This window comes from Amphiura filiformis, chromosome 7 (genome assembly GCF_039555335.1).
Source record: "Amphiura filiformis chromosome 7, Afil_fr2py, whole genome shotgun sequence".
NCBI lineage: Eukaryota > Metazoa > Echinodermata > Ophiuroidea > Amphilepidida > Amphiuridae > Amphiura > Amphiura filiformis.
Genome location: NC_092634.1, coordinates 66923905 through 67068083, shown reverse-complemented (window position 1 = coordinate 67068083; position 144179 = coordinate 66923905). Strand labels below are relative to the sequence as shown.

The following is a 144179-nucleotide window of genomic DNA, read 5'->3' as shown; positions in this document are numbered from 1 at the left end:
TCCATCAAAAAAAAAAAAAATAATAATAATAAGGCCATATAAAATTAATATTTTGGTTCTCGTCCAGAGGATTTTCATGAATTGATGAGGGAGGGAGGTGTTTTTGTTTTTTTGTTTTTTCCAATGTAAAATCAGCATTGTCAGTAGTTTTCGGTCTTTTCCAACAGTGCTTGAGGAAACGATGAGGCACTTTTTTTTTTTTTTTTTTTGTGAGATTCTGAGAGATAAACCCCCTAGAGTACCACAAAAAGACTTGGAAGTGATCCTTGTTCTCTAATAAACTTATTTATGTATGAAAAATTCATAAATCATTCCAAAGTCTAAAATAATTGAAAAATCTATAAAAAAAAATCAAAAAAAAATCTGACAATTCCCAGAAATTGAGGAGGAGGGACGAGAACCAAAACATTAATTTTATACGGCCTAATAATAATAATAATAACAATAATAATAATAATAATAATAATAATAATAATAATAATAATAATAATAATAATAATAATAATAATAAAATTGTGCTTGTCTATTTATTTATTTATTTATTTATTTATTTATTTATTTATTTATTTATTTATTTATTTATTTATTTATTTATTTATTTATTTATTTATTTATTTATTTATTTATTTAGTTATTTATTTAGTTATTTATTTATTTATTTATTTATTATTAATTCATTGATTCATCTATTTATTTATTTAATGACTTCCTACTTACTTTGATTGATATTTTGATTGATGTGTGAATTGATATGTTGATCGATTGATTGAGTGAGTGAGTGATTGAATGATTGATTGATTGATTGATTGATTGAGTGAGTGAGTGAGTGAGTGAGTGAGTGAGTGAGTGAGTGAGCGAGCGATTGATTGAGTGAGTGAGTGAGTGAGTGAGTGAGTGAGTGAGTGAGTGAGTGAGTGTCCCAGCGAAAGTAAAAAATAAATAAAATTGTTTATAAATTGTCTAAAAGTGTAAAATAAGTCATTAAAATTGCCATTGTGCATTCTTGAAATGGAAAAAATGGGAAAATGAGGAAAACAGCAGTATTGACAAAGTTGAGGCCCCATTCAAATATGTCCAACTAATTTATATACTGTCAGTATAATTATAAATTACAGATTCATGTAAACTGCCTTATTTTCACAGCTTTCGGCTGAACCACTAGCAGGCTATATGTTAGCACATCTATGACAATTATGACAAGGTACCAAAATCTGAATTTTGATGATTTTTTTCGATCGTCGGGATGAGCATATCACTGAATGGGCTTTAAAAAAATTAGTCAAGAAATCGACTTTTCGACAATGTCACGTTGTTGTCAGATACAGATTCAATACAGAACAACATGTAGGCCTATATATTGAACGTTAAAGGAGGATTTCGTGATCTTAGCATCCACTTTTTATGACATTTTTCAGTTGATAGGCCCTATCCACGAAAAAAGCTTATTCCTAAAAATTTCAGTTGATTCCGATTTTGCGTTTGCTAGTTATGCATGATTATGTGTATTACACTGATAGGCCAGTGTTGTAATTTCCTTTTGGTACACCAGAACAAAATTCAAATTTGACGATATTTTTGCTAAAGAATTAATCTGCAAGAAATTTTTGGTACATAGGGGCCTAAACATTATGTAGCCAGAGGTTTCCAGTTTTTAATTATTTCGAGGACCTATACTGTTATATATCAAAAAAAAATTTAAATATCAAATTTTAATAATATGTCATAAACTTTGTATTATATCGCGAATTTCAAAAAATAAAAATTATTTGATATCAGAAGTACATTCTTCGTATTCAGAATGCAATTCGATGACTGATGTGCTCTCATGTCCCACAAAAAATACTGTCCAAACGCTCATATCCCACCCCTTAAAAATGTTAAAATGTTGGCAAGGAAACGTTTTTCAGAGAAATGATTATAAACTATTGACAAAAAAATGTGTCAACTATTGCATTGTAACATTTGCGAACTTTGTTCTGAAAGCACATAAGATATTTTTGTGCAACTTTTTGAAATTGTTTGCAAATGGTATTTAAAGATGGGTGCCAGACAGGATAAATAAAATTTTACACACGTGAGACGACGCGACGAGTTCCATTTTTCTTTAAAATTCGCATTTCATGAGTAAAAACAAACTTAGTTTTACCCAGTAGTTTTGCTGTTGATATTTTGAGAAAATGTCCCAAAACCGTGCATGACTTTAACTTTTTATGTTAACATATGCATGGCAAGCAACAGAACGAGTAATTTTTGTCAGAACGCCGAGAACGGCATATTCAAAGTAACATACACACATAGGCCTACATTAACATTTTGCATGTGACATCTTGAAAACGTAAAAATAAATGTTCTATTAATATAGGCATACCATGCATTGTTTTTAAATGTTTCAGATTTGGTCAACATTAATTGACGTATAGGCCTATTTCAAGAGTGTGCTCTGAAAAACGTTTAGTTAATATATTGTAAAACATCATTTTGTAAATACAAAACCGTTTTTCCGAGGCCTGTACTTATTTTCTAAGCATTATTTATAGTTCATTTGATGATCAAACTTTCAAAAGGGCGTCAATTCCAAACTTTTTTATCCTCTCCTCTCCTAGCCCCGCTCTTCTCCTCTCCTAGACTCCTCTCCTCTCTTCTGAGCTCTCCTCTCCTCTCCTCTCCTCTCCTCTCTCTTATCCGCCTCTCAGAGCTTCTCAGTCAACACAAAACGTTTTCGACATTATTCGCAAAAGTTAAGAAAATGTTGCTAAACACGTTTGTGTCGGGTTATTGGCCTAAATAAGGATATAAAGCGTTTTCATGATCATGATGTTGAAAACATTATGTGCAAAATTACTGCAACTGATATTCTAACATAGGCCAATAGGTCTAATGTTATTAAAGGGGCATTTCGTGATCCACAGCCTCATCCCCCCACTTTTCCCAAAAAAGTTGAGATTTTTACACCACTGGATACGGTACCTCTGGCAGAATTAGAGAATAAACGATAGGAATTTTTATTTTGCCTATCCTCTACCGTGTGATAGACGACAGGCAGGTCCAATATTTTGAGTAGTGGATGCCGGCGCAGCCGGTATCCACTACGATAAAAAATATTGGACCTGCCTGTCGTCTATCATAGAGAGATAGGCAAAATAAAATTCCTATCGTTTATTCTCATTCTTAGTCAGTTAAATATTATTTTAATAACAGTGTCATTACTGTAAACAATTTTTAAAAGCAAAACTAAGTTACCGTCATAAAAACTCCCTCATTATAAAATGAACGAAACTTGTTTACAACTTTCACGTATTCTGTTGCGCGTACTGCTAGCGCGTCGCGTATTCCGCACTAGTCTACGCATACAGCGCGATACATACGCGCACCTCTACAAGCGTGTAAAGCATTATCAAGACGCATGATGACGTGGGGTCGTCTACGGCCTGATAAACGGCACCCGAAATCTTGCGATTGTCCAATCAAAAATGTGTCTACGAACTAGACCACATCCACTGACTAAGAATAGCTCATAATGTTTATGTACCAAATATTTCTTGCAGATTAATTCGTTTAGCAAAAATATCGCCAAATTTGAATTTCGTTCTATCACAGTGTAATACACATAATCATGCATAACTCGCAAACGCAAAATCAACTGAAATTTTGGAAATAGGCCTAAGCTTTTTTCGTGGATATCTACTGAAAAATGTCATAAAAAGAGGATGCTAGGATCACGAAATCCTCCTTTAAAGTGTCAACGAAGTAGGCGAAATATACCCTAAATGAACTTTAGGCCTATTTTCATTTTGTTTATGACACACTCTCTTGAAACAAATGAAAAAACGTCATTGGGTAGGCCTATCATATTAATGATTTTAAAAAAGGAGTCATTTGGGTCAAAATTAGGGCGCAGGTCCTATATCATGGTATCAGATTTTGAAGGAAAAAAAGGGGCATCGAGCAAAAATGTATTTTTCCAAATTTGCTAAATTCGCGCGTAGCTTAGGCCGTGTAAAATTAATATTTTGGTTCTCGTCCCCTCCCTCCTCTATTTCTGGGATTTGTCAGATTTTTTTTTTTTTTTTTAGATTTTTCAATTTTTTTAGACTTTGAAATGATTTATGAATTCTTCATACATATAAATAAGTTTATTAGTGAGCAAGCATCACTTCCAAGTCTTTTTGTGGTAGGCCTACTCTAGGGGGTTTATCCCTCAGAATCTCACATTTGAAAAAAAAAGGGCCTCATGCCCTCATCGTTTCCTCAAGCACTGTTGGAGAAGACCGAAAACTACTGACAATGCTAATTTTACATTGAAAAAAAAAAAAAAAAAAAAAAAAAAAAAAACCCTCCCTCATCAATTCATGAAAATCCTCTGGACGAGAACCAAAACATTAATTTTATACGGCCTTAATTAGGTTAGGTAGACTTACAAGTCAGGGCCTAAAATAAAATTTTGAAATTCCGCAACATGATAATTTAGAGTTTGAAAAAAACAAACTCTTGAATTTTACTATTACCCCCTTTTTATTTTCTTAGGTCTAATAGAAGCTAATAGATTACCATAAAGAGGACCCTTTTTTACAAACAGTATAGTATTAGTAAAAAATTGTATGTTTTTTTTTTTCTAGTGACAGGTATGTTGGTCTTGGCGCTATAGCGCTATCTTCAGTAGATTGCCCTGGGAAAAAATTGCCGCGATCCGGGACCTTTACATGATAATGATTTGACTAATATTTACCAAGATAGAGGGTCTCAAATAAATTAACGGCACCCGTCTTTGTACAGTTCTTCCACACGACTGTGTTAGTCTACAAGAACAACGGTATCAGCAAAATACCAATTACATCGGGGAAAGATTCCTGAAATTACCGCAGAATTTGTTCATTCCCTTTGTCAATGTCAAGAACGAAGCTGCAATCCGGACGCAGAAATTAGTAAGTAAATGAGGTATATCTGACGAAATAAGTCAAAATATTAGGTTTGCAATATAATTCAGTACTTAAAGATAATATCTGTAGGTTAGAAGTTGCAAAAGTATTGCTATAACAATGCTTTTGATGGTCATTTTTTGTCCCTGTGATGAGTCATTGGGTCATCACGTCGGTGTCTGGCTGGCTGAGCTGAGTGAGTGAGTGATGCTGAGACTGACATCAGCCATGTCAGCTCAGATGTCATGAATGTCAATGATGTCTACTTGGACCAGCTAAACCATGCTCATGCGACGAGTACAAATTTGTTTGACATGCTAAAATAAAAATGTTTCATGCCATGCTTCATGACTTGATTAAAGTCTCATGTAAATTGTAATTGATGCGCATGATCATGATATGAGCTGCATGTGAGTGGCAATCATTCATAATTTAAAATACACCAGAATGATTGCTTGAGAGGAGAGCGTGGCCTAGCGGTTAAGGCATAGGACTGTGAACCCAAAGGTCAAGGGTTCGAATCCCAGGTCCGGCTCTTTGTGTCCTTGAGCAAGACACTTCACTCTACTTGCTTAGTGCTTCGGAGGGCACTTTAAGTCTTTAAGCTGAAGCATGACACTGACTGTGTAAAGCAATGGAAATTAACAATTTTCACCATTTAGAATTTGCTCTCACTCATTGCGGAATCGTCTATTTTTCTCAAAAAATAACTATTATTTTATTACGAATTTCTTGGCCAACCTGGAATACTGCTATTGCGTCCATGTAGCGTACTAAGCGTCTATGCACTGTACAGCGCAGTGACCTCGAACAGTGGTGACCTTAACCCTGCCGTTATGTGATTGGTTAGTTGACGGAAATCATCACGTACATCGCCGTACTTTAAAATACAGGCCGATATACGGCTGGCGTATGTGGAAGATGTAAATAATTTTACCGCGATATTGGCTAAATTTAATGGATCATTTACAATATTTGCACTAATTCATGGATCATATTAGATGTTTCTGCTTCTATGAGCCCTCGATGATGATTGGGATTACTATCATAACATGTATGCGCTATGATATGCTGTAAAATCAGAGAAAACGAAGCAGTTGACCGGAGCTGAGTGCGTGAGCTAGCTCAAGAATGCAGTTCAAACATGCCTTGTCGAGTTGATTTTTTGTTTGTTGTTTACTTCGTGACTTGCAAGTGTCACTCTCGTCACTCGCGTATTTACGCGAGTGACACTTGCAAGTCACAAAGTAAACAACAAACTGATTTGATAAACCTTGGATCGATTGCATATTGTGTATTTGTGAGCAGCTCAACTTGCACTTGCAGTGCAGAAGAAATGACTGCTTTTTGCAGGTAGGATTATGCGACACGTACTCGACTGGTCTCAGCAGGTCGAGGATTTGCACTATTCAAAATCAATGAAGTAAATCATGAAAAACATTGTGTACAAGTGCACTACCCTATGATGATCATGTGCATTTCAGGCGTTACATTTGCTAGTGCATTTTCAAGGTGCTTTTTAACGTCTACCATCTTGAATGTTGAGTTTTTTGTAGCAACGTCACCTTTGACTTGCCCCCAAATCAGTTCGATAGGATTCAACTCGCAATGGTAAGGGGGCAGTCGCAGAATATAGTGACCAGGGTTCCCGTTAAGGTTTTAAAAATGTGCGTCCGTAATGACGCAAGTTTGCTGACGAGGTTGCAAAAACTTGCGTCCAGACAGATGTTTGTGCGTCCATCTGAAATTCACGATTATGACGATACACACGTACCTCGGGTCTACACCTCATCAAATGTTGATTGTTAAAAAAATAAAAGTGCATTTTACGCGTGATATTCCATCTCCATTCGCTATGATAATTTTTCTCATTTCTGTGTCAGTTTTGGTCCAAACGTGGTCAAAAACAGGTGCAAAAACATGAGCAAAGTCTGTCAATCTTGAGCAATTTTCATTCGTACTTTCACTTCCGCGTTTCTATTTTTAAATTAACGTGCTGTTGATGCTACAAAAACTAAAACACGCGCTGCCACAAATAATAAAAAAAAGGGTTATCATTTGGATTTTGTCTTTAAAATTGCTTTTATTCATCGTAACAATAATACTAATAAAGGAAACCTAGATTATTTATGAGAAAATAAACTTAAAATATTAAAAATTGAATATTGTCAGGTTGTGATAAATAATTAAATAAACACCGCACGTTAGCGGCACGTGCTTGTATTTGTAAACAAATCACTCAGGACTTCCCTACAGCGATCGTTCGAAAAAAAAAAAAAAAGTGCACGATTTCCTGACGTTGCATTTACAAATATTGCAGAATTTACTTCAATTCTCAGCAGGTGGGTCAAAATTTTGGGGCTTTTATTATCTTAAAAATATAAAAGAATAAAAATTTCTTATTTTTATCATCAATTAATGATAAAATTTCGAAGTTTTGTCTGCGTCCAAATGCATGTGACATGGACGCAAAATACTTCAATTAGCCATGTGAATTTGCGTCCAAATTTGTAAAATACGCGTCTGGACGCAATGACGCACACTAACGGGAAGCCTGATAGTGACCATGGGATCTTGCCAATTCGTCAATGATCATCTTCGTACACCTTGGTTTGTGCATCTGAATAAGTGCATAAAGCTGCACCTTGATCATGGTTGGACACCAATCTACATTTTGAGCTGTTAGCCACTCTTGCATTTCGGCTTTCTTTGTGTTCATGGTGGGGATCCGTTCCTCCTGCACGGAATGGTAAGGGGCATTGTCCATGACGATGACAGTGTGTTGGGGTATATTTGGCAAAAATTGATGTGTAAACCATTCTAGAAAAACGTTGCCATTCATTTCATCGTGGTAATCACTAGATCCCGTCTTGGATTGAAATGAAAGGAGAGCATCTTGAACAAATCATTCTTTTGATCGACCCAGCGTGCAAAATAATTAACCTGCTTCCCTTTCCAGTTGGAATAAGAAATCCTCCTGATCCAGCAATTACCCAGCATTTGGACTTTGTATGATTCTGGTGGAGGAATGTGTCGTCTAAATACACGACAGGGCAGTTGGTAAGCTGTCTAATTTGTTTCATTTTACTCAGGTAGTCGTGTCTTTTGGCAACAATGTCTGGCCTTTCTTTAACAAGTCTTTCCGGCCTCTTGCTATATTTGTAGCCCATGTCTTTTAAAATTGTTTTTAGTGATGACTTGCTACCTTGGAAGTTGATTGCAATCTTGACCTCATCATATATTGAGTTAATTGTTGGCCACTTCTTCTCTTGCTAATTAGCCGCCTGATAACACCTCGATCAAAATCATCTACGCTGTCGACTATCCGCTTCCTTTTGGGTCCTCTTTTCACTGGCGATTTAGGTCCATGTTTTCTAATCTTGTAGAGGGTTGACCTAGATTTAATCCCGGTTGCTTCCATTTTATAGTGTTCTGGATAGCACTCTTATCTTTCGGAAGTCCAAAGCTTTGCTGCTCCGTTTCCTTTGTTAAGAAATAATCCCATACATTGGATATGATTTGCTGTGCTTGCTTGCACAGTGATGCACTTGTGCCGACTGACATTTTGGGTTGATTAATCCAAGATAAATCCTTTATTAAATGACTGAATGACTGTAAATAAAAGATGACACCATCCGTAACCAGGGGCAGTCAATGTGAATTAAATAGGGTTTTTTCATAAGGCATGGGGCAGTAGGGGTCTGTTCCAGTGGGGTCTTTAAATTTAATAAATTTCATTGTGGGCAAGGTGAACTTTACTCATTGTGATGATTGAAAATGTGACAACAACAAAATATTAAGGGAAATTCCTTGTGTTTGGGGTCTGGGGCTTCATTTAAGGGGGTCAGAGTCATTTGCTTGCTTGAATATGGGGGGATTTGAACCCTCCCACCCCCATTATACCAAAGTGGTTTGACCTTGACCTTGTTACCACATTTTTTTCAATTTGTTCAAATATATACTGGTCAAAAAAGGAAAACACCCAGAAAATATGATACAAACGCAAAGTATGTTTTATTACATTTTAATACACTAGTTATTTACTAAACCATGTCTTTGTATGTTTAAAATGGTTGTTATGTCATCGTTTGGGCAGCAGACGACGTCTGTTTACTTGTTTATATTTTTGACGGCATGCTGCAACTTTTTCTGGTAAATGAAATGCATTGCTTATCGAAGCTGCAAGCGTGAGGCACATGACATTTGCTAGCCTGAGTCGCGGTCCCGCTCTCGAAACTAGATAACATGGCCGAGCAAGATATCCATGCGTATCTGTGAAATGAGTAGTGAACTTAATCTAACCGTGCATGCACAGATTCAATGTACATGCACACGATCGAGGTCAAATGTGCATGCAACGCTTGTCGATAGCGATGTACGCTCGCGTGTTTTCGTGAAGCTACAAGCGTTGCTCAGTGTTCCACCATGGCCAAGATACGTAATAAAATTATACACACTGGTAACAAAAGTTATGTAGGGGCAAGGATCCAATTACTTCACTGAAATTTCAGTGATTCAAGACAAGTGGTTTCATTATGTACCCCGGTATGTTAAGAAATGAGCCTGAGGTACATTCCAGCGGTAGCTTCAAATTTGCACAGTGCACGATATAGGTATGCTAGGTGAATTCCAATTTGCCATCAAAGTCAAACTGCATCATTTTATGTATCAAATTAAAGCCTGTGGCCTTGAGTAAAGAAAGCCAAAACTGAAAACCTTTTTGTCATGGCACTTGTCGTCTGCAAAGTTACATCTTGTCAAAGATTGACTTTCATCAAAAAGATTCAGCTAACAAAACGGCATTTCGGTGGTGTTTCTAGATCTTAGTCTCATGATGATAGCAGCTTTTCTATGTGGAACTGGTATCAAAATCCCTCTAAAATTTCATGTGCGAGTGTCTCATCACCATAAAAATCATATATTTGGGTCAAGTGAAGTATAGACAACATACCGTATTTATGTAGGTTTCCTTTTCAGACTGTTCTTTTAAATTTCTATGATATGTATTGTGTTCTACTAGCGAATTTGACTGACTATCAAATTTTGTGTTAATTACGGTTTGCCTGGCATACCTACATGATAGTTGTAAACGCATTCAAAGCTAGAGTCTGTTGCTATCATTTCTCATTACATGTAGATCAGCGTTGACATTTTTGCAACACATGTTGCTGTTTAAATTTGAATTATGTTGATGAGTCAACTATTTTGTGAGCAATGTTGCTTATTTTGAATAATCTAAAATTTAGTTGTTCAAAGTGTAAATTTTAGTCTGTGATTACTTCATAACTTCTAAATACACAGTGTCATGCTTCATCAATTTCTACTGGATATTGATAGCTTGGGACTCTAGCCTCAAATGTGAAGCTATCAGTCCCACTGCCAATCCCACTACCAGTTTTAAAGCTAGACTTCTCGAGTATGAACCCGGATCTCCTGGCCTTCTCATACACAGGCATGGAACTTAACTTTTTTTGCCACTCGCTAATCGGGCGAGTAGGTCAAAAAATGTACCCGTCGAACAAAATTGTACCCGTCCGATAATCACAGCCACCAAAAATTGCAATCAGTGCAGTTTTTCATGGGTCCATTTCTTCAGCATAAACATGATAAAAGATGCGACAGCGGCCGTGTTAGTCCGACGAGTAGGACATGAAGATGTACACGTACACAATATTACAAACACCTTTCCTTGCAATCAATACAATACAATTAAGCCACTCACTTTGTGAAACTGACGTCTGAAACTACAGAATTTCTTACATAAAGCTTAAGGGACCGTTCACAAACACTTGTTAGGGGGGCACGATGCAAAAAGGAGGGCCCTTGAAATTTTTGATCCTCCTAAAGGGAGGCCCTGAAAAAATGACCACAAATTTTCCTGGGCAAATTGAGTTTATATATTATGCTTTTCTATGGGGTTGACCCATAATTTTCATGTCATAAAGGGGGGGGGGCCTTACATTTTTGAGGTCTGAAAAGGGGCCCTGAAAAAATTGTTGATGTTATTTTTTTGCATCAGACCCCCTCTAACAAGTGTTTGTGATTGTGAATGGTCCCTAACACACATTCACTGACATGAACTTAGGTCCAAATTCTCTGAAAATGTTGACTTTGCATGTTGACAGGGAATGTTGTGATGTAAAGTGGCTGATGCATGATCCCTCATTTGGCAAAATGCTTCACTACATTTATACAAAATTACAACAGCATATCGGCCGAGTGGAGTGTGAAGCTGAAGACCAGGCCGCCATTTTTTCCCTCAAACTGCTGGCAATAAATCTATTAAACGATCCCAAAAGATATTTAAAACAATTTCTACCTTCAAGTTAGGCCTTTCACATATTTTTTTCTTTTCTTTTTTCTCTCTAGTTTTGCTTGTTTATTTCTGTTGAAGGCCTCTTGTTTAGTTGTTTACTTCTAATTACCATATGAATGGGAAATTGTTTTGGAATGTTACATTCACCTGATGGGGGTGATATATTTTATTAATGCTAATACTTTATAAATATTGGAAATATGCACGCATTATTAGGCCTGTAGTTGAATAATTACAATAATTCCATACTGATCTTTTAATTATGACTAATTACTCAACAAATAAGAATTATATGATGGAAAATAAACGTAAACCTTAAATCTGCAAACAAGGGCTTAGGCAGCCAGCCGTGTAGGGAGTGTTTTACACACCCAAATGTGTAAGTTACACACCCACTTTTTACCAACATGGCCAATACTTTGTACATGTACACAAATCATTTAAAATTTACACACCCATGTTTTTGAATTTATACAATTTACACAAATCCCGCCTAAGACCTTGTCTGCAAAACACCCCTGTGAAAGCCTACAGTGGGATATTTAATGATTGATGGGGTTGGATGTTTTACCAAGGATTATCGAGTAATGGATAAATTTACACCACACGATGTTGTAGGCCTATTGCTCAGCGGAAGATGATGAAGGCCTACATTTATATTTGTTCCTTTTCTAAAACAAATTGTGAACTTCAAGATTTGTTTTGTGTTTCCTAAGCTGGTTGGAAATATTCTTGAAAATTATTTTATTGTAAAAAGACTACACTTTAATTTAAGGCCCTTGGCCAAGTTGGCCCCCTCTCAAGAGAGAAACTAAAACAATGCGGTACAAAAATGCTGTGCGTCGCTAGCAGCATATATCATGATTTGAATGACTGGTGGACATCGTTTTTGCACGTTGTAAGCATGCGTAAAGCGATCGACAATCAAGTAGTATTAATAAACGCTGCGTACGGAGGGCCATCAAACATCATAAATGATAAAGTTTGGACGAATGTTATATATAATTTTGTTTGAACTTCAACTTTTTCAAGGTTATGTAGGCCCTAAACCAAGGAATACATAAACAAGTCAGATTGTACTCTGAGCCTGGGTGCATCATGCATGCATCAGTTAGGCCTTGAAATGTCGCCAGTCGGGCTGGTGACTTTGAAACTTTACTTGACCGACTGCAAATTTACTCGCCACTGGCGACCGGACGGGTGTAAATTTCCATGCCTGCTCATACAATACATGTATTGTAAGGTTCAGATAATTGTAGATAGGACCATCCTGCCCTAAACCCTCAAAATTATTTGATTTGATTTTGAAAGCTTGTGATTGATAGTACTCTACTTATAATTACGTGTATTTTATTGTTCTTTTTTTCAGTGTATGCTTGTCGGCTCTATGCACCAGTCTGATTCATCAAAAGTACAAAGTACTGTACTCATCAATCTCATTAACAGAGCAGGGACACCAGATGCAATGCTGTAACAATACATTCAAATTATCTTGCGTGGAAACGTGTCGCTTAACGTAAACTCTTCTAACAATGGCAGACTTTGCACCAGATGAAGTAGTCGACATTCCCTTTGACAAACTTTTAGACAACCTTCAGAGTCCAATCCCCAATCCCAAGACGCAGGATCACGACAAGATCGAGTCCGATGACAAACCAACCGAATCAGTGGCCGATTCCCTGATAGCAGAGCAACAGCAGCAGCAACAGCGGCTGAAAAATGGCTCTGCTGATTACCAAGCCGATGCTGACGAAATGTCAAATTCGGACGAGCAGGAACAAGAACTGAAACCATGCCCGGACTGCGCAGAAATGACCGTGTCCGCAACTCAGTGCAATACATGTATGGAACGCAAGCGTAGGTACCTGTGTTTCTGGTGTATTAGCCTGTTTGATGATACAGAGTCGCTGCTTCAGCACGAGAAGAAGTGCGTGCCAAACAGGTTAGAACTGCTCGAGTCGAGTTGCGGTGAAAACAGGATGAGAGTGAAAGTTTCGAAAGCAGTGTCCACAGTTACGTCTGAAATAGGATGTCAGACTGGTATAAGAGGAAGGCGGCCAAAAAGGTCGCTAATTACAAAAGAAAAACCAGTGAAGAAACTGAAGGTGAAGCTACCGAAGGTGCCAAGGGTACCAAAATTAAAGAAAGAGCCCAAACCCAAACCACCTCCTAAACCGAAACTACCTAAGGGACCGAAGAAGAGCAGGTCTCAGCTCAGAAGGGAAAAAGAAGAACGGACTTGGGATGTTAAGTTTGTGGTGCAGTGTCATATTTGTAAGAAGAAGTTTAAAAACAAAGAGTATCTTCAAAAACACAATGACTTACATCATCTTCTAGTGCCATGCAAAATGTGTGGAGTGGGAGTGATCCGTAAAGACTTTCACAAGCACGAGAAAGAGTTTCACAATAGCGAGTTCAAATGCATCGTCGCCGGTTGCAATAAAGTCTTCAAGTCCAGGCATAGTTTGCGAGATCACGAGACCGTACACACGGGTGTCCGCGAGTACGTTTGCGACGAATGCGGCAAGGACTTCCGCACAAAAGACGCTTTGTCGAAGCATAAAAAACATCACTTGGGACTGAGGCCGCACATCTGCACGTACTGTGGCAAACGATTTACAGATTCTGGCTCTCGTAAGTACCACGAGGGCACCCACTTGAAACAGCGCCCCACCAATTTCAAGTGCAAGTACTGTGGGAGGGGCTATAAGACGTATGTCGGTGTGTATTTACATGAAAGGATACATACAGGGAAGACATTCAAGTGTTCATACTGCAATAAAGAATTCAATGCAAAGACGCATTTAACGCGTCATCAATGGATTCACACGGGAGAGTTCCCGTACTTCTGTCCGTTATGTCAACGCCACTTTAGAGACGTCCACGCGATGAAGAAGCACAAATGTCTCTCGCAGCAGGCAGGGGGCGCTCCGGGTAAACCCATGAACAGAACAGCTCAGGGCATCATCTTGAAGGAGGCCGAGATACAGCATGAGAAAGTCATGGCTAAATCAAGGTTGATTCACGGGAAAGGGGCGAAACGACCTCGCATAGCTGACGGGAGGCAAAAACCAGTTCAAGGTGGTCAAGTACCACAGCAGCAGCAACAGCAGCAGCAACAGCAGCAGCAGCCTCCCCCACCCCCTGTTCCGCAGGATGACCACCAGCCCAATCCGGAACAACTGCATCAAGAGAGACTTAATCAAGAACGGCTCAACCAAGAGAGGCTCAACCAAGAGAGACTGAACCAAGAGAGACTGAACCAAGAGCGACTTAATCAAGAGCGACTTAACCAGGAAAGAATCGGCCAGGAACAGTTAGCTCAAGAAAGACTTGCCCAAGGAAGGCACAGTCAAGAGCGCCACCACCAGAACCGCATCAACCAAGAGCGACTCAGTCAGGAGGCGCGGCAATACCCGCTTTTACCCACAGCATTCCCGGATCCTCGACAAGACCTGCGCGATCTGCAAGACCTGCGCGATCTTCGAGAAGATCATCATCACCATCCTTCTCATCATCATCAGATACCTCGTCAAGAAACGGCACCTAAAGATAACCACCCACCCACTCAAATGCACTGGGGCGATCACACCAGAATGCCGGCAGATCTTCGACATAAAGCGGATCAGTCGGTCGCAGTGCAAGGTGGTATCCAGCACGGCATACATTCCGGGATGCCGACAGGTGTCCCAATGCCGCTTCCATGGGCTACTGATGGTAGGATGCCAGTCCCACTACCAGTTTCGGTATCGGAAGGCAGGCACAAGGACGTCCCTTCCAGCAGTCGTATTGAGCAGCAACCGGTGCATCACATGGACCCAATGAGACAGTATCGCGATGTCCACACGATGATGCTGCAGAAATACATGGCAGAGCAAGCGGGTCAAGCCATCCCTAATCTGGGGATACCACCGTGGAGTGATGGAAGAAATCTACCTGATGGTTGGCAGAGAGAAGGTCATATACAAAAATTACACAGCCATGCCCAATCACACACGTCATCCTTATGAGTAGGTCTGTAATTAGATGAGGACAATTTTGGTCATGTAATTTGACATACTTGCAGGGTTTGCATAAAATTGATTGTTCTTGTACTTTTTGCTTCCTCTTAGCAGACACTGTGAAAGTGGTAATTTTCGCATTCATGAGTAATATTTTGCGCTGTCAATTTTGAATTAGGGTTTAAAATGTTCTTGCATGAAAGAACACATTCGCACATTTTTATTTTCACGGTACCTGGATTGAGCGCAAAAATTAATGTTAAATGCGAAAATTTCCACTTTATTAATTTAGTTAGCAGGCAAATGTGGATGGTTGTCATATGGGTGATGCACAGAGAGGGTTTGTCGTATCAAAAGTAGGGTGCTTTGGGCTATTCCAATTGAAATCCATACACCCTCTGGAAGACATGACCTTGATCTCCCACACAGGGGGTGTAGATTTCAGATGGAGTCATTTATTCAGGTAACCCCATTTGAAATTCTCATTCACTGTGTAGTAGATTAAGGTCATGTCAGGGGTGTATGGATTTCAACTAGAATAGCCCATTTAAGACCCATTGTGAGTCTCAAAACCATCGTAAAGGTCTGTTCATACTACACTGCACTTACATTGTGTTGCCAATATAATTGATTACTTTCTGCCGCAACTCAACGCAACTTGTTGCATTTCCAAGTTCAAATGTATTTAACTTGATTGCGTCCACCACAATGCAGTATTTTGCAGTTCAATGCAGTGCTGTCATGCAACACGCCGCAAAGTAATTGTAGCATAGTATGAACAGACCTTGACTCTTCCGTCTTATATGGGTTTAGAGTTACGGTTACGATGGTTTGACTTCAAAAGCAGGGTGCAATTTGGCAACACAAGTTACAAAAGTTATTTCAAGGCCTGGTTTGGACATACAACAGGTTTTAAAGGACTGTTTCATATCTAGTTGAGTGAAACGGTACCCAAGTGTGTGTAAGAACACCCAATCATATCATGACAAACAGCAAATAACTCTTGATTGCAAGTGGTAGAAATAATGTTGAATTTCAAATTGTTTGTACAAAATGTATTGGCTAAAAAACACTGAAACATCAAAAGTTTCCACTTGAGGTGAAACCTAAAAAAGATGGGCAGTTGACACTGTGCTGGTAGCTTTTGGCAGGGCAGTGCACAAAGGCAGGTTTCTCGAAGCATGGCTAGTGGTCAGTCTTTTTACATGTAAGCCATTGGGCTTAAGCCCGATTAATCCTACCAGTGTTACAATTTCACATCATACATCACCTAGAAAGATCAATCAATAAGTTGGATTCACATCGGTAGGGCTTTCCTACAGGCTTAGGAAGCCTGACCACTAGCCAAGTTTCGAGAAATCAGACCCAAAGAATTTGTTTAATTTTCAAAACTCGACTCCAGGAAGAGGGGTGAGGGAGGATACATGAAAAATTTAATCGAAGGGTTGTTACAAGATGGATCTATCTGCAATAGCTGCCCTATAGGTATTTGCAATTTCTACATTCTATTCTACCTAGATCTGTTCACTATGACACCTGGCAGCTATTGCAGATAGGGCCTTCTTGTAAACACTAATCCATATACACGTAGTTGAACATTAAAAAGAGTGTACAAATTACATAATCACACAGATGAACATATTTACTAGGTAGATGGTAGATCTGTTGAAATGTGTTGTAAGCTTAACCAGTCGTCCAATGTCTAATTTACATATCGGAAAATTGTACATAAACAGTAATAATTATAATGATAATGTGAAAGTCAAACTGTTTGGAAAACAAAATATTTGATTTGTGTCAGATATTTGTTTATACAGCATGTAAAAACGTAAAGATACATAGAACAGGAATTAAAGAGTAATTTCATTTAGTCAACATCATACTCTGTCAAAAATGGGTAATTCCAGTTGAAATCCATACAGGCTATGTGTCTTGAGCTCGCCCCATTTTGCGTTGCGCAGCCTTTTTGAGCATATTTACATCTTTCGAGCTTGAAATCAACATAACATTTTACATATGTACCTCACCCTATCAAAAGTATACATTTCCTGAAAGGAAATTGCATGAGGAATCAAAATATGGCATTGAAAAAACTATAGGAAGTAGGGTAAAGTTGTCCAGACTGAAAATATCACCTAAAATTTACTTTTTTCATTTTTTATCTTTCAAACCACATTTTTTAACCTCTACCCCTACCTTTGATTTCTCATCATATTTGAACTCCCATGAAATTTCCTTCAGAAAATGTATACTTTTAATAGGGGTAGGGTATACTATACATATTTACTTACTGCTTTGGTAAATGACCTCAGATGACCTTTGACATGTGACCTTTGACCCCATGTGTGACCTAAAACATAGCTTAGCTAATACCTCTTCACTCATGGACTCTTGGGTCCAAGTTGCATGGACAGGGACCTTATACTTATGAAGTGGGAGCAATTTTAAAAAATCAAGTGCAATGCCGTGTCTTCCATAGGGTTTGTACAGGCCCGCTTCCGCACCTCCGCTTCGCCTCCTCCTCCACCCTCAATACTCATAATATAAAATGACACTTCTCCAGTATCCTGCAACTTTATGTCATGAATTTTGCACAGCACAGAGAAGGGAGTTTAAGCTTTAAAATGATACCACAACCAAAGGTGTGGCTTGCATGGTTTTTAAGTTATAGTAAATTTATTACAGAGAGATACAGAAAAACGCAACGCCTCCACCCTATTTGGGAGGCGACTTCAAGACACATGGCCTACATCCACTTCTCAGTGTTGCCAGTCTTTAGGAAATTTCCTGATTTCAGGAAATTTTACTTGGATGATCCTGTGTATGTACAAAATGTATCTAGGCAAAGTACATTTTGCAGGAAATTTTTTGCCATTTCAGGATTTTGCGACAACATTGACTGGCATTCTCTACACTTTGGAAGACATAACCTTAATCTCTCACACAGGGGGTGTAGATTTCAAATGGATTCATCCATTCAGGTAACCCCATTTGAAATTCATATTCCCTTTGTGGACGATTTAGGTCATGTCTTCCATAGGAGCCTGAGGTGTATGCATGGATTTTGACTGGAATAGCCCAATATGAGAGAGATCAATCTGGATCCTTCTTCCAAAGGTTTGTCGTAGCTCAGTTCCTGTAGCATCAGTCACTGCATATGAGTAACAAACACACCAATTTGGAATTATCAGTCTAAGCAACCTAGGACTAGGGTTGTCTTGGCATATGTTAAAAATCACTTTGTTATGGGGTTACTTTTATGTAAGTGTACACATGAGTTGGCCTAGTTTTGATCAAGACGGGGATTATACAGAAACATACTAAAACTATTAAAAATCCTCAATGAAGTCTTAGCAATTTAGGCTAATCAGACACCTAACCAACTTTGTCATTCCAAAGGGGCAAAGTCCGGTAATTGAACAATACGGTTTGAAGACTTTAATCCTAAAGCGCAGTGCTCCCCTGCACTAGTAGGTAAGTTGATCACAGTGTTGTGAATCGGAGATTGTGTGTATAAATGAAGGTTTGAAAAAAAAGAACAACGAATTGTAGCCCACACAGTTGCCACTTGCTATAGTAGAAATTAAATTTGAATGAACACAGCTGCCAACAGTACACGCACACGTGAGTGTAACACTGAAGTGAATCCAACCGTGGCAACTCACTCCTGATTGGTTAGTATTTTCTTCATTAAGTATCCAAGGTTGTGCGTTCGCATTGTATTTCGAAATAGCATCGCGGTCAGATCGCGTATAGCTGCCTGTGTTCATTCAAATGAAATTTTTATTGTAGAACCTAGAAGCATACATCGACTAAAAAAAGTTACTTAAAATAATACATGTAAGAATTTGCTCACATGAATGAATCATGTCGACTGCTCAGTGCCAGAAGTGGGTAAGTGCAATAGCTGCCTTGTAAACATTTGGCAATACACACAGTGTATTGTACTCAGCTACACATGGCAGTTACACATGGCAGCTATTGCACTTGCCCACTTCTGGCACTGAGCAGTTTATGTATAGTATTACTACTGAAGCAAAATGAAGGTAAATTAATTTTAGTTAGCAATAGGCTGTTCCATTTAAAAACCACACCCCTCTTGAGGAAGATTTAGGAATTCCCAAGTCAAACCATTCTCGTCCATAAAAAGTGGAAAAGATGTACAGACAATTTTGGAATTCCAAATAAATTTAATTTCATTCCAAATAGGGAAAAGTTCAACTGGGTTTACCAATTCCAACTGAAATTTAACTTCAAATTATCAGCTGGATAAACACAAATTTATCAGCTGGATTGATCATAACTTGGGAGTGGAATCTTGCACAAGGGGCGTGTGTGGTTTAAACGGAACAACCCAGTATTAACAATTGTGGAATACAACCTATTATTCAAATAAATGTACAATTTTTACCTGTATATAAATTATCTTATTTGCTGTAAATACATTGTATACATATTTTTGTTAGAATCTATCCATTGGCAGTTGCTGTATATTTTGCTATTTTTAGGAAAAAAAAAGAACTGTAAACTTGTGTTATGTAACCATGAAGTTGTGGCTGTGTATGACAGTGTATTTAAAACTGTACAATATTTACATGATTTGTGTATGTATATTATTCTGTTATTTACTGCCTGTTTGTTTAGATGCAACTGTTGCCATAGCAACCATATTGTATTGTTGTGTATTTTTTCATAGAATTTAGTAATGAATGTATTCAATAATAATATTATCCCACCCGAGAATCGTAGTGTATTTCTATTTAATGAAAACAAGGAAGAGAAGTAAGATATCGATTTTGTGACAATTTCCTCAAGTAGTTTGGGTGTAACCTTGGTGTAATGCTGGTTTCATACTTTTCTGCCGCTTGCCGCTTTGCCGCTGTGAAGATGATTTTACTTCACTGCGCATCTCGCCAAAAACGCTTAGCGGTGACCAGCGGCAAGCCGATATATCGATTACTCCACCGCTTTGCAGCGTTGAATTCAAGTCAACTCGGGCGGTGCCGCTCTGGCGTATGAGAACAAAATACGATTTTGGAGCGGTGCTGAGCGGCAAGAGTGGCTTTCAGAGTCATGCCGCTGCCGCTCAGCGGTGTGCCGCTCCGCTTGCAGAAAAGTACACGCTCAACGGCAAGCGGCAGAAAGTATGAAACCAGCATAAGATGTTGATGAGTTAGACTAGTGTAAAGACTCCATTGAGGAATTAAGCAGCTTGCAGAATTCGCAGTCGAAGTGATGATGTAATAGGATTAATTACCATAGCAATAGATGAATACAATTTTTGAATAGATCACCCTGCACTACAACATTCATTTGGTTTCTAAGCATTGAACCATAGATGCTAAAAAAATGCTAATCACTTGCACCTGTAAGATTAGTATCTTTGAAAAGAGCGGTACTGTATTCAATCTATGATTGCATACATACACAGGTGATGAGTGCAACATTGTATTGCAGCTGGCAATCTATTCAAAAATTGTATTCATCTATTGCTATGGTAGTTAATCCGATTATTACAAAACTTTGAATAGACCTGTATATTATTATTATTATACAGTGAATAATACTTCAATAGATTCTGTGCTAGGCTAATATCTGTGCTCTTATACACGAAGGATAAACCCAAGTTTAATGTTTTGTCCGTCAATGTTGGAGGGATGCATTTAAACTATTTGAGGAGATTGATCAATTTTGTGTTAGGTGACTGGGGAAAAACTTTGTTCTGTGGGCCCGACCAATCCAGATGTTTTTGTTTAGCTGTACCGGTACATTGTATACAATTAAAAACTGCAATTGCTAAAATTTCCTAAAGTTTTTAAGCTTTCAGTGATTCTTTTAGAGTCATTAGATTCCTCCAGAAAAAAATCCTGACTGACTGATGACCAAGGGTGAAAATAAGAGAGCTTGAACCAGGGGCCACTTCGGCAGCTTGAACCAGGGGCCACTTCGGCAAAAAAAAAGTGGCCCCTGGTTCACCAAGATTTGAAGAAACCAAGGGCCACTTGCATTTACGAAGGGGCCAATAAAAATAAAGATATGCTGGATGGGTTAAAATAAGCACTAGTTGCTTTGAATTTGATACTTTTGGTTCACTATCCAGGGGCCAGTTTTGTGAGAAAAGTGTCCCCTGGTCAACTACAAATGAGATGGAACCAGGGGCCATTTCAGAGTTTCTGGGGGCCAAATGGCTCCCATCTCCCGCTTAATTTCACCCTTGCTGATGACCCTACATTTAACGTACATGCCAAGTCTGTCTGCCCTTAGAGCATGTTTTTTCCCTGTCACCTTAGGTAGCTTCAGAAATATTAACCATGATGGTGTTGGATTTAAAATTGTATCTAGAGAATGCTCAATTGGACCATAGGTTAGTAGCAAACTTGTAAAGTAAAAGAATTAACTGAAATATGTCATACTCTCTGGAAATGGAGATCCCCGCTGTAAAAAGGCTACCATATTCGACCTAATTAGCATTCCGTGTGCATAAGGTAATCGCTTTAGGGGAGGTTTATTTTAAAAACAATAAAGCAAAAGTCAGAATTGGGAATTTACATACCGGTACATCAAATATTGAAAATCAGTGTATCTGAAGTCAAATTGGGCTAAATTGGTCTTAGTGCCCCCTTTTACATCCACCTGTAGAACTACATGTAAATTACGTCAAATATCCAAATAAAATTTACCCGGTAGCATCCAACCTTTCTAGCTTAAAGGATAATGATTGGGCTATTTCATTAAAATCCACATTACCCCTGTGGAAGAGTTGGGAAATATCTTCCACAGAGGGAGTGTGAATTTCAAATGGAATTAACACATTAGCAGCTCCATTTGAAACTCACTTTCCCTGGAGGAAGATTCAGGTTGAATGTTTCTGAGAGGGGGTATGAAATTCAAATGGAGCTGCCTAATAAGCTCATTCCATTTGAAATTCAAACTCCTCCTGTGGCAGATATTTCCAAAATCTTAAAACAAGAATAGTGTGGATTTTAAATGGAATAGCCCAATCATAATCCTAAGCTAGAAGTGTTGGAGGGTACCTGTTACTGTTATTTAGATATTTTACGGAATTAAGTTCTACGTGTGGATTGAAAAGATTGACTAAGACCAGTGGCAGTGCCGGGGGATTCCCTAGCAGTCAGAACTCTTGCCCCCTCCCCCTGGTAAAAACCCAAAACTGCAAAAAATCTACCTTTTGCGGCAATTTTGTGCAAAATTTGTTGTTTTTCCCCCAGTGCCCCCCACAAAATTCCTGGTGCCGCCACTGACGAAGACAGTTGTCACTTGAAAAAATCTGGATGGGCCCTAATTAGGTCGAATATGGTAGGGTATTATCTAACCTACTAAGCTCATAAGAATTATAATGTACACCTTTTCAGATTCATAACTGAATAGCCCAAATTATTTTCTTCTTGTTTTCAATTACATGTATTCATTATTCATTTTCATAAGTGGCTGATATATTCTGGAGAACTTCTATACAGTATTACAGTTATAGACTAAGTCCAGGCCCGTACGCAGGATTTTTTTTTGGGGGGGGGGTGCTGATTTTGAAAAAGTGGACTTTTTCCAGGGGGGGGGGGCGATTTTTTTAAAGTGGACTTTTCCCCTCAAATTTGGACCTTTTTGACCAAAAAACCGTAAAAAACCCAATATAGCCAAATTGAAGTTGAGCTTGACACATGGACACCAAGGTATTTCGAAATAATTTGCCAAAAATGGGAGATTTTGCAAAACTAGTTAACTTCCAGACCAGGGCATACTGAGAAAACTCAGATTGAACTCATTCAATGTCAGTGATATAAAGTCTGCACAAAAAGTAACTCAGCTGTTATAAATACCCCCAGAGGATGTTTAAAGACATTCCCACAACCCAATGGGGTTTCTGACCTTGTATGTCTGGCTTTTGTACACATGTGGTACAGTTGATCATACCTTGCATTGGGATTGTGTGCAAATATCTGGTGTTTTCATCCTATTATTTAACATTTAAAACATCGAGACTTAGGAATTAAATTAATGCAGTGGGACAATATGAATGTTTCCTGCAAGAAAATCAAATATTAGTCCTAAGTCTCAACTATTAGCTTGTTGGCTGCAGTTTTAAAATTACCATTTTGTGTGTGTGGCAATGGGGACTTTGCCTTTAAAATTAGGTTATATTGATCAAATTTCCCAATCATAGTGCATTGTAGGAATGCCTTTAAGCCTCCTCTGAAATACCCCTATAGATTCAGAACTAATAATTGTTTTCACAATATTTTTAAATAGCGAGAAGGATCATTTATTTACACGCATTTCGATACCCCATTCGTCAAATGTCGTTCAATATTAACAACACAGTAGTGCTTTTACAGAAAAATACCCGCATTTAAAAGTTGCAATTTACAGCGATCAATGGTTATAATGCCAGCACTGTAAACACGTGAAGCCCGCCATTATCTCCGCGCTTACTTCAAATCAATACAAATAACTGCAACTTTTTAAATTGGGGTATTTTTCTTTCAAAACACTGCTGTATTGTCAATATTGAACAAAATTGGACAAATGGGGTATCAAAATGATCATAGATAAATCATCCTTCTTTTTATGTTGAAATATTGCGAAAACAATTATTAGTTCTGAATCCTGCTAAGAATACGCGATTTTGGAGGCCAAAAAACGCACCCCGATTTTCCAAAAAACGCAAAAATCCGCGATTTCCAGCCAAAAACGCAAAATCAAAAAAAAAAAAAAAAAATTTTTTTTTTTTTTTTAGATTTTTAATTTTTTTTCGCGGATTTGGAGAGTCCCTGGCCTAACATCAAGTGCTACCATCATTTAAAAAAATAGAAAAAAAAAATATAAAAAAAATAAAGAAAATAAAAAAATAAAAAATTGCGTTTTTTTAAAAATATTTTGCGGATTTATAGAGTCCCTTGACCTTGAGTGAGGTACTGCAATCATTTGTGGCTGATTTAAAAAAAATTGGAAAAAAGATACAAAAAAATTACAAGTTTGTATCCAAATGGGACCGATTTGTAACTTGTGTTCACTGCATAGTCTATTGAAGATATAAAATGCATTGGTTTTGTACACAAGTCTGTATCTTAGATAGATTTTGAAGTGAACACAAGTTACAAATTGGTCCCATTTGGATACAAACTTGTAATTTTTTTGTATCTTTTTTCCAATTTTTTTTTTTTTTTTTTTATGATGGTAGCACTTGATGTTAGGTCCAGTGACTCTCCAAATCCGCGAAAAAAAATTAAAAATCGCAAAAAAAAAAAAAAATTTTAAATTTTTTTTTATAGATTTTTTCAAAAATGTCAAAAAACGCAATTGGAGCCAAAATACGCAAATTGCGGCGCAAATAACGCAATTGCGTATTCTTAGCAGCCCTACTATAGGTGTATTTATAACAGCTGAGTTGCTTTTTGTGCAGACTTTAGATTATCACCATTGTATTTAAAAATAAATTTATTTTACTAACTTCAAATGAATAAAAATAACCACATTTTACCATGGCATTTATTCAAATTATTACTCTTTTGCAACTGTCAAACTGTGTAAGAGACTAGATTTCAAAAATACTAACCCAACAGGTGTGAGTGAGACATACAAGCGAGTCTCGGCATAAATGTGAAATTGATAAAGAATTTAGGGTCCAGATATTAATCATGTGCTTTCAAAATCTAGTATCAAGTTACGGTGGTAACAGGGTTAACCATGCATAGAAATAATTTGCCAAAAATTGCATGGTAACATTGTTAACCATGCATAATTTTTTTATGCAACTCGGAAATTAAGCTCATTGGAAACTGTTATTTTCTGTGTTGCGTGTTTATAATTAACAGCATCAAAATCTCCATTAAATTTGTAAGGGAACAATTGGAAGAGGTTCCTCAATCTTATTAGTTAGGGGAAAAAGTTCACTTTGGTGACCACTCTCTGGCTAGTAAGGTTTGACGATTGATTCGACTTCTATGGACCATTTAGAAAAAAATAGCCACCATGTCCCTCGCGAAAATCCCGGCATTTTTAAGCTAGAGGCCAAAATCCAAAATGGCCGCCACCACCATTTTGAAAATTTAAGTTTTGAACCAGAGCACCTATAATCATGCACAAAGACACTTTTTCGGATATGTCGAGTACAAGGATTCCGATTCTAACATTAGTTTGACATTAAGGCATCATTTTCACCCAGAAATCCAAGATGGTGGCCGGCACCATCTTGAAAAATTTAGTTTAGAACAAGAGGACCTTAAATCGTGTACAAAGACACTTTTTTGGATAAGTCGACCACGAGGATTTTAAATTTGACATTACTTTGACATTACGAACTCATATTTACCCAGAAATCCAAGATGGTGGCCGCCGGCGCCATCTTGAAAAAAATAAGTTTTGAACCCGATTACCTAAAATCGTGTACAAAGACACTTTTTCCGATAAGTCGACCCCAAGAAATCCGAATCTGACATTAATTTAACGTTACAAAATAATTTTTGCCCAGAAATCCAAGATGGCCCCATTTGGTAGAGGGTAAATGTGATTTTTGAATGAAAGCAGAAGCATAAATGTGTCATTTCCGCCTTATCTGGGGTTCATGTCCCTTATATGGGGTTTAAACTGCCTTATCTTGGGTTTACATCCCTTATCTAGGGATAAGGCGCCTTACCTGTGGTTTAGGCGGCCTTATCCTGGGTTTACGTTCCTTACCTGTGGCTAAGATGCCTTAACCTTAGCATATCGCAGTCTAAACCCAGATAAGGCATCTAAACCCCAGATAATGCGCCCTAACCCCAGATAAGGGACGTAGATCGCCGATAAAGCAGTCCAACCCCCAAACAAGGCGCTGTAACCCTAAATGAGGAACATAAACCTAAGATAAGGCATCTAAACCCCACATAAGGTGCCCAAACTCTAGATACGGGTCGCTTACCCCAGATAAGGGTCGAAACCTCAGATAAGACATCTAAACCCAAGATAAGGCGCCTTAACCCCAGATAAGAGACGTAAACTCAGATATGACAGTTTAAACCCCCGATTAGGCGCCGTAACCCTAGATAAGGGACGTACACCTCAGATAAACCAGTCCCAACCCCAAATAAGGCGCCTTAACCATAAATAAGGAACATAAACCTAATATAAGAGAAGTAAAACCCAGACGGCGCCTTATCTGGGGTTTAAACTGCCATATCTGGGTTTACGTCTCTTATCTGGGGTTAAGGCGCCTTATCTTGGGTTTAGATGCCTTATCTGAGGTTTACGACCCTTATCCGGGGTTAACAACCCTTATCTAGAGTTAAGGCACCTTATGTGGGGTTTAGATGTGTTTTCTGGGGTTTATGTTCCTTATTTAGGGTTAAGGCGCCTTATTTGGGGTTTAGACTGCTTTATCTGGGTTCTACGTCGCTTATCTGGGGTTTATATATGCCTTATCTGGGTTTAGACTGCGATATGCTAAGGTTAAGGCATCTTAGCCACAGGTAAGGAACGTAAACCCATGATAAGGCCGTCTAAACCACAGATAAGGCGCCTTATCCATAGATAAGGGATGTAAACCCAAGATAAGGCAGTTGAAACCCCATATAAGAGACATGAACCCCAGATAAGGCGGAAATGACACACTTATGCTTCTGCTCTCATTCAAAAATCACATTTACGCTCTACCAAATGGGGACCATCTTGGATTTCTGGGCAAAAATTATTTTGTAACGTCAACTTAATGTCAGATTCGGATTTCTTGGGGTCGACTTACCGGAAAAAGTGTCTTTGTACACCATTTTAGGTAATCTGGTTCAAAACTTATTTTTTCAAGATGATACCAAGCGCCACCATCTTGGATTTCTGGGTAAATATGAGTTCGTAATGTCAAAGTAATGTCAAATTTGAAATCCTTGTGGTCGATTTATCCAAAAAAGTGTATTTGTACACGATTTAAGGTCCTCTTGTTCAAAACTAAATTTTTCAAGATGGTGCCGGCCACCATCTTGGATTTCTGGGTGAAAATGATGCCGTAATGTCAAACTAATGTCAGAATCGGAATCCTTGTACTTGACATATCCGAAAAAGTGTCTTTGTGCATGATTATAGGTGCTCTGGTTCAAAACTTAAATTTTCAAAATGGTGGTGGCGGCCATTTTGGATTTTGGCCTCTAGCGAAAAATGCCGGGATTTTCGCGAGGGACATGGTGGCTATTTTTTTTCTAAATGGTCCATAGAAGTCGAATCAATCGTCAAACCTTACTAGCCAGAGAGTGGTCACCAAAGTGAACTTTTTCCCCTAACTATTATAGTTTTTCCCTACCCAGCAAACACAAAACATTTTTAAAACATTTTAAATGAGTTATATTGTGAATTTGCTCTTGGTGAAAATGAAGATGTTGGGCTATGTAAAGGTCATGTGTACTATCCTATTTGCCATGTACAAACACTTTATTTTAAATGTTGTCAAAATGACATTGTAAAATATTTTTGCAAAATATTTTGTCTACATTTAAATAACATAGAATATTTGGCCGCAAGTTTTCAAAAAATGTTTTTTGAATGTTATGAAAGCGTTCTATAGACAAATCCATTTGCATGCATTCCTACACCTCAATAGCAGCCATTACTGGGTCCCCCCTTAGGTCTATTCTACCTAAAATGTGAAATGATGTGGCCTTGGCGGGGATATTAAACTGCATTCCATCACCCGTGTTACACATAGACAAAAGAATGATGAAAGTTTACAACACAATACAATTCAACATCGATTTTTAAGCGGATTTAATCCACCCAATTGGGCAGTAACAACACCAGTTTGGTACAGACGGGACCCAGTAATGGCTGACTGAATTCTGACCATCACTTGGCTCGTTGGATTCGCCTATACCCTTTATATAACCCAACATTTTTAAATGTTGTTTTTTAACCTTTTGTGATACGGACACATTTTCAAATTGAAGAGTGCATGTACCCAGCAATGATTGGTAGAAGCAGGTAGGGTGCCAGCATAAAGGTTACATTGCTGTTCTGACAGGGGCGTAGCAAGCGGTGTGACAGGGTGGACAAAGTCCATGGGCCCCGCGGGTTCAGGGGCCTCAAGCAAAAGAGAAGATGAAATAAGCGCTGATGCTAAAAGGCAGGGCCGAATTTTCCTGGGCCAGGCCAAAATTTGTAGGCCCCAATTGCCCAAACTCGCCGTGAGGAAGGCATGTGGGGCCTACTATAAGATCGACACTGGTGGCAGAAGCATTGCAAATTAGAGGGACTGATAAGCATTATTTTGTTCTTAGGCCTACTAGGACATTTGCGCGCGAAATAAATGTTCAATTTCAGTCAATTTTAACCCAAAATGAAGGTGAATTGAAAATGAAGCGCGCAAAATTGTGCAATTTTACTATATTTTGGTCCAAAACATGGTGTTGTCGGCCAATGTCGGGCTAAAAGGAACATGCACAGGGCAATTTTTGGGGCCCTCTGGCCCAATGGAAAATCCGCCCTGCTAAAAGGGCCCCGCTTGTTTCTTGTCCATGGGCCCCAAAGGCTCTTGCTACGCCTCTGTGTTCTGAGCTTTCAATCTTAACAGAATAATAATATTTTACCATGTTTGGTGAAAATTATGCCAAGATAATCCAGAGTGACCAAACCTTTTTCATTTGGGGAAAAATCTGCTAAGATTGAAAGCTTTTGAATGATAACATTACTATTTAAGGCTAAGAGGATTTCTAATTTAGCTTGAAGAGTTGGGAAATGCAGTGTTTATGGGGCTCCCCACCAAATGTGCGAAACTAAAAATACAAACTGGGGTATTCCAGCCCAGTGGAAGACATGACCGTAATCTTCCACACAGGGAGTGTGAATTTCAAATGGGGGGGTATGGTACCGAAAAGGGCAACTCCATTTGAAATCTACACCCCTGTGTTGGAGATTAAGGTTATGTCTTCCATAGGGGTGTATGGATTTCAACTGGAATAGCCCGATATATTAGGATGGTTGAAGTGGAACCCTGGGACCAAGAATTTTATGTAGTGATTGATATGTAGAAAATATTCCCTATGCATAGACCAATAACAATTGACTGAAGCATCCATTTACGAGTGATTGTGGTGTTTAGATACTGAACAAATTACCTATTTCAGTGATGGTGCCAGGGGAAACAGGAGGAAAATACCCCCCCAGCCAGAACTCTTGCCCCCCAGTAATAATCCCAAATTATGACAATTTCCACTTTTTGGGGCAATTTTGTGTATTATTATGTTTTGATGGATCCAAGTTGTGATAATATTGGATCCAAAATATAATAATGATAAAATTGATGCTTTTACGCTAATATTTATTGAATCTCGCTTCATGAGTTTTAAAATATTGACTCGACTACGCCTCGTCCAATATTTTAAAACTCATAGCTCGACTCAATAAATATGGGCTTCAACCGATCCAATTTTATATCAAAATTGGTTGATTTCTCCCCTGAAAGTCACTTTGCCCCTCCCCCCCTCAAAAAATTACTGGCACTGTCACTGATCTTCAAAAAAATGTCACGCCATCAGTGACCATGCAACCTACTGTCTGTATGTTTTACTGTATTTTGCAAAACAAAACTGATTCTTCGTTGTGAAAAACGCAAAAAAAGTAATTGCGTAATTGTGTTTTTTACATTGAAAAAATGCCAAACGAGGGCTTTAGAGCTATTTAGGACAACTGTGAAGAGGATTCAAGATCTGTCCATTTACTATTATTATTATCTATTTATATAATTATAATTGATACATCCACTGGAGTAAGAGGGGTGTTTATAAGTTTCACCTCATAGATATTGTATGTTGTGATGCCTCAACACCCATATCACTCAAATGGAACAGATGTACCGTATCAAATAAACTGGTAGATAATAAAATATGCATTCATCAGGAAAAACAAGATAAATATAAATTATGACATGGGTCCAGAATATTACATGACTGGAGGAGATTCTAAATATTTTGATTGTTGACCTATTAGGCACTGACGACTTGCACATTGATTACCCCGTGCAGAATAACGGCTTTTAGGTATGGACCATGTGGGTGCAGTGAGTCCGTTTTGCAAAATACAAAAATCCGATGCGATACCAATGTTTTGTTTTTACGACAATTGAAAAAAAAAAGGTGCCAACTATGTAACTATTTAATTCTTTATGTGGGCTTGTCTTAGTAGAATAAAATAATGCTACCTGATACAGTATCAAGAAATAGTGAGTTAATTGTGTTTATTATGATTTATCCCTCTTCACATGTCGTCTGCCATGGTCGACTCCTGACATCAAGTACCAAATTTTCTTTTAAAAATTCAAAATTTCAGAATTGTACATTTCATGACCATAATCTGGTCCATGGGGGACATTTTGAAAATTGATTACTATAATTATTACCTTATGATAAGGATAATGAACTGAGTGCAATGCATTCGTCAAGATAATCGCACGCGCCGTCGAGAGCTGTAAATGCAAGAACTCCATGGCAAGTGCAATTATCTTGACGAATGCATTTGCACGAGTACATTATCCGTCATACACTTTGAGTGTATTAAAACAATAGGCAATATTAATTGCTGCATTCATTATATTAGTTTTAATATTAGGGAAAATATCTTACATTTTAAAAACACCGTCAGGCCATTGACCAGCTAGGTAGCATTTAACTGGTAAAGAAAATCAATCCCTGTATAAGTTAGCTATCAATGGTATCGATTGCGCCATACGTCATACTTTAGGAACCAAGTGACTTTATGTTGTGATCATTTAATATCGTGGTTTCGAACACAGTATTAGTTCACCTGGAAACGATCGATTTAGATGTCCGACTAGTACTACGGTGAATTGAGATGAGGAAAAAACATATCAACTGGACTTTATAGCTCTATAATTTGAACTTTAAAATCTACTTATATTAAAACACACGACATTGGGATTTTACAATTTGTTCAGTATTATAAAGCATGATCATGATATTATGAGCTAGTGTGTGTTTCCCGGGCCCGGCCATGTTATTTTAGATATAGGCTTACATGTATTTCATTTGTAAAATGCTGAATATTTTGCAATGGTTTCATCTTATATAATTATGATCCACCTGTTTTTGGCCCTTTTTAATTAATAGAAGCTCGATTATTCTCATTTGATGTTTTTATTTATTTGAGGCCATTAATCATAATTTATGACAATGATATTTGCAAAATAGAACACCGTTTGTAACTATACCATTTTAACACCACAGAATTTATATTCGTACTTTTTTGATGGTATATATATCGAACAGACAATTATATAGTTATGTGACCTCTGTGTCGAAAGCGCCACCTAACTCTACTATATAGTTATGTGAAAGTAGTATTTCTAGTATTTGAGCGTGCACATATTATCTAGAATCTATTGTTTAGCGTATGGGTTTTAGATAATGCATTGTTTAGCGTGCAGGTTTATATAATTTGGGCTATGAAGGGTAGTTCGCGAAAATAATGCACGGGAGAAGAATACATAACGATGAATAGAAACGGGCACTAGAAGTGTATTCAAACATAAGCTATCATACATGTATACTGAAAACAATTTCATTGTTTTTTGACCCCATATATTTGCCTTTTTATCAATTTCAACTTTGCCATCTTTTGCCCCATGGACCAGATTGTGTCACATATGTGACCTGCTACCACAAAATCAGTATAAAGTCGCCGCGACTTTATACTCATTTTGTTGAGTTGGTAGTTTCAAGATATTTGGTCTGACTAAGTTGATGTTCTTTGTTTACCGCCACCTGTACAAGCCAGTTAGTATTATCCTTCGTAAATGGCCCATTGTGCCTCCATTTACAAAGGACATACATACAGACATACTTAGTGGCTTTAACAGGTGAGTGAACACCAACACAGTAGCCACAGCGTTTTGAGTGACTTTCACTGCTTGGAGGTCGCACAGAAACAATACAGGTGTGTTGAATACCCTTTCATCATGTGTGAACGCTGTATGAACAATTTCAATTGTATTACATGTATTATGGTATTTCATTGTAGTGGCATAGCTAGAGGTTGTGGCACCCGGGCCCGGCACCTGGGGGAAAGGATACAGAATGGCGCCCCTCAATTCCTGAAACAATTGCAAAAATACCACTAATTTGGTCTAAAAGTTGAAACTCAGTTTTAAAACAGTCTTTCAAATGACAATTCATATTGAAATGCGCACAAAAATTTTGACTTTCACTGCTTGGAGGTCGCACAGAAACAATATAGGTGTGTTGAATTGTTTGATTTTTAATTTTAATAGGTTTTTTGAAAGGGTGGGTAAAATTAATGTCCAAAATATGAACCGTTGTTCCTCCCCCCCACCCTCCAACTTTTGTTTGGGAGCATTTTGAACAGTTTAACATGAAAAAGTGCAAAAAAGTTGCCATAATCTTCTTTGGTACATTTGAACATATTTTAAATAAGTAAACTGAGCTCAAAAAGAAACTTATAATTTTCACAAGGTCATATTCTAAAATCCTGTCCATCAAAATGAACCAAAATTATGCACAGGTTTACTTCAATACTTACTCTAAACATATGTCAGTAATCAAGCAGTTATCCAACTGACACAACAGCAAAATGCACTGACATGAATAGCTTCCTGGACCACATTCACAGCCCAATAATTGGCACCCAGCACAAGAAATCTGTGAGAATGATTACAAGATCTTTGTGCAGGTGATAATTCCCAAAGAGTAAGTGGAACAGTAAGGAACAAGACCTGTTTCTTGAAGAAAGTGTGTGAAAAGCAGAACGCAACACCGTTTCATCATCTATGCAAGGATCTTGTATGCATTATTACCGATTTCTTTTTCTGGGTGCCAAATATTGTGCTGTGAAAGTGGTCCAGGAAGCTGTTTTGTGTCAGTGCATTTTACTGTTGTGTCAGTTGGATAACTGCTTGGTTACTGACATGCGTTTTGAGTGGAGTATAAGTAATCCTGTGTGTAATTATGGTTCATTTTGATGGACAGGATTTTAAGATATCGAGGGTTGACAATTACAGAAGGCCTTAACTCAAAAAGTACCTTTTTGAGAAAAATGAGTAAAATAATATTTTGCATTGAGATGTGACCAAGTATTTATTGTGCTATAGATGCAATAGGAAGTCGAATTGAGTTTATGATTTTAAGAATCTGTGGTATTACAGATTATTTTGGTACCAAAATCTCAAAATGGCCAAAAGTGAGTTAAGGCCTTCTGTTTGTCAACCCTCGATATGACCCTGTGATTCACACATTGTGAAAAATTATAAGTTTCTTTTTGAGCTCAGTTTAGATCAGCTTTCTAGACTGGAATTCCTAATAATAAAGTTTAGGATTCCACAAGTATGCCGTCAGATACTGCAGCCCATCAAATATTGTTATCAAAGTCAGCAAGATAACCTCGATGATGACTTCATCTTAATAACTGCTATTTGGCATGCTATTGATTTATGAATCTGATGTCTTCAGCCCCAGTCTATAAAGTGTCACATTACGAGGGGGTATCCAAAAGTTTTTGACATCACACAGAAGTGAAAGAGCTATACCGATGGAATTTTGTCAGTGTAATCACTGGTCCTTATGTACATTATGGTCCAAAAATGGTCTCATAAGTATGTTTACTTTTTTTACAGGTGGCGCTTAGATGGGCAGTAGGCGATAACCTGCAAGATGGTGAAAATTGAGGCACGCAGCATGATTAAGTTCCTGCATTTGAAGGGTTAGGCTAAAGCCAAGAATTTTCCGCGTTGCGGAAATTCCGCGAAAATCGCGGAATTCGAGGTAAAGCGGAAAACGCATTTCTGAGAAAAAATATAAAAAATAAGCAAAAATCACCTAGAAGAAGGAAAAAAAAATTGAAAAGAAATAAATAAAATACTAAATGAAATGGGTCTTCAAAATTCATCAAAATAAAGTAAAATCCGTATAGATTTACCGCATAACGCCTGTCCTACCTCCCATTGCAGCCATGATACCCAATCACCCATCCCAACTTTGCAAATCGCAATGATCGTCTTGTGAAATTTTATTATGTCTGAAATGTGCTAAAATTACAAAGCGGAGAAAAGCGGAATTTAGCATTTGTAAAGCAGAAAATTCTTGGCTTTAGGTTAGGCCTACAATGCTCAGAAAATCTATGATGAAATGAAAGCAATCTACGGTGATGATTGCCCATTATATGGCACTATTGCTTTTTGAAAAAGGAATTTCCAAACTGGAGACACATGTCCCTCACAGATGAGCCAAGAAGTGGACGTCCATCACTTACGGATGATGCGGCCACAGTGAAAAAAAACTCAAGAAAGTGGAGGATCTTATCATGAAAATTAAGGTTATGCGCCTACTTCCCATCTAGCGTTTTGGAAAAAATATTGACAAAAAAATCGTGTTCCCCCCTCGCGCCCGCTCAAAATTTTCAGATTCCCCCTTGTTTTCCCGAATTTCTCCATTTAAAACTTAACATTCCCCCCTCTTGGTTCAACGAAAAATTTCGCGTGCCCCCCTCAAGACCCAAAAAAAATTCGATTCCCCTCAAACGCCCATTACCCCCCTGTCGTAAATAACGATCACTCCCTTATGAGACCATTTTTGGACCATTCGCCACTTGCACGGTTCCGCCATTATGCACTATATGCGGGGAGAGCCTCGAACTGACAGCATACATGAAAGGAAGAATTACGTAACCTTACACAGAATGTTATATGACTGGTTCAATTCCCATTCATGTATGCTGCCAGTTCGAGGCTCTCCCGCACATAGTGCATAATGGCGAACCGCAAGTGGCTAATAATGTACATAAGGACCAGTGATTACACTGACAAAATTTCATCGGTATAGCTCTTTCACTTCTGGGTGATGTCAAAAACTTTTGGATACCCCTCGTATGTGGACCGGTATAACATTTCAATGTTTCCCTGATAATATCAGTTACACTGATTTCCAGTGACGGCGCCATGGGGGCATATGCCGCCCATCGGAACTCTTGCCCCCCAGTAAAATCCACAAATTACGAAAATGTCCACTTTTTGCGCAAAATTTGTTTATTTTTCCCCTCTGAAATTCACTTTGCCCTCTCCCCATGCCCCCGAAAAAAATTCCTGGCCCGCCACTGCTGGTTAGCTCTGGTTCAACGGGTATTACGACTTTTAATGAGTTAAAAATTGTTTCTGTGCGACCTCCAAGCAGTGGAAGTCAAAATTTTTGTGCGCATTTCAATATGAATTGTCATTTGAAAGACTGTTTTAAAACCGAGTTTCAAAACTTGAGGGCCCACAGATTTCACACCCAAGGGCCATGAATCAGTACCAAACTTGTGGGCCTGAATGGTCTTTGAAAATGTTGACTACTAACAATAACACTGCATTCTAAGCTATTCATTTTCTCATGAGTTGGCTTTAATAAATCTCACATCACCACCTCACGTTTTTACCAGTGAGAGAAATCAATAACACCGGTAAATAGCAGTTGGCGAACATATCAAAAGTTTAATGACATCCTAGTATTGTAGTAGTAATTTGTTTTACACATGGCCCAAATTATAGCGTCACACGTTATTGCGTTCAGTCACAATGGCTCATTATGTAAAAAAGAGACCGTTTTAACACGTGTTAAAAGTTGCATCCGAGTCCATAGGAGTCGGCTCTCAAACAATACAGTAGGCCAGGTCTATTCATGTGTTTGTTAAAGGAAACCCGACTGCTATGGACGCAGGTGTCACTTTTAAAATGGTCTCTTTTCTTACACAATTAACCATTGTGATTGAACGCAATGACGTGTGACGCTATAAATTGGTCCACATGTAAAAAACAAATAGGGCTATACATATCTTTTACATTAATTTTTTGACTTATTCTAAAAAGTATTAGGGGGGACTTTATTTCACACATTTCAGGGAGGGGCAAGCCTTGAAATAAGCTGAATGAAACCAGGCTCCTGGTTCACTGGAATTTTACCAGACCCAGGAGCAATTTCTGAAGCAGGAGCAATTTTCAAATAGTAAATCCTGTTCTGAATATATACAATACAGCATACCAGCACTACTGCATCATGTGCAAAACTGGAACCAGGAGCAATTTGTTTTAGAAAATTGCTCCTGGTTTATGTGAATTTTACAACTACCAGGAGCAATTAGTGGCTTTACGAGGGCAAATTTGCTCCCAGCGCCTGCTTATTTCAAGGCTTGGGGAGGGGTCATCCTAGGATAATCACTTTCATATATATGATGCCATCATATTTTTGGTGTGATAGGATTGATGCTAATTCAGTATTGAGTCCATCTTCCTAACAATACCGTAAAATTCCATCTACAAGCATATATGTGACCCCTCAGCACAACTGAGCCCGGATGTCGCCAGTGCCACTATTGAGATATGCTCCATTGAACTTAACAATAAACAATAGGAAACAAAGGATTTATTGACTGTTTTATTGATTTTTCACTACTTAAATGTCAAGTACTATAGACATGATATACATCATTTTAAAGCTAATTTCAAGCAGAATATTTTGGCTGAATATCTCAAAAATGATGATTGGCGACTTCAGGGCTCAGTTGTGCTGAGGGTCACATATATGCCTCTAAACGAGGTTTTTTTGACACAAGAGACAAGAGGCAGACACTCTCAACAAAAACGTTATTTGGAGTTTGAACAACTATATTACTGATAAAGGCGGCTGTACAAACATGTATATTTGTAAGACCAATCTATTGCAATGTTTTTGAGAAGGGTATTGGCCTTTCATATCTTTCGTTAAAAAAACCCCTTGTTTAGAGGCATATATGCTTCTAGACAGAATTCTACGGTATATTCCTGGGAATATGTCATAAGCCTGCAGCATAGCATATCAGTGGGCCCCATTATTTCACAGGCTTTTGGCCCAACAGCCCCACCTTATTGCAAACACCCGATTCTATCCTTTTCTCAGAAATGTGACCATCCATCACAAAAGGCCGTAATGTTGGCAGGGCAAGTTCCATGATATAGTCCACTGAACGTCTTAAAAAACAAAGAATTTCCCAGACATTTTTTCACTCCCTTTCAATCAACCAATACGCTGGCGAAGTGATGTAATAATCGGATTAACGACCATAGCAATAGGTGAAAACAATTTTTGAATATACCACGCTGCACTGATACGTTCATGCGGTACCTCTGCATTGAACCATATCATGCTATTCACTTGCACCTGTAAGATTAGTATCTTTAAAAAGACCGGTATTGTATTCAATCTTTGATTGCTAACATACACATGTGATGATTGCAACCTGCTTGTAGTGCAGCACGATATATTCAAAATTGTTTTCTACTATGCCTATGGTAGTTAATTTGATTTATTACATCACTTCGGCAGCGTATTGTAAAGCTTATTTGAGGAGAATTTGCCCAGTTAAATATCACAACAAGTGAAAATGCTGACATTACAGCCCATGTGTGGTGGACGATCACATATCGGCTTTTCATACATTTAAATCTGCTCCACACCTTGGTATATTTCCTTGAATGAATGAATAAATTCATCACGCAATAAATATCAGACCATTCACACAAAAATTGGCAACAAACCTTTCATGAAGGAATCTATTTTATTGCCAACATTAGTTTTATGCATATTATACATTGATGCAGCAAAACAGGTCAATTGGAAAACAAAACCCTGCCATCATAGCTATTCCACTTGAAATCCATACACCCCCTATGGAAGACATGACTGTAATCTTCCACACAGGGGGTGAAGATTTCAAATGGAATCACCCATTCAGGTAACCCCATTTGAAATTCACACTCCAAGTGTGGAACACTTAAGGTCATGTATTCCATATAGGGTGTAAGGATTTCAACTGGAACATCTCGTATCCTCACCTCAAATTAATTGGAGACAGGTTAGGATAGATCTTGTATCGTGTATTTATCTTTGAAAATATAAATTTGAAGGAGCTTTACCCCAAGTCATTTGTATTTGAAAACTGATTATTTTTAAGCTACAGATTGATGATTTTCAATACAATCATGTTAATCGATTTTATCTCACTTCTTGTAAAAAGTTTTTTTTCACAACTATCAAGTTAGTTTTTGTTTTCCAACCAGCAGCAGCATTATGATCCGACTACTACAAGTTACATCCTGCATTATTTCATTTGGTACTACATAATCATATATGTGTACATCCATATCAAAATGATGCACTTGTCGGCTGCTACATGTGCCTCATTTCACATATTATGTAGCTAGGAATGAATACCAGACTCATCTCAAGTGGAGGTCACTTCAAATCATCCCCAAGTGACATGGTTATGGAATGTTCTCTGTACTAATAAGCCATGTAACTTGGGGATGATATAAAGTGACCCCCACTTGAAACGAGTCTGGTATTTATTCCCATTTATTATGTGAAATGAGACACATGTAGCAGCCGACAAGTGCATCCTTTTGATATGGATGTACACATATGTAAAATTACTTATTTATATGAATAGCCTGTTAAAGATAAAACAAGCCAATTATAATACATAATTATAGGTGGTATAATTTATATTTATCGTAAATATCTACCTCGAGTCACCGACACTTGCTTTTAAGTTCAGCGTGTGCTGCGCTGGCTTAGCATTGTGTCTTGCGTGTACATACACGCCACTTGTGTAAAATCGTGTGTAAAAGTATGTACACACACCAAGTAATGCTAAGCTAACACAGAACACGCTGAACTTCAACGCTAGTGCCGGTGACTCAAGGTAGATAGACTATAGCACTTGAACAGTACAATGATTGCTAATTTCATACTTTTTTAGAAACTTGCTGTTAACATATGAAACCAATTAATATAAACCAATCAATGCCATGACATTTATTTTGGAAGAAATTAATAATTTTCTATCAATTCTCCCCCCGCATTTCACTCTCAGACTTTCGAACAAATACTGTGGTCCTTTTCTTTCTCAAAATTTCTCAACTTTAAAAAGGGGTACAATTATGTTCCCACTGAATCTTGTAAATCATTTTCCTTTCTGCACTCATGCCATTCATGCATCCATTCCATTTTTTGTTTGAGAACAATTCTGCAAGGAGCGCTTCTAAGGGGAGGGGCACTAATTAGGTAAAATACAGTACTTTGCAGTTTGCCAAAACTTACCAAAAAAGTTGATTGTAACTGGGGGATACCTCGTATATCTGTTTTCCAGGAATGAAAGGTAAATACACATTTGAAATTGTACAAATTCGAGGAATACAAGAACAATGGCATAAAATATTGGCCATCCCTAAAACTTACTTTTGATTGCCATGTGGCATTTTTCATTTTAACTGTTAAAATATTCATACAGTGGAAACACATTATAACGAAGTTGTCAGGGACACATAAATTAGTTCTTTATTATGTATATCTAAATTTTGTTACATCAGGGTTGTAAAAACAATAAATAACAAAAGAATTCTTTATCTTGGTTCTGGAAAAATACTTTTTTATAACAGGGTTTTTCTTGTATCAGATTTCGTTATAATGAGGTTTTACTGTACTTTTCTGGCAGTTGGTTGATTTCTATGTTCACTTCAAAACTACAATACTGAATTTCAAACATTTTTTTCTGTTTCAGATGCTGGTTTAAACTATCTATTTTATATAGACATTCAAGTTCATAATACACATAAATATACACACATATACAATTATTTGAGATGTACGATAGACTAAAAATACTAGTTTGAGCTTCAAAGATTTTGAATACAGTTTTTCATGATTACAATCTACTAGTAGTAATATGTTACAATCATTGATTGATTACAAAAATCAAGTTCTCTATCTAAGTTAAGTCAATTTACAGTCAATACTCGAAGCACCACAGTGAGCTGTTTCGATGTGATAAAAACATATTCCATTTGAAATCCATACACCCCATGGAAGACATGAACTTAATCTTCTACACAGGGAGTGTGAGTTTTAAATGGAGTTACAAGATTAGCCCATCTTTCCCACCCATAGGGACAGGTTTGTATGCTTTTCACACCAAACAGTGACTTGCACTTTTACAGTGTAACCCACCCCTCATCAGGTTAACAACGGGCTATTCCAGATAAAATCCATACACGGTTGATACCCCCCTATGGAAAACATGACCTCAATCTTCCTCACAGGGAGTGTGAATTTCAAATGGGGTTACCTGAATGGGTGGTTCCATTTGAAATTCACACTCCCTGTGCAGTGGATAAGGTCATTATTAGTATCTTCCATAGGGGTGTAGGGACTTCAAATTGTATAGCCCAACTAGGGACAAGTTCCTAATAAGGTACAGCTTACAAGTCCCTGATTAGGGGAAAAACTTGAACAGTGTGAAATAAAATTGGCAAAAAGTCCCCGGTTAGGCGACAGTAAAAAACTTGGAACTGGGTGTTTTTGTCCTCTGTTGGCCAATCATTACCCCCCGTTGACACACAGCACTTACAGGGTGTGAACCCATTTCTATATGTCGTCTTCATGTTAAAAAATTCTGGAGATGTCCTCACACTTTACCCATGAGTGCATTTGGGTATTGACCAGGGCTCAAATTTCAGGAAGGCTACCGAGGCCACTGCCTGCTCTTTTGCAGTTTTGGCCTTGGTGCCCCAGATATTTGTCAACTTCCAACTTCTTCACTTGTTGGTCTGGGTGCCCTTCTTTGGCCTTGAAAATGGGTGCCCCTAAAAATTAAAATTTGAGGCCTGGTGTTGACAACACACTCCAAAAGTCATTTCATGCATGATTGATAATAAAATTATGTTGAGTAAAATTATTTACAAACACCATGTAGTACCAATATTTTGTTCAAGACCACTGTATTACATACTACAAATACATAGTTGATAAATATAAAAATAAAAAGAAAAGATCTTATTGCACATATTGAATTAAAAATAGTCCTACAGGGGGTATATTGGCAAAAAGAGTTTTAAAAAATTATTATTTTTTTTGGCAATTTAAGTACCACAACTGGCCCAAATTTCACGACAACGTGTGCTGCCACGTGAACAGCTATTGTCTTCATTTAAAGACAACCACTAAACTGTGCTGACCTGGATTTACAGGTCTATTTGAAGAGCTTTGTTTCAAATCCCCTTACATCCACTTGCCCATTTTTGAGAACACATAAAAAAATCATCAAAAAAATCACTGATATATGGGGGTTTGCAACAAAAGCATTCTTTGGCAGGATGCTTGTGTAGGATGAGCATCCCGCTAAAAAACTGCTTTTGTTGAAAAACACCTTATATCAGTGATTATTTTGATGATTTTTTGATGTGTTCTCAAAATTGGGCAAGTGGATCTAAGGGGTTTTGAAACAAAGCTCTTCATTTATAGCCCATAGAAGTTAAACATTTCGTTTGCACACGGCGCCAGCGCAGATTCTGAAAAGGTAAAATAATAATAAATAGCAGTCTTCATTCGGTAGGTCGGCTTGACGACATATGCGATATATCGCTTCATCGGACTAGTTATTTTTGATGTGATATGGCTGCTCCATCTCGCACCCTCAAAGGGGACACTTACTGTTGCACTCAATGTGGGACATCAAAAAGCATGCCACAAACTAAATACCAAACAATTCCATGCAAGAGTTTGATTTCTTTTCAGGGGAACAACCTCCCAATAATTACATCAGAAAAGGCAAATTGGTATATTTTCTATAATGACTGGAACTGAAAGGCCCTGTACAAACCAGGGATTTCGTGAAGGTGTCCTATTTGACAGGCGTGAGCAATAGGTAAGTGCAATAGATGGAACAACCCCTGACCGAGGGAAGGCTGCTACTCAAGGTTTCTTCTACACATTGGCAAAAGTACAATGCAAGAACAAATGAAATATACAGAAATGTACTGTATAAGTGGAAGCTATTTGGCTCATGAATTAAACATTGGACTATTTCAGTTAAAATCCACCATACACCCCATATAGAAGACATGACCTTAATCTCCCACATGGGTGTAGATTTCAAATGGAGTCAGGCAACACCATTTGAAATCCACACTTCATGTTGAAGAGTAAGGTCATGTCTTTCATAGGGGGGTGTATGGATTTCAACTGGAATAGCCCACTGGGACTTTAACAAGTTGCAAAAACAGATTTTCATCTCAAAAAAACAGATTTTCATCTCATACTTGATTTCCAACACAATATTGCATATATTTTACAAGCATTATTTACATGTACTGTACACATTTGTACACTAATAATTTAGTGAAATAACATGTCATGGGGTCAATTTTTACAAAATGTACAATATAAAACTTGGAGCCTTTACTGTTATGTGCACAAGGGTAGGGTATCTGCAAGTTCAAATTCACACTATTGACGGGATCTTGGATGTGGTTTCTGTGACCCAGTTCAAAATTTGTTCACGGAGAATTAGCGGGTCATTGTTTTTACATCTAGTACAGTGGAAACTCATTATAACGAAGTTGTCAAGGACAGAGAAATTAGTTCTTTATATCCAAATTTTGTTATATCAGGGTTGTAAAAACAATAAATAACAAAATAATTTTGTATCTTGGTTCTGGAAATATACTTCTTTATAACAGGGTTTTTCTGGTATCCGATTTCATTATAATGAGGTTTTACTGTAATACCTTTTTCACCTAGTTTGATAATGAAGTAGAATTGAAGACCAAATTAAAAAGACTAGTTGACGTCTAACGTCAGGGCAAAAGCGCCGCATGATTAGTTGCTGACCTGCGCACTAGAGCATTTTTGGTCAGGTTGACAGAACGTCATACGCAAACTAGTCTTTTTAATTCGGTCTTCAATTATAGTTAGGTATTTCACTGGTTGCGGTATTAACCCTACCACCAGAGCATCTACACATGCACACAAGGATGGTTTGTTGGCACACTTGTGGCACACAGCACTGAAGTTACGAAACTTATGGTGAAACAAAGCATAGTTGTGGCACAAACCCTGAAAATAGTAATACTACATTGATAACACAATTAACATAGGCCTAGCTGACTAATAGTACACATCTTTTAGATTTTGGATATCTTCAGATCAATAAACGAATACATACATATATGCACCAGTCCCAATTATCAGTTTGATTGTTCCTTGTTTTGTGCTTTGACTTGTCGATCTAAACATTGGGCTGTTCCAGTTGCAACCTCTATGGAAGACATGACCTTAATCTCCCACACAGGGGGTGTAGATTTCAAATGGAATTACCCATTCAGATAATCCCACTTGAAATTCACACTCTGCATGGAAGATTCAGGTTATGTCCTCCATAGGGCTGTATGGATTTCAACAAAAAACAGCCCATTACTATACTATATTTCACCTCGATTTTAGTTGTGACGCAGGTGCACATTTCATTGGTCGCAGTATAGAATTGCGTGGTTTATCATAATCCTGCAAGAGGGCGCTTAATTGGGGAAGCTTTCGGCAAAACCGCATAAAGGCACCCATGTCACTACCGATCTCGTGGTGAAACAAAGTCTAGGTCTAGAATGTTTTCGTCTGTTTTTAACTGATTAAGTCGAGAGGGTAGCGCAACAAGGCGACATCTGTATAGCTGCCAGGTATCATGTAAAATACAGAATGCAGAAATTGTCAAATGTTTATAAGGCAGCTATTGCAGATATGGCCTTCTTGCATTAACACTTCATATGTTCTAAATCGTAAAAATATTGCTGCCTACTACAGTTCACCCTCCATCAAAGAGAAATTTGTACAAATCAATCCAAGAAAAATATAGGGGATGATTTCAGTAAATCTGGAAAGCCTGAAACTTGTATGCACACACATCAATGCTATGTCTTGAGGCTTTTGGGATGAAATGGTTATTTATATGTAAAACTGGAAATTTTCACATATGTGTAATTTTTTGCACTTTGCCAATTTGGAACTGTTTCACTTGTATTTAAATTTGATACATTTGCGCGTTGTTATTTTCACACTAGCTGCTTAGAATGCAAATAGAGCGAAAATAAATGATGCGCGAAAATGTCCATGTTTACAGTATGTTTCAATATCCAATTAGGGGCCAATCTAAATCCTTTCCAAGTTTCCAAGTACTAGTTATAATGTGCTATTCTAGGTGAAATCCAAATATCGCCAGGCTACAGATGACATATGACCCTCATCTTCCACATAGGGAGTGTGAATTTCAAATCGGGATACCTGAATGGGTGACACCATTTGAAATCTACACCCCCTGTATGAGAGATTAAGGCCATGTCTTCCATAGAGGCTGCATGGATTTCAACTGGAATAGGCCATTAATTACAGCATAATTGGATTCCAACATTTGGTTCCCCTAATATCTGCCCAAGAAGGTGCACAGTGCAAAGATGCAGCACACTGCTTTGAGTGGATTGCATATAGATTCAACACTCCATGTGTTCTACCAGGGGTTGCATTTTGCTAACAAGTACAATGCACCGTGCATCCTTTAAACCATTGTTAAAGTCCACACTCAACGAAACTCTTAAACATATTTTTATAGATCCTATGAGTTAAGATGGTTTTGAGACTTACAATGGATTTAGGTACTACAGTGTGTCGTAAATGTGCTATACCAATAGAAATCCATACACCCACTGAACATGATCTCCACACAGGGGGTGTAGATTTCAAATGGAATCACCTCAGATAACCCCATTTGAAATTCACACTCCCTGTGTGGAAGATTAAGGTCATGTCTTCCATATGGGGTGTATGGATTTCAACTGGAACAGTCTAGTGTTAGCAAAATGCTACAGTACTGTAAAAGTTGAATTTTTATCAGGATTATTTTTTCGCTCTTTTGTCAATTTTTAATTGTTCCACTAGTTTTTAAATTTGAAGCTTCCTGACATTGAACTTTACGTATACACAAAAGGAATATATTCGTGCATTGTTATTTTCGCAGTACATGTAGCTGCTTCTGCTTGGAACGCAAACAGCGCGAAAAATAAATGCAGTGCAAATATTTCTACTTTTACAGTAATGCTAAACACTTGTGTTTCTTCATTGCCCCATTATTGGGGAATCCCTTCTGGCAATTCATGCACCGGAATGGGTAATTCCCTGTATGAATGTATTCATGTTTCCTTAGATGCACCTTAGCCATAAACTCCTTGCCGCAAAACCCACATTTGTACATATTTCCCGTATGGGTCCTCTCGTGCAGGTAGCACCCTACGTGCGACTTATACCCTCGTCCGCAATATTTACACCTGTAATCGGTGGGGCGTTGCTTTGTGTGAGTGTTTTCGTGATATTTCAGTCCGCCCTTGTCCGCAAATTTCTGCCCGCAAAAGCGGCATTGGTATTTCCTCTCCTTGTCGTGCACTCTTTTCTTGTGTTTCACCATATTTTCTTTCCCCGCAAATGGCTTGTTACAAATGTCGCACTCGTACGGTTTCTCTCCCGTGTGCACTCGCAAGTGTCGCTTTAATCGGTGCTTCGAGTTCACGACTTTGCTACATCCGGAAAACGTGCACTGGAAAACTTTCAGATGCGCTTTCTCGTGCTGCTTCAGCTTCTTACGTATGCACTGCGTACCGCAGTACTGACACATTGCTTTCTCATGGTTAAGTTGGTAATGCTTTGTGTACATGGAATATCTTGTGAAAGTCTTTGGACACAGTTGACAGTGCATTGGCACCTCCAGTTCTTGTTCCTTTTCTTTCTTTACCTTTTTCACTTTCTCCTTCCCCGGTTTAACTACTTTCTCTTGCGGCTCCTGCGCCGTCTCCTCTCCTGCTATCATTTGCTTCTTCAACAACCTCTTCCCTCTGTCGAATCGTTTCAAATCTTTCTTACAAGCCTTGGCACTCTTCTTCCCCGAGATGACTTTAATCATCTCCAGTTCGGCGACTTCCCTCTGGTGCGACATCGCTTTCTCGTTGTAAACCTTCATCTGACGCGTGCACATCCTCCTCTTCCGCCCGCTGGTGATATCTCGCCCAGGAGAACATTGACAATTTCTTTTCTTTCTGGTTTTGGTTGATCGTAGGTTTGCGTCCACGATTCCCTCACCGACACCTTTTTCTCATCACCACCTTCGCCTCTTCTATCAATCCACTCGAGGCTTTACATCCTCGTCCCACATCTTCTTTGGATACTTCTTGATCCGGAATGCTTTGAATAACACCACCTGTACCCGATACATCACTATCGTCTTGCTTATCGCTCTCGTTTCTCGTTCGGTGCTGCGCCCCAGCCCCTGGTCCGCAAATGTCTTCATGCTCCTGAAGTTGAGCGACAGTTCTAAATGCGCTATGGCATTCCAAACACATGTATCGATACCGTCTTGTACCGGGGCATTTCTCTTGATGGAGGGTCAGAAGCTGCACTAAGCTGCTTCTGTTGGTGTATAAAATGGATTTCATGCACCCAGGGCATAAATATTGATTATGTTGTAGAGGTACGGGTTGTGGCGGTTTCACATCTTCAAGTTCATCGGGGAACTGCTCGGCATCACTATCTTGCGACACCAGTCGGTTCTCTGACGACAGAGGACTCTGTTGGGGCCCCGTCTGATTAGGTGATGCAAGTTCAGTCAATTGAGTCTCATGAGAACTACGTGGACTCTCTGATGGGGGAAGTGGCGAGTCAAATTGGTTGTGAGTCGGTGAGTCATATTGATTGGGAGTTGGCGGGTCAAATTGGCTGTGAGTCGGTACTGGATTTGGTGTGGATGTGATAACCTGGCTTTAAGCGCCGATGTTATTGCCAGGTTATGCGATGGTGATGTCATAACTTGGTTTTGCAATGGTGTTATTACCTGGTTTTGTGAACTATGTGGAGTGTTAACTTGGTTTTGGACACCATGATGAACCTGGTTTTGAGCAGTGAGATGTGGGTTAACTTGGTTTTGATGATGAGGAACATACTGCGGACTCATTTGATGATGCTGATGGTATGGTTGAGATGCCATCGGATTGTGTGGAGCAACATGGTTATTATGAGGTTGGTGATGCGGAGGATGTTGGGTATGATGTCCACCCGAGTGTGATCGTTGGTTATGCGCTATAGGCATGTTGGCATGTCCAATAAGCATGTCTATCATGTCATCGTGGCTTACATCTAACGACGCCATAGTACAGTCACAAATTTACATCCAGTGATTCAGAACAATCGAGTGAGCCTCATTATCCAAAACATGTGGCACAGATATTGTAGATTCACAGTCGGAAGAGCGCCCTCTTTGCTGATGACACTGACGAAGAGTTGCGACAACTTGTTCAGATGCTTGCTATGGTTAGCCTGTATACAGGAAGATAACAACAACAAAATATTTCTATTTCTGGCGTTATCTTGAACATTTAACGACTGAGGTCTACTTCTAATACACATTTCACATTAAGTTATATTCTTGCCCCAATTAAAGCCTACAGTGGTAGGTTTAATCTAAAGGAATTTCCCACGTGCATGTAGGATGATTTGTACAAATACCACCTTTTTGGAGTGTGAATCTGAATTACAACACAACTGTAGCTCGGCAGGTAAAACCTCTTACAGTGTATGGTCATTTGATTTTTGAATCAAAACCTTCATGTATCTGTACACCCCTATGGAACTGACTTTTTAACTGCCCACACAGGGAGTGTGAATTTCAAATGGGTTACCTGAATGGGTGACTCCATTTGAAATCTACACTCCCTATGTGGAAGATTAAGGTCTGATCATAGGTGGTGCATGGATTTCAACTGGAATAACCTATTTTGCACAATGATGACTGTGCCAATTTTCAAAAGTGGTGATGTCAAAGGTCAAATGCCCACAAGTTTTCTCCTGCCCAGCGATGTCATAAACACATCCACCTGTATGCAAGTTACATAATCAGATCAAGCTATCAAGGGATGGCTTCAAACCCCAACCACAGGTCGACCACCGGCACTCTGGCAGAACTGGTCGAACGGCAATTGGGTTTTGACGCCACCCACTAACATTATAAGACACCCAGTTTCAACTTCAAGCAAAATGTTTTTGAATACAGTCTTAGCAATGTTACGACATACACGGGGGAAATACTAAATACAAATTATTTGTTAATCCAAATTTATGGTAAAACGGACATATTAGTAGAAATACAGCCAATTTTACATTGTAACCACAAATTAGTTAAGACAGGGAGTATACAGCTTATAGAATACAGCTGTATAAAACTATAATCCCTCAATAAAATCTTCACAATATTCACATTTTGTATAGGCTATGAAGGATAGACCTATATCAGAAACACACTGTATTCAGAAGGGAGTAAACATACAATAAAGTACATTGCATGCATTTGCTAATTCTTAATACAGTTAGCTGCTTTTCTGCAGGCCTACTGTAAAGTTTCAAACAGTAAACACTAAAGCCTTTGGTAAAAATATTTTTATGAAGCTTTTTAACTTCGCATGCTTTGAAATTTACCGCAAAAAATAACAACCTCACAAAAATATCCTGCTATGCAGCTGCAGTTATTATAAGATGCCCTTTTTTTGTTTGTGCTTCTACACATCAAGACTTCCCATGGAAAAATGCTCTATGTGAGCTATGTTATACATGCAGATACAGCATTGTTCTATGGGAAGGCTGACATACATGTAGTATCGTTATAAATGTTGTATCTAAGGGCAGTGCTGTACGGTGCAAAACCTGATTGAGGAGCCAATGGCTCCTAACTTTATAAATTTAGGCGCCCATATTTTGCTCCCAGGTAAAAAATATGTGGTGCCAACTGAACAGCCATGTGCGTTGAATGTTCATAGCTGCTGTACTCAATCTACATATTCCCATTGAACTCTACATACTTCTTACTATACACAGCATGTACAGTGTATAGGCCTATATGATTTCCAGGAAGTCCCCATTGAGACATGATAAATGCATATATTCATAGCATACATTCATACTCTTGAATGCTACATTACATACATGTTTTGCATTTGCTGGCGATTAAAAGCTTCAATAGTTGGTCGCCATTGGCGCCAGGGATTGAATATTTAGTCGCCATCAGAAAAATCTAGTCGCCAATGCGCCTAAAATGGTCGCACCGTACAGCACTGTCTAAGGGATCAACACAAAATGGGCTATTCTGGTTGAAATCCATACACCCCCCTATGGAAGACATGACTTTATATCTACATGTATCACACAGGGAGTGTGAATTTCAAATATGGTTACCTGAATGGATGACTCTTTTTGAAATCTGCACCCCTGTGTGGAAGATTATTAAGGTCATGTCTTCCATAGGGGGTATGGATTTCAATTGGAAGTCTATTATTAACCCCATGGGCACTACAACAAGGCTGACTTATCGGTCTCTAAGAACTAGATGTTACTTGGTTACAATGAAGGGTATGCCATGATATCAGAGATATGGTAAAAATAACCAGTAGGGCTGAAGGGGATTAAGTTCGAAATTGCTCAGAAATCTAAAAAGCCCTAGTTTGATTGGTTATTCTGATGATTATATCATGTAATTAACCAGTCAGATCAGAGGCTCTGTAATCAAATCATAAGACAAATTTTGATTGGTTATTCTCAACCAGAGACAAGCCTGAAGGCCAATCAAATCATCTTTTATAAAACGGCCAAGCATTTATGCTTCCTCATAGAACCATGATCTTTGAACCCTTTCTGACAATTTCCACAACGGAATGGATAATTTCCGGTATGAAGGTATTCATGTCGCTTCAGATGTTCCTTGGCCATAAACGCTTTCCCGCAATACTGGCACTTCACCGTGTTGCCGGTATGCGTTCTCTCATGCAGGTAGCAACCCACATGTGATTTATACCCTCGCCCGCAAAATTTGCACCGGTAATCCGCTGGACGTGGTTTGGTGTGGTGCCTCGTGGTATTTAAGCCTGCCTGTGTCGGCAAATTTACGCCCGCAGAAGCGACACTGGTACGGTTTCTCCCTTCGTGAACGCGCTTACGATGCTTCACCATATTTTCCTTCCCGCAAACGGTTTGCTACAGACTTCGCACATGAATGGCTTCTCCCCCGAGTGGATTCTCGAATGACGAATCAGACGGTGCTTAGAGTTGACAATTTTGTTACATCCCGGATGCGTGCATTTGAATTGTCGCAGATGCGCCGCTTCGCGTGAGACTTGAGTTTACGCCGAATACACTGCGATCCGCAATACTGGCACATTGCTCTCTCGTGGTTCATCTGGTAATGTTTCGTGTACAATGAATACCTATTGAATGTTTTCGGACACTGCTGGCATTGCAATGGGATTTCAAGTTCTGGTTCTTTTTCTTTGTTTTCCTCTCTCTCGCTTATGCGTTCTTTTTTTTAGGTTTTGGTTCCTTCGGTTCCTTTGGTTCCTTGGCGACCTTTTTCTCTTTTTACGACACCACCCTTTCCTTTCCTCTTCTTATACGCTCTCTTCTTTCGTACAGGTGGGTTGTCTTTTTCCCTTGCTGCTCTTGCTTCTTTTGCCGCCAAAATCTTCTCCTTTCTGATAATATTCATTTGATCACGATGGGACGTTAACCTCTTCAGCGATTCCATCTCTAAACACTCTCTCTGTTCGGACATTTCTTTCTCGTTGTACACCTTCATCTTTCTCGCAAGCTCGTCTTTTTCTACCGGGCGGCGATACCTCATCTAACAACAGATTAACCGTGACGTTTTCTGGAGCCGGTTTCGTTGATCGTAAGTCTGACTCCACGATTCCCGAACATAAATTCTTTGGCCCTCAGTTGTCAAATCTATCTCTTGATTAGAATCCTCTGCAATGTCTTTGTTTTTGATAAGCTGTCCTTTGTCCCCACTCAGAGGTACACCCCCACTACTGCGATGGGAGTGTTCGTAGGATTGCTCCGACATGCTATGAACAAAATCACCTTCCTTCGGATCAACAGTTTCTTGTTTTGGACCACCTGTTTTACTGGAGTCCTCTTGACACGATGTCTGTCCAAATGCATCTGGGTTACTTTGAATCACACCGCCCGTATTTGTCCCAAGTTGTCCCGCAGTAGACACCGAATCTTTTGTATTGATCATATCCGGGCGGTAAAAAGAGGTGGGTAATTTGTAGTCATTATCCTTTTCATCGTCCGCTGTTTGGTTGAAACCTGTGTGCTGTCCCGGTAAAGTCTGAATCACGCCACCTTGATTCACAACAGTTTTCATGTCATCATGATCGCCAATTTCTGCGCTTCCGTTATTGAAGAACTGCGATGGGAACTTACTGTTGTTTCCAAATTCCCCTAACGCCTGCCCAAAAGTTTGCAACCTTGAGCTATCACCGCCATTGCATTATGCATGTCACTATTAGTCCCAGTGTGCTAAGCTCTGAATCACACCGCCTGTCACGCCACCTGCGCCGATACCGTTTTTATCATTTTGCTTTGCATTCATCACATTGGTTTTACTGTCTTGTCGAGCAGGGCCCACGCCGCATGTGCTTTCATGCTCCTGTAGAGACACAACCGTTCTGAATGCGCTGTGGCATTCTAAGCACATGTAACGATAGTGCCGCGAACCGGGGCATTTCTGTTGGTGAAGCGATAGCAGTTGTACCAGACTACTTCTGTTGGTGTACAGGATACTCTGTTGACATCCGGGACATAAATACTGGTTATGATGATACGTTTGTTGGGGCTGGGTCGGAGGTCGCAACTCGGTGAAGGTCTCCTGGTAAGATTGATTCTGATTCTGGAGCGATATGACGGGAGGTGGCGAGGATGGCTGAGGTTGCAATGGCTGAGCTTGCAATGGCTGAGCTTGCAATGGCTGAGGTTGCGGTGCCGGTGGAGGGGGAGGAGTCTGCTCCGAGTTGATTGGCAAGCCAGCGTTAGCGTGACCAATAAGAATGTCGATCATATCGTCTTGTGTAACATTCAATGAAGCCATCCTGAAGTGTTGCGTGTCTTGTCTTTTTAAAGACAGTTCTTGTTTAAATTAAAACCCAGAGGAAGCGACGATAGAGGAGGTTCATAGTACATTTGTACCTCATACCAAACAAAGATCTGCCGAGATTTGTGCTAGGTGCCTGGTGGTCATTACCATTCTGTATAGGGAAGAGAACAACAACAACAAAGTCTAAACAATAGTAGACCTGTATCTTCTTAATTTTGGCAACTTGATGGCAAGACATTAATACACTGAAGACAAACCTGCAACAAAGGCGAAATATACCGAGACATTATTTTCATAATCAGGCTGGGAAATGAGCGGGAGCCAGGGGCTATTCAGTTGCTATGAAACACCAAATGGTTCTCATGTAAATCCCTGTGTGACCAGGGCCACCTATTTTGTTCAAACTGGCCCCTGGTCATAATGGTCATTTGGACTTTTTGTTCATAGAATGTTTGTTATTTATTTGCATTCTATGCTCATTTATCATGCCATAAATTATGCTGAACTGAAAGCCTGGTAATAGTACAGACTTGTAGTTATTGATGCAAAATGGCCTCTGATTCAGGGCAACAGACCAAAGACCTGGGTCACTTTTTGAGAGTAAGCAGCCCCAGGTCAAAGTTTACTTTTTTCCCAGCCTGTTCATAATTCCTTAAAAGGGCTGCTACTCTAAGACCAGCATGTTATAATAGTAATAATATACATTATACCTACCACAAGAAATTTAAATCTCAGATGACATATATCCCATCATGCAGTGGGACTTTGCACATTTTCTACAAAATGCAAACATCATCTGCACATGAAGGTCATCAGAATCAATTTGATTTGTGTTTATAGAACTTTGTTTAAGACCAGTCATTATTCCCATACATGTATCACAATGCTGAAACTGAATATATGCAGTACATTGTACATAAAGGGTTTAAGTAGCAAATTTGATGTATGTAGGCTCAGTACAAGCTGTTCGGTGAAACCACACAAAACCTTTGGAATATCTTAAACTTAATTTGTACAAATCTAGATATTAATATTTTTACCTAGTTTACAAATCAGGGACTGCCGCTTTGAAAATGAGAAAAGAGCTATAGAATGCTCTTCTGGTGTCTTCAAGAAGAGTTTTAAAAGAGCTGTTTGCACCTGTGGCCATTAAAGCATAAAGAATTTAACGAGTCATCTAGAGGAGCTATAAATCGCTATTGTAAATGCAACTTAAGAAGAGCTGTAGAGGAGTGATTGCTCTCACTCCTCTCAAAAGGCAGTCCCTGCAAATAAGCACCTAAAAGGAAACAAACTAAGTTTAAAACCAAGTGTCCTGTATCCCTTTTTCACGATTGAGTTATTGCAGGAAAATGAGCAGTGGGGCATATGGTGGGATTTCCCCCAACCTTGGGCTCCCCCTGTTTTAGGCTGAGGAGGACTCAACACAGAATGCACTTGAACTGATGAATGAAATCTGGCAGTGTGCTAATAAGAATTAAATTTGTTTGACCAAGGATAAAAACCACATACTGCCCAAAGTTTCCCTATACTTCACTTCAAGTTCAGTAGTGACGTCAAAGCTATTTTATTGTGGTTCTGCTGCAAGTGTGTCGACACTCAACAAACTGTCCTTGTACGTGTGCACAACTGCACGTATATTCTGTGAGACAAACTTTACATGCACGATTTGATACTGTGATGACCAGCGCAATACTCAACTACGACACAACTGAACTTGAGGTGAACTCATTTCGACAACAAATGTACGGTTAATTATGCCCTCCATAATAAATGCAAGTGACTTTAGGGTATATGGATGGTCACTTGAACAGTTAGTTAGACGCAAGTGACCATGCATATACCCCAAAGTCGCTTACATTTTCTTATGGCGGGCAGAATTAACCATCCATTTGTTACCAAAATGAGTAATATGTAATTGAGAAAACACATGGACATAACTAGTTCTGGCTCTAAGCCACCAATATTATCTGATGATATACATACCCTGAGGAAATGGAACCAGGGAAAATTGAAGAAAAAACACTGGGCTATTTCCACATGGTATGATTTGAGATAAATAACTTGTACTTACATAAATAGTCTTTAGAGTTTAAAACGTATTTTGCGTACAAACTTTGAATAATATTTTGTACTATAATACCAGCTAACAGATGTTATATAATATTACAAAAAGCTGACATTCGAAAAAAAAGTGCTTAGTCATGCAAGCCTACTAAGAAACCACAAAAAAAAAAAAAAAAGCGAAAATGTGAACTCATTCAGTTAATTTTTGAGGTAATATTATTGTACATGAGTCAAACCATGTTTGATTTCAATAAAGAGAGTTTACAAAATGCAGAACATTTCAAAGATTTCTAACCTTTAAAATTCATAATTTATTTTAGTGAAGTTGACAAAAATTAATGTGGCATTGTTTCTTCAGAACTAAAAACATCAGTAATATCCAGCAAATTCTTTTAAAACTAAAACTAAAAGTCAAAATGTTCACTTCAGGCTGAAAAAAAGTTGTTTCCCGTGAGGCGGCAAGCATTCATTTTTGAGTAATTTTACACCATTTAAAAGGGCATTTCGTGATCCACAGCCTCATCCCCCACTTTTCTCAAAAAAAGTTGAGATTTTTATATCACTGGAAACCTCTGGCTACATAATGTTTATGTACAAAATATTTCTTGCAGATTAATTTGTTTAGCAAAGATATCGCAAAATTTGAATTTCGTTCTGGTGCACCAGAACGAAATTACAACGTATTGTCTATGGAGCAGTGTAATATCACATAATCATGCATAACTCGCAAACGCAAAAATCGGAATCAACTGAAATTTTGGGAATATGCTTTTTTCGTGGATATGTACTGAAAAATGTCATAAAAAGAGGATGCTAGGATCACGAAATACTCCTTTAATGACTTTATTTGAGAAATCCAGAAGAAATTTATTTCCATGGCACAATTTTTTCCTCTTATATTTTACAAGCAGTATGAAATCAATAAATCCTGCAAAAATATTATAATTTTCCTGAAACCAATCTAACATGGTCTGCATTGATTTGACATTTAAAAATATTTGTGATTTTTAGGCACAGCATACAAAAAAATGTAAATCCCACCTCTGGAGAGAAAACACTTTTTGCATTCAGGCTTTCAGGCCACCTACTGGAAACAAACTTTGTTTTTGGCCTTGCAACTGTATTTTTACATTTAATTGTACATAAAATACAAATTAATTAAAGCTGGAATTGTCAACCTATTTTACCACAAGTAATAAACAGACATAATGGACTAACACAGGACCACAGACACGAAGCAAATATGAATTTTGAATATTAACTGAAGCTAAATTTACTGGCACATCTGGCCAAAACAGTCAAATAAGTTGTCCAAAGATATAGACACCCTGCATGCTTTTATCGACTGATTTCAAATAAAGGATTTGAACTTGCTTCCCTGGCCGTAATGCAGTCTATTCAATCGAACAGAGTTGAAAATTTGGCCATGTTTGCAGCTAACCATGTTACATGCAGGACCTCTATGGCCAGTGAACACCACCATGGTGTACCACCATGGTGTAGCTATGAACAAGTTTGGTTGGAATTATAGATTTGAATTTTCCATGCAAGACCCACCCCATTATTTCATTTTCAGCATACTGTACATTGTACTTGTTATAAGTTGACAAGTTTGGTTCACTTTCCCAGTGTTCCAGAAGCAATGGTCTATTCCAGTTAAAATCAGTACACCCCCGATGGAGACATTGCCTTAAACTTCAGCCTCGGCGCAGAAAAGATATCTTACCCTTCCCAGAATCCTTTGCAACATTTTGCATCAGCTCACTGCAGCCAATGACACTCCTACTTTGTACAGGTTCCCTATTGTTTCCGTGTTGAGAATAGATCGGCTAAACATGGGTCGATAGATAAACATATTTTTGCAAGAATAGATCTGGATGTGCTTCATTGAGGTACCTTTAGCACTATCAACCCATGTTGCACAAGATACATAGCAAATCAGAACAGGGCATTGAAATGGAAGAAATGCATTGTGGGAAGTGCAAGATATCTTCTCTGGCCTGTGAGAGGGAGTAAGAATTTCTGCCAATTTTTGATACATGAAGAAAATAATATCTCACCTCTTGTCATTATCAGATAGTTGTAGCTTAACAGCCAACATGTAGTGTACCGTACTCTACTGTTTAAAACCATGACACCTGAAAGAAACAGAACTAGACATTAATATTGTGTTCTTGGGGAAAAATTGATCTAGAAACTTTGTCCAACTCGTCATAGGGCAAATTATCTGGTTTTTTTTTGTTACTGGTACAGCACACATCAATAAAGTCCCCGCAACATATTCTTGTAAAATTACAAATGTGCAGATCAGTCATACCTTTATTTTAAAGTACACTTTGTGTAAGTGATGCACCCAACTGTGTGTATGCCAATTGCCATTCTATGACTTTAAGAGTCTTCCTCATAACGAGTTGAACAAAGCAGGGCTGAAATTTAATAGGCCACTGGTCCAGTGGCCATTGCCAGCTGAAAACATGGCAGATCTGTTGTACATTGATGTTCTGTCTGGCCCTGTGTGACCTGCTGTTAGAAAGTGCTATGCACCTTCACAATAGAGTAGAAATTTCAGAAAATCTTTTGTTACTTGAAATTAGTTAATAAATAAAAAATGCAGATCCCTTGTTGCTTGAGGGATTGGACAATGGACATACATGTAATGCACTTGTGGTGGATGTTTGTTGATGCATCCAATCCAATCCACTTCCCCAGCAGGGCTCATGCATTTGGACATATCAACAGATCAGCATGTGTGCATTATTGAGTCCAATTTCTCTCTGAAGAACTGAAGACAAGTAAATGTATTTATTACAGTTTTTGTCAGAGAAGAATGGCACATGTTTACATCAATTGAGAGCGTGCAGAGCGTAAAAACGGAAGTGGGGTTCTGATTGGCTGAATGGCGGAACCAATCGGCTGACAATCATAGGAAGACTGATAATCTGATTGGACGACAGGCCAAATCTTTGGTCGGCGCAGATCGGCCCCTTGTATGAACACAAAGCTCCACGATGTCACTCATTATAAATGCGCCGCATCAATCTGAGCAAGGGACTGCCGTTCTTCTCTGAAACCCAGTGTACATATTTGTAAGGTCTCATATAGAAGTCACTTTTAAAATTAGGGTTAAATAATTAAATACATTGGATGTTATTTTGGTTCACTCTTTTTGACAGTTCCTTTTGCCTTGACAGTCAAGGCCTTGACAGTCAATCAAGGCCCTTTGCCTTGGCAGTCAAGGCCCTTTGCTGTGACAGTCAAGGCCCTTTGCCTTGGCAGTCAAGGCCCTTTGCCTTGGCAGTCAAGGCCCTTTGCCGTGACAGTCAAGGCCCTATGTATCAGACAAACCCTCTCTGACCCAGTCAAACTTGGTTCCCTGGCCATACTGCAGTCTATTCATAATTGGACAGAGTTGAACATTTGGCTGTTTGCAGCTAACCATGTTACATGCAGGTCCTGGCTAGTGAACACCACGATGGTGTAGCTACATGTATGACCAAATTTGGTTGTGTAGTTATAGCTAATTAACTGTCAGAGGTCTGCTACTGTATCAGACAAACCCTCTCTGACCCAGTCCCCTAGTTGAATAAATGTAGGCCTTCAAGACATCCAAATACTTATCCTTACCAGACTTGCACGCCCTGCATTGCTGAAAAGTCACCCAATTTTTTTCTAAAACCATGATCTGTTCCTATGGGAAGTCTCGGTGAAATTGTTCAAAAGTCACCCATTTGGGTTACCAAACCACAGGTTTGGCAACCCTGATTAATTTGTCCTACAACTCAAACTTCACTTACAAACTAATTCAATAAACAAACACTCTACTGTTGACTATAGGTTATCCATAAAACAGACAGTGTTGAACACAGAATACATGCCAATGTTGACAAATTAGTTGAATAAACAATAGATGTTAATTGAGTTTCTACATGTACTGTGTCATGTAAATTATAGGAGACTACAGGCATATTCTGTCGGTCCAACATCCGGGCTATATCTAGTCTTGGGCCCAAACTGCATGTGACTCACGGTTTGTTACGAACGATAGAAACCGGCTGTGAAGGAGGCTACATAGCGATGTTGTTGGAGTGACATTCAATTCGGAAAAAAGCACTTTCGACCATGGAATTTAATTTTAAGTGTGTCAGTGTATACACGGTAAATCCTGTAAGTTTCTTCCACTCTGTAGACTTAGAAACGGTTGTTTGATTCCATTGACTATTTGCGATCGAAATTTACACAACACCAATGACAGAAATCATCAACAAAAATTGAATCAAGGAAGTTGTTTTCACTCGACTGTGAGTCGCATCGCAGAATTATCTTCACACCGATGACAGGACAGAAGGCCTATTTCTGGCTATGTCAACATTAGTGTATTGTGTTGGCGTGAAAAGTTTCAGCTCGCAGGGAGCTTTCAGTGCTTTTTATAATAATTAACCTTATTTGACACCATTAACGTAAACAAAAACAAAATTGGATGTTTTATTGGGACAACCTTACTCAAAAAAAAAAAAAAATCCGTTTTCCAAAATAATGTAAACTGTAGAAGTTTTAGCCTTACCAATAAGGCATAAGCCCAATCGGCATTGGAAGTTTGCAATGGTGCATTGTAGGACAGTTTTTGCAGTTTTGGGACACTTTGTCCTTTGACCTTTCAAAAAATTCAGAAATATTGGGCTTTTGTACATACAAAATATAATCTAAAATGTTTTACAATATTATAAAAAAAAAAAAAAAAATATTAGTTTTTTATAAATTAATTATTTGTTATTTTTAATGATCAAAATTATGACAAATGACAATAATAAGCAGTGATAAGAAAATTAATAAAAATTACGTCAATTTTCCCGATATGTCAGAGGTCAAAGTGTCCCAAAACTGCGCTCAAAAACCAGAAGTTAGAATGGCGATTGGGCTTATTTGCATGATTCGCCAAACTCTCAGTAATTTATTATAGATTTAGTCTTTATAGTTTTTAAGCGTGTGCATAGGACCTTGTGGTAAATAATATGCGCTGGATGATTAACAGTACGCTTAATTTGCAAAAGGGATTGTGCAAAGCATACATGTAGGATTCGCCAGAAGAGGCTGCAGTGCCCGCTGCAGTGCTGCAATTCCAGATTTACTGAAATACTGTCATGACTGTCATGACTGTTGAATTCGACATGTTTTGTTGGCGACCGAAAGAGGTTGAGAGGCTCAAAATAGCTTATTATGCAACTTTTTTACCTTAAATTAACAACAGTTACACCTAACATTATTAAAAGTATATACAGATAATATATGCATTTCAAAATTACCAACAGAAGGCATGCTTTCCGGCTTTTTACATCAGAAATCTCGGCGCAGGACTCTCCTTTTCTTTTGTGCAGGAAAATTACGACCCCCTAAGTTGGTGACAATTATCAAGCAACGTTTAGGAAATTGAATTATATTGATAAATTGAAATTCATTTCATATCTTTGTATCCAAAATCCGAGATTGAAACCAAGACAAAATTATCATATATATATTTACGATTTAGAAGCCCTACCATATATATATACTCTGCTGTTTGGGGCTTTTACAAATACAATTGAAATTCTGACTAGTTTAGGTAAATTATGAATTAAAATATTCTTGAAACACTGCATAATGAAGCAGTTCTCCAGAAGGGGAGGATTCCTGAATTAACTAATGAGCATGTCAACATGTCATGCATATATGTTGTTGTGAAGCTTTACTGACACTCTTGACCGCTAAATGTTTGAAATATAAAACTTTTTAAGTGTTTATTATAATTTATTGTAACATAACATGCAAATTAATACCATGACGTTTCTGCGTCAAGTTCAGATTAGTGGTTACAGAGTTGTTCCTTGTGTTTCAAATGTTATTTCTAAAAATGTGATGCCAAATTCTGCACCGTTGGTGGTGCAAAAGAGTAGAACAATCACTACAGCAACACTACATTGTGGGACACCATGGAGTCACTCCCATCGCTGTCATTGCATTTACAAAACAGTTGATAGTATGACAGCAGCATCACAGAGATTGCAGCAGAGTATAGGCAAGTTTATTACTTTTTTTACTTTAAAAAAATTATTTCTTGGGTGGTCATGTACAATGTATGTATGTAATGTAACGTTGTGCACATGTCATTGCATGATGTTGTTGAATGATGGTATGAAATAATGAATTACTATTTAACATGAGTCATGATGTACGCCGTGCGCCTACTTATTTATACTTGATTGCCGAGACAATTTACATTAAAGTTTTTGTCAGAAAAGAACGGCACTTGTTTACATTTTGAGAGCGTGCAGAGCGTAAACACGGAAGTGGGGTTCTGATTGGCTGAATCAATCTACAATCATAGCAACAGACCAATAATTTGATTAGCCGATTGTGCATGAAATCGTTGGTTGGCGCAGATCGGCGCTTTAAAGTGAACACAAAGCTCCGCGTATGTCGCTCATTAACAGGGCGTTCATGTTAATCTGAGCAAGGTAGTGCTGTTCTTTTCTGAAACCCAGAGTAAGTTATCAAGGGGATAGTGAATGCAGACGACAATGAAACTATAGTAAATGCCACAAAATGCATAGAACACCCATTGCTGTCAATAATTATTGACTTGAATTTATTCATCACCGATTCAAGTTAATCGTGAAAGGTAATTTAATTAGCAAAATAATAGATCTAGTTGGTTGTAAATGATATGTAGGCCTATTCATGTGTCAAACGATATCACTCAAAAGTTGAGATTTCTTCAACTCCCAATTTAAGCGACATCGTTTTTACCTCAGCGATTCGGCTTGACACTCTGAAAACGGAAATTTGTAAACACTGAGGATGCGTGAGAACCACTTTTCTGCAAAAGCGATCAAGTATAAATTCAGCTTTAGTACTTGACTGTCGACTTGGCTTGCTCATAAATCATATATCCCTAACCTACTATGGGGCGTATTAAAAGTGTTTGAAATACATGTAAGCACTTACATGTGCCGTCCTCTTGTCCGCTTGTCTAAAAATCACTGGGGACAACCTTGATGAGCTTGCTTGATAAATCTATAGCCACAGTGCTCACCGATCAGCTCCACATTCGAGGCTAGAGACCATTGTATTCAAAATCTAGTTGGATTCGCTGAAGATGACACTGTGTAAAGCAAATAAGTAATGGAAGAAATAAACAACCGATCACAACGGCCGCTCGCATAAAAAATGCTGTACATAAAGAACAGTTTGTAAACATGTTGTTTGACATGGTTTGATCTTTTTAAGCCATGTAAATAAACATTTCCATAAAAATTGATTTAGTAATATGTACGTACTGTGTATAAATGAACATCGTGTACATGTGTACGTGTTTGACTAATATTTCCATTGTAATAATTAAATGATGATTCCTGTGCTTTATTCAAAACTACAGAACCTAAAGACTTGATTTTTGCAGGGTATATGTATTAGTTTTAAAGTACCGGTACCGTACGGTACATCACAATAGTGTAAATAACAGAATTTTTAAATATATTGAGGATGTCCTCCTTTGCAAATGTTACAATATGGCTTTAAGTTACCGTATTATTTAGTTAATATCAGGAATTGTCAAACCCTGGCCTCTTGTAACATAGATTTTGTGGCTGGGACAACCTCATTGGAGTCATTGAACTTTCCACACAAGCTGTGAACTCGGGCAAAGCGTCTAATTTCATTGGTTTGTTTTCTTTTATTACAGCTTGTAGAGCATATGCCACCAGCCGTACCGATAATTCTGAGCAACCACAGCGAAGGGTGTACAAACTGATGAAAATTAAAGCTAAAGATTTTGAAAAAGGTAATGATTATACAAACTTGTGTGCTTTCTTTCTTCTTTTGTTATTTATGCTCCAGCCTTTTTCCCCAAAATAAGGACCCCATTAGAAATACACCTGAAACATTGGCTTTATGGATTATCCTGGTTCCTAGTGTATTTTTATTTTCACTTTATATATCTTTTTTAAGTGTCTTATTGTATTGTAATGTATTTTAAACTTGTAATAATATATGTATTTTTATAATGCTGTTTTATATTGAACCAAATAAAATCAATCAATCAAAGTGAACTTAAATTTCCAGCCTGTTCAGCCTGATGGCCATCAATAAATTTTTTATGTAGCAGGTATTTATATTTTAACACAGTTTTCATTTTGTAATAATGCCCTGTTTGTATTTCAGTGAACCCAGACACATACTTTGAAGGATTGGAGCCGTCCATGATTCAGGCGAAATTTGAAGAGAGTAAAGAACTTGAAGAGTAAGTTAGACACACTAGGATCCATAACATGCTCATCTATCAGGGCACAGTTCTTAAACCCCATACATTTGGTACTTTCATTGCATGACCTTTGAAATTGTGAGTACAAAAACTCATACTCTGGAACATGAGGTCAAATTTTGCGCTATGATTATTTAATTGAGGTTATTGAACTATGCCATTAGGATGAGGCCATTGTGGTCCATAGTGACATTTGAAAGTAAGGAGGAAGCCTTGATCAAGGCTACTCAAGTTGTGGAGTATGATTTTCTTGTACCTAACACATTTAACATTTCCATAAGGAATAGAATTATATCATAAAGATTTGCCTAATGAATATGATGTGATATATCACATTGTCAAACATTGCATACACATGTGTATTATATTAATGAATCTTTATTTTATTTCCTTTTATAGTGCAAATGAAATGGTGAAGAAGTTATTTAGTCTGGAAGTAGCAAATCAGGTGAGAGAAATAAATAGATAGGCTTTCTCGATGGGAATTCATAATAATAATACCGTGATTCGTCCGAGTATAGTCCCACGCTCGAGTATAGTCCCACCCCATTTTTTGAAAAATTCCAGAAATTGTAAAAAAAAAAAAAAAAAAAAAAAAATTATCTTTTTTAAGTTTTTTTGTTTTGAGTGTCCTTGACCTAGACCTAGATGCTAGGATCATTCATGGTTGACCTAAAAAAAAAAAAAAAATTCAAGATGTTTTGTATTTTAATATGAAAATTGATATTTTAGTATTCATGTCATACTTATTAAGGATATCAAAATGCATTCAAATTCAATGCTTTTGATATCATTAATAGAGTATGACATGAATACAAATTATCAATTTTTTTTTAGGTCTACCTTGAATGATCCTGGTATCTAGGTCTAGGTCCAGGGACACTCCAAAACTTGAAATTCGAGTATAATCCCACCCACCAATTGTGAAAAATTTTCACCTAAAAAACGGGTGGGACTATACTCGGACCAATACGGTAATAATAAAACAGCATTTATCCACGCTTTCTGGATACTCACATCCCTCCAAGCGTGCCACGGGTTGAAAGGCTGCCAAGCCCTTAAGGGCGGCGCAAGTTGACCTCAATGCTGAGTGTGACAGACAACAGGCCTGGGCTGATCCCCTGCTCTTTACAAAAAGGCCTGCAACTCTTACATGTACAGATATTGCTCTTCTGGTACACTGGACCACCATTTTAAGTATGATATTTCGGCAAGTATGCTGTCAATTATCACAGAACCGGTGCAGGTGTGTCCCTGGGTGAGTGGTCTAGCTTTCGTCAGCTATGTGTCTTTGACTTCATCAGGACTCGGAGAAGTTTGTTCTGTTCTTTAATCTCTTTGTTCCCAAACAGGGGTAGACGTAAGGAGCAGTAACCTGATGGCCTTCGGGCCAGCTGGGAAAGTTTCGGGCTGGCCCAAGGGCAGATTTACTGGCCCAGATTCTACTTCATTGTGTTTCTAATATTGTAACATGTTATAAATTCATAATTATGCCAAAATCCCAACTGGCCCACTGGCCCATCCAGACGGAAAATCTCTTGGCCTGATGAGAAAACTTCTGGCCAAATCTACCCCTGCCCAAATAGATTATAGTTTAAAAAAGCTGTACGTCAGTGACGTCAATGCATAGAGAAAAACTGTTTCACACACATATCTATGCATGACACATCAGGGATGTAAAATCTCCGTAAATTTACGGAATTCCGTAATTTTGTAGATTTGACAAAATTTTCTGTATTTTCCCGTTATTTCGTGATTTTTTCCGTTTATTTCTGTATCTTTTTAATTTTCCGAAATGTTTTTTTTAATGCCGCCAATCACCGTCTGGCAAAATAAATTAATAAGTACAAAGCGCCATCATTTGTCGTCTCTCTTACATTTGTACAACCTCTGTTACCAGTTTCATGTGGAACGATAATACACAAGTACGTATGTGAAAGCGAGAATGGAATGGCTGTACAAGAGACTGATTACTCAAAATCAAAGATGGCGATCGCGATCAAAACATTGTGACTCGTGTGTACCGAGCGAGTAATATTGTGCTGTAATTTGTGTCCATAATGGAAGTTGATCGGAGCGCAGACATCAAGAAAATCGATCATGGAATAAAGAATGGTTGGAACTGAAAATGGATGGAGGTAAAAGAGTATTTTTTAAAAGCTGATATTTGGTTAAATTAAAGGAGTATTTACATGACGATTTACTGCCATTTTAACCCACGATTACAGCTTCCTAAGGGCTCTAAACATGCAGAAAACCTACAGCTTGGGCCTTCGCCTCGATTTCACAGGGCTTTGCCCCTGACCCCACGCCAGATAAGCGCTCGCGCCTCGCACTCGCCACTGTCACTCTTCTTAAAAATTTACTTCTAATATTTTCCGTAATTTTTTCAAAACATCATTTACATCCCTTAGCGATTTTTAGTTGCGCCCAATGAAATGCACACAGATGTATCACTGCCACATCAAGGTGGAAAATGGTATAGGAAGAATAATTGTGTACTAGTTTTGTACTCAAGTTACATGGCTGGAGCCATTTTCCAGTTTTAGCCATTTTACTAAAAAAATGTACAGTGTACTAAACTGTACTTCTTTAAAATATTAATACTTTGATCATATTAGCTTTGCACCAAAACCGACCTTCAATTTTGTATCCGATAGAAAGAAAACAAGATAAAAAAAAAAGAAAACAGGGAATAGTCTGACACTATCTACTGCTGATAGCAATAAAAATGTTATAAATTTGATCTGCTGTTAATAGTGTAATGTAATGTTACAAATGCTATCTGCTGCTGATAGCAATGCCATGATACAATGCTATCTAATGCTGATAGCAATGTCATGATACATATGCTATCTACTGCTGATAGCAATGTCATGGTACAATGCTATCTTCTGCTGATAGCAATGTAATGTTACAAATGCTATCTACTGCTGATAGCAATGTAATTTTACAAATGCTATCTACTGCTGATAGCAATGTCATGATACAAATGATATCTACTGCTGATAGCAATGTCATGGTACAATGCTATCTTCTGCTGATAGCAATGTAATGTTACAAATGCTATCTACTGCTGATAGCAATGTAATGTTACAAATGCTATCTACTGCCGATAGCAATGTCATGATACAACGATATCTAATGCTGATAGCAATGTCATGATACATATGCTATCTACTGCTGATAGCAATGCAATGTTACAAATGCTATCTACTGCTGATAGCAAATCTACTGCTGATAGCAATGTCATGATACAAATGCTATCTACTGCTGATAGCAATGTCATGGAACAATGTTATCTTCTGCTGATAGCAATGTAATGTTACAAATGCTATCTACTGCTGATAGCAATGTAATGTTACAAATGCTATCTACTGCTGATAGCAATGTCATGATACAAATGCTATCTACTGCCGATAGCAATGCAATGTTACAAATGCTATCTATTGCTGATAGCAAATCTACTGGTGATAGCAATGTCATGATACAATGCTATCTACTGCTGATAGCAATGTCATGATACAATGCTATCTTCTGCCGATAGCAATGTAATGTTACAAATGCTATCTACTGCTGATAGCAATGTCATGATACAATGCTATCTACTGCTGATAGCAATGTCATGATACAATGCTATCTTCTGCTGATAGTGTAATTAATAGTGTAATGTAATGTTACAAATGCTATCTACTTCTGATAGCAATGTCATGATACAATGCTATCTACTCATGCTACTGGTGATAGCAATGTCATGATACAACGCTATCTTCTGCTGATAGCAATGTCATGATACAATGCTATCTTCTGCTGATAGCAATGTAATGTTACAAATGCTATCTATTGCTGATAGCAAATCTACTGGTCATAACAATGTCATGATACAAATGCTATCTACTGGTGATAGCAATGTCATGATACAACGCTATCTTCTGCTGATAGCAATGTCATGATACAATGATATCTTCTGCTGATAGCAATGCCATGTTACAAATGATATCTATTGCTGATAGCAATGTCATGATACAATGCTATCTACTCATGCTACTGGTGATAGCAATGTCATGATACAACGCTATCTAATGCTGATAGCAATGTCATGATACATATGCTATCTACTGCTGATAGCAATGTCATGGTACAATGCTATCTACTGCTGATAGCAATGCAATGTTACAAATGCTATCTATTGCTTATAGCAAATCTACTGGTCATAACAATGTCATGATACAAATGCTATCTACTGGTGATAGCAATGTCATGATACAACGCTTTCTTCTGCTGATAGCAATTTTAATTGATGTTATACATTTGATCTACTGTTAATAGTGTAATGTAATGTTACAAATGCTATCTACTTCTGATAGCAATGCCATGTTACAAATGCTATCTACTGCTGATAGCAAATCTAATGCTGATAGCAATGTCATGATACAATGCTGTCTACTGCTGATAGCAATGTAATGTTACAAATGCTATCTAAAGTTTGACCTTTATTGCCAGTTTGAACTCTTAAAAAGGATTAAGATTGAGCTATATTTTATTTTAATCCAAAAAGAAAAGTGCTGTATTTTTCTGGAATTGGGAGTAGCAGGGGGGCTTACTATTAATGTATGTGACATGTTGATAAATAGTGTGACACAAACTGATCCAAACAGCCCAAAAGAGGCCATTTTGAAAATTATGTCATCAATAATACAGTAACTAAGTATGCTATTTGATTGCTGAAATCCTTTAAATCCTTCTGGGTGTGTGTGTGTGTGTGTGTGGGGGGGGGTCATCAAAAATTTGTATGAGGATGTGCCAGGCAGACTTTTTGATGTTGACTTTCTATAGCATAGGCTTTTATATGCTGTTTTTGCAACCCACCAGTATGCATGTATCAATTTTCACAAAAAGTTTTAAGGGCACCTTTTACCAAGGTCTCCACTGAAAACCCACCCATCAATATACCAAAATTGCTAAAAAGGTACCTCAAAACCATGGCACATCTCCTTACACCTTCAACCAGGCAGAACTCCCCCCTTTCAGGTAATAGTGGTTTTCAAGGTCACACACTATTAAAGGTCATTTGAGGTCAAAATAGGATGAAAATGGAAAAAAAAGTATATCATCGAACGACCTGGGACTGCAGTCCCTATTTTTTTCTTCCACCTATTTTTGCAAGTGTCTCAATTTCACAATTGCTGCCTATACTCATTTTAGCAAGTAAATTTGCAGTCGGGTGAGTGAAGTTCTAAAATCACCAGCCCGATTGGCGAGGTATACATTTCACATTGATCGACCAATTTAAATGTGAATAATGAAATTGTGCTCAAAATCTCACATAGAAATTAAGAAACTATTTACATGATTAACCCAAGACCTTAACAGTTGCTTACATACAAACTATCAGTAGGCCCTATATTATTAAACCCCTGAGCACTACTTGCCGATCTAACATTGCCTCTGATTGGTCAGTTACATGATATTTTCACTTTAATCACCAATCAGAATGGGGCTTTGCAAATAATTCACCCCAATTTTTTGGCGTGGGTGAAATTATTCTAACTACAATGTTGCTGATTGGGCCAATTGATAATGAAAACTTCTTTTTGGCCAATTGGCAGGTAGCTCTCATGGGGTTAAGCTTGTCGCCAGGGCAGATCGAAGCAAAGTTTCAGTGTTTATGTTCATCAAGTTCATTAAGACGATCTACGGTGGCTTATTTCTGTACCTTCCGATTGGTTAAATCTCATCAGATTTCACAGTATTGTAGGGAACCACCCAATTTGACCACACAATCATTACCCAATCGGAGCTTTTAGCTAAACTTTGGGGTCATTCATGACTTTTTTCCTCATTGACTTTACATATGGTTGACCTTCTACTGGAAGTAGAATGGACTGAACACCTGAGTAAAACCTACGCTGATTTTGTTCTGGCCCATTGATATTATCATGCGCGCTACAGGAGTGGAAATCTGGCTGTGCAAAAATGGAAGATTCTGTGGTGGGGGAGCCGATAGAGGGCCTTTTGAAGTTATTTTTTGATTCCCTTTTTTCCAGGGTCTGCGCTTAAAAGGGTAAACCTAATACATTGTATTACTACCATTTTTTTTTGCACGCTAGGTGATGCTAGGAACTTAAGTTATATCTCAATTTTGATATAAAATTGGATCCGCTGAGCCCATTTTTATTGGTCGAGCTATGAGTTTTAAAATAGTAGACAAGATGAAGTCGAGACCAATAAATATTGGGCGTACAGCATCCAATTTTATCATTATTATGTTTTGGATCCAATATATTTTCACACACTTGAATCCATCAAAACATAATAATGATTTAAATTGTGGTGACCCTGTAAAGTATTTGACTTTTAATCATGTTGAGTATTTTCTTACTTTTTTCCAGAGACAAATATTTGAGAAACAAGTCAAAGTGCTCAACAAGAAAGTGCAGTTGGATCCAGAGAATGAAAACACATACGCAATGCTAGGTAAGACTTAAGGTCAGTTCATACTATGCCGCAATTGCGGTGCGTTGCTGATATATTGATTACTTTTTGTCGCAACTCATCGCATTTCCAAGTTAAAATGTAGTTAACTCTATAGTTAACTCTATTGCAATATCGCAATTAATGCAGTATTTTGCAATACGATGCAGTGTGTCAACGCACCGCAAAGCAATTGCGGCATAGTATGAACGGACCTTTAGGGCCTGAAGTCTTCCCATGATGCATGAGTGAAATTGCGCTATTTGAATTTCAGTATGAATTTCAAATGGAATGAACACATTAGGTGACTCCACGTGAATTTCATACACCTTCTAAGAAAGATTAAACTTGAATCTTCCATGGGGGAGGTGGTGTTTTAAATGGAGCTACTAAATGTCTTCATTCTATTTAAAATTCATACTCCGCCTGTGGAAGATATTTCCAAAATCTTCCACAGGGGTTGTGTAGATTTTAAATGGAATAGCCCATTGTGCTCATGTCGATCTGTAAGAAGACAATAGGGCTATTCAGTATTTGACCTCTTCACCCGGGCTTCGGTATATTATGCCTCCGCACAGTGTCATCGCCCCGATATCTTCATGGCAGAAATCGCCATGGTAGGTTGAATCCACAGCCACGCATGGCGATTTTGTTCCGACTTGTTTAATAGTTTTGAGACGTATAATGAGCCAAGGGACATCCGACTAAGGCTATAGCCTGGTAATTGACCTCTCTGTGTGGGGGTGAGCATGTATACGCCATGAGGTCATCTGCTTTTAGACTGCCTCCACGAATGAGTGCAGCTAGCCTACGCTGCGCTATAGTTTGGCACATATAAAAATCAGAATTTTTGTCAGTGTTTGAGCTCAATATGCACGCTTCTTTCTCGATACGCAAGCTAACGACATATGTTCAAGTGCAAGGAAAAAAATATGGCTTCTTTAGAATAAATCAATTACGGGAGATATTCATTATTTTCTACCCCGTATCCAAAGATTTATCGTCTGAATATCAAATTGTGCATAGCACATTCACATGTATTGATCCCGGGTATTCATTAGTGTCTCTGCTGTACAATGTAATTATTAACCAGGCGATGTCGGTGTGCTCCGTGCGTGTATATGATTCTATAGATCCTTGGACGACCCTAGTCATCCACTCAGCTGAAGCCCAACAAAAAGGTTTCTGCATGGTTGAAAAGAATTATTTCATCAAAAGGTTTTCCAGTTGAAATCCATATTACACCCCTAATAAGAAAGACATGTCCTTAATTTTCCACACAGGGTGCGTGCATTTCAAATGGGGTCACCGGAATGGGCGATTCCATTTGAAATCAACACCCCCTGTTGTGGGAGATTAAGGTCATGGGATGTCTTTCATAGGAGGTGCAATGGATTTAAATTCAAATAGGCCAATACACAGTAGATTCATATGCAGTAAAGCTAATGTGCCCCAGAACGAAATTCAAATTTCACGATATCTTTGCTAAACTAATTAATCTGTAAGAAATATTTTGTCTCTTTTTTTTTGTTGAGAAAAGCGGGGGGATGAGGCTGTGGATCACGAAATGCCCTTTTAAGAAATCCGCATTTTTCCAGAAGCGTATATGCAAACGCAAGTTAAAGGAACGCTCGAATACATGTTACACATAAAATTTGTCATGCCTGGAACTTGTGTGTTTACATGTTGAATTCAGTTGGGAGGCAGCGGCTAAACATTGCAGTTTTATTTTATAGTTTTATTGCTGTCAGCAGGGAAGTCCCTGATCTTCTTGTAAGGTTGAGTTGCTGTGACTAACTGACATTCTTCATGAAATAATCATGTGATTAGACGACGTCCGGTGCGCCTGCATGGTTTACTTCTCTTGTGAAGTAAACCATGCAGACAATTTGGACGCATCGTTGTTCAAACTTGATTGAATCCTTAATTCACATATGGCATTTTATTTCTGATATTGACATGATGTTATCTCTCCCCACAGTTGTAAAACAGACAGCGTTGATCCGTTCGTTTTCCAGAAGGCTGCAAACCTATCAACATAGAAAGGTGAGTGCTGCCTAAAGATAGGCTGAGCCTGCTTTCACATTTGGACTGCTCAATGCCAAAAGTGGGTAAGTGCAATAGCTGCATGTGTAACTGCCATGTGTAGATGAGTACAATATAAACTGTGTATAAATTGCCAAATGTTCACGTGGCAGCTATTGTATGTACCCATTTCTGGCACTGAGCAGTCGATTTTTTCACTGTCTGGATTCATTGCAGAAATCACTTATCTCTTACACAGATGTTCTGCATCGCTCTATAACTGCATCACTAGTATATTCATTAATATTACATATTTGTGACGTCATGATCAAGGGGAATGAGTTGGATGTCGCTAATATTGGTTTTGAGATATTGGTAAAAATAGTGTTCAGAGTGATATGTAACTCGTTCTCCTTGATCATGTCACATTTGTAACATTGATGGACTTTATGATGATCCTCCACATATGGAGTCAGTTGCAAACAATCTATGAGGTTGATGTACTACGTCACAGGGCTTTAAGCAGCCTGTACGGTACCTGGAGCTGGGCTCTACCTTTTATCACTAGAAAAAGACAGGTTGGATTTGTGCGACATTTACCCTATTTCTTTTCTTTTATTCTTTTACTTAATATTCTATAAACAGCTATGATAATGTTGGCAGTGGGCTTTTCATCGTATCTTATGCTGATTTCATACTTTCTGCCGCTTGCCGCTGAGCAGCGTGACGCTTCGTCATGCCACTTGTACTTTTCTGCAAGCGGAGCAGTACAACGCTGAGCGGCAGCGACATGTCTCTGAAAGCCACTCTTGCCGCTCAGCACCGCTCCAAAATCGTATTTTGTTTTCATACGTCAGAGCAGCACCACTCCGAGTTGATTTGAATTCAACTCACAGCAGTGCTGCCACCGCGGCAAAGCGGTAGAGTGATCACCGCTAGCGTTTCTGGCGCGACTGCGCAGTGAAGTAATATCATCTTCATAGCGGCAAGCGGCAGGAAAGTATGAAACCAGCATTAGCCGTGTTATATCTTGCAATAGATAGGCGCGTACTACGTATGACAACTACGCGCAAGAATACATGTGTTGTGCGACAGTGATCACGAGCGTCAGTGCAGTATTTAGTGTTCGCACATGTTCCACTTAAAATAATGGTATCATCTACCGTATTATGTCAGGCATTAGATACACGGTTAGGTCTCAAAAGAAGTCTTTGATTCTCTAAGTGGTAAGGGTGCGACCTCTTGGATCCCTCCTTTGCTTCCCTGCTGGTCCATTGAAACAGATTTAGCTGTTTTTATATATTATATTGTAGTGAACAACTTTTGCTCACTACCTGATGTTGTTGTTTTTCTTTGTTTATTCAATCAGGATGTTGGCAGCAAAGTTAAACTTGTTCACCTCATCGACAAAAGAAGGATCATGCTGAAACGTCTTCGAAAACAAAACTATGCTCAGTTCGAAAAGGTCAAGAAGGAACTAGGAATCGACTACTGTCAATTTGGCAGATACGATTATTATCCGTTGACGAAGAGAATGAGAGAGAAAGAAGAAATTATTAAAGAATCACGCCAGCAGAGGATGGCAGCGTTGAAGGAGTATATGGAAACTAAACGGAGGCCTCAATTGTTGTTGGAGATTGCTCAACTGAAGAGAGATCTCGGCAAGGAGTTGACGGACGAGGAGCAGGAAAGGTTACGACAGAGCGAAGAAATGAACAGAGATAAAAAATAGCTCATCATATCTGACAGAGCGACAAAGTCATACCTCCAATGGCTGCTGTGTGTTGAATTTGTGGTAGAAGTAGTGATGTAACAGGCTGATTTACCATAGCAATATCGCTCATTCTACAAAATCCGGTGCCAATAGCCTTTTTTCCATTCTTTGGTCCACAAACACTTTGTCGTGCATTTAGGGCATCAAATATGTTGTTTTTCTGATAGAACTCAACGAGATCTACATGGACATATATAGTTTTCCATACTTTAAATGCTTTCTCCAGTCTGATTAACCCTTGCAAAGGCTCAAAAATCGCTAAAAATGGGTTTCCACTGCTCAAGTGTCACATCTAACCCTGAATATTTTCTTTGAATAAATACGATTTCTTTACATATTTGTTGTTTCTTAATTAGATAACGCACCATCATATTGTTTATCAACATTATTTTTAAGTGATTAAAACATCTTTGTGTAATTCTAAAATAAATTGCACTTTCCACCAAAACGCTGTGAGCTACGTTACCCCTTTTTAACACACGTTATTGGAAAGAAGTAAAACAGAGGTATCAATGTAATTTGCGGTTTTTGAAAGGAAACACTCATAGGTTTTTAAAAATCACAGTAAAAATCGTTTCCGCATCTTCAAAACTTCTATGAAATGGTGAAATCTGTTTTACATTTCACTCAAGTGATCTTTAGTTTGCTTTTTATGACCTTGGATTGAGTAAAACTAGCCCATTTTGTAGTCGGTAACGTAGCTCACATCACATTGTAGAATGAGCGATATGTCTATACAGACCCAGTGGATGCTTGAATTTCTTGTCCAGCACTATAACCAGGCTGCACCCATCACCTGTGTATGTGTGCTAAAACTGTTGCAATACATTCAAATGTGTTATCGATTAGTGTGGATACATCGCTGTTGTAATTAATCCTGTTATATACCCAGCAAACGCAAAACGTTTTACAGCGAACATTTAAAGTTATATAAAGGGAATAAAACCTTTTAGTAACATTTAGCAAACATTTTTGAATGTTTAATGCAAAACATTCTAACATGATATGATTAAATTTTGTCAAAATATTTTGCCAAAATGTTTGCCAAAAACATTTTGCAATTTGAAAACATTTAAAAAATGTTGTATTATTTTTTTTTTATAGAAAAACGTTTTAAAAATGTTTTTATGACCTTTATATAACCTGGCATTTAAATCTGAGCATTTTTACCAAAACCGAAACGTGTTTATAACACCATGTTTATAACGTTTTAAAAACATTTTTGTGTTTGCTGGGTTACTACTTCTACGGCGAATTATTACTTGAATGAACAAACAAGAGAAGACATTGGGTTCTTCCCGCCATACTTTGGGCTATTCCATTGGAAATCCACACACCCCCTGTGGAATATATAGCCTTAATCTTTCACACAGGGGGTGTAGATGTTTAATGAGTCACCCATTTAGGTAACCCTATTTGAAATCTACACTCCCTGTGTGGAAGATTAAGGTCATGTATTCCATAGGCGTTGTATGGATTTTAACTGGAATAGCCAATTGCTGCCCAGTGTAACATTCAACCTAAACTACTCACATAAAGAAAGTCTGTACTTATGTAACCCATCCTACACCGAAACCTGATCTTGTTATGACAATTTGATTGATAAGGCTGTGTGCAGAATCTTGTTAGCTCCAATTTGATATCAAATTTGCTACCAAACACTCCAAGTTCACAGAGATTGATACCAGTATATAAAGTTAAGTGCATTTGTAAAAGTTGCCAATCAAAAACGGACCACACTGACCTGTAGATGTGAATGGCAGAGCGCGACCATTGACATAGCCAGAAACAACCGCTCGTTCATATCGATCGCATCGTGCCCTATTCATCAGTAAAGCATTGTAAGTCCATGTGTTTTAAATTAACAATTGAATAAAATGCGCACTTGGGATAGTCGACAGAGGCCCATCGTGGACAAGCAAGCTTGACCTCATTGCCACGCTAAGCAATTTTTACCGCGGTTTGATGTGCAACTTTTGAAAATGCACCAAATTTCATATACTGGTATCAATCTTTGTCAATTTAGAGTGTTTGGTCACAAATATGGTATCAATTTAGTCATTTGGAGCTTACAAGATTCCTTTTGTGTGATGACAGTTCGATTCTGCACAGGACCTTATTGATCAAATTGTCATAACATGATCAGGTTTTGGTGTAGTACAGGTTAAATAAGTGCGGACTCTGTTTATGTGAGTAGTTTATTTAACCAGCACTACATGGTGTCTGCTTTATACATGAGCATGGCTGGTTAAGAAAATGGGCTGGTGTCTGTAACTATTTAGAACTTTTTCACATCACCACATGGTGTCTGCTTACTCTAGCATGGCCGGTTAAACACAGTGTCTACATCCCAGAGAATAGGCTGGTTTATGTAACTTGTTAGAGCTTTCAAAGTCATATCTTGTGTACATAATATGAATCAAGAGTGATAAAGACAAAGAAGATGATTTTTTCTACTATTAATCCTGGCTATTAATTCATTCTTACCCAGTTTATGATGAACAAGAAAATGACATGTTTCAGAAGGAACCATGTAAAGGAATAGGAGGCTCATTTGATATAAATGAGGTGATTTAACTGGCCACAATGGTTGCTGGGAAGTGTGCGATTACTTCTCTTGACACTAAACGGTGATTTGCAAAGAATCATAATTTTTGATTTTTGTTGTAAGAATTGTATGTGGGCTATATTGGGTTAAAATATGAACAGAAAGTGGTAGACATCAAGGATTGTTTTCATAAGAAGAAATAAAACAAAGGAATGAAATATTATGTGGGCTATATTGATAAAATATGAACAGAAAGTGGTTGACATCGAGAATTGTTTTCATAAGAAGAAGAAATAAAACAAAGGAATGAAATATTGCACTCTTTTCTCGATTTTCTTTCACTTGTCTTGGCTTGTGAGCATTGTCATTTGTCACTATCTTTAATATTTAATAATGTGAATAAATTAGTAAAAGTGGCATACAATGGATTATGGATCTTATTCCATATAAAAATAAATATCTCACCAACAGCAACACGAAAATGGCTATTCCAGTTGAAAAACTATATAGCCCCTAGTGAAGATAAGACCTTATGCCCCTGTATGGCCTGAGAGTACATAATTAAGAGAGGCGCTACATCGATCGCTCAAGTGAGGACAGCGTGAGCTCGATACCTGTAAAGAGTCTGTTCGTCACGCCACAAATCCTGAAAGGTGATTATGAATGTGTAATGATATGAATGAGCTAAATGTGACGTAGCTACGAAAAGGCGATGTTATTGGATGTATGTGGTTCATTGGCGGAGCCATTATGCCATTACGCTGTTGTTGTGCAGACATCACGCTCTGCATGCATGCTGCGAACGGTACAAAAAGGTGACTAATAGATATATATTACGAATCTTGGCAGCAGACAGACTGCGCTGTTCCCTGACCCTGAGAGTTTGTCACGTACTCACGTAGACATACCGTGACCTAGGAAACACGTACAAAGCAGGGGATGCAATTGTGCCACAGGTTTTTGTCTTCGGAATCGGTATAGGCAATTTGTACAGAGTGCCGCTAGCCTGGTATGACATACTTTCATGTTGCTGTGTCAAGCGGCATGAAATATCAGCTAATCGCAAGCCTTGATTGTGTCCATTTGCATGCAATGTGCATGCGTCTCGGCAGCAAGCAGCGTGAGAATATGAAACCAGTATCAATCTTCCATAGGGGTGTGAATTTAAAATGAGATTGACTGAATGGCTGCATCCATTAGAAATCTACACCCCTTGTGTTGGTGATTAAGGTCATGTTTTTCATAGGGGTGTATTGATGAAATGGAACAGCCAAAAGTGGATGAAACTAGTGTGATATTAAATATGATTGTTGGAATTCCGGTAGGTGGTTTAACTTAAACCGGTACTAACTTAAACCTGGGTCTAACTAGTCCCGGCTTAAGCCTAAACCTAGGTTTCAGTTATTTCACGATTCCGAAAGCTCGGACTAGTTAGACCTGGGTTTAAACCTAGGTTTAACTTAGACCTGGTTTAGCTAAACCTGGGTTTAAACCCAGTTTTGGAATCCCAGCCGATAACAATTGAATCAAATTATCATTTCAGGGATCAAATCAGCCATTTTCATAATTGGTTGCATGACTTGCATCACTTAATTTTTTTATTGACAACGTGAAAAGTTGCTATTAAATTGCTGTGGTTACTCTGGGTTGAGCTAGTACCCAGCAAACATAAAAATGTTTTATTGTAAAATATTTGTTGGCAAACATTTGTTACAAAATATTTTGTAAACTTTTAAATAACATTATAATTATTGGAATGTTTTCAAGAAAGTTTTTAAATGCTATGTGAAAATGGTTTAAACCGTTTGCTTACTTACTTGCATATTTCGGGTGGTTTTCCAAAACCAAAACAGCTCTCCATATCCTCTTGTCTTGCATTACAGTTCCCAAGTCAGATGCTTCCAGTGCAGTGTCCAGCTTGAGCACATCTACATATTTAAAGGGCGGTCTACCAGGGTTTCTTACCCTATATATTTCATAATACCCTATGATAACCCGACATTTAAACATTTTCTGTAACTCGTTTGGTATTTGCTGGGTATACATCATGATACATAAGACGTACATGGGCCCTATAAGGACTTGGACCTCACTGGCCTAAATGTTAATAAGGGGCATGTTGGCAGTGCTAGGCATCCATAAACCATCCAACATTACTTTGCAGCCAAGAATAACAGTGCCGGTAAGACTACCCACTAACAGCTCCCCATTTTACAGCCACGGAGTGGGACAAGCAATATAAAGTTTCTTATCCAAGAACACAACACGTTGGCCTGGCAGGGCTTGAACCCACAACCTTGAGTCTTGAGTCAAACGACATAACCATTAGGCCATACATATGAGACCATTTAGGACCAAATCGCTATTGGATTTTTGGTAATTAATGTAAATTGGGTTAGTCCAAGTAAATCATCATTGGAGAGGAGGGGGGGGGCAGAGCGGCAGCTGCTCTGCAATTCAGTCTCCAGGGAAAGTTTACTCGGTACACCACGGAGGGGGACACATATCTATGCAAACACAGGTATTCCAATGAAATAAAAGTAATACACATTGATTCTTTATTTTTTCACAACTTTATTCCCTGTACTTGCGTCCGGTGGGGGAAAGAAACATACAAAAATTACCACCGGAACACGTTCACAAAACAAACTCATCCCAAAAAGAAAGTATTCAGTTTGATTTTGGTTCATAAGTCAAATATGTGGTGTTAAATCAAGACCTACCAAAAGGATGTTACCATGGTTACAGATGAATTTATTCCACACAGTTTGATACCTCATTTGTCCATATCGATGTAGAAATGATGACACAATGACCTTTTGAATACACCCAGGATTTAAAGTTGCAGTAATTCCTATTGATGTGGTTTTCCTGCTTCTCAAGATTCTTCATAAAGGTACACCATAACAGAGACAGATTAACACTGTCTGACTTCACTTCATGTGTTTTATTGAATACGGATACTGTTTTACTCCCTCCTCAATGTTTTACCCTTCACTCTTCACAATCAATATCTGGTATGTCCTCCTGCTGCATCAATGACTTCCAGAGATCTAACATGTCATTTAGCCGCCATCTCTCATTTTCAGACAACCGGCATACTAGGAACCAAAGTTTCTCTAAACAATATGACTTTGACTTGGAAGGCACCTGATGATAGGAGTTTAAGCCCCCTCATGCTTTAATTTCATGTATTGATTATCACTGTGATTTGTTTTTTCACCTAAACAAAATGAATTGGCAAGGTGCAAGATGCAATCACAATTCCATTCATTTTGCAGGAGTCTCTCTTCACTATTGTGTACTATGCCTCATTTCAAATATATAGTTTTAGTTTTGGTTTTGGTTTTGGTCACGTGGTTTCCTATTGTCCTGCCTAACCACTTGAATCATAAGATATCGAACTCATTGTTTCTACCTTTTGTTTAAAACCGAACATTTGTGTCAGTCAGTTTCGGTTTTGGTTTCAGTTTCTTATAAGTGGTGTGGATCGTAAAATTATTTGATTTGAAGTTACCTACTCTAAGTATACAAAAGAAATGTTTAAATTTCGCAGTGCAATATTCACGAGCAGAGAAGTCGAACAAAGCAGTCTACATTTGAAAGCATTGATTTAGTTTGAAAGCATTGACTTGAGACTGCGAATTAGCCTAAGCTGATTTCACTGTGAAAATATATAGACCATCGAAATATTTCCACAGACATTACAATAGCCACTTGACAGATTATGACTTCATTGATATCAACACTATTATACATAACTCTATTTATGTGCATGTCGCATGACGGAAGATCAATATCATAGAAAGCTGGTTTAAACTAACTTTTATTCAATTTATTTATTGGAGAATAGAGAGAGAGATAGAAGAGATCGCCAGGGAAAGAGGGTAGGGGGGTGTGTGTGTGGGGGAGGGGGTAAGGGTAAGGGAGAAAGAGAAACAGAGGGGAGAGAGCATTGGAAGTGGGAAGGGAAGGAGGGGGAGAGTGGGGGCTCAAGAGGGGAGTGGGAATAATAGGGAAGAGTCGATATCGAGTGTGGGGAGGGGGGAGGGAGGAGGGTATATATAGGTGGCGGAGGGAACATAGGTAAGAGGTATGGGTTGTGCTTTCCGGGAATAATCTAATTCATAATCAAATCATCTACATCATCATGCATCGTTTATATTTCAGACAAATAAACAAAACACACCCCCCCCCACCCCTCAATATATGCACATGATTTCTACATGTAGGCCTAGGTCTCGTATATGTGACCGTACAGCACGAATGAGCCGTAAATGTCCTCAATTGTATTCTGAGTTACAGTGTAAAATGGGCATGAAGGTCATATTCATAGGTATTTCAATTTGGTGCTACGTGTATCTCATTAAATGAGGTACACGTAGCACCAAATTGAGGTAAATATGAATACGACCTTCATGCCCATTTTACACTGTAACTCAGAATACAATTGAGGACATTTACGGCTCATTCGTGCTGTACGGTCACATATATCCATCATTTGTGTCTCAACGATTTTAATGGTGTCATGGAAGTGTGCCATCTACGGCAAAAAACGCCCGCGTTGATAGATATCGATAATGAAAATGTTATCACAATAGGCTATTATATACGTATGGTTATAGGCCATTATACTTTTGATTATATATACCCTCTTGTGTCCTCCCAGCACAATAGTGTTATGATTGCATACCAGTTCATCTCCACATTTTAATCCCTTGATTTTTGGTTTCTGAACAATAGAGAAACCCAAACTATATATTTGAAATGAGGGATTGATGAAGAATTGATTGAGTAGCAGGACCAAATCAATAGGAATTACTGCAACTTTTACAATTGAGCGGATTGCATTCAAAAGGTCATTTTGTCATCAATTCTGCATCGATTTGGACAAATGAGGTATCAAACTGCGGAATAACCAGTCTGCATGTATAGAATAAATACAGCATCTGCTAGGACTAATATAGTGGATACAGAACGTATTCTCAATTGCAGGAATAGGCCTACTTTTTCTATATATTTTGGCAATCAGAAAAAAACCCGCAGTATCAGATGCAGACGATAAATTATAATAATAATAATAATAATAATAATAATAATAATAATAATAATAATAACAACACTGGAATTGAACTTTGACAATAATTATATGACTTTTAATTGGATAGGAATTATGACTCTCACATACCACGCAAAACCAATTTGTGAGAATAGTTCTTAAAGGAGGATTTCGTGATCCTAGCATCCTCTTTTTATGACATTTTTCAGTAGATATCCACGAAAAAGGCTTATTTCCAAAATTTCAGTTGATTCCGATTGTGCGTTTGCGAGTTATGCATGATTATGTGTATTACACTGCTCCATAGACAATGTGTTGTAATTTCGTTCTGGTGCACCAGAACGAAATTCAAATTTAACGATATTTTTGCTAAACGAATTAATCTGCAAGAAATATTTGGTACATAAACATTATGTAGCCAGAGGTATCAAGTGGTGTAAAAATCTCAACTTTTTTTGGGAAAAGTTGGGGGATGAGGCTGTGGATCACGAAATGCCCTTTAATCATGTGATATCAACAATGGTATACATTTCACCAGATATCAGTGGCAGCGCCAGTAATTTTTTTCGGGGGGGGGGGATTGAGGGGGCAAAGTGACTTTCGGGGGGGCAAAATCAACAAATCTTGTGCAAAATTACTGCAAAAAAGGTGAATTTTTTTTATAATTGTGGGTTTTTCTGACTGGGGGGAGCATTTGCCCTCTCATTCTCCCCATGGATATTTAAGCTCTATTACTTCATAATAAGGCAACAACTTCCTTAACGCAAGTTTTTTAAATCTTTTTTAAACCCATTAATCATAGGCCAAATAAACCACACTAAATTAACTTGTTATGACACTTAGGTTTCGTTTTTGGGAGCAATTTTAAGATGACAATATTTTTTCAAATATTTTTTCTCGTACATTTTATTTACAAGTATTATGAAATTACTAAATATCCAATGAAAATCAGTTTATAATAGTCCTAAACTTTGATATCTAGCCTACTTTGCAGTTTTTGTGATCTTACGCATATATTACTATACATTCTGACTATAAAAATAAAATAATAAATACAAAAAAATGCATTTAGGTTTTCAGCCTATCTACAGGAAACAAAATTGTTGTTTTTTGCCCTAGCGTACGTTTAGCCTACTAACTTTACAGAAATGCCTGTTTGCAGCTGTTGACCAAACTAACTAGATACATTAATGACTAAATAAGTAATGTAACAATGTAAACGTGGTTGGTGGAAAGGAATCTTTTGGATTATTTACCGAAGTCGAGATTTCGCAACTCCTGAACACCAGAATTCATTACTGAAAATGATTTCTAAATTTCAAACTGTCCGATTGGGCTTTAATAGAATGCACTGACATGGAACAGATTCCTGGACCACATTCACAGCCCAATAATTGGCACCCAGCACAAGAAATTTGTGAGAATGCGTATAAGATCCTTGCACAGTTGATAATTCCAAAGTGGAAAAGTGTGAAACAAGACCAGTTTCTTGAAGAAAGTGTGTGAAAAGCAGAAGGCAGCACCGTTTTGGAAATTATCATCTTTGCAAGGATCTTGCTTATTATTGGGCTGTGAATGTGGTCTAGAAAACTGTTCCATGTCAGTGCATTTTGCTGTTGTGTCAGTTGGACAACTGCCTGGTTACTGATATGTGCTTAGAGTAGAGTATTGAAGTAGTCCTGTTTGTAATTTTGGTACATTTTGATGGACATGATTTTAAGACTTTAAGATATGATCTTAAATTACCCGCTTCCTGTTTTACGTGGATGATATATTATGCAAGCGACCGGTGGCTGAGATTGAGCAAAATTATTCTACAGTGGTGTTTCATCCCATGCTATTAGTTTATCAGCTCTCCGTATATATTCCCTTCGTCTAGATGAAATTGCCCATATTCCATACAGGAGTGGATTGATTGCAGAGTTAATTGGTAATGCAAATGCCACAAGCCAGGAAAAAACATCTGGAGAAATTACCAGTTTATCCATTTGAACTAATATTCCTAAACAAATAATAGGCATCCAGCATAGGAGGTCAGTTAAAACAATTATTCCCATTTTTAAGGTCATTCTGAGCTCGATATGTAACCTAGACACACTCATCCGCAATGCATGCACATGTCCTACACAACATACTCTTACAAATATGGATAAATAACATACAAAAAGAATTATGCAACACAGAAAGTTCAGTCCTAAAAACAGTCCAGTTGAGTACGGTGGGCCTGTTGAACTTTGTTCTAGTAATTTTAGAGTTGGATATTGTACCACTTGATTTTCCCTATATGGTTCCAAGGGAATTGTTACATTTTGGTTAATGGGTTGATATGAAAAATCTCGTGCCAATGGAAGACCAATGCATACTTCAGAGAAATCATATAAATTCTGATTTCCAGCACTTAATGCTGTTGGAATAGAACTAAGAATAATTGCACAAATCCATGCAACTATCACTGCAATAATGTTTGATCGGCTTTTTGTACTAGTAGGGTAAAGTCTTTGTACATGATGTTTCCATGGCCAAATAAAAGCTGACAACCTCTCGATACTTATTAAAACCAGAAAGAAAAGTGAAGCTTCACTTGAGAACACAGCTAGAAACCCTGCCAGTTTACACGTAACGCTGTTACGCCAGTATTCAGCTTTTAATGGAAATTGATGGTCAAATTGTAGGTCAGCTATAGCAACTATGATCATATATATACCCATGATGAAATCTGCTGCAGCTAAGTTTGTAATGTATATTATCTGGGGTAGCTTATCTTTATACGGCCTATCTTTATACAAATGACCGCCTTTTATTTCAATGCATCCGTAAATGACAAAAAAAGCATTGAATAATATAGCAAAGATGCCAAGTATCCATATCGAACTTCTAACCCAGTTGTTAGTTAATAGTTGCCTGCAAGTCAAGTAAGGAGATTTTGGTTCAGTGGATATGCATTGATCGTGGTAATTAGCAAAACAGCATATTTCTGGTGAATCCACCACAATAAAAGATTCATTTCCAAGACCTAAAAAGGTGCTTTGTCCTATTTTTGAGACATTGTTATTCCTCAAATCCAATAGTATTAATGCTGATAGATTTTGGAATACTTTATTTTTTAATGTGCGTATTCTATTTTGTTGCAATTCCAGCACATGTAAATTACTAAGTTCGTCAAATAATGGTGTAATATCAGTTAAAAAATTGTTGCGCAACGAAAGAACTTGTAATTCATGTAAGTTTTGAAATACATTCTGATCAAGCACTGAAATACGGTTTTCATACAGGACGAGCTGTTTCAGGTTGACAAGATTATCAAACAGGCTTGATGGCAATGTTGTTATGTCATTAGAATGTAGCGAAAGAATAGATAAATCTTTTAACTTGCCAAATAATTTCACATCAAGTTCAGATATCATGTTGTCATAAAGGTTTAGTTCTGTCAGACTGGTGAGATTTTCAAATATGTCTGACGGTAAGATTGAAAGCTTATTTCTATATAGTGAAAGAGTAGTCAAGTTGTTTAAGTCATGGAAAATGTTGCCATCAAGCTCTGATATCATGTTGCCATAGAGACTAAGATCTTTTAAGTTGGTTAAATTTTGAAATATACTGAGCGGAAGTCTGTGTATAGTATTATTGTGTAAGTAAAGTACCTGCAATCGATGTAAATTCTGAAATAAATTCTGATCAAGCTCGGAAATGGTGTTTTCAAATAGGCTGAGCTCTTTCATGTTGACAAGATTATCAAACAGGCCTGATGGCAATGTTGTTATATTATTAGAATGCAGCCAAAGACTAGATAAATCTTTTAACTTGGTAAATAATTTCACATCAAGTTCAGATATCATATTGTTATAAAGGGATAGTTCTGTCAGACTGGTGAGAGTATCAAATAAGTCTGTCGGTAAGGTGGAAAGTTTGTTCGCATGTAGTGAAAGCACAATTAAGTTCTTTGACCCATAGAAAATGGCCCCATCAAGCTCTGATATCATGTTGCCATCGAGACTAAGTTCCTGCAAGTGATGTAAATTTTGAAATATATTCTGATCAAGCTCTGAAATATTGTTTTCATACAGGTGCAGTTCTTTCAAATTGGCAAGATCATGAAATATGTCTGACGGCAATGTTGTTATGTTATTAAATTGCAGCGAAAGAATAGATAAATTTTGTAACTTGTTAAATAATTCCACGTCTAGTTCAGATATCATGTTGTAATAAAGGTATAGTTTAGTCAGACTGGTGAGAGTATCAAATATGTCTGACGGTAAGATTGAAAGTTTATTTATATGTAGTGAAAGATAAGTTAAATTATTTAACTCATGGAAAATGTTGCCATCAAGCTCTGATATCATGTTGCCATAGAGACTAAGTTCTCTCAAGTTGGTTAAATTGTGAAATATGCTGATCGCAAGTCTGTGTATAGTATTATTGTGTAAGTAAAGTATCCGCAATTGATGTAAATTTTGAAATATATCCTGATCAAGCTCTGAAATATTGTTCTCATACAGGTACAGCTCTTTCAAATTGGCAAGATTATCAAATATGCCTGATGGCAATGTTGTTATGTTAATATTCGCCAGGGTAAGTATAGATAGACTTTGTAACCTATTAAATAATTTCACATCAAGTTCAGATATCATGTTGCGACGAAGGTCTAGTCTTGTGAGATTGGTGAGATTATCAAACAGGCCTGATGGCAATGTTGTTATCTTATTAGAAGGCAGCGAAAGAATAGATAAATTTATTAATTTGTCAAATAATTTCACCTCTAGTTTATATATCATGTTCTCATTAAGATATAGTTCTGTCAGACTTGTGAGGTTATCAAACAGGCCTGGCGACAATGTTGTAAGGTTATTCGTAGCGAGAGTCAGAATATTTAAATTTTCTAACACGTGGAATATTTTCACATCAAGATCATAGATCATGTTTGAATGAAGCCATAACCGTTTTAACCTTTGAAAGTTTGACAATGTACTAGATAGTGATTTGATGACATTCTCAGAGAGATACAACACAGATAAGTTTGGAATCAGTTGAAACGTGATTTGTTCAATGTGTGCAATGGAATTACCATATAAATACAAATGAGTTAGATTCAGAAAATACTGTGACATGTTAACGTTGAGATGGTGTACGTCATTGTCTGATGCATCTAGAATACAAAGGCTTTCACTAAAAGATTGAAAGTACAAATTGGTGATCAGGTTCATTTTTAGAGAAACTATCTTAAGCTGTTTTAGAAAGAAAAATGCATCAGATTGCACATTATTTATGAGGTTATCTTGGAGATCGAGTACTTCTAAATTACTTAATCCAACAAACATATCAGGTGTTATTGATCTTAACTCATTCCCATTTAAAAACATTTGACTTAAATGTACAAGACTTAAGAATGCACCTTTATTAATATAAGAAAACCTGTTATTTGAGAGATCCAGTACTTGCAGCTGGTCCAAACCTTTAAATGTCTCATTCTGAAGTGTTTCTAGGTCATTGCTAGATGCAAGCAGGTAGGTGATGTCTGTGAGGTTTGAAAAAGATCCGATCTGGATGTCTTGGAATTGTCTTCTGGAGATATCAAGTGCAGTTGTGCTAAAGGTAGAGCTGGTGGGATCTGTTAGTATTGGGTACAGTAGAAGGATGCTGGTTTTGGTAGAAATAGCAGAACAGTGGATGTCAAACTGCTGATAAGTTAGCGAACACGAGCACCCCGTTGGACACTGTGGGAGTTTGCTGGCACATGCAATATCTAAGAATAGACACAAACACAAAGAAAATCCATAAGAAAGTGCTACGTCGTTGTTAGTCAGCATTGCTACATGTAGATACGATATGTGAGCTGCTTTTGCTAACTCATTGAAATGTGGTGAACGTGTTCCTGTTCATATTTACAAGGGTGGGAAAGGAAGGACGAACACATGCCTAATCAGACACCAGGATGTGATCTGCATTTGTTATATCACTGACATGTAGTACATGTGTTCCTGCTCATATTGGCATGGTTATGAAAGGCTTACATTGCCCTAATCAGATCGACTCATGCATGTTTATCTGTCAGGACACAGTTCGTTCCAGATATATTTGCACACTCACATAATGAACTTTGAATGTATTAAGGATGTTAACTCATACTTCACAGTGTGAGGTAAAATATCAGCTATAATGTCAAAGGGAGGTTACGGAATGAGGTCATAGACATACCACAAAAAAGTACCATAAAAACATTAACGAATTTTGTTGACCATTTATATTGAACATAATCTCTAATTTACATAATATACTGTTACGAGTCGTACGACTCAAGGCCAAAATCACCTTTTACCCAAATTCACACGAATGCACAACAACAATACACTGTTTGATTTAGTTAACACAATCTAAGTCTTTAATTGAAAGTAAAATATGATTGGTACAACAACAATTCCACATACAATATAATCACACAATCACAATTTTAACTAATCAGTAACCAGCAGTCTTCTTGTTATTGATCATAGAGTTCTTGCAATGTTCTGGACGGCTGATGTATATATCCTTCACTTGTCCTGTGAAAATCAGCGAAGTCCATTGTACCCTTGCATTTATATATCCTTGCATATAAAATCCTCGCAACGAAATGGTGCTGCTTTCTCCAAACACTTAACTCCATCCGCAGTTCTCCAAACACTTAACTCCTTGCGCCGTTCTCCAAACACTTAACTCCTTGCTCAGTTATCCAAACACTTAACTCCTTGCGCAGCACTGCAAACACTTAACTCCTTGCGCAGAAGGCAATTCAAAGTGGTGCTTCTTTCACCAATCACTCTCGTTCTCCAGGAAACAGGCTTCTTTCTGCACTGCTTCACTTTATTGACAGATGTTTTGTTTTATATAAACCAGACTCCAGCAAGTCTTTCATACACTCAAAATCTCCTTCGTTGCTGTATTAAAATAGCACATTATTGGCTATGTAAACTGGTTCAAAATGTACCTCTTTTTGAAGCACAACTATGATCAACACGTAGAGTTTACAATCTCTCATGATGGTGTAATTCCACTTGGCTTAAGTGACCACTCATTGGTTTATGTTATCAAAAAATGTACTAAACCAAAGTACAAACCCAGAGTAATTAAAAGTAGATCTTTTAGAAACTTTAATCAAGTGGATTTCTGTAATGATCTAAGAAATGTGCCTTAGCAAAAAATTGAGTTAAATGAATGTGTTGATGATGCTTGGTATACGTGGAAAAAACTTTTTCTTGAAGTGTGTGATAATCATGCACCTTTTGTAAACATCCGATGTAAAGGTTATACATACAACTTCTTGGATCAATGATGAGTATTTACAAATGTCTAAGAAAAGAGACTATTACAGAGGTAAAGCTGAGAAAGAAAAAACTGATGAAGCATGGTTGTTGTATAAAGAAACCAGAAATAAAGTGAATAATCTAGCTAAATCACTGAAGAGGAAGCATTACTGTGGTAAGATCAATAACTGTAAAGGTGATTCTGCAAAACTGTGGAAAACTTTGAAGGAGCTTTTGCCAAATAATAAATCGGCTTGTTCCATCAATTCAGTTCAAGATGAACATGGTGAGCATTGTACTGAACCAAAAGACATAGCTGACAGCTTTAATAGATTTTTTGTTGGTATTGGTAAACAACTTGTCAAGAATTATGACCATGTTAATCATGATAATAATATTCATACAGATTCCAATGTACAGTTTTCCTTTCATGATATTGATGTTGATTTTGTTTTGAAACAGTTGTCATCGCTAGATCCTAAGAAAGCTGCAGGATTAGATGGGATAAATGCAAAGCTTCTCAAGTTAGGAGCTACTGAAATTGCTCATTCACTTGCTTTTGTATTTAATATGTCGTTAAAATCAGGTTCTGTACCCACTGAGTGGAAGCATGCTAAGGTTTCTCCGTTATTCAAAGAGGGCAATAGAGATGATACAAATAACTATCGCCCTATTTCTGTTTTGCCAGTAGTCATGAAAATTTTTGAGTGTGCCGTAAATAGTCAGCTACGAGATTTCTTAGCAGAAAATAATATTCTTGTTGAGCAGCAGTCAGGCTTTCGTGCCAAACATTCAACATCTAGTACATTGCTTGATGTAAATGACTTCATTTTGAATAACATGAAAAATGGTCTTATAACTGGTGCAATATTTTTAGACTTAAAAAAAGCGTTCGACACTGTCAATCATGAAATTCTTTTATCCAAATTGTGCAATTTAGGAATTAAAGGTACTGAGCATAAATGGTTTACAAATTACTTAACTTCCCGGTATCAGTCCGTTGTTATTAATAGTGTTTTATCTGATTCTTTGAAAATTGATACCGGCGTGCCACAGGGCTTAATACTGGGGCCACTTTTATTCATTTTATATATTAATGATATGACAAGTGTAATTGATGATAAATGTAAAGTCGATGATACAGCTCTGTTTTATGCCTCTAATGATTCTGGAAATCTGCAGTCTGTTTTAAATGTTCAGCTAGACAATGTAGGTAAATGGTTGTGTCAAAACAAACTCACATTAAATGTAAAAAAGACAAATCTTATGCTTATTGGCACACCCCAGAGACTGGTAAATTTAAAACATGTTCGTGCAATTGTTAATAATGAAGAATTGTGCAGAGTTTCCCATTGCAAATATCTGGGTGTAATTATTGATGAACATATGAATTGGAACTGTAACACTGAAAAGTTATGTAATAAGATTAGTAAAAGAATTGGAATTGTCCGCAGACTCCGGTCTTGCCTCAACATCAATACTTTGAATATTTTGTACAAATCCATGATTTTACCAGTTTTTGATTATTGTGATGTTGTTTTTAGTAGCTGCAGTGGCCTAAATCTTGATCGACTAGAAAAACTTCAGAATAGGGCTGCCAGGGCAATAACAGGTTATCCCCCTGGCATAGTGCTACAGAGCTTCGTCATAAGCTTGGGTGGATTAACATTAACAATCGATGGTTAATCCACAAGTGCATTATTGTGTTTAAATGTTTAAATGATCTTGTTCCTTCTTATCTAAGCTGTAAATTTAAGTTTGTAAATAACACGCATAATGTGAATACTAGGTCAAGTGCCGATAAACTTCTTGCCATCAATGAAAGTCACTTACGCTCGTTTCAATATCAAGGTGCAATAGAATGGAACAAATTACCACATCATATTCGTGCAATAAATAACTTATATTCATTTAAATCGACAATCTTTGAACATCTCAGTTAATAATGGCAATTCAGATTATATGTCTTTTATTATTATTGTATTTTATGTTTTATGTGAATTGTATTTCCTTCGTGTGTGCTATGATAATATTTTATTATTCTTTTTTTTCATTTTAGTTTTTATCAATACTCATATAATAATAATTGTATATAATAATATTATTGTTGTGTTTTAAATTGTTATGTAGTTTTTATATATATATTTAATTGAACTTTGTATATATAATTATGTAATTTTAACAATCTAGTTTTATATTTTGTATAATGTTCTCCAGGGCCCCTATGTATATCATGTGCTATGCACTGACTGGGCTACCCTGGTAAAATATGACTTAATAAATAAATAAATAAATTCTTCAAGGAGCAAACCTGGGGGAATTCCTAATATGATGTCATATTATCCATTTTAAAATCTAAGGGATTTTCCCAATGATGCAATACAGAGAACTTTCAGGAATAGTATGAATTTCCCAAGATTATTAATAACTCTGATTGAGTTTGTTTACTGCGCCCAAAGAGGTTTCCCCAAAACCTGTCATAACACACAAACTCTTGGTTCCCCCTTTCTATTATTTCTCATGACATAGCTTTATGTTGTAAACAAATATGAATAATCAAATTAAATAACTAAGGGCACATCACAATACATATTTATCAACAGAATCATTTGAATATTAGCATGAAAGTTCATCTGTATTGGTAATCCATATATAGAAAGATTTAAACTCTTAATCTTAATGCAAAATATTTACCTCCGTATTTTTCAGCTGTTGCTATACAGCCTTCTTCAGCGGACTGACCTGATCGAGCACACTTGAAGTGTGATGTAATAATCAGGTCATAGACCTTGGCAACTTGTAGCGCCCTCCGTCCTTGATCAGAGATGGTTGGTTGGCCCTGATGTGTATAGCTTCCTTAAAGCCATATTATAACATTTCTTTAAAAATAGATTAGTATTTATTTTTCATAAAATGGTAGCTTTTACTGTCAAATATGTTCCCTTTTAATTTTGAGCCGAACAAGTGAGGTAAAGCAAAGAAAATTGGAATTTACTACTAGCGCCAATGCATGTTACTCCGGCGGTTGTAATATGGTACGATCCTCTGGCATGTGTGTGTGTTGACATCGAATACGCGTTCGACTAATATTTCCATCGTAATAATAAAACGCTGATTCAGGCGGTTTATTCAAAATCTCGGATTTTGACAAAACTATAGCACCTGAAGTCTTGATTTTTGTAGAGAATCTTTGTTTACTAAAGTACATTACAATCGTGCAAAAACCTAAATTTTTTTTTGAGGGCGTTCTCCTCCGCAAATGTTATAATATGGCTTTAACTCCCCTCTCGAACCAGCGGGGCTCCCTATCCAAAATTAGGACTTTGTTCTAAGTCAACGTGATGGCCCGGTGACTGAATATGGATGTGGTTGGAAACCTCGGACGAAGTGGTGCTTGGACGTCTGTGTTCTAAAAATCTGGTTTTAAGAGAATGTTCAGTCTCTCCGATGTATGATTCTTGACAGGTTCCTCTTGTGGTCTGCCCCTGGCATGGAATCATACACACCGGACCAGTGACGTCCTTTTTCTCGGTTTTGGGCGCCACTAAAAATTGGCGTAATGTTCTTCTAGTTTAAATGTCACTCTTATACCAACTTTCTGGAAGTTTCTGCGAAGCGCTTCCGAAATTCCTTTGATGTAAGGTAACACAACCTGTCCTTTAGATGTAACCGTACTGTCCCTGTTGGAGTTGGATTTCGCGCTCTTGGGTTTGTTGATTTTATTGAACGCCCATTCGGGGTAGCCGCACTTAGAGAGAGCTTGCGTTATGTGCTGTTTTTCTTCCACCACAGCTTGGGGTTTGGTGATCACAGACTCCGCACGGTGAAACAAGGTCTGGATTACCCCAAACCTATGTTCTAAGGGGTGGTTAGAGGAGAAATGCAGATACTGGTCTGTGTGGGTTGGCTTGCGATATATTTTAATTTCTAAGCTGCCGTCTTCTTGGATCACAGTGGAAGTGTCCAGGAACGCTAATGATCTAACGGAAGTGTCCGGTAAACGCTAAGAATCATACATCGGAGAGACTGAACGTTCTCTTAAAACCAGATTTTTAGAACACAGACGTCCAAGCACCACTTCGTCCGAGGTTTCCAACCACATCCATATTGAGTCACCGGGCCATCACGTTGACTTGGACAAAGTCAGAATTTTGGATAGGGAGCCCCGCTGGTTCGAGAGGGGAGTTAAGGAAGCCATACACATCAGGGCCAACCAACCATATCTGAACAAGGACGGAGGGCGCTACAAGTTGCCAAAGGTCTATGACCCGATTATTACGTCACACTTCAAGTGTGCTCGATCGGGTCAGTCCGCTGAAGAAGGCTGTAGTAGCAACAGCTGAAAATTACGGAGGTAAATATTTTGTATTGAGATCAAGAGTTGAAATCTTTCTATAAATCATTTGAATAGTTTGCCAAGAAATCTTCCATGAAAACTTGATTTAGAAAATCGTTTTCTTCTTTTGTAATGAAATATTTTAACAAAAATACTTGATCATTTGGCATAAATAGAATATGCCCATTTTCTTTTCTATCAAGTGTATGTGATTAGTTTGAGGAGTACAGATCGAGTTATTATTATGATTCTTATGGTCTGGTTGACAGAACGTCATATGCAAACTAGTCTTTTAATTCGGTTAATTCAATTTTACCATATTATATCCACAAATACTTACCGCATCATGACATGTCGACACGACGTGACGGTATTTAACAACCAATTCAGAATTGGCCTGCCTCCGACGTAGGTCACTTTCTGGAAAGCCGGTCTGAACAAGATCAAGAGAGTTTTTCTTTTGTCAAAACCAATTTGAAGAAAACTTAATAGTTTTTCTTGCTGACAGTTTCGTCAGTGAGCCACTGACTTTGTCAAAGCTTGGTGTTGTTGTGATGATCCAACAGCTGATGACTGGCGGGAAGTTATGTCACTTTCGGTAGCGATGTTAGTCTTGCTAGCAGTCTTCAGTGGATCGTACACGTGACTAAGATTGTAGACCCCTCGTCTCTGTTCATTACTCCTCGTCCCCTCTTTCTGATCTGTATTGACTATTTGCAATCTATAGATGAGGTGACTTCTGACGTCAATGCCTGGCAGTATGCGCACGCATCATCACAATTTCCATTGTTTTTTGCCTGGCAGTATGCGCGCGCATCATATTTTGTTCAGGGCTCGTGTTTTTAAAACTCCCGCCACATCACAATAAGGCTATTGAACAGTGTAGTGGTTGCACGGGATTCACTCAAGCATATTGATATACCAGTCCCTTGCCTTTGTTGATAAGCATTGGTCAACTCATCTATAACGTGGCTTAGTAGAAGATTTATAATAGGTTGTAATTGTTATAGCAATATACAAAATAATTTTGATATGTGTTATTTTAGTACGGTCCTGTTTATTTCCTAAAAGCTCCTAAAATCATACTGTAGGCCTAAATAATAATTCAGCTTACCTGAAACGGGTAACTGCAGTAGCGGCAATTCGCTCGTATCAAAATAAGGATCTATTAATGATAACTCCGTGGCTATGCCCAGGGATGGGTGTTGTTCCACCAGTTCTTGATACGTTGTGATTTCATGAATGATCTCATGAATATCATCATAGTATTTCAGATTTGCACAGGACTGATGATCTTGATTTAGACCAACAATATCCGAGAAATCACAAACTGGAAACAGTGGGCTGCTATCCATGGCAAAGTTCATAAATTGCACAGTGATCGATGCTCTGACATGTATATCCATTGCGGTTGTGTCGAATGCAGCACTGCATGGTTTGGCCACAGCCGAAAACGCAACCACTCGTTCTTCTTCACATTCGCTCCTTGTATTCTGGATGTAGAAGTAGTTATATATAGACCAATCCGCGTCTACCGCGAGCAGATTCATCCGTATTCCCGTTCCAGGAAGCGATATAACTCTAAGGCAACTGTGACTGTCGTTGGATGTGGTTAACATTTGGGACATGTTGGCGTAATAGGTCTTGCAGCTTGTTTTTCCTATCTCAGCTTGCTTGTATGCTGTAGCCTGGTATCTGCCATGTAGACAAATTGTTGAGAAGATGAACAATATTGCCTTGCAAGCAAGGCCCGTGATACTGATATTGGCCATTCTTGATACTTTCGAGATCATTAATAGTAGAAAATTTGATATCTTTTCGTGCCTTGCAAAGTAACAGCCTGTACGAAGTATAGCCGACCGCTGGCTGTAGGTAGATTTGTAGAAATAGGTTTTGCAGTCAGCTAAATTTGGCCTTAAGTTATTTCATTTCCTTCTTTCGCTTAATTTCGCAATAATGAAGTCATACCGCTTGCTGTATGTAGCTTAAATGTACAAATGGGATCTAAATTTAGCCTTTTTTTATTTCCTTCTAGTACTTACTATTTTTCGCAATAGTGATTTTTGGTTGAAAAGGATTCGTTTGCCTGGCTTCAATGAACAGTTCTATGCAAGGTCAGGTCAGTCGTGTGGTGTCAAAGTAATACATAATAAAACTGAATGAAGAACTCCTTATTTAACATCAAATGTGCGTTAATTGTTTCAAAACCTGATCTTTTGGCATATTTGTAATATTTCCACATATCCCAATTTACACTATATGTATTTGAATTGGGAACCTTGTCAACTTTATTCACTTACTTTTAGTCAGTTACATCTCAAAGATTAGGCCTAAAACAAATTTGATTTGCATAACATAAAAATAAAATTAGGGTAAGTAGATCGGGATTTTTTAAAGATTTATTTGGTAAAAGACTTCTAAATCTTGCCCTTTTTTGAAGAGTAAAAGACAGTGATATACGTATGTGTATTTTCTTTATGTTTAACTTCAATGGTCACGAACTAGGTTTGCTTTGTTTTCAATTTTAGAGCACTTAAATTAAATGACTCTCTTTATTCCCTTAAGATAAATCAAAAATATTCAGGATCTGTAGTATATTTAGGGTACATCAGGATTCAATTGGCATCCGTTGGAAAGGCAGACAAGATTTGTGATTTGAGAACCACCTATTTGTAGTAACACATTAATTTTTATGAACTGGTTTTAATGTAACTAGAAGAATTTTTTAAATACAATTTATCTGTTCATTTACAAGCGCGGGGAGATTTAAAATACCAATTAGGTGGCAAGGTCTATATGCACCAAAAGCAAAAGGATTCATATTAGAAAAGAAAAATGGACATCGGACTTAAGGCTGTAATTTGTTGTAAATGTGAAATTGTTGGATAACGCTCACGGAAATAAAGTGCTGATTCCTGAAATCTTTATTCTTACAAAAATCCCATATTTTATTTCGCAATAAGGAAATGATAAATATGTATTTTTGAACATAACTAAAGCATTATGTGTGATGTGTGACTCACCTAGCTTTATTGTGTTTGATAGCAGGTGCACAAAGATAAGGAAATAACTGGTAGTACATTGCACTTTCTGTGGAACAATACTAACATTAACAATAAGCCAGTAACCCAGTTTAGAAATCTTTAGGTAAAGATCCATTGTCTTACTTGGCATGATATACCAAATGGGTGATATGAGTCAACACCGTCATTGGGCTGCTCCAGTTAAAATCCATACACCCCCTATGGAAGACATGATCTACGTCACCCACACAGGGAGTGTGAATTTCAAATGGAGTTACCGGAATGCGTTGTTCCAATTGAAATCTACCCTCCATGTGAGGGAAGTTAAAGTGATTCCTTCCATAGGGGGTGTATGGTTCTCAAATGGAATAGCCCATTGAATGATTTAGACTGTCATACAACTGACAAGGGTATTTTTGTATCAGTGAAATATATTCTTGTATGATTCCTGTAAAATAAGCAATTCATTATTATTATTATTATATTCATCAGACTGATTTGGTAAAATATATTAAAATTAGACTAATTTGACCAAACTTAGTGCGATTGTAAAGCTGATCAACGAAATGTACGCATAAGAAATATTACTACTCTTGAATCGAAGGCTAAGAGTAAATTTGTTCCCATGATTCAATGCTGTTTTTCTTTTCTTTCCATATAGGCCAGCATGCGTATATAGGGTTTTTTAGCTTGAACACTTTGCTTGAGTTGAGCCTGGTCCCATTAAGACCCAAGTGTGTCTCTGCACGGAGCGACCGACCAAGGTTAAACCATGGTTTATACAGTATCAATGTTAATAACCCCCGTAAAGAGTGTAGAGCTTGCATAGTAATGGTGGTGCAATAAGTATGCGTACCCGGGTGGTGAATTTAAATATTATTAAAGGAAACAGCCGGACGATTTTTTTTAAAGACATACTGTAGTACTTGCCTTTCTAGTTACATTGACGGCATTGTAAGTATCAAACACGTTTGCTAATTAGTGTAATTAATTAATTAAAGTCATTAATGGAAGTCGCCATGTTGGGCTGTAGTGATGTCACATTGCACACATTAGGCGGGCGCTTAGGTCGTGTGATAAGAGATATTGGCAACACGGAAATCAGCGCGAACGGAAAAAGAAAATCGAAAACAACATGCAATCATGACTGTTTCAATAGCCCGCCAAAGTCATGCAGGTAACTCCGAGGTCATGCATTGAATTGTTTTGAATGAGGAATACTACAGGAACCAGCTCCTTTTGTGAGGGAAGTTAAAGTGATTCCTTCCATAGGGGGTGTATGGTTCTCAATTGGAATAGCCCATTGAATGATTTAGACTGTCATACAACTGACAAGGGTATTTTTGTATCAGTGAAATATATTCTTGTATGATTCCTGTAATTGTGCAGAAAATGATCCAATTACGTGAATTAAGTAACAAAGTACTAAATTGGAATAACTCAAAACAATAAGTACCAGTAACTTAATATGAACGAGTTACATCAACTTACATGTTGAGTTACAATAACTCAACTAATTGGTTCTTTGAACCTTGTTTATTTTCTAAGTTCCCTGAACTTGAATTCAGAAGTTGGCATTACTTAAAAGTTGACGCAACGACTAACATCAACTTTTTAAGTAATGCCAACGAAGTTGATTACTTGACGGAACTTTTTGAGCTTTTTCAGCATTTTTTAAGTTCGGATAACTAAAATGAATTTTGTTTTGGCAACTTTTACACTATTTTTGAGTTGTCCAAACTTAATCCTTTTGAATTGCGCCAACAAGGCGAACAAGTCATTTCTATGAGTGTGGGTGTCTCTTTCTCCATCCTTCAAAGAACTTCTCCTTTCGCTTCCGCTCCACTGTTTTCCCAGCATCGTGGATCTTCTTCCTCCAATTGACCCGGTCACTAGCTTTCGTCTCCCATGTATCAACATCCATGTCAGCTGTCTTCAGATGACGCTTCACAACATCTCTATACCGAAGTTTTTGGTACATTATTTAGTTTACCATCAGTTTTATATTTTCCAATTATGTATCATTTCACTCCAAATTGTGTGCCCAGTGCATGGACAGCCTTGTGGCCATAACTGCTTGCTTTCACTATCTCGTCCATAGGCACTCAGTGCACGATTTTGAGTGAAAATTGTACCGAGCGTATTTTATTTTTTAGTTAAATGTTGTATGTTGTAACTTTAGGCCGAGGGCACTGCACCTCACGCTCTGCGTTTAGCAGTGTCCTCATCCATCTCATTGACGTTTTTCATAAAAATAGTTGCTTTTTCCATTATATTATTGTATATAAAATACATCCTTATTGTATCTCATTGTATCATAATTATAATTGTTGTATAATGAATGGATCATGATGCAGTCATGTCTACAGTAGAATTCATCTCGACCTTTGCAGGACTTAAACCCCATTAAAAGCTATTAAACCAAGATAACACTCATTGAAACAGCTCAACTGATTAAATCGGATCTTTTCTGTTTGTGCACATGTGTCTGTTTTCAATGTGCGATATCGCAATAAAGCTGGTATTACAGCTTCAGTTGGGTAATCGATTATAAAGGAAACGGAAGGAAACAATGGTATGTGCACCTTTGTTCACGAAATGAGACAATGCTCTGCTTTTTGTTAACCAGCATTCTTGAAAATGAGCAACATAATGATTGTTGACTTAACACGGTTTGGAAATAATTTCTTCATATTTTTGGTGTTATCTGTCGTTTACATATCCTTCCTAAAACACAAAAGTGCGACCCTCTCCAAACACCTAAATTAGCTAAAATTTAGGACATGTTACAAAACTATATTTTCTAGAATTTCATAGAATAGTTTAAATGTAGCTTGTACCGTTTTTTTGTGGCATTCTTCAGAACGGAGCGGTCCGTTACCAATATAGCTCAATATTTTCGGTCAAATCTCCATTCAATTAACACGGGGAGTTGGCTAGCTATGAGCTAGCTATGCTTTGCCCTCACTCATATTCTACGAAAGTGCGACCCCCTCTGAACATCAAACCTAGCTGTAATCTTAGGTCATGTTAGAGAAATATATTTGCTAGAAGTTTGGAGAATAGTTAAAATATTGGCCGGTTATTTTTCACACAGTGATGTTAACTAGGCAAATGCAATATACTTCTTCATACACTATTTGTAAAGGTCGCGCGTCAATGGTGAGAGCACTGTGTATTGTGTATAGGAAAACGGACAGTAACTGCAGTATGTGAAATAAATTGATTGATTGATTGTCCACCACGTTTTCTCTTTCCTTCTGTGAGTTCAACATACAGTTTAGTTTAGTTTAGTTTAAATCTTTATTAACGTCACACTCTCACATAGAGACCAGCCAATTCTGGCTTATGAGTGACAAAACAATAATATACAATATAAAAATATAGCACATAAATAATACATATAAATAGCACATAATAATACATGTAAATATAGTCAAGGTTTTTTAAAAACAATAACATGCATATACATTTAAAAAAAAATAAACACAAGGCAATGTTAGCTGAAACCTCATCAAACGCCCATCATGCTTTTAGGCCTAGATCAAAAGAACAAAATAAATGCAAGAAGCCGCAAATGCGCAACATGGCAGAAGCAAGCATGATGTTGACGTGTACATGAGGAGACAGCTAAATAATAATTACAATTTATTTATCCCTTAGTGTACACAATAGATCGACGAAGTGTGAGAATTTCATTTGCAAATTTTGCTACCCTGCAACAATGGTTGCCATCTGACATTACAAAAATGAATTTACTGTAATCTGAAAGATTTGAGAAACTTGGGTTAAATTTAACCATGTCATTAAAGAAATTGGATCTGATATCATTATACGTTGAACAAATTATAAAACAATGGAACTCATCTTCAATACAATTCATATTACAAATAATACTTCAATACAATTCATATTACATACATCACAGCTTTCGGTAGTCTTTCATCAGGCATCCTCACAACATGACCGGCCCAGCGCAGTTGGCTTTTCACTAGGATGGCTTCTACGCTCTCCATTTTGGCTCTCTGAAGCACCTCTCCATTAGGGACTCGGTCCTGCCATGTTATTACCATGATACATCTAAGGTGGCGAAGTTGAATGGAAGTTAACTTCTTGATGTGTCTCCGATAGAGTGTGTAGGTCTCAGTAGTCGCCGTAATAAAGGAGACAGGGTAGGACAAACACGCGATACACTTTACATTTGGTCGCAAGTCTTATACCACGCTGGGACCAAACTCTTTTTTCCAGAGATCCAAAGGCACTGGTGGCACTCTGAATTCGTCTTGTGATCTCCAGATCGACGGAATTGTCCATGGAAATCACACTCCCCAGATAGGTGAAATTGACAGGTTCCCATGTATGTAGAGATCAGGATCTTGGTGCTGACTTCCAGGAGCAGGTTGGTAAATGACCTCAGTTTTACTGATGTTGATTGTAAGGCCAAATGCAACTGAAGCAGTCACAAAACAGTCCAACATGTTCTGCAGGTCTTGAATGGATTGATCCATTATTACCGGTAGTCATGGTAGTATTTATTTAGACTATAAACTACGTAAGCAATTCTGCGTGACAGTTTACAAGTTTGTCATACAGTAAGAGGTCCAATATATGACCGAGATGGGATCATTTGCATCAGATAAACCTTACTTGGCTAGTCCAGCTTTCCAGCCAGTTACCTTTTGGTGTACACTACTCCCCATGTCCGTTTGAGTTGTAAGCAGTTATTCTCGACAGCTTTAACTCCCAGACTATCTTTACCAGTTTATCATACAGCCAAGGACAATATATGACCCAGATGGTGAATCATTTACATCATATGACATTTGCTGGTTTAGTCCGGCTATCCAGAAAGTGACTTCTTATGAAGGTTTAATTGGTTGTCAGTTATTTGGCAATTGGCAAATGTTGGTAGTTGGTAACAGGTACCATGCTGGAACACAAGAAGTACACGATTGGTCAGGCTGTAAATAACTGGGTTGACCACACTGTTGGTAGTTGGTAACAAGTGTTATGCTGGAACATCATTTTATTATGAGATATTCATGGTTTAGGCTAACACAAACAGGTGATACTAACTTTCTTACGGGTGCTAAAAATAATTCTAGTGGTAGAATCTCAATGGGTATTTCTTATCCGAATACAAATGTGGCATATTTTAATTGTCATTCATCTTGTATTTATCATGAGCTCAAAATGCATATGTTTTTATTTTGTAATTTTGTTACGTGTATGTGTCATGAAGAAACGTTAAATACCCGCTTTTTAGCGGAATGCCAGACTTTAAGAACCTGTTTGGCTACAGTTGATTTTACTTTTGGCTTTAAAGTCAATCAGATGTACTATAAAAATGATCTTGTGTTATACTATGTTAAATACTTCGCCACAAAAACTAATAATATTATTATGAAATGTTACAACTGGTTAATTAGCAATGATCCGCAAGATCATGCTATTTGTATCAAATATTTGCATGTTTATAGAGATGAGTTGATAGCGCACCCTCGGTGCCTAGGGGCTGTGTATTGTGTTCCAAGTACCTACATTTGCATAATCCTTGTAGAGTTGATGTCATTTATCAGGGGGGGTAGGACGTCCACTCGCAAACTGGCAAACTGGCAACCCACTTTGGCGATCGCAAAAAGTGACTTCCGGGTTCAGTCAGTGCGGAAAATGTAAACAAAACCATCTCTTCGGTACGTGTGATGAGCTGTGCTGTGTTGTGTAGAAATCAAGTAAACTCTCGGTAAAACTACATTGTGGATTAAATCTGTGTGGATGCTGTAAAGTGAGTATGCCATACGTATATTAAAAGTTGTCTCAGCGAGCTACATGCATGACTAGTTTGCGTCCCGGTTTGTGTCTTTGCTCTGCTGTGCTGTGTACATGTTGCAGTGTCTAGTTCTACACAGTATGAATTACATTGCCATTGCAGTACATGTAATTGCTCGTAGCAATTGAATAGTGTAGTAAACCGGGCCGGGTAAGTCAGCTCCACAACACAAGTTATTTGTTAGTGTTACTAAATAAAATTTTTTTCTTACAGTAACAAACTATAAATTCAACCAGTACGGTATATTTAACCATGGAAGTAATACACATGGAAGCTGGTCAAATACTGCATCAAAGTGAGTATCATACTTGCCGCGATACTGAACAAAAGCAGTACATTTGAAAGTCATCGCATGGTCAACGTGTACCATGTCTAAAATCAAAGTTCCCGCTTAAAAATCAATAGCAGTACGAGGTCGTGTACTAAGTCCTGACAATGGGCTGTGTTAGATTACCGCAGTGCATGACTAGTTTTATGAACACAAACAGATTTTATAAAATCCCTACGTAATGGTCAGAATGCTATCTGTTTAATTTATACAATTTTATTAAAAGTATGTAATTATGTGAAAACCTACCGATTAAATGTATATATATGCTAGACTTTCAGATAGCAGTTTTAAAACAGAAAATTAAATGAAATACAATTTATTTTACGCAAAATGTAAAGATAATATCCGACTCTGGAACATTCTGGTCAACAGCAATTTCGGGCAGCCCCGGGCACACAAATCTATGCGGGATTCATTTTATAATGTAAAGCATGTGCCAAGTGCGCATATCAATTATTACCGCTAATTAGCGGTTTAGACGTAAATGCATGATTTACAATACTTTGAAGTTTACGAAAATCTGTAAGTATAGGGTAGAAATCGATATTTTGAATGGATTTCTGTAATTATGGATTACAAATCTAACATCCCTGTCACTTTTTTCCGAATAAAAACAACATACTTGAAACATAATCAAGAAAAACACGATTTTTGCTCAAAATAATAAACCTGTAAATAAACGAACTGGCAATACAGGCGGCAAGTCTGATCCACATCAAAGACACGCTGACTACATTGTTATCACAATAGCTTGATACGTACCCTCTATAGAATGTTACGTAAATAATTCAATAGGTGTTGGATCGACCAGCTTCCATGTCTCTTACTTCCATGATTTAACAGGGTCCATTTCATTCAACTTTAAAAAGCTTCGTAAATCTCAAAATCATTTGTAACTTATGACGAGTCGTAAGTTCCATTTCATTAAACCTACGACCAGTACCCTTCGTAAGGATGCCCTTCGTAAAGTTAATCTATAGCTACATGTAAAATAATAGATTCTCGATCATGAGTGTTCAATTTGTACGCAATAGTAAATTGCGTTGAGCGCACAATGCTTGCCACTCACGCTTTAACGCGATCGACAGTAAACAACATTCCGAACCAACCAATTACAGCCTTCGGGCAGTGTCGCTAGGCAGCTGACTCGAGGTCAAGGGCATGTCACGCTAGCGTGTTACATGTATTCCATGAAAAGTGCAACATACGCAGTGCACGCAGTAAGTAAAGAAGCTCATGATCGAGAAATTATTATTACAGCTATAGTATTGGGTATTCGTAACTTTACGAATACCCACTTTACGAAGGATCTCTGTAAAATCCCTATTACTTACGAAGGGTACCGTTCTTAAGTAAATTGAACTTACAACTTGTCGTTGGTTACAAACGATTTGGAGACTTGTGAAGCTTTGTATATATAAAAGTTAAGTGAAATGTACTTGTTAAAACAAGTCACAGTGACTGGCATGTCAGCATCGATCAGAATCGCAAGCATTCAGACCCCCAGCGACCCTACATGGAAATATCCCGAAACCTCATGACCTTTTCTTTCCTATCCTCACACAAAGGCCCTGAATGCCACTAATACATGTAGAACAAGTGGGACACCTTCCTTCACATCCGTGGCATACGCAAAGGGGGTCCCCCACTTTTGTTGTTCATTCAAGCGAAATGCACCTATTCAGGGGAAATCACAGGGTTACCAATTATGGCGAGCGAAGGGAGCCAAAAATTTGAGAATCGTCCCCCTCACTTTTGAAAAGCTGTGTACACCATGTCTGCATTTGTGATTGGGCCAGTCTCTGGGAAGAGACTATAATTTCAGTCACAATTTTGGTCACCTTACACATTCAAATGTGCTCAAAATTTATACTGACCCATTCCATGTCAACTCCAGGGATGTGCACCGCAGCACCTCTTCAATTTTTTTCTTTTTCTGTGTGGTGGTAGATATTGATGAGAAAGTACAATCCCGAAAATTTGAGCTTCATACTCCATTTCGTTTTCCCGTGGCATCAATTTGAAATTTAGGGGGGGGTCAGTGTAAAAAATGTGTCGCAACGCGAAAGACGACGTTTGGAGGTCCATAAATGTATAAAGGGAACCATTTACAACTTTGAAAAGTATGTATCCTGGGGTACTTATTTGTGTAGAATTCAAATCTGGCATCAGAAAACTTGTAACTCCGTTACTTTAAAAGATATAGGGCCCTGAAAATGCAACTTTGTCCATCCAGGACCAACTTTGGGGGGTCAGAACTCCAAAAGTAAAAATAATTTTATTGTCCATTTTTTGGCCAGTCAGAGCCCGTTGGTAGGACATTACTCTTATCCAATATTGAGCCTATTCGAATAATTTTAGCTGAGATATTACCCATGCAAAACCCCAATTGTACATATTTTGTGCAGGCCGAAATAGGAATCTTGTAGTGATAGATTGGATAGACAGCTAAGAACATCATGCTTAAGCTTTTAAGCTTTGGTTGAGCAATTTGTTCTCAGTTAAAAAAACCAAGAACAGTCATATTATGATTCAACCTAGCCTCTTTTTGAGGTGTCTGGGCTCTGTGATCGTGTTTTTTTTTCTATTTTTTCCGATTTATCTATTTATTCATGTGTCTTCATATCCTGTCCACCCACCTCTGATCTGTACATGATAATATCAGATTACTACCTCTCTTCATTGTCATGGTTCTGAGAAAATAACCAGAGAAAATTGCTGATTCCAACCAGTTTTTATGTCTTACTCACGTTACTGGACGGCAAGAAATAATTAGAAGTCTAGGGCGGCAAGAAATAATTAATAGAAGGAGCCTACAATACATGAATAATAAAATAAACCAAGAAGCAAAAACAAAAGGAAAAAATAGAAAAAAACACACCATCCCATAGCCCAGACGCCTCATATTGAGGCTAGATACAACCTAATTAGTAGTTCTATCTCCATCCCCCAATTAGTGCCCCACACTGTGAACTCTTTGAAAGGTGCAACTTTCAAACCCAATTCATCCATAGAGGTATGTCGAGTGCAGATCCGTCGGAACACACTTTTTATTACGGAATAAATGCTAACCTCATCGTGACATCATCCAAGCAGCAAAGTTCATTTCCCATTGAAGTGTTATCCAACGGATCTGCAGTGGACGATTCTACATAGCACCGTTCCACCATATGCAAGGAGTGCCTCAATCTGACAGCATACATGAATGGGAATTGATTCAATTGAACCAGTCATATTACATTATGTAATGTTACGTAATACTTCCCATTCATGTCAATTGCCAGTTTGAGGCTCTCCTTGCATATGGCAGGGCAGGAGTGTGCAAATGGGCCACTTCAAATTCAGTGCACCTTCAGCATGTAATTGGTACAAAACAAAACCATCTGGTTTTCTGGTCATCGTTACATCTATTTACAGCTCAAGTTATTTCTATTATTTTGAAATACTCCCAGCTAACTCGAGTCATGTGGCAATAGATGGCCTTGTGATCAGCAAACTGAGCTAGTTCTACATGAAATGTATAACTTCCACCTGTTGTTTATACGAAAATCATTTTACTTCATTTAAAAAGGTTTCAAGACCTTTCATTTCACTTCTTTGTGGTTTCATAAGGCTGTACAAATTTTTTTCTGTGTTTCCGGTAACATTAGTGTTGGAATTAACTCTCTGCGGTTGGCCAAATATTTTATTTTATGAGAAGATTTTGAATTATTAACACTTGCTGTTGCAAAGTAAATGGGTTGATCTGCAAAATAAAATGCAAATGGACATTAAAGATGAGAGAAGAATGACTACAATCAAGACTTAGTAGAACCATGCTATATAAAAAGAACATTTTATTAGACCTCTTTACATGGTATATTAAGATTTACTTTACATTATTGAAGGGAACTTGGGTAACTTTTAACACAAATACTGGTATTACTATTACAGATGATGTTAACAATCATGACTTTGTATGTGTAAAAATGAAAATAATAATATTAAATTAAAAACATAATCATTTGCTTTGCTTGAATTTACTTCAGTGTTGCATTTGAGTAGGAACAAGAGCACCAATGGTGCTGTAGCTCATTTGTTATGGGTTATGGTCAGGAATGCCATGCATAGCTATGTATAGCCATGCATAGCTATGTATAGCCATACATAGCTATGTATAGATATGCATAGCTATGTATATCCATGTATAGCTATGTATAGCCATGCATAGTATACAAGTATATACTGCCATGAGAGGTTCTGGTTAAAACTATGGGCCCGAGTTCAGACCAATAGTACTGTTTTCATGAGGGGTGCAGCCCCGAAGGAAAATAGTATTAATTGATCTCAAAGAGGGAGAGTAGTTTTAACCAGAACTTCTAATAAAGGCAGTATATATTTGTTTTATATACTTCATTAATATATTCTTTGTTCAATGATTGGTTAAAAGAAAATTATTTGACGTTTAGACTCTCCAGCTTCTATCCTGTCAGAGTGAACAGCACGACCAATTTAAGCACAACCTATATTTTGCCCTTCAAACAAATCGAATAGGCTAAAATTGGGCTAACCAATTACAGCAGCGCGAAATTACGTTATGGCAGTTTCAAGCGTGCGTGAACTGTTCCGTCGCATCGAATGTGCGCATGCGGAAGGCATGGTCAAAAGTACTATTTACGGCTTGGAGGTACTATTTACGGATAGGCATACTGATGGTAGAACTATTTTTGGTCATGTGATCCACTTTTAACCAATCAATGAACAAGAATATATTAATGAAATATATAACTATGTATAGCCATGCATAGCTATGTATAGCCATGTATAGGTATGTATAGCCATGCATAGCTATGTATAGCTATGTATAGCCATGTATAGCTATGTATAGCCATGTATAGCCATGTATAGCTATGTATAGCCATGTATAGCTATGTATAGCCATGTATAGCTATGTATAGCCATGTATAGCTATGTATAGCCATGTATAGCTATGTATAGCCATGTATAGCTATGTATAGCCATGTATAGCTATGTATAGCCATATGTTACCATGTCATAGCCATGTATAGCTATGTATAGCCATGTATAGAGCTATGTATACAGGGCTGCCATCTTTGAAAAAAACACATTTCAGTATTCTCAAACCTCAAAATCAGTATTTTCCATACAAAATCAGCATTTTGAAAATAAACAATGGTATCAGACTCTGCATAGTTCAGTAGCAGAGAAGATGGGTTGCCAATTTTTTCTTTGCTGATTTGATGTATGGATTGGAAGTATGGTTGGATTGGTTGGTTGACAACCTTGGGAAATTCGAAAATTCCAGTCAAAATTAAAAATAGCTCAAATTCTAAACACAAAAAGGCCCGCAAAAAGGAGACGCATAATTTGACCTACTTGGGGCTTTCATTCCAGTTTTATGTGTATGAGCCAAAAAAAAGGACCAAGGTTAAATATAAATGTAAACAAATTAAAATTGTTTATAAATTGCTTAAAAGTGACTGATAAGTCATTCAAATTGTCATTTGGTATTTCTGAAATGAGAAATTTGGCAAAAAAAACCAACTAAGAAAACAGCAGTATTGATGAAGTTATTTTTAAAAGCCCCATTCAAATACATGTATCTAATTTAAATACTGTCAGTATTAATTACAGATTCATGTATAATGCTTTATTTTGTCTTAAATACACATCTTGCGGCTGAACCACTAGCAGGCTATGTTAGTACATCTATGACAATGACAAAGGTACTAAAATCTGAATTTTGATGATTTTTACGATTGTCCGGATGAGCAACTCACTGAATGGGCCACTACCTACTTCCTTTGTTACATAGTTAAAGAGTCATTCCAGGTCATGCAACATTTTCTTTTAATAATAAACAATTATTTGAAATCAAGTTGTGAGACCAGTTTCATCAAAATTGAAGCATTTGCTGTTTTCCTTCACTAACCCCCAGGAGAGGTACTCATAAATTAGTCACAAAGTTAGCCAGACTTTGACATAATGCCATTTTTTTCTAAACTGCTGGAACTAAAATCCAAAGGACTAATCACGTTATAGTGCTATGTGAGAAGTTTGTGACAAATCCGTAGGTTGAATATTCCATTGAGCTCCATTGAATAACCAACAAGAATTGTTTCCTATATCCATGGTATAGCCATCACAAGGTCCATTTTCCAAACCATCATGCATGCTTCCTGTAAAAACAAAAACAAAAAAACAAGACAATAATAACAATAATTTTACATAACATAAAAATTAAAAAGAAAACATTTTTAATTGATTTAATTAGCCTCTGGATGATCAATTAACTTGAGATACTGTAATACATTATCATCTCCATATAATTTTAATAAGATAATGTATCATCGCCATTTAATATCTTGACATGATTTAATATAATTTATTATTTTCAGAAAAAAGGTTTTGAGATGATGTATTTTTTGAGATAATTTGTTATCTTGAGATTTATCAATTAAACTTATCTTAAGATAATTTCTTGAGACATTTATATCCAGATAAAAGATAACAAATTATAATTTATCTTATTATTTCAAGATAATTTATCTCCAGATTATCTTAACATATTTATCTCCAGATAAAAAGATTTGTATTTTTTTGAGTGATTTATCTCAAGATAATTTGTTATCAATTATCTCAAGATGATTTATTATCTTGAGATATTTATCTCTGGACAAAAAGATGTTTTTATGGAGATATTTATCTTGAGATAATTGTCTCAGGATAATGGATCATCTGAAGATAATTGATTATCTCAAGATAATTATCTCTGTCTCAAGATAATTTATGATCAAGATAATTTACTATCAAGATAATTTATGATCTTCAGATAAAAAACACCTTGAGATAATGTATTTTCTCGAGATTATTATTTTTAAACAAGATAATTTATTATCTCGAGATATTTATCTCTGGATAAAAAGATTATGGAGATATTGATCTTGAGATAATTGATTATTTCCATATATTTATCACAAGATAATTGATTATCTCAGAATAATTGATTATCTCAGAAAAATTGATTATCTCAGGATAATTGATTATCTCAGGATAACTGATCATCTGAAGATAATTGATTATCTCAAGATAATTATCTTCAATCTCAAGATAATTTATGATCAAGATAATTTACTATCAAGATCATTTATGATTTCCAGATAAAAACATCTTGAGATAAGATAATGTATTTTCTTGAGATTATTATTTTTCGACAAGTTAATTTATTATCTCGAGATAATCCCTGAGGTATGGGGCCGGGGACTCCCCATTCAAAAATGCCATGCCCTGTTCTACATAAGATAATTTATTATCTCGAGATATTTATCTCTGGATAAAAAGATTATGGAGATATTTATCTTGAGATAATTGATTATTTCCATATATTTATCACAAGATAATTGATTATCTCAGGATAACTGATCATCTGAAAATAAAAATTGATTATCTCAAGATGATTATCTCAAGATAATTTATGATCAAGACAATTTACTATCAAGATCATTTATGATCTCCAGATAAAAAACATCTTGAGATAAAGTATTTTCTCAGATAATTTGTTACCTTGACAAGATAATTTATTATCTTGAGATATTTATCTCTGGACAAAAAGATAATGGAGATATTTATCTTGAAATAATTTATTATTTTCATATAATATATCTCAAGATAATTGTCTCAGGATAATGGATTATCTTAGAATAATCGATTAAATCAGAATCAGAGTAATTGATTATCTCAGGATAATTTATTATCTCAGGATAATTTATTATCTCAGGATAATTTATTATCTCAGGATAATTTATTATCTCAGGATAATTGAGAAGCTCAAGATAATTGAGTAGCTCAAGATAATTTATGATCAAGATCAACTTGGTCTTTTGGGGGACATTGACAGGACAGGAAAATTCTCCATGGGGCCAGGATTTTATATTTTGGTCGGGCTCGCTATTCAAAGACAAAGATTCCTCATCCTGCTTGGAAGTTGACGGACAGCGACTTGGGAAAATTCCCTGAGGTATGGGGCCGGGGACTCCCCATTCAAAAATGCCCTGCCCTGTTCTACATAAGTCGGCGAGGCATAATAGTCCATTTACATTTCTCAAGAGAGTGACATCAGTGCAAACTCCAGTAGGCTAATATTTTTAATCGGATGAGTTGGCTCAAATTACTGCTGTGTTTTTACAAGCATTTAAAAGCTGTAAAGCCTACTACAAAAAACATTAAAGTGCAAATCTCTCTCTCTCTTGTGGAAGTCAATGGGCAATGGAGGGAGAATTTGAGTCCCTGTCCAGCATATACAATATACATGTCCAGATCACTAGCTAGTAGGGGATTACGGTTATTGATCCAGCTCCCCGTACTACAATTTTAAGGGGCTGTGAAATAATTATGAGGTCCCCCGGGGGGTAAAATGTCTAAACGGCGCCAAAAGTCGCTTGCCCCCCTTGAAAATGGCAAATTTTTGGGATCCCAATTTGCAAACCTTAAATGTCATGTATGTTGCGAGCGTAGTGAGCTTGAAAATTTGCATATATAAGCGTTTCTGTACTGTTTTCCTAAGCCTTTTTATAGCGTTTCATTAAAAAGGCGCCGCATGAGTGTGTGCCAAAAATCACTCCCCCCTCTCGGCTTGCCAAAAATTGCTTGCCCCCCCTTTCGGCTCGCAGACAATTTCAAGTTCAAGTTTGGCATGTTCAAAGGGGGGGGGGGGCGGCAAAGATTTTTTGGCGGGCAGAGACGGGGAGGGCAAGCGATTTTCACGGGCCGAGAGGGGGCGAGCCATTTGGAAATTTTACCCGGGGCTCATAATTATTGCACAGCCCCTTATAAATGGCCGGGGTCCCGGGTCGGAGTCATGCAGCATGGTCAGGGTTTAATATACACTGAAAGACAGACAGTGACGTTAATTGTAGACTGATTATTTTACAGACATTGTGCACTGATCAGTGTCATAGCATGCATTGCATTGGATGTGCTCACTGTTGTCTTATTTAATACTTTCTCATTTCTGCATCAGTGCAGTGGCAATGGCAGTGCATGTTTATTTTTATGTGTACCGACACCATCCATGAATGATATGACCCTAGGAAAACAGTGAGCTCGAGAAAACGACTCAATGAAATTACTATACTAATTACTCCGTACACTCACCTCAAATTTAAAATTATGCTCAAGTTGTCATCACGTTTGTAAATAGAGCTGTCTTTGTTTGTTTGTAAACAGAAGTGCTGACCTATCCGTGCTTCGTTCCCAATTTGTTATTGTGCAGCAGCAAAAACACGGATCTCGCCGTAAACACACCACTTCCCTAAAAATTGTGATCGAGTCTGTATATAATCACGTGTGAAAAATATCGGGGACTAGGGCAAGATCAGGGTTGCTGCAATCCAAGATGACGAATCGCAAATATCCAACTCTTACACAGCATAGAAATAACGATACGTAATACTCTCGTTATGGCAGATGCTTTTCATAGTTAGTAGCAGAGAGCAAATTAAGTGATTTTTAAAAAACGCGCGAAAGTCAAACTTTGACGGTTTTTTACTCAAAATCTACTCGGTGCACATCTTGTGCGCCGGGTAGATTCCCTTAAAATATATTTTACTTTCTCTGTGTAAATTTTTATCTCCCATGGATATCTGGTTTAAAAGAAATTGATCGACACAAGTTATGGCTAAAATCGGACTTTTAGCGGATATATTGCATAGGTTTGTACAGGGCCCAAAATCTACTTTGCCTAAATTTAGTGTTATTTTGTCAATACGATGGGACGTCCTTTGCCGCCTGTCATTTATATTGTCATATAAAATACACCGGTTTGTTTATGTATATTCAGATAATGCATACTTCGTGGAATTTTAGTCTTGGCTTCAGAGAACATGTATGTCTTAATTATTTGCATTTGAATGGATAAGTCGGGCGTTAGCATTTATTCAATGAACGCACGTGGCTTGGGGGATCAAAATAAGCGCAACCAGGTGTTTGCCTGGCTCAGAAACAGGGATGCTGATATTTTTCTTATTCAGGAAACTCATTCAACATCAGACATTGAACAAAAATGGATTGATGATTGGGGTAACAATAATGTTTATTTTTCGCATGGGACATCCAACAGTAGAGGTGTTTGCATTTTATTTAAAAATTCGTGCAATTTCCAAATTAATAAAAATTTTAATGACGATGAGGGCCGTGTCATTATTTTGGATCTTATTTTAAATGATAATAAAGTTACTCTTATTAATGTCTATGGACCAAATAAGGATGACCCAAGTTTTTTTGAGAATATTCATAGAAAATTGTCTGATTTTGACTGTGAATCAATTATCTGGGGAGGAGATTTCAATTGTGTCCTTGATGTTGTGTGGGATAAAAGAGGTGGTCGTGCTCATACCCATTTCAATTCTCAAAACAGAATTCAGGATGTTATGAAAGATTACGATCTAATTGATATCTGGAGAAAGAGGAATCCTAATGTTTTCAGATATACTTGGCACTCCAACTCAAAGCCTCCTGTTCAATGTCGTTTGGACTTTTTTCTTGTTTCCTTCAATTTATTTTCTCAGATTGAAGACTGTCAAATTAACCCTGGGTTTAAAACAGATCACTCCTCCATCAGCCTTAATGTTGTAACAACAAGCGAGGCTAGAGGGCGCGGATTTTGGAAATTTAACACATCCTTGTTGCATGATAATGAATATGTTAATGTTGTGAAACAATGTATTAATGATATTGTTAATGATGATAGTAATAAGGAGTTGAATCCTAATATTTTATGGGATTTTGTGAAATGTCAAATAAGATCGAAGACAATAGAATATTCAGCCAAAATTTCCAGGAAACGCAAGATTCAGGAGGGCAATTTAGTTAAAATCTAAATAATCTTGAAAAAAAATATAGTGATGAGCCTTCTGATGGTATTTTGAATGAGATTAAAGAATGTAAATCCCAACTTGATTCTTTTTATAAGATCAAAACAGAAGGCTGTATTGTTAGGTCCAGAGCCAATTGGGTTGAGCATGGTGAACGAAACTCCAAATATTTTATCAATTTGGAAAAAAGAAATCAAAAGCAGAAGGTCATCACTAAATTGAAATCAGATAACGGCCAAATCCACACTAAAGGTGCCGATATTCTTAATGAGGAAAAACAGTTTTATCAAAATTTGTATACCTCTTGTAATGCTCCGAATTTTGAACTCAATGATATTTTGGCAACGGATACTGATTTTTCAAAATTAGATGAGGATTCCCAAAAAGTGTGTGAGGGACTGGTCACTGTAAATGAATGTAAGGAAGCTTTAGTGTTAATGCCTAATAATAAGACTCCTGGCACAGACGGTTTCCCTACTGAATTTTATAAGTTTTTTTTAACGATATTGTTCACTTTCTTATCAACAGTTATAATTATTCTTTTGACAATGGAAGCCTTTCAATTGATCAACGTAGGGGAATAATTAACCTGATCCCGAAAAAAGATAAAGATCCGATCTACCTGAAAAATTGGAGGCCTATTTCATTACTCAATACTGATTATAAAATTGTTACAAAATGTATTGCCCTCCGTTTAAAAAAAGGTTTTGCCTAATATTATTCATAATGACCAGACAGGTTTCCTGAAAGGACGTTACATTGGTGAAAACATCAGGCTTGCCCTTGATGTTATTAATTATGTAAATGAAAATAATCTTGTTGGTATTATGTTTTTAATTGATTTTGAAAAGGCATTCGACAAACTTGAATGGTCCTTTGTGTTTAAGGCATTAAAATTGTTTAATTTTGGTGATGATTTGATTAATTGGGTGAAAGTTTTTATACAGATATAACCTCGTGTGTTATGAACAATGGACATGCTTCTGATTTTTTTAAATTGTTTTGTGGACTTCGTCAAGGTTGTCCACTTAGTCCGCTGCTTTATATAATTAGTAGTGAGATTTTGAATTTGGCCATCAGAAATGATAATAGTGTTAAAGGTATCATGGTTGAGAATACTGAAATTATTATTAGTGCTTATGCGGATGATACCACTATTTACTTAAAGGATGTTGGCTCCCTTCACAGAGTTGTTCACATTCTTGAGACTTTCCAAATTTACTCTGGCTTGAAAATTAACTTGGATAAATCTGAGTTACTCCCATTAGGTTTGTTTAAGGATAATCCTCCTGATTTAAACAATGATGATTTACATTTTACTGCCAATCCTGTTCGTCTTTTGGGTGTAGTTTTTAGTTCTGATCTGAGCAATATTTTTGAATTAAATTTCGTTCCAAAACTTATAAAACTCAAGGAAATCTTGCGTATTTGGTCGATGAGAGATTTAAGTCCAATTGGTAAAATTACAATTGTTAAATCCTTGGGTCTTTCTCAATTAATTTTTCTGTTTTCTGTTTTACCTAAACCACCTGATAATTTTTTGAAGGAGGTTGACTCGATAATATTTAAATTTATTTGGTCAGGAAAACCAGATAAGCTCAGCAGAAAGTCCATCATTGGTGACTATGAGAAAGGGGGCCTCAAGATGGTGCACATTCCATCAGTTATTAATGGGCTTAAAGTGGCTTGGGTTAAACGTCTCTTGGATGTGAACAACAATGGTAAATGGAAATGTTTTTATATGTTTTATATGAAACAGATTGGTGGTAATCTTTTTTTTTATGTAACACTAAACCAGAGGAGAAATGTATTAAGCTTATTAAGAATGTGTTTATTGGTGAAATTCTCAACGCTTGGTGTACAATTACTTATGATTCTCCTTCAAGTAATTTTAGGCATCAAATATTATGGAATAATTCATCTATTGTTATCGCCCAAAACACTGTTTACAAAAAATGAGAAAGGTATTAAATTTATTTCTGATATTTTAAATGAAGATGATAGTTTTCTTCCCCTTGATATCTTGAAGACCAAGTATAATTTACAATGTAACTTTTTGGAATATTTTGCTCTAATCTATGCCATTCCAAATGTATGGATCAGAAGTGTCGAGAGGGGGAAGACTTGGGAACTGTTCAGAATGATCATGATGATATGCTTGCTCTTATCTGTTCCTCTAAGAAAGTCTGCAAATTGGTTCACAAAATTTGCGTTGACAAGTTGTTTAAGACGCCCAAAGCCGAGGCCAAATGGGCTGTCTTTTTTTGATGATATGAATTTAAATTGGAACGATATTTACAGGATTCCCTTGTCTTCCTCCCTATCAACCAAACTTAGGTATTTTCAATTCAAAATTCTGCATAGAATTATAGGTATAAATGAAAATCTTTTTAAATATGGTTATGTTGATTCAAATCTTTGTACTTTTTGTAATCAGGAGTTAGAAAATATCCCACATTTATTTTGGCAATGTGGTACTTCTGCTCAATTTTGGAAGAAGGTTCAAGATAATATTTAAAAAAAAAAGAATTACTCTTACCATGAAGGATGTTCTGATGGGCATATTAGATGTTGATTATTGTCATTATAATTTTGTTGTTCTTCAGGGAAAAAGTTTATTTATAATGCAAGATGTAATAAAAATAAGCTGGACATACAAGGTTTTAAAGGTATGCTTAATAATGTCGCCGAGACTGAAAAACACATTGCAAACAATAAAGGTAAAATGTATGAATGGAATAAAAGATGGAACTCTATAAATATGTAATAACAGTTACTTTCATCAATGTAATATTATTGTAATTATTCTGTATAATTGTGGCTTATATAACTATGTATAACTGAGATCATGTTTGATAAATAAATACACAGGGCACCTTGTGTGCTCTGTGGAAAGATAAAAAAAAAGTTATGCTGGAACACTTTTTACCATATACTATAGTTTAATGAATTACGTGCACGTTAATATTGCTGATTTGTCAGGCTGTAAATAACTGGGTTGATCACACTGTTTGTTACTGCCAAACTCACAACTACCCAAAAACATGATCCAATACTGATTAGAACTTAATATGAACCTGATCCAGGTTTTCATTTAGCTCAAGAACGGCAACGTTAATTCGGATTATTATGTACGGAAGAAAACATAAGAAGTAAACGGTTCCTGTGGTAATGAGCAACACGGCGATCTTGTTGCGCGAAGAACGCGCGTTCTGATATGACAGTCTTCTCATTACGTTGACTGACTCGATCATTTCGCCGCATGATTATTTTGAAGTACATTAGAAAGTTGAGTACAAACGCCACTGTGTATGGAACAGCTTGGGCGACGAATGATAACCAGTTGAATATCGGGTGAACTGCGGTGCATGAGATAATATAAAAGGGCAGGTTATTGTAATCTTATTTTTCAGGCCACATTACGCAGGTTTTGCTCAAAGAAGCGAATCTTGGAACGACTAAAAGTGCGTACGCAGTTCCTACTACCCACGACAGTACGATGAGTTTCAAAGTACGACCTTTTGCTGACATTATTCTGTGTTTCATCGGTTTACAAATAGCTAAATAACGTTCAAAACTCATAAAGACAATCAAACCAAAAATGCAGATAAATGTTATCTTTGTCGTGTTATGAAGCAAATCAAAGTATCCAAATAGAACCCGTAGAGTCCGACATGTTATAACATTTTGGGGGTAACAATTTGACCTAGTATAGACAAGAAGAAGTGAATAAATTTCGATTTGTTTCGACGCGAATTCGAACGGGCAGATTGCCTATTCATTTGCGTGTGGAGAATGGCGTCCAATAATCATCTGTGAAAAGGCGTTTTAGGCAAGATCGCGTCGTCTTACGGCATAATGCGGTATGAATTGTCTGTTTTGGACGGCCAACAGAAGTTCGTGAAACGTCATTTTTCGCCATTGCTATTTCCTAGCGTTAAACAGTTGTCAAAGTGATTTGCTTATGGTTACTATTCAGCAAACACCGACATGTTTAAAAAAAGTGATAATGCATGTGTTTTTGGTTTTAGTTAAACATTTTGATAGCATATCAATGTCGGTTTATATAAAAATCATGAAAACTCTTTTTTAAAACGTGTCATACTGAAAAAAGATAATACAACAAATTTAAAACCAAAATTCGAAATGCTATAATAAAATATTATTTGGCAAACATTTTGTATATTTAAGTCTATTATGTTAGAATGTTTTGCAGCAAGTTTTGAACAAAATGTTTTTGAATGTTATTAAAACCTTTTATACCCTTGACCCTAACATACACTTTAACCTGATGTTTTCTGTAATATAATGTGTTTGCTGGGTAGTAATCGAACTAGGCATATTAAATTATCTATTTTCATTTTGCTTTAAAAAGTAAACAGGGTACTATTTATATGATAATGAGGTTTGTTTCTTGTTGTTCGAATAATATACACCATGGCGACTTCAAAGGCATCCAATACCAAACTCTGTTTAGATTATTTAGCGTACACGTGTGAACAATTAGACCTACTCATTTTCCAATAGCCCGCAAAACTCAAATATCGCCAATCTGGACTGAATGTTTAGAGCAATAGATACAGCCAGTCGTATTTTCATATCAATACCGAGGAAAGTGGGTTCGATGAGAGTCTATTCTCATCTTCTCTGGTTTGATACACCCAAGGTGAATTAATGGGTGCTTCCTATCTTTAGATATATTTGTCTCAGCAGAGCGCCTCCATGAGCTTATTGCAATTGCGTTTAGATGTAGTCTCGGGTCAGACTGTATGCGGCTATCACGAACATACTAGGAACGACGAGCGTGTGGACCGACACAAACTGGCAGTGTAGGAGACTAGTTTGGACGTGAACGGCACTATGACGTTCTACCGCACAATTATGGCGTTAGCAGTGAACGCCTCTTCACAATCTCTCTAGTAAGTTAATGATAAACGTGTGCTGCTGCATGAGGCTTCATTTACACGCAAACACATATGCTTTCCCATCCCAACCACACCGTCATATACACACAAATAAGCAAACTTGTTATCAATGTATGTTTTCCACTTCCTGGAACATCTCTCTAAATGCAACTTACTCTGTTTGGTGGTGTTTTTTTTTTTTTTGGGGGGTATGGACTATAATTCCATTTATTTTGCATCTGAATCCGATTCCCCCACGCTAACCCACAATATTTTTTGCATAAACATGCACATCCACAACGCCCCACACACACCCTACCACCACCACCACGCTCACATTCACACGATTCGAAAAGCCAATTTGGTCAAAAAATGTACTTTTCTTGTTCTAAAACAAAATCCAAAGAAGCCAAATTTGTGGAAAAAAACTGGTTTCTGGATATAAAAAAAAACAGGTTCTACAAAATCACGAAACTACGGGTTTTTCTTTAATGTACAAAATACTTGACATACATGTTCTGATGCCAAGTGATAGAATCCTTTTTAGCAACTATAAGAACACAATGCACTTTTCCTTTCTTGTGATACAATATACGTTTTTGGAAAGTCCCGAAAGCCTTCGGTATTAAACCCTACATACGTCATACCGAACACACATCATTAGCGACCATCATTAATGCACATGATGAACTGCGCAATAACGATATGCGTATAGGTGTGACGCACACAATGGTATGCAATGGTATGATTAAATCACAAAAGCTTTCGGGTTTTTCCGATATTCTTTAACCATGTTCACTTCAGTATTTGAATTGTGACCCAACTTGTATTTCATTGTTATCACCATATCAGGCTGTATAAAAATAATTGTTCTCTGACTGTTTTCAAATTTTGTAAATTTTGCTTTTCATGTTACTGGAATTTGTTGGCAAATTGGTTTAAATATTCAAATTATGGGAGATGCAAAGGGAAATGTTCAACAAAATCAAAAGATCATGTAGTACTTAAATAAAGTAGGTAATGGTGCCTCCAACGGACAAGGTACAAAACACACCAAGGATCAAAGGATGATACAAGAGGATACCTAGAATATATAAAAACAGAAAGATTCGAGCCAGGTATACCAATTTGGTGTAGGGGAACAAAGACAAGTTAAAAACTAATGCAATATGTAAACCAGAATGGTGTACACTGTTACTGCACTAGAAAAAATCCAAAACCACTGACCACTGTTTGCTACTGAGTTTTATTTGAACTTGCCTTCAGTTTTTGACTTGAAAATTTTTATTTTTATTAAACTACAGTATGTAGTTTTCGCCCGGGGAGTTTTCGTTGTTTGCTTTTATATTTTGTTGTCTGTCCCTGAAGAAGAGCAGTTTATCTGCTCGAAACGTCGGTTGTATTTTTGTTAACTTTGTCTACCATCCATGTGGTTTTGGATTTTTTCTAGTGCAGTAACAGTGTACACCATTCTGGTTTACATATTGCATTAGTTTTTATCTTGTCTTTGTTCCCCACACCAAGTTGGTATACCTGGCTCGAATCTTTCTACTATATACTAATTCAATCTGTATAATTTGCATTCAAAATGATATCAATTTCGGCAACCTGCCAACAGAAACACTTTATATAGTTTTATATTTATTATAATTTGAGTCTTTATTTTCAAAGCAGACACCAAATATTACAAATGCTGCTCTTCCTTGAGGCTATATACAAACAAACATACAAACCAAAAGTTTATTACAAATCGTATTATATACAAACACATCAAATATTTACTATATTTACTATATGTGACCGTCCACGGCGAATGAGCCGTAAATTCCAACCCCAGTCAATTTTGTTTTATTTCGTGTTTAAAAATAAACATCATAAACTTAAAAATGGTATATCATTTGACTTCAAACGATATCCAGAAGCGGAGTTATGGTTAGTTAAACTTTGCTCCTTCAACAAAATTATAGCTTTTTTCGTTTCTATGTGTGTCTCTTTTTCCACATTGCTGGCAATAAATATCAAACAGTCACAATTGGCGGTCATTTCAAATCATCCCCAAGTCAACGAGGTTTAAGAAGGTTCTCTCATTGTTAATTGTTGGTTATATGCATACCTATACAAAATACAATGCCTGGTAACCCACCACTTGAAAAGGATTTAGCAAAAGCAAACAAAGACCAGAGCTATTAAAAGTTCTATAGCCATCTAAGGTAGAAGCTTATTATCCACTTCAATAATAGGATTATTGATTGGTGCTGTGACTATCAAAATAAGACAGATGTCGCGCCAGCTTAAGTGACCGATGAATACGACCTTCGTACACATTTTACACCATAACTCAGAATACAATTTAGGGAATTTACGGCTCGTTTGCGCTGCCGGGTCACATATTTGCTATGTATATAACATTATGTTGGTATAATTGCAGGCTTATTAGGGTGTAAGTTCTTGTACAACGCTACAGAGTTGTGGATATTACTTTATAGTAGTTGATTCTAGTTTACAGTATACCCTCTATGACATGTATGACAGACTAGGTTTATGTTCTTGACAGGATAATAATAACATTACTATAGCTGTTTTTAAAGGATTTATTTTTTTATTTAATGGATGCATACACGATTCAAATAAAGAGGTTCAAGATGAAATTCGGACAGTCTATTTGCCAATCAAGTTTAATGGAGATGCCCGGATAACTGCTTTACTATACACGTCCAGTTATTACTTCATAGATCATACTTGCAACCCTATTTTAAAGTCTGTTTGTAACAATTAATTAAATCACATTATATTTACTTAAAACGAGGTAAATTAAACTAAAATATTACTATTAAAATGTTGCTGTTTTGGACACTCTTATCGAGATACTTGAGTATCTTGCCTAAAACCATGACAAATTACCTTTTTTCCTTTATTTTTAATGATATACATGATGCAATACAAGTGACTGAGGACCCCATCCCTTGTCAGAGATCAAGAATTGAGCTATATTCTACAGCGGTGTTTCATCCCATGCTATTAGTTTATAAGCTCTCCGTTTATATTCCCTATGTCTAGATGAAATTGCCCATATTCCATAAAGGAGTGGATTGATTGCAGAGTTAATTGGCAATGCAAATGCCACAAGCCATGAAAATACTTCTGGAGAAATTATCATTTTATCCAGTTGAACTAATATTCCTAAACAAATGATAGGCATCCAGCATAGGAGGTCAGTTAAAACAATAATTCCCATTTTTAATGTCATTCTGAGCTCGATATTTAACCTTGACACACTCATCCGCAATGCATGTACATGTCCTACACAAATTACTCTTACAAATATGGATGCATAACATAGGAAAAGCACAATACAACACAGGAAGTTCAGCCCTAAAAACAGCCCAGTTGAATAAGGTGGACCTGGTGAACTTTCTTCTAATGTAAGAGTTGGATATTGTAGTACTTGGTCTTCCCTATAGGGCTGTAAGAGAATTGTTACATTACGGTAAATGGGTTGATATGACAAATCTCTTGCCAATGGAAGACCAATGCATACTTCAGAGAAATCATATAAATTTTGGTTTTCATCAGTCAATGCTGTTGGAATGGAACTAAGAATCATTGCTAAAATCCATGCTACTATCACTGCAATAATGTTTGATCGGTCTTTTGTACTGCTAGGGTAAAGTTTTTGTACATGATGTTTCCATGGCCAAATAAAAGATGACAATCTATCGATACTTATCAAAACAAGAAAGAAAAGTGAAGCTTCACTTGAGAACACAGCTAGAAAGCCTGCTAGTTTACACATAAAGCTGTTACGCCAGTATTCAGCTTTTAATGGAAATTGGTGGCCAAATTGTAGATCAGCTATAGCAATAATGACCATATATATACCCATGATGAAATCTGCTGCAGCTAAATTTGTAATGTATATTATTTGGGGCAGCTTATCTTTATACAAATTACCGCCTTTTATTTCAATGCATCCGTAAACGACAACAAACATATTAAATAATAAAGCAAAGATGCCAAGTATCCACATCGAACTTCTAACCCAGTTGTTAGTTAATAGTTGTTTGCAAGTTAAGTAAGGAGATTTTGGTTCAGTGGGTATGCATTGATTTTGGTAATAAGCAAAACAGCATATTTCTGGTGAATCCACCATAATAAAAGATTCATTTCAAGACCCCAAAATGTGTTTCTGTCCTATCTGTGAAACATTGTTATTCCTCAAATTCAAGAGTTTTACCGATGCTAGATTTTGGAATACTGTAGTTTTTAATGTATTTATTCTATTTTGTTGCAACTCCAGTACAATTAAATTATTAAGTTCATCAAATAATGGTATTATATTAGTGAGAATATTATTGCGCAAAGAAAGAAGCTTTAGTTGATGTAAGTTTTGAAATACATTCTGAATAAGCTCTGAAATATTGTTTTTATATAGGTACAGTTCGTTCAAGTTGGGAAGATAATCAAGTAGGCCTGATGGCAACGTTGAAAGTTTATTTTCATGCAGTGAAAGATACGATAAGTTATTTAACCCATGGAAAATGTTGCCATCAAGTTCTGATATCATGTTGCCATCGAGACTAAGTTCTCTCAAGCTGGTTAAATTCTGAAATATGCTGGGCGGAAGTCTGTGTATAGTATTATTGGCTAAGTAAAGTACATGTAGTTGATCTAAATACTGAAATATATTCTTATGAAGCTCAGAAATATTGTTTTCATACAAGAACAATTCTTTCAAGTTGACAAGATTATCAAACAGGCCCGATGGCAATGTTGTTATATTATTATAATGCAGCCAAAGAATGGATAAATTTTGTAGCTTATCTAGTAATTTCACATCAAGTTCAGATATTATGTTGTCATAAAGGTATAGTTCTGTCAGACTGGTGAGAGTATCAAATATGTCTGACGGCAAGGTGGAAAGTTTATTTGTATGTAGTGAAAGATATGTTAAGTTGGTTAATTCATGGAAAATGGTGTCTTCAAGCTCTGATATCATGTTGCCGGAGAGAACAAGTTCTCTCAAGTTGCTTAAATTCTGAAATATGCCGAGCGGAAGTATGTGTATAGTATTATTGTGTAATGCAAGTGTTTGTAATTGATGCAAATTTTGAAATATATTCTGATCAAGCTCTGAAATATTGTTTTCATACAGGACAAGTTCTTTCAAATTGGGAAGATTATCAAACAGGCCCAATGGCAATGTTGTTATGTTATTAGAATGCAGCCAAAGAATAGATAAATGTTGCAACTTGTTGAATAATTTCACATCAAGTTCAGATAGCATGTTCTCAGAAAGGGATAGTTTTGTCAGACTTGTGAGATTATGAAATATGTCTGATGGTAAGACGGACAGTTTATTTGCATGTAGTGAAATATAAAGCAAGGTGTTCGTCTCATGGAAAATGCTACCATCAAGTTCTGATATCATGTTGCCATAGAGAATAAGTTCTCTCAAGTTGGTTTGATTCTGAAATATGCTGGGCGGAAGTCTGTGTATGGTATTATTGTGTAATGCAAGTGTTTGTAATTGATGTAAATTTTGAAATATGTTCTGATAAAGCTCTGAAATATTGTTTTCATTCAAAACAAGCTCTTTCAAATTGGGAAGATTATCAAACAGGCCCGATGGCAATGTTTGTATATTATTAGAATGCAGCCAAAGAATAGATAAATTTGGCAACTTATTGAATAATTTGACATCAAGTTCAGATAGCATGTTCTCAGAAAGGGATAGTTTTGTCAGACTTGTGAGATCATCAAATATGTCTGATGGTAAGGCAGACAGTTTATTCGCATCTATTGAAAGATAAGTCAAGTGGTTTAACTCATGGAATATGTTGCCATCAAGCTCTGATATCATATTACCATAGAGACTAAGTTCTCTCAAGTTGGGTAAATTCTGAAATATGTTGGGCGGAAGTCTGTGTATAGTATTATTGTGTAAATGAAGTACCTCCAATTGATGTAAATGCTGAAATATAGTCTGATCAAGCTCTGAAATTTTGTTTTCATAGAGGGACAGTTCTTTCAAATTGGAAAGATTATCGAACAGGTTTGATGGCAATGTTGTTATATTATTAGAATGGAGCCAAAGAACAGATACATTTTGTAACGTGTTAAATAATTTTACATCAAGTTCAGATATTACGTTCCCATAAAGGTATAATTCTGTCAGACTGGTGAGATTATCAAACAAGCCTGGTGGTAATGCTTCAAGTTTATTCATAGCCAGAGTAAGAATAGTTAAATCTTCTAACTCATGGAATATTTTCACATTAAGATCATAGATTATGTTGAAATGAAGCGATAACCGCTTTAATCTTTGAAAGTTTGACAATGTTCTAGGTAGTGATTTGATGACATTGTCATTGAGAGACAAAACGGACAAGTTGGGAATCAGTTCAAACGCGATTTGTTCAATGTGTGCAATGGCGTTGCCATCTAAATATAGATGAGTAAGATTCTGAAAAAACTGTGACACGTTAACTCTTAGATAGTGAACGTCATTGTCTGATACATCTAGAATACAAAGGTTTTCACTAAAAGATTGAAAGTACAAATTGGTGATCAGGTTCATTCTTAAAGAAACTAACTTAAGCTGTTTTAGAAAGACAAATGCATCAGATTTCACACTAGTTATGATATTATTTGTGATATCAATAGCTTCCAAATTACTTACTCCAACAAACATGGCAGGTGTGACTGATCTCAACTCATTCCCATTTAAGAACAATTGACTTAAATGTACAATACCTAAGAATACACCTTTATTAATATACGAAAACCTGTTATTTGAGAGGTCCAGTACTTGCAGCTGGTCCAAACCTTTAAATGTCTCATTCTGAAGTGTTTCTAGATCATTACCAGATGCAAGCAAATAGGTGATATCTGTGAGGTTTGAGAACGACCCGGTCTGGATGTCTTGAAGTTGTCTTCTGGAGATATCAAGTGCAGTTGTGCTACAGGTAGAGTTGGTGGGATCTGTTAGTATTGGGTACAGTAGAAGGATGCTGGTTTTGGTAGAAATAGCAGAACAGTAAATGTCAAACTGCTGATAAGTTAGCGAACACGAGCACCCCGTCGGACAATGTGGGAGTTTGCTAATACATGCAATATCTGAGAATAAACACACACAACGAAATCCATAAGAAAGTGTTAGGCCCTTGTTAGTTACTGCTAGCTACGGTATTTGGGGGAGCGAGTTATTTTGGGGGGAGCGAGTTGGCGCAGTGGTAGTTCCCTCGCCTTGCACCACTGAGGTCCCGGGTTCAAGCCCCGGCGCGGCCCAAGGACTCATGTGCACTTGGTTTATCCCGATTCCATGCTCGCTCTCGCAGGTTTTCTCCGGGATCTCCGGTTTCCTCTTGTATCGCAAAAATCGGTGATTAGTTGTTTGCTTATCAAGAACTTCCTTCACCCAATGGAATTTGGGGAGCTGCACAGATAATTGGTGGATGTTACAATCTAAATGCGGATAGGTGTGCGCCGTTCGGCAGCAACCTAGTTGATGCGATCTGATTGTGATGATTCACCATTGCAGCGAAATTACAGCGCTTTGAGTCTTCTAAGATCTGGAGAAACGCGCTTTATAAATCCAAAATTTATTTATTTATTTTATTTATATGATCTGCTTTTCCTAACACTCTGACACTGACATGTGGTGAACGTTTTCCCACTCATATTGACAAGGGTATGAAAGAGTGCACATTGCTAACTACTTCACATCGACTCATTGGCATGTGTTGAGGATGTAATGTTATTATTCTGTGTTATTTCAGTATGGTTCTGTCTATTCCCTAAACAATTCAGCTTACCTGAAACAGGGTACCGCAATGGTGGCAATTCATTCGCATCAAAATACAGATCTCTTAACGAAAACTCCATGGCTATATCCAGGGATGGGTGTTGTTCCACCAGTTCCTGATACATCGTAATTTCATGAAATATTTCTTGAATCTCATCATAGTATTTTAGATTTGCACAAGACTGATGATCTTGCTTTAGACCAGCAATATCAGATAAATTACAAACTGGAAGCATCGGTTTTTTATCCATGGTAAAGTTCATAAATTGTACAGTAACCGATGCTCGGATATGGATATCCAATGTAGTTGCATTAAATTCAGCGCTGCATGGTTTTGCCACGCCCGAAAATACAGCAACATGTTCTTCTTCACAATCGCTCCTATCATACTGGATATAGAAGTAGTTGTATATAGACCAATCCGAGTCTACCGCGAGAAGATTCACGCGTATTGCCATTCCAGGAGGCGATAAAACTCTAAGGCAACTGTCATTGTGTTCGGATGTGTTTAACACTTGAGACAAGTTGGCGTAGTAGGTCTTGCAGCTTGTTTTTCCAATATCCGGTTCCTCGTATGCTGAGGCCGCACATCTGCCATGTAGACAAATTGTTGTGAAGATGAACAGCAGGGTAATATATTGCTCTGCCTTGCAAATCAAATTTCCGATACCCATATTGGATACAATACTTTCTAGATCATTTATATTGAACAAGAGTAGACCATTCAATAATATCTTTTCGTACCTTTGAAAAATTAACCGACTGTAGTGTACGTACCGCTCGCTGACTGTAGATAGCTTTATTGTACAATTGGGTTTTTACACATCTAAATTTGACCTCTTATTTTACTTCCTTCTATAGTACTTTATAATTATATTGTTGCGTGTTTCGCAAAAGTGATTTTTCTTTGTTTGTTTGTTTGTTAAAAAGGATTATGCCTGATTTCACAAATACACAGACCAATGAAATGCGTCAGGTCAGGTTTAGGGCCAAAGTGATACATGTACATTTCTAGAATCAAAACAGAATTTACCCACACAGAATTGATCCTTTCGAGATTATTAACAGTGTAAATGAGTAGAACATTATTATGAGTAGCCCGGGCTCAGTTCTGTTTGTACACATCAAGATGGACATTTGAATAGGTCATTGAACTGTGCCTTGGAAATGAGAAAGTTTTGAACCAATAGAGGCTAATTTTCGTGCGTAATAAAATATTCCAATTGTCTTTTCATTAGTTAACATTGAGATCATCACTGATTAACTTGTTGGACTAATTAAAAATTAATTTTGTTTGAGCAATTAAATTTAAATTAATGTACTCGTCGCATTAAAATATCATTGTAAAGATAACGGCCGATTGGCAATAGTCTGCTTCATTCACTATAATATTGTCGATTCTGTCGATTTATTTACTTTCTTGTATAAATTCAATCAAACTCTTTGCTTATTAGTTTGCAATCTCAAGGAAAATGTTCGCTAGTATTGGTAATATAAATGACTATAAAGATAATGTTCAAGTAATATTAAACGCAATGGTAGATATAATGCAAAGTAGACAAATGAAAATAATGAAATAAAAATTACGTTTGCCATATTTTGGGCACTCCTATGCTGTCTTTTGAACATGGGGTAGTAAACTATTGTGTCGTAAAATTGTTTGAAAGTGTTAACAAATAGGAAGAAACTTTCGTCTTTGCATGATAATCTTTATTTTAGACATTAAAGCTGATATTCGCATATCTTGCTACAGTCAAGCATCTCAATGGAACGAATTTTAATAAAGGTATTTCCAATTGAATGTTTTTTATTAAGTGTTCTAACTTGTAAGTTAATTGGCAGTTAATGAAAATTATGATTAATAAAGCTAAGGTCCTATGTAATATTTCAAGGTGAGACCTTATATAAGTAAAATCGAAGTCTATAGATTTTCTTTATTATCAAACTTCCTATAAAGAAGTAATAAACCCGTGGTAATAAAGTGCTCTTTGGTAACGCACGTGAGGGGAATTCCCTCTTTACCTCGCTTAATAATAAATATCAATCCAACTGATGACTATAGAGTTTCACACGTTTGTGAAGGTTGCCATTCATGCAGGTCTTTTCTTAAGTCGGGCACAGATTCAGACATTGTAATATTCGTTACGACAATCGGTAGCATAACAGAAAGTAGAGGTGCTACATCAACGTATGTAAAAAGCACGGTGGTCATGATGGTAGCATAATAGAAAGTAGAGGTGCTACATCAACGTATGTAAAAAGCACGGTGGTCATGATGGTAGCATAACAGAAAGTAGAGGTGCTACATCAACGTATGTAAAAAGTACGGTGGTCATGATGGTAGCATAACAGAAAGTATAGGTGCTACATCAACGTATGTAAAAAGCACGGTGGTCATGATGGTAGCATAACAGAAAGTAGACGTGCTACATCAACGTATGTAAAAAGCACGGTGGTCATGATGGTAGCATAACAGAAAGTAGAGGTGCTACATCAACGTATGTAAAAAGCACGGTGGTCATGATGGTAGCATAACAGAAAGTAGAGGTGCTACATCAACGTATATAAAAAGCACGGTGGTCATGATGGTAGCATAACAAAAAGTAGAGGTGCTACATCAACGTATGTAAAAAGCACGGTGGTCATGATGGTAGCATAGCAGAAAGTAGAGGTGCTACATCAACGTATGTAAAAAGTACGGTGGTCATGATGGTAGCATAATAGAAAGTAGAGGTGCTACATCAACGTATGTAAAAAGTACGGTGGTCATGATGGTAGCATAACAGAAAGTAGAGGTGCTACATCAACGTATGTAAAAAGCACGGTGGTCATGATGGTAGCATAACAGAAAGTAGAGGTGCTACATCAACGTATGTAAAAAGCACGGTGGTCATGATGGTAGCATAACAGAAAGTAGAGGTGCTACATCAACGTATGTAAAAAGCACGGTGGTCATGATGGTAGCATAACAGAAAGTAGAGGTGCTACATCAACGTATGTAAAGAGCACGGTGGTCATGACGGTAGCATAACAGAAAGTAGAGGTGCTACATCAACGTATATAAAAAGCACGGTGGTCATGATGGTAGCATAACAGAAAGTAGAGGTGCTACATCAACGTATGTAAAAAGCACGGTGGTCATGATGGTAGCATAACAGAAAGTAGAGGTGCTACATCAACGTATATAAAAAGCACGGTGGTCATGATGGTAGCATAACAGAAAGTAGAGGTGCTACATCAACGTATGTAAAAAAGCACGGTGGTCATGATGGTAGCATAACAGAAAGTAGAGGTGCTACATCAACGTATGTAAAAAGTACGGTGGTCATGATGGTAGCATAGCAGAAAGTAGAGGTGCTACATCAACGTATGTAAAAAGTACGGTGGTCATGATGGTAGCATAGCAGAAAGTAGCGGTGCTACATCAACGTATGTAAAAAGTACGGTGGTCATGATGGTAGCATAATAGAAAGTAGAGGTGCTACATCAACGTATGTAAAAAGTACGGTGGTCATGATGGTAGCATAACAGAAAGTAGAGGTGCTACATCAACGTATGTAAAAAGTACGGTGGTCATGATGGTAGCATAATAGAAAGTAGAGGTGCTACATCAACGTATATAAAAAGCACGGTGGTCATGATGGTAGCATAACAGAAAGTAGAGGTGCTACATCAACGTATGTAAAAAGCACGGTGGTCATGATGGTAGCATAACAGAAAGTAGAGGTGCTACATTAACGCTAGTAAAAAGCACGGTGGTCATGATGGTAGCATAACAGAAAGTATAGGTGCTACATCAACGTATGTAAAAAGTACGGTGGTCATGATGGTAGCATAACAAAAAGTAGAGGTGCTACATCAACGTATGTAAAAAGTACGGTGGTCATGATGGTAGCATAATAGAAAGTAGAGGTGCTACATCAACGTTGTTAAGTACGGTGGTCATGATGGTAGCATAACAAAAAGTAGAGATGCTACATCAACGTATATAAAAAGCATGGTGGTCATGATGGTAGCATAAGGCCAATGAAAGTCAATTCCGAGTTTATCGTCCTTTTTTTCCCCAGGTTGGTGAGGTGACTTTTTCATTTTTCATTTTTCATTATTTCATCAGATTTCATTAATGACCTAAAGTGCGAGTTGATTTAAAGCCACACTCATATATGTTATTTATAAACATGTTTTTATATGGGTAGGGACTAGAAAAGTTAGAAAAGAGCCTGGTATTGGTTCCAAGTTACAAATTTATATGTTTTACAAACAAAAATATATGTTTCCAAGTGATCAAACTGGTGAAAACACTGATACTTTGAAAATAATGAATTATTTTGGCATTTTTGAAAATTTGACGCGGTTGTTTTTGGTGTCCAAAAAGTGACGCGGGCGGGGTACGATAAACTCGGAATCGACTTTCACTAGCCTAACAGAAAGTAGAGGTGCTACATCAACGCTAGTAAAAAGTACGGTGGTCATGATGGTAGCATAGCAGAAAGTAGAGGTGCTACATCAACGTATGTAAAAAGCACGGTGGTCATGACGGTAGCATAACAGAAAGTAGAGGTGCTACATCAACGTATATAAAAAGTACGGTGGTCATGATGGTAGCATAACAGAAAGTAGAGATGCTACATCAACGTATGTAAAAAGCACGGTGGTCATGATGGTAGCATAACAGAAAGTAGAGGTGCTACATCAACGTATATAAAAAGCACGGTGGTCATGATGGTAGCATAACAGAAAGTAGAGGTGCTACATCAACGTATATAAAAAGCACGGTGGTCATGATGGTAGTATAACAAAAAGTAGAGGTGCTACATCAACGTATGTAAAAAGCACGGTGGTCATGATGGTAGCATAACAAAAAGTAGAGGTGCTACAACAACGTATGTAAAAAGCACGGTGGTCATGACGGTAGCATAACAGAAAGTAGAGGTGCTACATCAACGTATGTAAAAAGCACGGTGGTCATGATGGTAGCATAACAGAAAGTAGAGGTGCTACATCAACGTATGTAAAAAGCACGGTGGTCATGATGGTAGCATAACAAAAAGTAGAGGTGCTACATCAACGTATGTAAAAAGTACGGTGGTCATGATGGTAGCATAACAGAAAGTAGAGGTGCTACATCAACGTATATAAAAAGCACGGTGGTCATGATGGTAGCATAACAAAAAGTAGAGGTGCTACATCAACGTATATAAAAAGCACGGTGGTCATGATGGTAGTATAACAGAAAGTAGAGGTGCTACATCAACGTATGTAAAAAGCACGGTGGTCATGATGGTAGCATAACAGAAAGTAGAGGTGCTACAACAACGTATGTAAAAAGCACGGTGGTCATGACGGTAGCATAACAGAAAGTAGAGGTGCTACATCAACGTATATAAAAAGCACGGTGGTCATGATGGTAGCATAACAAAAAGTAGAGGTGCTACAACAACGTATGTAAAAAGCACGGTGGTAATGACGGTAGCATAACAGAAAGTAGAGGTGCTACATCAACGTATGTAAAAAGCACGGTGGTCATGATGGTAGCATAACAGAAAGTAGAGGTGCTACAACAACGTATGTAAAAAGCACGGTGGTCATGATGGTAGCATAACAGAAAGTAGAGGTGCTACAACAACGTATGTAAAAAGCACGGTGGTCATGACGGTAGCATAACAGAAAGTAGAGGTGCTACATCAACGTATATAAAAAGCACGGTGGTCATGATGGTAGCATAACAAAAAGTAGAGGTGCTACATCAACGTATGTAAAAAGCACGGTGGTCATGATGGTAGCATAACAGAAAGTAGAGGTGCTACATCAACGTATATAAAAAGCACGGTGGTCATGATGGTAGCATAACAAAAAGTAGAGGTGCTACATCAACGTATATAAAAAGCACGGTGGTCATGATGGTAGCATAACAAAAAGTAGAGGTGCTACATCAACGTATGTAAAAAGCACGGTGGTAATGACGGTAGCATAACAGAAAGTAGAGGTGCTACATCAACGTATGTAAAAAGCACGGTGGTCATGATGGTAGCATAACAGAAAGTAGAGGTGCTACATCAACGTATGTAAAAAGCACGGTGGTCATGATGGTAGCATAACAAAAAGTAGAGGTGCTACATCAACGTATGTAAAAAGTACGGTGGTCATGATGGTAGCATAACAGAAAGTAGAGGTGCTACATCAACGTATGTAAAAAGCACGGTGGTCATGATGGTAGCATAACAGAAAGTAGAGGTGCTACATCAATGTATGTAAAAAGCACGGTGGTCATGATGGTAGCATAACAGAAAGTAGAGGTGCTACATCAACGTATGTAAAAAGCACGGTGGTCATGATGGTAGTATAACAGAAAGTAGAGGTGCTACATCAACGTATGTAAAAAGCACGGTGGTCATGATGGTAGCATAACAAAAAGTAGAGGTGCTACATCAACGTATATAAAAAGCACGGTGGTCATGATGGTAGTATAACAGAAAGTAGAGGTGCTACATCAACGTATGTAAAAAGCACGGTGGTCATGACGGTAGCATAACAGAAAGTAGAGGTGCTACATCAACGTATGTAAAAAGCACGGTGGTCATGATGGTAGCATAACAGAAAGTAGAGGTGCTACATCAACGTATATAAAAAGCACGGTGGTCATGATGGTAGCATAACAGAAAGTAGAGGTGCTACATCAACGTATATAAAAAGCACGGTGGTCATGATGGTAGCATAACAGAAAGTAGAGGTGCTACATCAACGTATGTAAAAAGCACGGTGGTCATGATGGTAGCATAACAGAAAGTAGAGGTGCTACATCAACGTATATAAAAAGTACGGTGGTCATGATGGTAGCATAACAGAAAGTAGAGGTGCTACATCAACGTATGTAAAAAGTACGGTGGTCATGATGGTAGTATAACAGAAAGTAGAGGTGCTACATCAACGTATATAAAAAGCACGGTGGTCATGATGGTAGCATAGCAGAAAGTAGAGGTGCTACATCAACGTATATAAAAAGCACGGTGGTCATGATGGTAGTATAACAGAAAGTAGAGGTGCTACATCAACGTATGTAAAAAGCACGGTGGTCATGACGGTAGCATAACAGAAAGTAGAGGTGCTACATCAACGTATGTAAAAAGCACGGTGGTCATGACGGTAGCATAACAGAAAGTAGAGGTGCTACATCAACGTATGTAAAAAGCACGGTGGTCATGATGGTAGCATAACAGAAAGTAGAGGTGCTACATCAACGTATATAAAAAGCACGGTGGTCATGATGGTAGCATAACAGAAAGTAGAGGTGCTACATCAACGTATATAAAAAGCACGGTGGTCATGATGGTAGCATAACAAAAAGTAGAGGTGCTACAACAACGTATGTAAAAAGCACGGTGGTAATGACGGTAGCATAACAGAAAGTAGAGGTGCTACATCAACGTATGTAAAAGCACGGTGGTCATGATGGTAGCATAACAGAAAGTAGAGGTGCTACATCAACGTATGTAAAAAGCACGGTGGTCATGATGGTAGCATAACAAAAAGTAGAGGTGCTACATCAACGTATGTAAAAAGTACGGTGGTCATGATGGTAGTATAACAGAAAGTAGAGGTGCTACATCAACGTATGTAAAAAGCACGGTGGTCATGATGGTAGCATAACAGGAAGTAGAGGTGCTACATCAACGTATATAAAAAGCACGGTGGTCATGATGGTAGTATAACAGAAAGTAGAGGTGCTACATCAACGTATGTAAAAAGCACGGTGGTCATGACGGTAGCATAACAGAAAGTAGAGGTGCTACATCAACGTATGTAAAAAGCACGGTGGTCATGACGGTAGCATAACAGAAAGTAGAGGTGCTACATCAACGTATGTAAAAAGCACGGTGGTCATGATGGTAGTATAACAGAAAGTAGAGGTGCTACATCAACGTATGTAAAAAGCACGGTGGTCATGATGGTAGCATAACAGAAAGTAGAGGTGCTACATCAACGTATGTAAAAAGCACGGTGGTCATGATGGTAGCATAACAAAAAGTAGAGGTGCTACATCAACGTATGTAAAAAGTACGGTGGTCATGATGGTAGTATAACAGAAAGTAGAGGTGCTACATCAACGTATGTAAAAAAGCACGGTGGTCATGATGGTAGCATAACAAAAAGTAGAGGTGCTACATCAACGTATATAAAAGCATGGTGGTCATGATGGTAGCATAACAGAAAGTAGAGGTGCTACATCAACGTATGTAAAAAGCACGGTGGTCATGATGGTAGCATAACAGAAAGTAGTGGTGCTACATCAACGTATATAAAAAGTACGGTGGTCATGATGGTAGTATAACAGAAAGTAGAGGTGCTACATCAACGTATGTAAAAAGCACGGTGGTCATGATGGTAGCATAACAAAAAGTAGAGGTGCTACATCAACGTATATAAAAAGCATGGTGGTCATGATGGTAGCATAACAGAAAGTAGAGGTGCTACATCAACGTATGTAAAAAGCACGGTGGTCATGATGGTAGCATAACAGAAAGTAGTGGTGCTACATCAACGTATATAAAAAGTACGGTGGTCATGATGGTAGTATAACAGAAAGTAGAGGTGCTACATCAACGTATGTAAAAAGCACGGTGGTCATGATGGTAGCATAACAAAAAGTAGAGGTGCTACATCAACGTATATAAAAAGCATGGTGGTCATGATGGTAGCATAACAGAAAGTAGAGGTGCTACATCAACGTATGTAAAAAGCACGGTGGTCATGATGGTAGCATAACAGAAAGTAGTGGTGCTACATCAACGTATATAAAAAGTACGGTGGTCATGATGGTAGTATAACAGAAAGTAGAGGTGCTACATCAACGTATGTAAAAAGCACGGTGGTCATGACGGTAGCATAACAGAAAGTAGAGGTGCTACATCAACGTATGTAAAAAGCACGGTGGTCATGATGGTAGCATAACAGAAAGTAGAGGTGCTACATCAACGTATATAAAAAGCACGGTGGTCATGATGGTAGCATAACAGAAAGTAGAGGTGCTACATCAACGTATATAAAAAGCACGGTGGTCATGATGGTAGTATAACAGAAAGTAGAGCGGGTGCTACATCAACGTATGTAAAAAGCACGGTGGTCATGACGGTAGCATAACAGAAAGTAGAGGTGCTACATCAACGTATGTAAAAAGCACGGTGGTCATGATGGTAGCATAACAGAAAGTAGAGGTGCTACATCAACGTATATAAAAAGCACGGTGGTCATGATGGTAGCATAACAGAAAGTAGAGGTGCTACATCAACGTATGTAAAAAGCACGGTGGTCATGATGGTAGCATAACAAAAAGTAGAGGTGCTACATCAACGTATGTAAAAAGCACGGTGGTCATGATGGTAGCATAACAAAAAGTAGAGGTGCTACATCAACGTATGTAAAAAGCACGGTGGTCATGACGGTAGCATAACAGAAAGTAGAGGTGCTACATTAACGTATGTAAAAAGCACGGTGGTCATGATGGTAGCATAACAGAAAGTAGAGGTGCTACATCAACGTATGTAAAAAGCACGGTGGTCATGATGGTAGCATAACAAAAAGTAGAGGTGCTACATCAACGCTGGTAAAAAGCACGGTGGTCATGATGGTAGCATAACAGAAAGTAGAGGTGCTACATTAACGTATGTAAAAAGCACGGTGGTCATGATGGTAGCATAACAGAAAGTAGAGGTGCTACATTAACGTATGTAAAAAGCACGGTGGTCATGATGGTAGCATAACAGAAAGTAGAGGTGCTACATCAACGTATGTAAAAAGTACGGTGGTCATGATGGTAGCATAACAAAAAGTAGAGGTGCTACATCAACGTATATAAAAAGCACGGTGGTCATGATGGTAGCATAACAGAAAGTAGAGGTGCTACATCAACGTATATAAAAAGCACGGTGGTCATGATGGTAGCATAACAGAAAGTAGAGGTGCTACATCAACGTATATAAAAAGCACGGTGGTCATGATGGTAGCATAACAGAAAGTAGAGGTGCTACATCAACGTATGTAAAAAGCACGGTGGTCATGATGGTAGCATAACAGAAAGTAGAGGTGCTACATCAACGTATGTAAAAAGCACGGTGGTCATGATGGTAGCATAACAAAAAGTAGAGGTGCTACATCAACGTATGTAAAAAGCACGGTGGTCATGATGGTAGCATAACAGAAAGTAGAGGTGCTACATCAACGTATATAAAAAGCACGGTGGTCATGATGGTAGCATAACAAAAAGTAGAGGTGCTACATCAACGTATATAAAAAGCACGGTGGTCATGATGGTAGCATAAGAGAAAGTAGAGGTGCTACATCAACGTATATAAAAAGCACGGTGGTCATGATGGTAGTATAACAGAAAGTAGAGGTGCTACATCAACGTATATAAAAAGCACGGTGGTCATGATGGTAGCATAACAGAAAGGAGATGAAGAAATGCATGTATGCAGATAGTAAGAAATAAAAGAAAAAGTTTATAACCACGTAACACTTCTTTTCATGTTTTAAAATTTTAAACTTGTAATACTACCTAAGGCAGCAAGAATCTTATGAATTTTGTATAAGTGTTAACAAAAGAGCAGATATACCTTTTGCACATTTCCACGGTCATTAGAGAATGAATTTGGAGAAAACCTTCTGATAATTACAAACACTCGCTGAGCAGCAAGACCTTCCCTCTAAGCTTTTAATCCGACAAGCCCATTATCTATTTGTTTTCCTGAATTGGAAGACATTCTTTGATGTATTACTGAGCTCAATCATCTGAAATTACTGCAGCGTGAGCCACCCAGGCTGGTGGCTCAGCATAGTATTTTATTAAGAGAAGGTTGTCTCCAAATTCGTTTCCTAATGGTAGAGATGACTTTGTAAAATAACGCATAATTATGATTATATTTCATATGTTGACATACTCTTACCTTATTAATGTTAAAATAGTTAGTATGACCTCAAAGTAGTGGTGCTACATTAGTATTTGTTTCTGATCTGAGCTCATTGCCATTGAAAAGCCATAGTTCCATCTGCCATACACCGCTATGATCTGATACCCAGTTGAAACAATTGTTGTGGATCAATCAAATTTATATTTGGTAAAGAAAATAGCTAATTTCTTAACGCAACGCTACTCCGACTTCAGCAGTTTGCAAAGAGCTGTAAGACGTTAAGTGAAAGTAACTTGTACTCCCTCTCTCTTCCCTCTCTCTCTCTTTCTCCTCCCTTTCTCTCCCCTACGCCCTCCCTCTCGTTCTTTCTCTCGCTCTCCGATGCACTTTTGTTTGAAGTGCTTTCTTAAATTAATAACCACACGATCAAATTTGTTACTTATTATACCGCCAATTTCTGAACGCACCACTACTTCGACTTCCGTCAGTTTGCAAAGAACTGTAAGACAATAAGTAAAAGTAACTTGACTCCCCTCTCTCTTTCTCTCGCATTTTGTAGCGGTAGATTTGTTTGAAGTGTTTTTATCCTAAGTTTAGAAGCAACGCAAGTTATATGTACTGTCACTTTATCTGAGTTCTCTCGCTCTCTGTAACGGTAGAATTGTTTGAAGTGTTTTTATCCTAAGTTTAGAAGCAACTTAACGCAATACTGCACTAACGTTTTTAAAAGAATTAAAAGAATTGCAGTTGGATCATCTGCACTGTATCGTCACTAGGCATGCACACAGCCAAGGCTGTTTGTAATACGCCAAAGGCAAAAGGTGCCGGAAATAGAAGAGAGCATTGAATTTTACTAAACTCTCAAAATTTATCGTTTTTTAATAAAAGGTACAATATCTATTCATAAAAAGTTGTGAAGATTACATATAAGATTTATTGACGTAAAATTAAGTTGACAAAGTTTTCCGTAGTTATTATTTTAGTCAAAAATTTGCTTGTAAGAGATCGATCATTATCCATAGGAACTCCTCGGTTTAGCTTTTTAAAGTCTAAAATGAAAGCTGAACCTTGAAGAATCGTTGCATTCCAATCCCCGGAAGGGGTCCTCCCTGGTTGAAGGTATAGAGGGATGTGCCACGGTTTTGGGGTACCTTTTCAGGAATTGTGATATATCAATGGGTGGGCTTTCAGTGGAGACCAATGCGCAATATTGGGAACATTTGGGCAATAGTGCCCCTAAAAGCGCCCAAAAGGGTAAAGTTTGGTCTTTTCATTCGTCTTTTCCTTCTTTCCTAATCGCTACCCAGCCACCGAATTGGTGGTGTGCGCCCTTATACCGACTCCCGACAGTCAGAGCGAGTCATGCCGCGCGCGTGTACGCCGACCGACTGCCGCGCTGCCGCCGACGCATTGTCTAGGTATGATAGGCCAAGCGTGTTTTTAATACGCAGTTCAGAGTATTATCGCCGCCGCTGCGGCATGGCGAATCAGCCAATGATGATTGTATCCGTTTGTGTACAAAGCGCATGCGCAATGCCGCTCAGCGTGAAGGTATGAAGCAACGTTTGTCACGAACGAACGAACCGAAGACAGGGTTAATGCATGAGGTGCTGTTCGCACCTAAAAATGAATACGAGAACAAAAAAGTAAACGACGCGACGCACTAGCGGTATACCCAAACGAATACGGGAAGACGAAATTGACAGAAGAAAGATAATAATAAAGGAAGAAGCAGAAAAAGTAAAAAAGACTTTCATTTTGCATTAAAATTATAAAATATAGATAACATTTCGTCGTCCGTATTCCATAGTGGCGTATAGTTCCGCAGCCGCACTTCAACTTTTGGAGAAAATCGGGTTTGGAGAAGAGCCAATTTAAGATTGCGGTTGTGTAAATCAGACAATCATTATATTTTGTAAATGATGTGAAATTTCTGTAGTAAACTAAATAGATTTTATTGTTATATATTTTTCAAAAGAAATAAATACATACTTTTGCTGGCAAACTGACAATAAAACTATACGTCACTATGGAAAACGAACAAAACGCAATACACTAACCTTTGTCGTATTCCATAGTGGCGTATCGACCATACGCCACTTTTTATACATTTTTATAATTATGAAATATCGGCAAAAATGAAAAACATCGTATTCCATAGTGGCGTATAGGTCCGATACGCGTACGCCACTATGACATACGATGTTTTTCATTTTTGCCGATATTTCATAATTATAAAATGTGTATAAAAAGTGGCGTATGGTCGATACGCCACTATGGAATACGAAAAATGTCACTTTGTAACTATACGCCACATTTAATTAATCAATTACTAATTAATTAGCTAATTATGACTGATGAGACTTAGAAAAAATGAAAGAGAACATCATTAAAGACATATGTGCCAATTTTCAAAAAAATGACCAAAAATCACTATACGCCACTATGGAATACAGCCGACGATTTTACCTATGCCTACGGGAAAAGAGGTACACAACGTAGAAAGACTATTGCTGGTTTCATACTACCCTGCCGCTTGCCGCTGAGCGGCTTGGCGCACGCGCATTGCAGACAAATGGACACAATAAAGGCTTTTCATTGGCTGAAACGCCCTGCCGCTTGCCGCAGCGGCAAGCGGCAGGAAAGTATGACGGGCGCTTATCAGTTTGTAGAATTGTAAAAAAAGCAGAATACCAACACTGATGCGGGAAGAAAAAAATGGTAGAACAAAAAACGAAAAGAGGAAGTAGTAGAAAAAACAAACGAATCAAAATGATTTCATTTTTCATCCCGCTATTTGACTAACGTATGAATAAATAGAACATCGAACATTCATTAAATAAAATTGAAAAAAGCCAAAATTACACATACTTAATTTACATAATAATTAAGCATGAATACATAATAAGCTATAATTAGCTCATTTGCATAATCTACTATTTCTTGTGTAGTCTTTGTTATCAAATGATTTTTTATACATATGTGCCAAACTGCCAAAACAACTACACCCTGATATTATGTGCGGTTTTAATATATATTATTATAATAGCTGGACTTATTCAGCTTCACTTTTTCACAGATTGGCCGAAATTGCTAAAATATTATATTTGGTTGATTTATTACAATTATTCAATGAAATATTTTTAAATTTTGTTTTCTTTAACAAAGTCAGGAAAGAAAGGTATTAACCTGTAATATACGTCTAGCCCTCTTCTTTTGTTCCATTATCTATTGTATTTCTTTTGTTCAAAGTCTGGTCAACTGTCGATTATATCAAGTAATGTGGACAGGTCAAGATAATTTGGACAGGTCAAGATAATCTGGACAGGTCAAGATAATCTTGGTCAGGTCAAGATAATCTTGGTCAGGTCAATAAATTTTGAACAAGAGAAGTACATGTTCATATTTAGAAACACTGGCCACATTATTTGACTTTTGGACATTTCAACAAACTTAAAATGCATCAAAGTTTAATATATTTTACACGATCAGCATAAATTATTATGCAAGTTTATGCATATTAGATTTAAATGAAGATGGTAAACAATACTTGTGTGTATTGAATGACACCAAGAACACCTATATTGAATAATGCAAATTAGTTTGTATTATGTCTTAAAGCCTGTATAATTAGGACGAGGATGTCAATCTACCTTTGTCCCACCTCCCCCAACTAACGCAGATTCCGACAAAGTAGGTAACAAAACAAGAGCCATGAGGTCTTACAAATTAAGTTCAACCAAGGATATTTTGCACCTAAAATGCAGCACATTACAGGCCACAAGACTAGATGTAGAAAAACTACAACAATCTGCGGCCTAACCCCAACCAAAAAAGGTCGAGGAAGGTACCCAGGAATATGCGTTGATTTGGTTCAGGACATTTGTTCTATAAGTATATTAAAGATAAATATAAATTCTATGGTGTTAAATGAGTTACCGCCATGTCTAGGTAAAACACACCCACTTTGACCTTTGAACTATTTACATATTCATTATTAATATTACGAATATGTATAATCGAGTGGGACATGACCACAAGTGAATTGAATAGAATCTCCGGTTAAAATCAATGCTGTATTGATTTGATTAAATCACTTTCAATTGACACTAGATAAGACTCGTAGACTCAAACGCAGGACACACAGGAAGAATATTACACTGTCTCGGTGTGTTTTTATTTTGGAAAACCCTAAACTTACACAAGATAATCATATCAGCTTTTCCAGTTTGTCTTTTTGAAAATGAATAAACCATAACAACAAATTCGTTTATTTTGGCTCACCGTATATGTAAGATAAACGGTTCAAAACAGACCATTACCATAGATAATCGGTGTCTTGTTGAGGTATGGTTCGCATGTTAGTCGCTCGGAAGGCTCGACCCCTTCGGGTCTCGCCTTCCGAGCGACTAACATGCTCACCATACCTCAACAAGACACCAATTATCTATGGTAATGGTCTGTTTCTCACCCTTTATCTACTACATAATTAAATTAATGCTGCATTTGTTCAAACAAGTGTCCAAATAAGACAAAATTTCGAAATGTGCCAATTTTGTCATTATAGCCATTTGTGGCAGGTTTTCAATTCAATTTCAATTACTATGTGGTTTTTTTTTTGGTTTTTCTGTTTTTGTTTTTGTTTTCGTTTTGGTTTTTGATGCTTCTATACTTTTCACAAAATGGGTCAGAACAGCTCTACTCCATAATCCATCTCCTTAATATATATCACTAAATTTGCAAAACAAACCGCTAATGCAATAGCACGCACGCACAAAAAAAACTACTCACAGTGGCGCCATTCTATTCCTGCTCAATATTGAATCAATCTTCGATTCCATACTTTTCGAGGTTTTTAACTTTCAGAGAGCCCAATCAATGCGTGTTGCCGAATCTCAAGCCTGGTAGTTCTGTACACTTAGTGGCAAAAGGTCTGGCAAAATTTGTCAGCTTTGTCTTTTGATGTAGTGTAGACTTGACGCCCATCCTTCAGCACTGGTATCTACTCTGGGGGATTTTCAGCAAGTTTTCTTAAACTTTCCGTATAGTATATAAGTCGAATTTTGATACTTATTATGTTAATAAAATAATAATGCCATAATTGTTCAGTTTTGTCTTTTGATGTAGTGTAGACTTGACGCCCACCCTTCAGCACTGGTATATCTACTCTGGGGGAATTTCAGCAAGTTTTCTTAAAGTTTCTGTATTGTATATAAGTCAAATTTTGATACTTATTATGTTAATAATGCCATAATTGTGTGTTTGTCTGTCTGCACCTGTCTTGTCAGTCCTTTGTCTTGCACTCCCACCTTGTATCGTCTTTCTAGTTTGTAATCTTGTCCCATAATTTCTTGCCTTAAGGGATGGGGTATGAACGTTTGGACAGTATTTATTGTGGGACATTAGAGCACATCAGACATATCGAATTGCATTCTAAATACGAAGAATGTCCTTCTGATATCAAAAATTTTTGATTTCTTGAAATTCGCAATGTTATACACATTTTTATGGCAAATGATTAAAAATTGATATTTTTGATATTTAACAGTACTCGAAGTAAACTTTATAAATATGATGATTTATGCTTAAAGTGTATGTAGGTGGGATGAAAAGCCGATGATCAATTGAAAATGTTGACCTTTCGTATTGAAGATATGGATTTTTTTTTTTTTTTTTCCCAAAACACCAAAAAAAATTAGGTCTTTTGTATTATATCGTGAATTTCAAAAAAATGAAAATTATTTGATAAAAGAAAGACATTCTTCATATTCAGAATGCAATTCGATATGTCTGGTGTGTTCTCATGTCCTACAAAAAATACTGTCGAAATGCTCAAAACGCTCCTTCCCGATCCCTTAAGGGTGACCAATTCTTTTCGATCTTTGCTCCTTTTGGTCTACCCGCCATGTAATTATTAATTTCTCTTTCATTGTACTAGTACAAATAATGGTGAAATAAATGAAAACTGGAACTGATTTACCAGACATTGCTTGTTGCTGAGGCTGCCATCTGCCGAGGATGCCATTTATTGTGTACAATTTAGTTTGACATTAGGTTTCACTGCCTAAACAAAATTGATCACAACTTTGATTCCCACTTGAGGTTATAGTATCTGTCAATGAGGAGACCAGATCACCAGGCGGTCATTATAGCTAGAGGCAGTGTATGACACAGATGAATCAGTGAGTTAGATAAAATCACCTTGTGTGGTATTTAGTTCCCAGGAAGTGAGTTTAGCCTGAGGCAATTTGTGGTCAAATGTGTACTACTCACCACAAGAGTTATTACCGTCGATTTGGTTGAAAAGGAGGTGACACATGATCAATTCTGTTCATGCCGTGAAACCTAATGAAAAATTTGAAAATGGGATAAAAATAGGCCCAAACTGAAGCAATTCGTAGACAAGTTTTAACTTTTATTGTTACAGTGTAAATTATTGCCTTAAACATAGTGTTGGGTGTCCAAAGCAGAAGCGAAAAGGAGGATTTGTTTATCCATACACAGGGAGTTGGAAGGTTTTGCAAAATGAAGGTCCAATTGAAGCCATTTGGTGCGTCATTTTTACACATTTTTAGGATTTAGGATTTAGAATAGAGAATTGATTATTTATGTTCACCCAGACATGTAACACACAGCACATTATGGGTTTGATTAAAGTGTGTGGGTATGTGTGGGGGGTGGGTGTGTGGGGTTGTGTGGGGGTGTGGGTTTTCTGTAGATGAGGTGTTTGATTGCGCCATCGGGTTTGCGAATTATGTTCAGGGAGGGGATTTGTTTATCTTTTTTCAATTCGTATGTGAATTTTATGCTAACTGTGCCATCTATGTTGTTCAAATGTAGTAAGCTAATCCATACTGCCTTGTTTGACGACTAACTTTGGACGCTAATTCACCTCAATTACATTTATGACCATTTGATATAGAACAATTGTAGAACCACTACATCTTCTGGAAACACCACCAGTGTTGTTGGATCAAGTCATCACTAATTACTAAGAAACCAGACAAGTAGGTTTCGAAACGCCGAGTCTCCATAAAATTTGAGTACTTTGTATATGGATATGTTTTATAGAACTTTAGCTACTAATTAAACAATTAACTATCCAAATGAACCTCTGAATGTTTGCCATTTTCTTAGGCACTCCCATGCATTTTGAGCATGTTGAATGGGGTCTTAAACTATTGTGTTGTAAAATTGTACGAATGTGTTAACAGATATGAGAGAAGTTAAACTTTCGTCTTTACATACTTTATTTTTAACTTTTAATGCTGATATTCGCATATCTGTACAATGTCGTTTACTTTGGCTGTAAAAAGGTATATTCAATTGAATGTTTTTTATTAAGTGTTGTATCTTAATAAACCTAAGATCAAATGTAATATTTTTTAAGTTAAAACTTATTATTGTAAAAACGAAGTCTATGGATTTTCTTTATTATCAAACTTCCTATAAAGAAGTAATAAACCCGTGGTAATAAAGTGCTCTTTGGTAACGCGTTGAGGGGAATTCCCTTTTTACATCGCTCAGTGTTACGTATCAATCCAATACTGATGACTATAGTCCCGGGGTTTTCAATCTATTTTCACATTTGATAACCCTAACCCTACTGAAAACACTTTATACTGGACGTCTTCAGGAGTGGGCAACATATAGGGCACTTTATATAAAGTCTGCACAAAAAGTAACGCAGCTGTTATAAATACGTCTATAGCTTCAGAACTAATAATTGTTTCCACAATATTTCTACATAGAAAGAAGGATGATTTATTTACGCGCATTTTGATATCCCATTTGTCAAATGTCGTTCAATACTAACAACACAGTAGTGCTTTAAAAGAAAAATACCCGAATTTAAAAATTGCAGTTTACAGCGATCAATGGGGAGTACGCAAGGATTGTGGCACGTAAAACACTCCATTTATCTTCGCGCTGACTTCAAATCATTTTTCTTTAAAAACACTGCTATATTGTTAATATTAAACGAAATTGGATAAATGGGGTATCAAAATGCGCGTAAAGTGATTTGAATTCAGTACGAATATAATGGCGTGTTTTACATCTTACAATGTTTGCGTTAATAACCATCATCATCATCATCATCATCAGTCGGCTGCGGAGCAGGCGACTACAAGCTTTCTCCAACTAATGCGATCTTGGGCAAGCGAAACAATTTTGTTTGGCTGCAGCATCCCTTCAGTATCTCCCAGGAGGTGCTGGACATACTGTAAGTACAGTGTGCGCGGCCGTCCCGGTTTCCTCTTCCCATGTGGTGGAATATAAAGCGCATATTCTTTCACAGGCTCGCCATCTTCAAGACGCAGTATATGGCCGAGAAATTTGAGTTGATGAATCTTGACTCTGGCAACCAGTGGAGTGGTGTTGGTCAGGTTGTAGATGGTTTCGTTTGGAATCCGATCCACACGCTTGATGTTTAACATGACTTTGTAGCAAGATGTTGCAAATGCATTGATCTTGTTTTCCATGTCCTGGTAATTACCCATGACTCGCACCCGTACAGAAAGACAGTAACACACGTTGTCTGAAACAGCTTGATTTTTGTTTCGATTGGCAGGGACGGGCTTCTCCAAAGGCGTTCCAGTTTCCAGAAAGCTGCCCAGGCTAGTGCTTTTC

At 37.4% G+C, this 144179-nt stretch overlaps 4 protein-coding genes across 6 annotated transcripts; 2 read left to right on the top strand and 2 right to left on the bottom strand.

Annotated features, from left to right (window-relative positions):
* The first annotated feature begins 4838 nt into the window (after positions 1-4838).
* On the top strand, positions 4839-17149 carry LOC140157506 (uncharacterized). Its single transcript, XM_072180719.1, has 2 exons — positions 4839-4922; positions 12602-17149. Exon 2 carries the CDS (start codon positions 12765-12767, stop codon positions 15240-15242), a length of 2478 nt encoding a protein of 825 aa, XP_072036820.1. The 5' UTR covers positions 4839-4922; positions 12602-12764; the 3' UTR covers positions 15243-17149.
* Positions 17150-44926: 27777 nt separating this feature from the next.
* Positions 44927-59483, bottom strand: LOC140157504 (uncharacterized). 3 transcript variants are annotated; one of them, XM_072180717.1, is made up of 3 exons: positions 59396-59483; positions 56156-56233; positions 44927-47425 (listed from the first exon to the last, which is right to left on the bottom strand). In XM_072180717.1, exon 3 carries the CDS (start codon positions 46089-46091, stop codon positions 45153-45155), a length of 939 nt encoding a protein of 312 aa, XP_072036818.1. In that variant the 5' UTR covers positions 46092-47425; positions 56156-56233; positions 59396-59483; the 3' UTR covers positions 44927-45152. The 3 variants fall into 3 exon arrangements, 2 of the variants coding, with proteins under 2 accessions (XP_072036818.1, XP_072036819.1); XM_072180718.1 differs by lacking the exon at positions 59396-59483 and adding an exon at positions 56413-56479; XR_011859691.1 differs by lacking the exon at positions 44927-47425 and adding an exon at positions 50803-52179.
* A 291-nt stretch (positions 59484-59774) lies between these two features.
* LOC140157503 (uncharacterized) lies at positions 59775-75499 on the top strand. Its single transcript, XM_072180716.1, has 7 exons — positions 59775-60144; positions 61810-61908; positions 62289-62367; positions 62788-62836; positions 68781-68865; positions 70844-70908; positions 72257-75499. Exons 1-7 carry the CDS (start codon positions 59892-59894, stop codon positions 72617-72619), a joined length of 993 nt encoding a protein of 330 aa, XP_072036817.1. The 5' UTR covers positions 59775-59891; the 3' UTR covers positions 72620-75499.
* A 6583-nt stretch (positions 75500-82082) lies between these two features.
* On the bottom strand, positions 82083-93819 carry LOC140158023 (uncharacterized). Its single transcript, XM_072181272.1, has 3 exons — positions 92996-93819; positions 83528-86008; positions 82083-82270 (listed from the first exon to the last, which is right to left on the bottom strand). Exons 1-3 carry the CDS (start codon positions 93672-93674, stop codon positions 82083-82085), a joined length of 3348 nt encoding a protein of 1115 aa, XP_072037373.1. The 5' UTR covers positions 93675-93819.
* Between the last annotated feature and the right edge of the window lie 50360 nt (positions 93820-144179).

Excerpts from the sequence above, each read along its gene's own strand:
- LOC140158023 (XM_072181272.1), bottom strand. The coding sequence starts at position 93,674 with ATGATCTCGAAAGTATCAAGAATGGCCAATATCAGTATCACGGGCCTT. Across the intron at positions 86,009-92,995 it reads ACTGCAGTTACCCGTTTCAG|ATATTGCATGTGCCAGCAAA; the intron begins GTAAGCTGAATT and ends GTCTATTCTTAG. Across the intron at positions 82,271-83,527 it reads GCTCGTCCTGTATGAAAACC|GAATATTAGTTCAAATGGAT; the intron begins GTATTTCAGTGC and ends TTATTTGTTTAG.
- LOC140157506 (XM_072180719.1), top strand. The coding sequence starts at position 12,765 with ATGGCAGACTTTGCACCAGATGAAGTAGTCGACATTCCCTTTGACAAA.
- LOC140157503 (XM_072180716.1), top strand. The coding sequence starts at position 59,892 with ATGCAAATTAATACCATGACGTTTCTGCGTCAAGTTCAGATTAGTGGT. Across the intron at positions 62,837-68,780 it reads GTCTGGAAGTAGCAAATCAG|AGACAAATATTTGAGAAACA; the intron begins GTGAGAGAAATA and ends ACTTTTTTCCAG. Across the intron at positions 68,866-70,843 it reads AAACACATACGCAATGCTAG|TTGTAAAACAGACAGCGTTG; the intron begins GTAAGACTTAAG and ends CTCTCCCCACAG.
- LOC140157504 (XM_072180717.1), bottom strand. The coding sequence starts at position 46,091 with ATGTGCACGCGTCAGATGAAGGTTTACAACGAGAAAGCGATGTCGCAC.